The 116,671-nt window shown below is 38.2% G+C and overlaps 7 protein-coding genes and 1 long non-coding RNA gene across 9 annotated transcripts; 5 read left to right on the forward strand and 3 right to left on the reverse strand.

The window, feature by feature from the left end:
* The first annotated feature begins 2,470 nt into the window (after positions 1–2,470).
* Positions 2,471–17,017, forward strand: LOC131796179 (ALK tyrosine kinase receptor-like). The gene is made up of 5 exons (XM_066166516.1): positions 2,471–2,605; positions 5,436–5,710; positions 15,240–15,357; positions 15,838–16,369; positions 16,681–17,017. Exons 1-5 carry the CDS (start codon positions 2,494–2,496, stop codon positions 17,015–17,017), a joined length of 1,374 nt encoding a protein of 457 aa, XP_066022613.1. The 5' UTR covers positions 2,471–2,493.
* Positions 17,018–21,580: 4,563 nt separating this feature from the next.
* LOC131798069 (ALK tyrosine kinase receptor-like) lies at positions 21,581–26,053 on the forward strand. Its single transcript, XM_066167525.1, has 5 exons — positions 21,581–21,730; positions 22,959–23,233; positions 23,350–23,467; positions 23,958–24,476; positions 24,834–26,053. Exons 1-5 carry the CDS (start codon positions 21,631–21,633, stop codon positions 25,169–25,171), a joined length of 1,350 nt encoding a protein of 449 aa, XP_066023622.1. The 5' UTR covers positions 21,581–21,630; the 3' UTR covers positions 25,172–26,053.
* A 2,820-nt stretch (positions 26,054–28,873) lies between these two features.
* On the reverse strand, positions 28,874–30,576 carry LOC131796180 (uncharacterized). Its single transcript, XR_010717441.1, has 3 exons — positions 30,441–30,576; positions 29,849–30,084; positions 28,874–29,049 (listed from the first exon to the last, which is right to left on the reverse strand). It is a non-coding gene; the product is annotated as an uncharacterized lncRNA (long non-coding RNA).
* Positions 30,577–37,641: 7,065 nt separating this feature from the next.
* On the forward strand, positions 37,642–40,897 carry LOC131796181 (ALK tyrosine kinase receptor-like). Its single transcript, XM_066167552.1, has 5 exons — positions 37,642–38,457; positions 38,574–38,691; positions 39,177–39,695; positions 40,038–40,139; positions 40,556–40,897. The coding sequence occupies exons 1-5, from the start codon at positions 38,209–38,211 to the stop codon at positions 40,570–40,572; spliced, it is 1,005 nt and encodes a 334-aa protein (XP_066023649.1). The 5' UTR covers positions 37,642–38,208; the 3' UTR covers positions 40,573–40,897.
* Positions 40,898–42,892: 1,995 nt separating this feature from the next.
* On the reverse strand, positions 42,893–69,446 carry LOC131780620 (centromere-associated protein E). Of its 2 annotated transcripts, XM_066167073.1 has the most exons (37): positions 69,342–69,446; positions 68,635–68,735; positions 68,309–68,398; positions 66,878–66,996; positions 65,941–65,994; positions 65,349–65,408; positions 64,724–64,805; positions 64,263–64,330; positions 63,974–64,051; positions 63,334–63,385; positions 63,091–63,175; positions 61,967–62,093; positions 61,638–61,685; positions 61,101–61,172; positions 60,683–60,739; positions 60,143–60,178; positions 59,628–59,723; positions 59,270–59,505; positions 58,597–58,654; positions 57,819–57,908; positions 57,670–57,741; positions 57,061–57,112; positions 54,689–56,940; positions 53,916–53,983; positions 53,543–53,597; positions 53,029–53,154; positions 52,075–52,619; positions 51,101–51,287; positions 50,237–50,812; positions 48,395–49,753; positions 48,095–48,236; positions 47,513–47,628; positions 46,904–47,045; positions 45,446–45,698; positions 44,490–44,672; positions 44,033–44,172; positions 42,893–43,528 (listed from the first exon to the last, which is right to left on the reverse strand). In XM_066167073.1, exons 1-37 carry the CDS (start codon positions 69,395–69,397, stop codon positions 43,332–43,334), a joined length of 8,130 nt encoding a protein of 2,709 aa, XP_066023170.1. In that variant the 5' UTR covers positions 69,398–69,446; the 3' UTR covers positions 42,893–43,331. The 2 variants fall into 2 exon arrangements, with proteins under 2 accessions (XP_066023170.1, XP_066023171.1); XM_066167074.1 differs by lacking the exons at positions 42,893–43,528; positions 44,033–44,172; positions 44,490–44,672 and having other exon boundaries at positions 45,442–45,698.
* A 171-nt stretch (positions 69,447–69,617) lies between these two features.
* Positions 69,618–81,184, forward strand: LOC131780631 (F-box only protein 9). Its single transcript, XM_059097243.2, has 14 exons — positions 69,618–69,742; positions 70,673–70,885; positions 72,443–72,500; positions 72,676–72,762; positions 73,528–73,576; positions 73,809–73,890; positions 74,497–74,598; positions 75,066–75,127; positions 75,705–75,793; positions 76,796–76,909; positions 77,441–77,559; positions 77,953–78,060; positions 78,808–78,887; positions 79,485–81,184. Exons 1-14 carry the CDS (start codon positions 69,737–69,739, stop codon positions 79,594–79,596), a joined length of 1,281 nt encoding a protein of 426 aa, XP_058953226.2. The 5' UTR covers positions 69,618–69,736; the 3' UTR covers positions 79,597–81,184.
* A 5,173-nt stretch (positions 81,185–86,357) lies between these two features.
* On the forward strand, positions 86,358–94,167 carry LOC136280996 (F-box only protein 9-like). The gene is made up of 13 exons (XM_066167105.1): positions 86,358–86,582; positions 87,319–87,376; positions 87,558–87,644; positions 88,309–88,357; positions 88,598–88,679; positions 89,705–89,803; positions 90,224–90,285; positions 90,815–90,903; positions 91,495–91,587; positions 91,771–91,889; positions 92,285–92,356; positions 93,005–93,084; positions 93,646–94,167. Exons 1-13 carry the CDS (start codon positions 86,424–86,426, stop codon positions 93,752–93,754), a joined length of 1,158 nt encoding a protein of 385 aa, XP_066023202.1. The 5' UTR covers positions 86,358–86,423; the 3' UTR covers positions 93,755–94,167.
* Positions 94,168–94,220: 53 nt separating this feature from the next.
* Positions 94,221–101,014, reverse strand: LOC131780630 (tyrosyl-DNA phosphodiesterase 2-like). Its single transcript, XM_059097241.2, has 6 exons — positions 100,976–101,014; positions 99,412–99,910; positions 97,635–97,706; positions 96,864–96,916; positions 96,042–96,233; positions 94,221–95,121 (listed from the first exon to the last, which is right to left on the reverse strand). The coding sequence occupies exons 2-6, from the start codon at positions 99,520–99,522 to the stop codon at positions 94,512–94,514; spliced, it is 1,038 nt and encodes a 345-aa protein (XP_058953224.2). The 5' UTR covers positions 99,523–99,910; positions 100,976–101,014; the 3' UTR covers positions 94,221–94,511.
* Between the last annotated feature and the right edge of the window lie 15,657 nt (positions 101,015–116,671).

Genomic DNA, 116,671 nt, shown 5'->3' on the forward strand with positions numbered 1-116,671 from the left:
TGTTTTTCAGCTGCGGTGACGAAAGAAAACCTTCTTAAAACGCCGGCCATTGTTTCGCTAGCAAATTTTCAAATTTTGTTGCGACATCCAAGGCTCGCATTTGATTGGCTATCTTTGAGTTTCTTTGTTTATTGTTCCCCATACAATTCCTTACAGGACGTTCAAACTTGCAACGGTTCCTCTCGTAACTTAAAACCGAGTCACACACCGCGTGACGCCTACATGAATAAATCGTTGGCTTTTTCTCGATACGTAAGCTTGGGCCACCTTTGGTGCCACCCACCAGGAGTAAAATATGGTTTCATTAAGGGCAAGTAAGATGACTGCTTAGAGCTAACTCTTCCAAAAAAAGCATTTGAAGAGGGCTTTTGCAATTCAAACAACGCCTCAAAGCAAGAGGGTAATCAGAAAACATCACAGAAAGATCTCTGTCAGGGGTCAACTTTACCTTTTAATAATCGTCCTCAAACATACAAAAAAGCCGAAAGGTCACGAACATTTATTGCCTTTCGTCACAACGTAGCACCTGGCAGTTAAAAATTTTAAACAAATGTTGATGGAACAATGGAGTCTTATCCACAATCAACCCTCGCTGGAAACAAATTTTACAAAACCTCCGATCATCTTTTACAAAAAGGGAAAATCTCATGTTTTTGAGAGCCAAATGAAAACCAAGAATCCTTACCAAAGACGTATGTAAATGAAAAAGAAGAAAAATAGAAACAAATGAGCGTAGCAGCCAAAGTAAACACAAAGCTAAATTGACAGATCCAAGTGGATGGTAGGGATCAAACAACAAAAGACCTGATTTATGAGGACCTATGAGGGAAAACCAGCTAACAACCGGAATAATCATGAGGATCGAAATGAACCTATAACAGCGTACCAACATGCTACAAATAGCGACACGTAAACAATCGAACTCGTCGCCTGATGAAGACTAGCAGTATTGCAGTCGAAACGTCGCGATCAACATCAAAAGTGACTCTCTCTTGACACAAACGAACAAATTTCATCCCCTAATGAATACTTCCTTGTAGTAGAGACTAAAGGTCGTAAACCATTGAAACTCGGCTCTCCAATTACAGTTTTTTTTTAAAAACATACCTATTGATTACCAAACAAGTGAGCTCCAGGGGAGTTATTCTTTACGCTTTTGTTTAGCTTTGTCTATTGAGGCGTCACAGCAACTGAAGCGTTTTTCAATTAAAGGGCTGGCTGACATTCAAGTGTAGAAATGATCCACGCAGGTTCAAATCAAATTTAAGCAATTGCAGAGAAGAAGCCTCTGAAACGTTCAGTCTTCTAATGAGTTCGTGCCTTCCAGCTGCTTGCTGGGCACCATTACCAGCTGAGCTACGAAACCACCCGTTGCGAGCAGGGCAATTCGGGTAGCGAGTTCTTCGTTCCTGTAATGAACACTAGGTTCAAAACAGAATTCAATATTTCTTTGTTTTTTCGATAACGTTTATTAAGTTTGCCTCCTTGATAAGGTTGCAAAGTTACTCGCTGAGGAGCAACTCACTGAATCCATACGGAAAGTCTTAAACTTGCGCAATCTTCGCAGAATGAAAATAAATAATGGCGACAGCATCAGGCCAACAGAAATTTCAGAAGAAAGAATAATGTGTTTAATGAATTCGTTGGCACTTGCTAAAGATAGTGTTCGCGACGGATATTCTAAAAGCTCGGAATAGCGTCTTCCGTCATGATAGTATTTTTTTAAATCATTATTCGCACCTGTCATATAAACAGACTTACTATATTCTCGTGCGCTAAAATTGATAGGGTTTTCATGATTCCTTTTGGTTACTTTTATTTTGCATTTTGGCGATTGAAAATGTGTAAGGAGTTCCCAAAGGAAAAGATTTAGCAAAGCGGTTCACATTTCGTGACTTTCCAGAGCTATCTAATTTAGAGCTGTGTAATAATTCTGAAATGACGTCTTTGTCCCATATGCCAAACGAATGGGAAAACACAAAACAGGCTTTGTTTTTGTTAATATTATTATTCAGTCAATTAATAAAACTGTAGAATTGTTTTTACTCCAAAACAGAATACAAAAGACTTACATTTGTGAAAATTAGTTCTGAAAGGTAACAATTGACGTATTCCTAGGAGAGCTATCTAAGCTTATTAGCAGTAATAATAATATCTGAAAAAAAAATGAGAACGACATAATTTGCAGAGTATCTCACTTTCCTTTCTTCTTTTTTTTTTTATTTTTCGTTGTTCTCTTCTTTCGTTTTGATGATTGTTTTAAGGAAATTTATCGTTGCAAATATTAGAAATATAAGTAAGACACTTATTAATAAATAGACTTTACGCACAAAGGACGTTGGCGGAAATATGTAAATAGGAAACTAAATAAAGTTATTGGAGAATAAATTTCCTTTTGCCTCGTCACCCTATGATTAATAATGACTAGCAATAGGGATAAAACTTCGGCGCATAGCACAGAAAGATCTCGACCGTGCGAGAGATGGACAACTGATGGTTGACAAGACTCTGAAGATGAAGCGCCGTTGCTGCTCAGTGTTTTCTTTCAGATCCTTCCTATTTTTGTTCGGAGGCTGGTTCTACACCGTGACAGTTGCGAACCAAGGTGAGTTAACTTTAACATTGCTTTGTCAAGCTTTTGATTAAAATCTACTCCTGAAGTCAGGGGAATCCGGAATTAACGGAAGCTAGGTCCAATTGGCGAACCAGGCCGAAAAATAATGCATTTGTGGATTTTGAAAGCTTATTCCATCACATAAGGTGATAGGGCTCTGAATTAAAAACTAATGTGGCCATTTCTAAGAAACGTGAACACGACGAAATGTGATTTTTTGTTTGCAAGTATAGCTTTTTCAAGTTCATTAAAAATAATTAACCACGATTTTAGAGGGAGCTAAACAAGTTTAGATACTTTCAAGACGAGTACCATGCAACAAACTCAGTCGTCTGCAGGACATAAATCGGTGTATTTTGATGAGACTTTTGGCGACGTTTCCTAATTTCTGATGAGAATTTATTCAAATAATTGAGTACTGCCTACCGATATTATATCATATCGAGATTTTGTCGATTACTCGTATGATTACAGAGCGAATTGGACTCCACTCGGTCCCATTACCACTATTAATAGTACCTATAGAAAGTAAAACGGCCCTTTTTTGTGTGAATTAAATATGTTGCAAAAGTTTTTAATTTAAGTGATAATATTTACATTTACATACAGTCCTATATAACTGCGTGACCTACGTTTGGTTTTCTACCATACCTTTTTACGAGAATTCATATCACGCACTTTGGTAGAGTGTCCTGGTTAAGAAAATTACGCTAACCGTGTATTTCGTGGATACACTTTTGGTAAACAAAGATATATCGATGCCATAGGCTAAAAAGTTCTTTGTTTGACTTAGAAAGAGAAAAACTGCTCTATGACATTAGGTTCAATCGAGAATGTGGAAAAAGATGGTTGAATCTCTGTTTCACTCGAACTGAAGAAGCTTGAGACATAGAAGAGTTGAGTGAGGGATTACCCTCATTTAGAGATTAACCTCCCCTCTCTCCTTAGAGTAAATTTTGATTTGATACCACGTTCTCGTCGCTGGCGAAAGAACAAGTCTGGCCCAAAAACATTCGGGGAATTTTGAAATTGATGGACCTATTAGATTAAGGATTGCTAAATCTGCAGGAGACACTGGAAACTGAGTACAGTGCAATATACATAGGATGGGAAGCTAACCAGAAATTGGGGCTTGGAATTTTGCTGTGACTGCAACTGCAGAGGAAACTAATTCTAAAATTCCTAAAGTTGCCTACTTTAAGGGGAGAATCCTTGTCTTTTACACTAAATTCTCTTCCCAAAAAAAAATGCTTAATGTTGGAAAAGTGGATCTGAAAATGCAAACAAAAGGTGCATTCCAATCAGTACAAGGGATTTAACTGATTCTTTCAAAGCACAACATGGATTCTTTTCCAAAGAAGTTCCTTCATCACAAATCCTTTTTCATCTAGTAATGGTGCATTATAAATATACAGCTCAATGCACAGGTGGAAAGCAATAAAATTTTCCAAGAATTCCAAGGCTGTGAAATATTATGTTTATGTGTTGTCAAATTGACGTATGTACAGGTTAAGTCAATATTTTGACATTGCGACGCAAATGAATGTCTTAGCGTTTCGTTCTTTACAAAGTTTCACTTTGATCTGTTTTGATCGTGATGAAAAGTCTCATGTCACAATCTCCTCGGTAACTGATCGCAGTGTATAAATTCAAGTTATAGGTGTTTTAACAAGTGGGGCTCGAAAACTCATCGAAACTCTCCTGGCCGCCATGGGCTAGGAAAGTCAAGTCGAGTCGATTCTCATCTCCTGGGTGGAGGAAATAATGGCTTAACAATGAGAAGGCGTGTATGTCACATGACTATGTTTACAGTCCGCAAAATATCTTGTTTCTAATTAGTGAAAAAAGCATAAATAAGTGATGAAAGAAAAAGGAAATTTTCATACCGCATTGTTTAAAATCCAAAGCTTTTCCAAAACATGTAAAAATAATAAATTTCATTCCTAAAACATTCCGAATAAAAGCTGATTTTTTTTCGTCACAGTTATCGTACATGTGATCGATTTAAAGGAAGCGCGAGAATTTATATAGCACTGTACTTTACTTATTTTTAGACATACTTCAAGAAGTGAATTTATACCGAATTTATATCGAAATAATATTGTCGTACAGACTTACTCGTACCTTTGATTCCTTCAGTCTCTCTCTCCCTCAGAACTAATTAGTAAAAATATAGCCGTATGATAATTTCATCACAGTTCTAGATCTTGATTTTGTTTCAACTTTGCGAGATAAGTAGCTTTGCTTACGAAATCTCGTAGGAAGAAATATCAGCCAAAAGCCTTGATTACTGATTTTTTACCAACCGTGCGAGAGGGCCGTACTGGGGAATATTGGCCCAAGGTCACAGCGGTCCGTAGAGAAACATCCGAGGACCAATAATCCCCAGGACGGCTCGAGCAAGTAAGGTAGGTAAGTAGACTGAACATTTGCCCTGTTTCGTATCCAAAAATGTACGGCCCATGGATGTGTCAGAGCGCTCAAATTTACCTCACGGCTATCTTCCCATGTAATGAAAGTATAATTGTTCGATAAACATAAATTGATAAAACTGTTCTCGCCAATATTTGAGCTGGCGCCTTCCCTTTTAAGACTATAGCTCATTTGCGCAACGACTAACCTGCAATTAGACCATCACTGATTTAACATTGAACAGATACGTGGAAAATTGACTAAATTCCTAGCATACGTAGGACTTATTCCAGCTGCTCAAGCACCAGTGAAAGAAAAAACATATCTGGGAGACACGAATTTGTTTTACTATTTGACGCAAAAAAAAAAAACCTCCAATATACTTGTCACCATATCTCTAACCAATCAGTTGCAGGTACTCATTGTCGAAGTCTTATGTTTGACAAGCCAATGGGAGGATATGCTCTGCAACAGCACGTTTTCAAACAAATATATTTGTCCATGGGACTTGAGCCCCATAGCGACTGCAAAAATAGGTGCCTCATGGAAAACACCTGTGTGTCCGTCAACGTTGGCCCACCCAGCAAGAAAGGACTAAGGGTCTGTCAACTGAGTGATTCTGATCACATTCAACATCCTGATGACCTTAAACCCCGAGAAGGATACCAGTATTGGTCTACAAAGGTGCGGATATTTGGATAGAACACAATTCAATTCATTTTCTAATTTTCCCTGGTATGGTTATGCTTAGTTTTTATTAAAACAAATCCTATTAATTATAACTTTATCCCTGCAGAATCCATGTTCAAGCAGCCCTTGTCTTCCTAATGCAACCTGTCTAAATGGGTTTACAGATAAGAGATACATTTGCTGGTGTCAAGTTGGTTCCAAGGGAAAACAATGTGGAGAAAAAGGTGACCAGAAGCTGAGAATTTCTCAAAATAAATGTCAGGTTTACCTTCGTGCTTGTGTGTTATCTCCTCCTGTGAATCTTTTACTTTGACACATCTCGTGATCCGCTTCATTTTTATAATTATTATTATAATTATTATTATTTTATTTTTTGCCTTTTCCACCTCCAATATTCGTGGTTGGTATCTGTTGTATGGTGGATTGATTAATATGTCATTTGAAGGCTAAGGGCCTGTTTGCGTGGAGGTGGGGGACCCCAGGTAGGTGAGGTAATCTGCCTAGCCGAGGACGAAAAATAAAACGCGTTCACATACAATCTTACAGGGGTAGCACCCCGGGGTGCTAAGGTGAGGTTTCTTGAGTTTGTTGTTACGCTTGCAATTAGGGAGTTTCAGCATAGGCTACCCAAGCTTACGTCTCAAGAAAGACGAAAGGTTAATCCTCGACACATATATATTTATTCATAAAAGCGCCACACGTTGTGTTATGCGGTGTTGAGTTACGGGAGGAACCACTGACTCAATACATATTAAGGAATAGTCTGGGAAACGAAATATGATCGATTTACGACGCTAAATATTGCGAAATGTGAACATTTGTGTGTCTGTTGCAGTTTCTAGTGATTTCTGCCAAAAGGAGGCTCGGAAATGTATAAAGTTTTACCCTTTCAATTATCTGAGACCCATGTAGTAAGATATGTGGTGGTTCTTGTTTCAAAAAGCGCATGCGTGTGTGTGTTGGGCTGCTGCCGATCAACTCTACCACTTGTGACAGTGTGTGCCTTAGGTCAAAATTTGAAACAAGAGCATGCGATACTCACGACTGTCCAGGTTTTGCGAATTGCAGATTTATCTGGAAGCCACAAATGAATTACACATAAACAGCCTTGTTAATTTGGAACGATTTTCTTTTCAGTTGGGTACAGTTCACTGGGTTGTTTTAACGACAGTACTCCCCACGCTCTCCCGTTGCTACTAAAAAACTTCCGGGGTAACATCGATTGGAATGACATGACGAAAATCGTTCGAGCATGCGCAGAAATCGTCAAGGAGCGTGGCCTCTCCGTGTTTGGAATCATGTATTACGGAGAATGTTGGAGTGGACTGGACGCCGAAAACACGTACAATAAGTACGGACCTTCAGAAGACTGTTGGAATGGAGTGGGAAAGGATGGAGCCTATCATGTGTACAAAATATGAGTAAAAGTTCCAGTTTTTTTCCAAATTGAGGGGTTAAATATTTGACATAATAATCCTTAGGAGCAGGTTGTGACACGTAATAGAATTAAACACTCCTAAATTACGAACAAAATTGCGTTATCGTTTTATATTCCCTTCAAATGAAAACCTGCGGCTATGAAATATCCCTGAAAAGAGACAATATAGTTATAGTCTTCCCGTAGTCACTAGTTACAGTCTCCTCGTAGTCACAAGTTATAGTCTCCCAATAGTCACTAGTCAGAGTCTTACATCAGTCACTGGTCACAATCTACCCATAGATACTGGTCAGAGTCTCCCAGTAGTCAAAAGTCATAGTCTTTCCATAGTCACTAGTCATAGTCTCCCCTCAGTCACTAGTCATAGTCTTTCCATGGTCACTAGTCATAGTCTCCCTGTAGTCACTTGTCATAGTCTCCCTTCAGTCACTAGTCATAGTCTCCCTGTAGTCACTTGTCATAGTCTCCCTTCAGTCATTATTCATAGTCTCTCTGTAGTCAATAGTCATAGTCTCCCTTCAGTCACTAGTCATAGTCTCCCTGTAGCCACTAGTCATAGTCTCTTTGTGATCACTAGTCATAGTCTCCCTGTAGTAACTAGTCATAGCGGAGCTCGCAGAGCGTAGCCCCATAATTATACAAAATAGTAGTAACCCATCAAGCCGAAAAATTTGGTTGCACGACCGTACGACCGTACGACCGTACAAGGTGCTACTTTTAACATGCGTGGTCAAATGTACCGCGGGCACGCCAACACCACGGCTTTGTCCATTTGTCCAGTGGTCAGTGCACTGAGCTCCGAGTCGGACGACCCGGGTTCTAGTCCTGGCCGGTGCAAGGCGTTGTTCCCTTGAGACGTGCGAGAAAAAGAAATGCGAGCTCCGCTTTTAGGCTTGGCTAAATCTATATATTAGTCTCCCTTTAATCACTGGTCATAGTCTCCCTGTGGTCATTCTCTCCCTGTAGTCACTAGTCATAGTCTCTCTAGAGTCGATAGTCATAGTCTCCCTGTAGTCATAGTCTCTCCACAGTCACTAGTCATAGTCTCTCTAGAGTCGATAGTCATAGTCTCCCCGTAGTCAAAAGTCAGTCTTTTCGTAGTTTTTCCATAGTCACTCCCAAACTGATTGCTAAAAAAGATGATTTGGTTTCATCAACTTAATTGACAATGTAAACTGGCCACAGAAAAGAGTTTCTAAGATGATGTTAGAGCATTAGCCCTTTGTCAGAGCGAAGCCGTGGATAACATGACTGCTTTCATACTCTCACGCCGGTATTAGATCGAGAACCTATAACCATATGCAAGTACATTTTAAAAACAGTCAAGGGGTAGAAGCTAACTACACTTTCGTAAAACAGGTATAACGGTGAATATTTGGCGATATTATAAACTCTTCTTGATCTTCAACAAATAACTTTGTCAGTTTTTCGTGACTTATATAACATTTTGTGACCGATATTAGAGAAAAGTAATAAAAATATCAAAATATCTATCCATTACTAAATCTCAAATGACATCAATTTGTTGGCCATAGTCATTTCAAGCTTTATCTACAAGTTGAACAACCTTACGACTACAGAGCACATGATACCTTCCATTGCTTTTCAGAGGAAAAACACCTAGAACAACGTCCTCTTTTACTTAAACCCTGCAATCAGAAAAGACGATATATTGATCACCTACGGGTATGTGAACTGTCATTGGACAAGCAAACTTTGCTAAAGTAAATGTAGCATCAGCTTACTTTATTCCCTCCTCTTGTCGGCCTAATTACCTGGGGACAGGTTCCAAATTTGATAACTAAACTTTCCTTTAGTTCTCGCAATGATGAATTTGTAAGGAGAAAAAGTATGCATCATTACCACACTTGTCGATTGGCGGTGCAGAAAGATCGAAAACGAAGTAATCGCTACAGCCAATCAAAAGGAAGGAAAATATCAAGAGGCGTCAAGAGAAAATCTGGTTAAAAACCACCCAACTTCCTCAGGCACAAGAAAACTTGAGTCATAAAGTCGCGATTGGTTTCATATTTGCTTGTGACTGATCTACCTGAAAATTGACAAGAATCGCATGTAACGCGCGTTTTGAAGACACTTGTGAATTCGTTCCTCCATCTGAAATCCCATGAGGTCTTTACACGTAATTATTCCCTGCACCCTTAGGTAAGACAGAAGATTAGAGTAACTTAGATGAACTTCAACGCAAGTGCACTGTAATGGAGCTATAGAGAAACAAAGATAGTCGACGGTGGAAAAGATCAAACAGATTTAAAGTAACAAACTGTAAAATTCAACTTAATTTTTATTACGATGCACAGGACGCGGCGATGTGTCTTAAAGAAAATATCTTGGAAGGATTATATATTCTGACCAATTTGTCTGCTGGCCGCCGGAGCTTGGGGCAGTGTTAATACACTTCCTCCTTCTATTAGTAGTGCCAAGCCCACAAGTTACACTGCATGCGCCCCAAGCACTCCAGTCTCCCCGACCGCCGTCAACTATAATTGGGAGAGAATAAATTGTTATTACTCTCAAATTAAAATGGAAAGACTCAGATATGGAAAATGATGCTTTTATCCAATCCGAGTACATTTATTTTCCCTTGATCCCAGCCATAGCAAGGAGAGATATATCTGAAAGAAAATCGCTTCACCAAGGAAGTGTTGCCCGTCAAAATAAATTCAAAACTGTTCTATACTACCACATCGGTTTGGTTTTTTTTATTTTTTTCCAGTCATTAGAGGGCCCTTGTGCAGTATGATCTTGTAAATGTGAAATCGCTTCTTCGTTGTAGAACTGTAATTAGGCCGTTTTACAATTGAGGCCCCCTTTTAAACATCTCTTTGAGAAATTGTGAGGTTTAGGTTAAATGCTGTGTCCACACATACCAGTACAAAGTCCCTCGTTACAAGGCTTGTTTGAGAAGGAGGTCCCTGACACGTTGACCCATCCTGGGGCCTGGGTGTAGATTGTTGTATTTCCCCTCCTGATACTGGTTCCCACAGGCCACACCATCACACAGCATGCGCTCCATCACTCCAGTCTCGTCCCCAACCACCATTAACAAGTTGGTCCAATACATTACAAACAATGTTGGAAATAGGTCCGGTTAATTAAACACGTTTTTCGGGAGATACATTTCGATCTCAAAACACAAAATTTCAAAGCCCAGGTGTTGTTAGAATGTTAACTAATCTATGCGGGCAAAACGTTTAGTATTTTCAACAAAACTTGGGGAAAAAGACTCTATCAAGTAGCTGAACCGCGACAGAGCTGACTCCAAGAAACAAACGAAAGACGTGTTTTTTTGCTAAGCACCTTAGGGTTTTTAATCAGTAATCAAGCAACTTCCTGCGGTAGAACAATCTTTCTAATCGCTGTTGCCAAATTAAATTATGCTACTTTTTAAGAAAGAAAATCACAAAACTAATTTCCTTCCTTAAGATGTTATTACTTTAAAAAGGCGAAAATCGCTTGCAAAAGAGCCTTTATACTGTATTCGATATTGAGGAGAGAGATTTAGCTGCCCTACCCAGCAGGACAATGATAGTTGTGGTTTACAGCAAGAGCGGGTCTCTTCAAATTGTCCGCCTGCTTATCACCTGTATCTTTGTGACGGTAACCTTGACATTTCCGTTTACGATTCTGTAATTCCCTCCACCGGGCAGGTATTTGGAGCATGCTGACACATGTACCCCTCAGGAACCCCATCCTAACTATAACACTAAACATAAGAGAATAGTGTTAATAAGATTAGCATTCATCTCTGCGGGCTCTTCGTGCTAGATCGGCTTTAGTCCCTCATACCTCATACCTTTTACCTTTACACAGGCAGCAGTTTACAATTCACAGCTATAGGTGCTGGGTAACGAGATTAAGATCGTCTGATTTTCTTAAGAAGGCAGTCATATACGGGATAAGAGATACCTGAAAAGTGTAGATTTTTGTTGAACATAAAGCTTTGCTGTTTTATTCCTTTTTTTCTGCGATGATATGCGGAAAGCTAACGGTGTCTTTGTGCTCTCGATCCTTTGCACGCTAACATTAAAGATGAGGCGGGTGGATTGAAATGGCCGAGCGAAATGGACGCTCGCAATCGAACTGGACGAATAATTATGTCTAAGACAGAAGATATTTACATTATTCGTGAACATGAAAACTCTGTACTTACTCGGACAATGCCTGAGCAAACACGACTTAATCTGTTTACTCGACCCAGTGCACAACGCTCGTCCTCCTTACTGGGGCGGAGGATTGGGACAAGATAGCCTCCTAGCCTTGGCATATTTTAGAGCAATCTTCCCATATTGACCACAGTGTTCGGTGACCGTTTACAAAGGAAAGGGAGGAAAGGACGGAATAGTATAGTGAATTTTTCGTTACTTTAAGATCCGAATTGTAAGGCGCAAGCTGACTGATTCCAGGGACAACGAGTCCAACTCGAGTGTTCATTTCTTGTTGCATTCGCTGTATGCTTTTTTGCATACCTGATGTGCAATCCGATAAACTCAGATAAGTCCCTCGTCCAGCGATTTCTATTGACTCGTCCGACGAATTATGCTGAAGGAGACAAAGTGTGATGCACAACGTATACGACAACACTAAGATGTGAGTATTTCTGCTATCGATAACGATCTACCTATTGGACTCACTGCAAAGACTTTGAACTGCTTTATTGATTACTGAGTGAGACGCCATTAAGACGCAAAAACAATTGTGTCAATTGATAATTGACACAATCGTTTTTGCGTCTTAATGGAACGTAAAAACAAAAAAGAAAACAAATCTGGCTATCTTGCTCGGAGAATGTTGGGTAATAATTATTATATTGTCACAAAATGGCGCGAAGAGTTCGTTTATGTGCTAGGAATTTCACAGTAGGCAATCTTGGCCGCCCCTGGTGCCAGTGGAAAACAAGAATCGCCTCATATTTCGACAAGTTGTTCGTTTTTAGGGATATTTCATAGCCGCGGGTTTTTATTTGAAGGGATATAAAACGATAACTCAGTTTTGTGTGTAATGTAGCAGTATTTGATTCTACAACGTGTCACAACTTACTCCTAATATAAATATTTAACCCCTCACTGCTCGAGCCTCCTGGGGATTATTGACAACACATAAAAATAATATTCCACAGCCTTAGGATTTCTTGGAAAGTGCATCTTTTGTTTACATTTGGTAGATCCACTGTCTCAACATTACGCATGATTTTTTTAAATAGAATTTAGTATAAAAGACAAGGATTTTCCCCCCTAAAGAAGGCAAATCATAATTTACTCTAAGGAGAGAGAGAGAGATGGGAGGCTTAATCTCAAAATGAGGTAATCCTTCACTCAGTTCTGTTATGTTTCTTTCGTTTATCATTGGTCCTTGGTTTTTAGTTTAACTTGATTTTTAGACTTGATTTAGCCGGATTTTATCATTCATGGACAATCAGAATAGGAAGGTTTGTGGATATTTGAAGTAGTTCCCCTGCACGAATATCGCCTGTATAGTCAAGAAAGTCACAAACAATATACTGGAGAGTTTAAAGGAGAAAAGTGCTCTTGAAGTTTTATTTCATTCGAAAACATCAAAAAGCTGTTGCTACATCGTAGGTGAGACTGGAGGCTTAGTGCAAAGCTAACAAAAAAACAAAAACAAAAAACTCTCCAGTATATTTTTTGTGACTCTGCTGACTGTACAGGCGATGATGGAGCAGGGGAACTTTTTCAAATTTCCAAAGCCTTTCTTTTCCGTTTTGCGCGTGAATGATAAAATCCGGCTAAAAATAAATTTAAAACTAAAATCGAAGGACCAACGAATAAACAAAAGAAACTAACTTCATTTGGAAATACCCCCCCCCCCCCCCCTTAGACTAGGTATCGATTTGACACCAAAAATATTTGGGGGAATTTTGAAATGTAAACTCCCCGTGCTCAGTCTATTAGATAAGGATTAGTAGATCTGCGGGAGACGCTGGAAGCTGAGTCCAGTGCATTATACATTAAACGGGAAGCTAACCAGAAATTGGGGCTTGGAAATTTGCTGTGGTTGCAACTGCAGAAGAGACGAGTACAAAAAAATACCCAAAATTGTCCTACTTTAAGGGAGAATTCTTGCCTTTTACACTAAATTCTATTTCAAAAAATCATGCGTAATGTTCAAACAGGTGGATCTGCAAATGTAAACAAAAGATGCATCTCAATCAACAAAAGGGATTCAACTGATTCCTTTAGAGCACTTTAGAGCTTTTCCAAAGAAGTTGCTTCATTACAAATCCTTTTCTTTTCATCTAAAACTCGTCGAATCTCAGCTGGCTGCCATGGGTTAGGAAAGTCAAGTCGAGTCGATTCTCATCTCCTGGGTGGAGTGAATAATGGCTTAAACAATGAGAAGGCGTGTAGTCATCCTAGTATTACATTGATAGTTATCAATAATTGATACAGTTTGTTAGTGAGGCATCTGTCAAAGACTTTGCGAACGCTTAAACAGTGCTAGACTCACGCTTCTCCCCTCAAAAGTGAGATTTTGCAAATGATGTCCTAATGTTATGTTGAGGATGGTAGAGCACTGTTCTTTATTTTTGTCTTCGCTCTTAAATTTTTTCTGTGTGGAGGATGGCTTCTTTGCTTTGTAGAAGGAAACCAAGGTAAAGAATTTGGTTCACTCCTTTCTTCACTTAATGCCAACTTTAATTTATATGCGACTTATTGACTGCCTGAAAAAAAGTAAAACTAAATTATTAAGAAAGTCTCCTCTACCTTTCTAGGAGCGAAATTTTTATTTTTTGCATCTACTCTTCATATTTAAGTTTAGTTTTGCTATTGATTTTATTTCTCAACTTTGAAATCGAGTAAGCATGGTATTTTAATTTATTCTTCTATCCAATTTCATAACTTTAATTCAACAAAATGCTTTGGTTTTTTTTTTCGGTGTAAATGGTTTCTTTTATCTTTTTTTTCCTCTCGTGGTTGAACTCTTCTTTTACATCAACTTTGCAAAACATTTCACCAACTTACGGTAAACTTAAAGATACGCTAAACTTCTACGTCTCACTTTGTTTTCCCTTCGTTTTTAAGTATTTTGTCAATATGGCGCAGTTCACATAGCTTTGAATCAAAAAGGAAAGTGGTGGGATGGGGATCGAGAACGCTAGCGTACGTTCTTTTGGGGAAGACGTTTGTTTTTTGTTCCTTTCACTCCCCTTTCGCTTTTTTTTCCCCTAGCTTCGTTGTCATACCATTAAATAAGGTGTAATTTATCACAAGAATATGTTTATATTCCACAAAATATTTTGTTTCTAATTAACGAAAAAATCATAAATAAGTTATAAGAGAAAAAGAAAATTTTCATCTAGCATTGTTAAAAATCCAATTAGAGCACTCGCATTATTCCTCAGGACTATCTTCCCATGTAATAAACGCATTCGACAACCATAAATTGATTTGGCAAATCTCGGCAATATTCAAGCTGGCGCTTTCTCTTTTAAAACGATAGCTCATTCGCGCAACATTGACGACTAACCTGCAATTAGACCGTCGCTGATTTAACGTTGAACAGAAATGTGGACGAATTGGCTAAATTCATTACGGACGTAGGGCTTATTCCAGCTGTTAAAGCACTAGAATAAGACTTATCTGGGGGACACGAATTTGTAATGCTATTTGATGCAAAAAAGGTCCAACATGCTTGTCACCATATCTCTAACTAATCGGTTGCAGGTATTCATTGCCGAAGTCTTATGTTTGAGAAGTCAGTTGGAGGACGTGCTCTGCAACAGCACGTTTTCAAACAAATATATTTAACCATGGCAATTGAGCCCCATAGCGATTGCAAAATAGGTGCCTCATGGAAAACACCTGTGTGTCCGTCAACGTTGGTCCACCCGACAAGAATGGACTCAGGCTCTGTCAACTGAGTGATTCTGATCACACTCAACATCCTGATGACCTGAAACCCCAAGAAGGATACCAGTATTGGGCTACAAAGGTGCGGATTTCGATAGAACACAATACAATAGATTCATTTTCTAATTCTCCTTGGTATGGTTATGTTTAGTTTTTATTAAAATAAATCCCACTAAAGACAACTTTATCCCTGCAGAATCCATGTTCAAGCAGCCCTTGTCTTCATAATGCAACCTGCCTAAATGGGTTCACAGATAAGAGATACATTTGCTTGTGTCAAGCTGGTTTCAAGGGGAATAAATGTGAAAAAAAAGGTGACCAGAAGCTGAGAATTGATCTGAGTAAATGTCAGGTTTACCTTCATGCGTGTTTGTTATCTCCTTCTATGAATATTTACTGTGACACGCCTCGTGGTACGCTTCATTAATATTATCATTAGTATTATTATTATTATTATTATTATTATTGTTGTTTTTTTGTTGTTTTTTGTTTTCTCTTTGATTTTGCTCTTTCCCACCTTCAATGTTCGCGGTTGATATCCGTGTAAGACATTTTGTAAGGTGGATTAATTAATCTGTCATTTGAAAGCCAAATATAGGAAGTAGACGGTTAATTTATCCTTTCTTATATTTTTCCTGCCCCTTTAGGCATAGTAAAAATGTTTACGTAATTAATGAAGAAGATACGAATTAAGCTTGTGTATAACTGCGAGCCTTTGTGTCATCTTTAAGAGAGCTAAAAGAGATTGTGCTATAAAAAATATGTTGATATGAGCTTGTTTGTTTTCCCCATAGCATTCAAAGCAATTTTTACAAATCTCAATGCCACTGGAAGATATGGTCCAACAACGCTGGGCAGTCACTACACTGGTCAGGATCATGACGGACAAGTTACATTGTCTAGCGGTATTCAACAGTGGACTGTGCCGTACACTGGTGACTACAGAATAGAAGCGGTAGGAGCAGCAGGAGGGTACGATGGAGCTACTAACAACCCTCAGTATCGAGGGAGAGGAGCAAGAATGATTGGAACATTCCGTTTAAAGGAGGATGAAGTTATCCAGATACTTGTAGGTCAAGAAGGAGGAATAAACAAGATGGATAAATCCTCTGGCGGTGGTGGAGGTACATTTTTGGTGAAAGGAACTGATACACCTTTAATAATAGCTGGAGGCGGAGGAGGGATAGATTCTGCTAAGTCAATGCATGTAGAATGTGACGCCAGCACAAGCAAAACAGGGAAATCTGGACGCAAGTCATGGTTAGGGGGGAGCAATGGGCATGGTGCGCAGACTGCTGATAATGGCTACTCAGGTAAGAGTATACTGTGGTGATCACTTACCTATTAGCTCCTTATTAATGAATGTGTTAATGTATTCTTCAAATTTAAATCATTGGCCCTAGGCCCACCAAAAAAAACAAACAAAACACTAAGACTACCTAGGACGAGGACCAGTTTATACATCCAGGGATAATACAGGCACATATAAAATTTTCTTCCTGAGGGATGGCGGCTCAATAGAAATACATTATTTAAAGGTTTGAGCACGCTGATATGAGCACTTTAGGGATTATTAAAAAAAAAAGTGTTTTGTAATTAAAACTTAATCATCATGTTTGTTTTTGTTTTGTCTTCAGGTGGTGTGGTGGCGGGTTTAATTCCAGTGGAAGAAGTGGAACTGATTTCAAGGGGACCAATGTAACGGGCGGCGACGGTGGTATGGTTTTTTTTCTGGGGGGGGTGGGTGGGAGATCACTGCATCACAATGTTGTTGGTGGGTTTGGTGGAGGAGGTGGAGCTCATGGAGAGTCAGGAGGAGGAGGAGGAGGAGGGTACTCTGGGGGAAGCAGTGGAGATGGTTCTCGTGATAGCTGTGGGGGTGGGGGTGGCTCCTACAATGATGGAAACAACCAGGACAATGAATGCTGTTATAAAACGGCTGGTCATGGTCAGGTGACTATCACATTATTGTAAAACAATAATACAAAGCGATGATGAGATAAAGGTTTATATCTGTTTGATTGGCATTTTAATTGTTCTTATTGAAAACCAAAAGGTAAATAGAGCTCTTAAGATATGAGATAATGAAGGAACTTGTTTTTCAGAAATCGAGTCTCGCTGATAGGCTTTTGTAGGTCATGAAGTCATGTCGAATGATGACGTAATCGCATGGACGAGACATTTCAACATGTAATTTTATGAGACAATTGCAATGAGAAACAAACTCCCGACGTTTATATCTTCTTATAGCTTTGGCTGTTTGTTCATATAACTTCTCTATTTCAAATCTTTACTGACCTTCCTTTGCCTTCCTTAAGAAGATCAGCAAAGATTTGATATCCAGAAGCAATGACTGACCCCTTTCACACTAGATTACTTTAGAATCAATGTCTTTTCGAATGCAGCTTTAATTTAGAGTTTGAGCATGCTTTTTCAGGTGGTGAAGACGATTTTCCATAATTTGAATTCTCTCCCGAAATAGTTAGGATGTGCACGCTGGCATGAAGAACGAAAATACAACAGAGTTGCCATGACAGCTTTGTAAATTGACGGGTTTTATTGTAAATAAATGCTAAAATTGACCAAATTAAGAAGAAAGTATTTGACTTAACGTACAACATTTGTCAAAAGGCATTGCTGGTTCTATAAAATGTTCCTTTCCAATATTGAGTTATAAGTATTGCATGAGTTTTTTACTAAAGGGATAATATTCTCTTTGTTTCTGTAATAATAATTTATATCACGTTTTTTGACAGTGTGTAGATAATGAATAATACACTATGTATTTCTTAGATATACTTGTGGTAAACAGGAGGGTATGATTGCCATCAGCTTAAAAGCCTTTAAAACTTTCGCTTAAAAACCTTTGCCTTGACTTCTAAGTATTTTAGCCATCAGAAAACCAGCCAGACCACGGGCTCTTACGGTAAACTATAACATGAAAATAAAAATTATTTATCGTAAGGATCTTGAAATGAAAGATAAGCGTTAAAAGGGTTTCATGAAAAGGCGGTAGTGTTAATCTGCGGTGGGATATTACTAACATTTATTATAAACACATTTTTGCTTAGTTTATAAACATAAGCTTTTTCATCACATTACCATGCAAAATTTAAGTCAAAGCTTTTTCTGCATCCTAAATGACACTGGAAACTCAAAGCAAGGCAATTAATAAAAATGTCCTCCAGTATATCGTTTGTGAATTTCTTGACTGTTTAGGCAATGATCTTTCAATGAAACTATTTCATATTTCCTTAACTTCGATAAATATGATTTACGCTCACAAAATGCGAGGATTTTTCGAGAAAAGGTAGAGATATACAGATATTAGAAAAAAGAAGATAAGCTAAGAAACATAACAATAATAATAATAATAAAACCAAGTGGAACAAACACAAAGCTAAAATACAGATCTAAGTTGGGGGTTGGAGGAAGGGTGTCCCTGTCACCCACCTGAGGAAAGGGTTGAAGAATTGAAAAAGAAGGAGGCTGATATACAGCCATCTTGATCGAACAAGCGTGGTCAATAACTGATTAACTCTAAAGCAAAGAGATCATCACATTTTATAAAGGACAGATACAAGAAACCTTTCATCCATTGTTTAGGAATTCAAACTTATAAAGTATTTAAGTTAAGTTCCCGTACACTTTGTTTCAACATGTCTTGAAAGTTTCTTTGTTGGCTTCCTTCTAAAATCGCGGTTCCCTTCTTTTTCAATTTTAATGGGCCATATAAGTACTAAATTTCGTCGCCCTCACGTTTTTTCGAGATGGTCGCATCAGTTTTTACTTCAGAACTCTATCGATGTGGTAAATTAGGATTTCCAATCTGCTGAAAATTGCATTAATTTCAAGCCCGATTCGTCAGGCCATTGCTTTTCTTCAATTAAAGATGTGGATTACTTGAGGTGTTGCCATAGGAAAAATGTTTTTAAAACCCAGACACAAGAATGTTAAAGTTATTTCATTATGGCCTGCAGCTGTTAAGGTGAAGAACCAGCCTTCAAACAAAACAAGGAAAAATATGAAAGAAAGCACCTGGAAGCGACGGTCCTTCATCCTTAGAGTTTTGCCGGAGAAGAACGTTTTTAACTCTCTTATCACGATAGTTTGGTTCTTAAAAATGTTTTCAGGTAATGTGAGACAAACGAAACAACCATCAGTTATCTTCCTCTCGTATTGTTAGGTTCTTGCAGAGCCCAACGGCGAAGTTGAGTTTCTACCGTCATTCATTATTAATCAAATTTGGCGAGATAATAACTTTCTTTAGTTCCCTGTTTACTATTTTCCTTCGGCATCCTTTTAGCATGAAAATACCCGCTAGCGAGCCTCTCCTTTTGTGCCATTTTGAAAGAATATTCCTCTGAAACAATGATCACAACGAAACAAAAAAACCGTGAAAAAGAAAATAAAACAAAAGCAAGAAAATGGAGGAAGATACTCATTATTTCTTATTACTATCACTGAATAACTTTTCTGGGGATACGTGAGTATTACGTGTAGTATTTTCTCATAAAGGAGCAGTGAAAAACCTATATACCTTTTCGAGTGAGCTAAGGAGTTAATTCCACGCACTGTCAAAATTTAAATTCTTTTCGAGCCTTTGGGCGAAATTAGAAATTAGAAATTACAAGGCGGTAAGACAACAAAAAAACCGAAAAAGTTGCTACAACAGCTGTCTCGATTTGTATGTTGAAATTGTAAAGAAAAGTTAAAGTTTCAGACCAAAATTAGGTACAACGTATCTGTTAGTATTTGGTTAAATCATGACCATTAAAAATTCCTCAAACATTGTTGGTACATTCGCAGCTTCAGTTTTCACGAATCGTTGTGTAAAGTGTAATCGGAAAGTGCAATCGGACAGTCGGCTTCAATTGGAGACCTGCAGTCGGACAGTTGAAACAGCCAATCATTCTAAGTCCACTCAGCTAATCCACCAATCAAAGAAGTGAAAAAATAACCATAGCAACAACCACTTATCCAAAGAAAAACTGGGGAAGTTCTAAAATGGAGGAATTTTTAACTAAAGACATTATCTCCACTGGAGATATTTGTTCTAGGTGTATTTGTTTCTTTCGGAAATTGAAATGGTTATGATTAATTGATAACAGGACTTCTTGTCGTTCAATTCTGTCTGTAATCATATCAAGATTTTGTCAATCACTCCTATGATTACAGATCGAATTGGACTCCACTCGGTCCTATTACCACTATTAATATTACCTATGGAAAGTAAAATTGTCCTTTTGTCGGGTGAATAATACATATTGCACAGAGTATGATTTAAGTGATATATTTACATTTACATATAGTTCTAGATAACTGCGTAACCTTCGTTTGGTTTTCTAACATACCTTTTACAAGAATTTATATCACGCATTTTGGTAGAGCGCGCTGGATATGAAAAGTACAGTAACCATGTATTTCATAGATACACTTTTGATAAACAAACGGATATCGAAGCCTTCGGCTAAAAAGTTGTTTGTTTGACCTAGAAAGAGAAAAACTGCTCCATGACATGAGGTTCAATCGAGCGTGTGAAAAAGGATGATTGAATCTCTCTTTCACTCGAACTGAAGAAGCTTGATGTTAATTTACCTTACCTAACGCTAACATTACCTTAAGTAAGACTTAGCTGTAAATGTGACACAGGGTAAGTCTTAACGTAGCATCTCCGCATAAAACTTTTGAAGGAGAAAAGTGTTCTTGAAGTTTTATTTCATTCGAAAACATCAGAAAGCTGTTACTACATCGTAGGTGAGACTGGAAGCTTGGTGCAAAGCTATCAATAAAGAAAACTCTCCAATATATTGTTTGTGACTCTCTTGACTGTGCAAGCGATGATCGCACGGGGAAACTATTTCAAATTTCCACAACCTTCCCTTTCTGTTTGCGCTTGAATGAATAAATCCGGCTAAATCAAGTCTAAAAATCAATTCAAAACTAAAAAAAGGAAGAACCAACAAATAAATAACAACATCAGAATTGAGTGAAGGGTTACAATAGCTATACAGTATTTTCATAGCAAAGAAGTTGTTTCTTTACAAATCTTTTTTTATCCACTGATGGCCTGTCGTGAATAAACAGCTCAGTGATTCCCAAGGCTGTGAAATGTTATGTTTATGTGTTGTCAAATTGACGTATACACAGGTTAAGTCAATATTTTGACTTCCCGACGCAAATGAATGTCTTAGCGTTTCGTTCTTTGCGAAATTTCGCATTGATCTGTTTTAACCGTGATGAAAAGTCTCATGTCACAATGTCTCTTCGGTAACTGATCGCAGTGATTCGGTAAATTCAAATTATAGGTGTGTTTCAACAAGCGGCGCTCAAAAGGTCATCGTATCTCAGCTGGCCGCTGTGGGCTTAGAAGGTCAAGTCGAATCTATTCTCATCTCCTGGGTGGAGGGAATAATGGCTTAACAATGAGAAGGTGTATATGTCAGTTGAGTATCGCATTGATAGTTATAAATAATTGATACAGTTTCTCAGTGATGAATCTGTCAAAGACTTTGGGAACGCCTAAACAGTGCTAAACTCCCGCTTCTCCCCTCGAAAATGAGATTTGAAAGTCATTTCCTAGTTTTATGTTGAGGATGGAAAAGCACTATTCTTTATTTTTGTCTCTGCTTTTAAATTTTTTGCTGTGGGGAGGATGGCTTCTATGCTTTACAGAAGGAAACCAAGGTAGAGAATTTGATTCACTCCTCTCCTCGCTTAATGCAACTTTAATTTAATATGCTAGTTATTAACTGCTTGGGAAAAGTCGAGTTAAATTCTTGTTAAGAAAGTCTCCCTTACCTTTCTAAGAGCGAAATTTTCATTTTTCCCTTCTAATTTTCATATTTAACGTAATTTTGCTATGGATTTCGTTTCTCAACTTTGAAATAGAATAAGTACAATATTTTAATTTATTATTCTGCTTCCTATTTCATAGCTTTAATTCAACAAAATACTTATGCTTTTTTTCCGGTGTAAATGGTTTCTTTTATCCTCGATCTTTTTCTTCCGGTGGTGGAATATTTTTTACATAAACTTTGCAATACATTTTACCGACCTGCAGTAAACTTATAGCATACGCTACACTTCTACTTACTTCTCTTAGTTTTGCTTCACTTTGTTTTCCCAGCTTTACATTATTTTTATCAATATGGCGCAGTTCACATAACTTCAATCAAAATGGAAGAGGGGGAGAGAGGGGGGATTGAGACGCGAGCATATGCTCTTTTGAGGGAGAAAGCTTATATTTTGTTCCTTTAACTCTCCTTTCACTTTTTTACACTAGCTTTGTTGTCATACAACTAAATAAGAATATGTTTATATTCCACAAAATATCTTGTTTCTAATTAAAGAAAAAATCATGAATAAGATATGAGAGAAAAAGGAAATTTTCATACACTATTGTTTAAAATCAGTCCAACATGTAGAAATAATAAATTTCATTCCTAAAACACTCCGAATAAAAGCTGATTTTTTTTTTGGTCGCAATTATTGCATGATGTGATCGATCTGAGGGAAACGCGAGAATTTATACAGAACTGTACTTTACTCAATTTGAGAAATACTTCGAGAAATGAAGTTATACCGTTTCGAAATAACATTGTACAGACTTACTCGTACCATAGACTCCTTCAGTCTCTTTCTCCCTCAGAATCATCCAGTAAAAATACAAATTTTATCTCAGTTCTAGATCTTAATTTTGTTTCAACTTTGCGAGGTAAGTAGCTTTGCTTACGAAATCTCATATGATGAAAAGTCAGCCAAAAAGTCAGCTAAATTCTCAACGGACGTAAAGCTTATTTCAGCTGCTAAAGCACCAGTTAAAGAAAAAATTTATCTCGGGGACACGAATTTGAAATACTATTTGATGCAAGAAAGGTCCAACATGCTTGTCACCATATCTCTAACCATTCAGTTGCAGGTGTTCATTGTCGAAGTGTTATGTTTGAGAAGTCAGTTGGAGGACGTGCTCTGCAACGGCACGTTTTCAAACAAATATATTTATCCACGGGAATTAAGCCCTATAGCGACTGCAAAAATAGGTGCCTCATGGAAAACACCTGTGTGTCCGTCAACGTTGGTCCACCCGACAAGAATGGACTCAGGGTCTGCCAACTGAGTGATTCTGATCACATTCAACATCCTGATGACCTTAAACCCCAAGAAGGATACAAGTATTGGGCTACAAAGGTGCGGATATTTTGATAGAACACAATAAAATAGATTTATTTTCCAATTCTCTTTGGTATGGCTATGCTGGGTTTTTATGAAGAGAAATCCCACTAAAGATAACTTTATTCCTGCAGAATCCATGTTCAAGCAGCCCTTGTCTTCATAATGCAACCTGCCTAAATGGGTTCACAGATATGAGATACACTTGCTTGTGTCAAGTTGGTTTCAAGGGAAAAAATTGTAGAAAAAAAGGTGACCAGAAACTGAGAATTGATCTAAATAAATGTCAGGTTTATCTTCATGCTTGTTTGATATCTCCCCCTGTGAATCTTTTACTTTGACACGTCTTGTGATACGCTTCATTAGTATTATTGTTAAAATTATTATTTATTTATTATTTATTTATTTATTTTTTGCTTTTTCCCAACTCCAATGTTCGCGGTTGATATCCGTTTAAGAAATTTTGTATGCTTTTGTATTAATTAATCTGTCATTTGAAGGCTATATACAACGTAGACGATTAATTTTTCCATTTCCTTTTAAAGGTTGTAAAAATGTTACGTAACTCGCAAGTACTCAAACGTACTACCTTTTTTAATTATTGAGGAAGATACGAATTAAGATTGTGTATCATTGCATTAATCAACAGCGATCCTTTGTGTCATCTTTAAGAAAACTGAAAGAAATTGTGCTGAAAAATATGTTGGTATGTTGGTATGAACTTTTTTTGTTTTCCCCTCAGCATTTAGAGCAGTTTTTACAAATCTCAATGCCACTGGAAGATATGGTCCAACAACGCTGGGCAGTCACTACACAGGTCAGGATCATGACGGACAAGTAACACTGTCCCACGGTATTCAACAATGGACTGTACCGTACACTGGTGGCTACAAAATAAAAGCGATTGGAGCAGCAGGAGGGTACGATTCATATCCTGACAGCTCTCAATACCGTGGAGGAGGAGCAAGAATGATTGGAAAATTCCGTTTAAACAAGAGTGAAGTTATCCAGATACTTGTAGGTCAAGAAGGAGGAATAAACAAGAGGAATGAATCATCTGGTGGTGGTGGAGGTACATTTGTAGTAAGAGGAACCGACACACCTTTGATAATAGCTGGAGGCGGAGGAGGGATAGATTCTGCAGAGTCAAGACATGCAGGATGTGACGCCAGCACAAACACAACAGGGAATTCTGGGTACAAGTCATGGTCAGGAGGGAGCAATGGACATGGTGCGCAGACTGCTGATGATGGTTACTCAGGTAAGATAATACTGTGATGATCCCTTACCCCTCGGCTCCTCATTAACAAATGTGTCAATGTATGCTTCAAAATTTAAATCATCGGCCCTAATCCCACACAAAACAAAAAACAAAAACAAAAAACAACAGCAACAACAACAAAAAAACCTAATACTTCCTTGGAAGAGGACCAGTTTATATGGGGGCATATAAAAGGTAGATATTAAAATCTTAAACTTAATGGATGGTGGCTCAATAGAATTACATTATATACAGGTTTGAACAAGCTGATATGGGTACATTAGGGATTTAATATAAAAAAAGGGCGTTTGTTTACTAAGACTTTACTCGTCATTTTGTGGTTTTATTTGTTCTCAGGTGGCGGTGGTGGCGGGTTTTACTCCAGTGGAAGACATTGGGAGAATTTCAATGGAACCAAGGGAGAGGGCGGAGAAGGTGGTAATGGATTTCTTCAGGGAGGTGAGGGTGGGAGATCAGTGGATCACAGTATTGTTGGTGGGTTTGGTGGAGGAGGTGGAGCTCATGGATGGGCAGGAGGAGGAGGAGGAGGAGGGTACTCTGGGGGAAGCCGTGGAAGTGGTAGTCATGATAGCTGTGGGGGAGGGGGTGGCTCTTACAACAATGGAGACAAACAGGAGAATGAATGTTGTTATAACACGGCTGGTCATGGTCAAGTGATTATCATGTTGCTGTAAAAAAAATGACTACGTGTTATCATACAAAGTGATTATAAGATAAGGGTTCATGTCTGTTTGATTGGCAGTCTAATTGTTCTTATTTATAGCCCAAAGGCAAATAGACCTTCTTTATTTCAAATCTTTACTGACCTTTCTCTGCTGATCCTCAAGAAGATTAGTAAAGATTTGAGTTCCAGCGGTAATGACTGACCCCTGTCACACTGGATTAGTTTGGAGTCATTGTTTTTCGAACGCAGTTGTGATTTAAAGTTTGAGCATGGGTTATCAGATGGTGAAAACAATTTTTCAAAATTTGAATTCTCTCCCGAAATAAGTATTTGATTGAACAGCATTTGTCAAAAAGCATTGCTAGTTCTTAAAAATGTTCCTCTTCGATATTTGAGTTATACGCATTTCATAAGTTTTTCTCTCTGTTTACATGGAAATAATTTAAGATTAATTTCTATAATAATAATTATGATGATGATGATAATAATTTCTCTCTGTTTCTGCAATAATAATTTGTATCAAACCCTTTGATAGTGTGTTTTAGGTAAGGGATGTGTGTTTGTTAGATATACTAAGATAAACAGGAAGATATCTCTACCAATAGTCTAGAAGCCTTTAAAACTTTCGCTTAAAAACCTTTTCCCTGACTTCTCAGTATTTTAGCCTTCAGCAAACCAGCCAGACCACGGCCTCTTACAGTAAGCTATTAACACTTGATAATCAAAATAATTTATTGCAAGGATTTGAAATGGAAGATAAGTGTCAAAAGGTTTCATGAAAAGGCGGCAATGTCGACCTGTAGTGGGATATTACTTACATTTATTATAAACACAATGTTGCTTAGTTTACAAACATAAGTTTTTACATCACATTATTAACTTAAATTCAAAAGTTTTGCTGCATCGTAGATGACACTGGAAACTTAGAGCAAAGCAATTAATAAAAATGTTCTCCAGTATATCGTTTGTGACTTTCTTGACTGTTTAGGCAATGATCTTTCAATGAAACTATTTTATATTTCCTTAACTTCGATATGATTTACACTCACAAAATGCGAGGATTTTTGAGAAAAGGTAGAGGTATACAAGTATTAGAAACTAGTGCAGGTGTCTTCTTAAAAATATTTAAAATTGAAACTTCTGAGGAAATTTTCATTACAAAGCCTTGGGGAAAATTTATTTACCTTCTCGTATTTGTAAAGGTAGACATTTCACAACAAAGTGTGGATCTTTATAATTCCATCTTAAACTTTTCTTCACTGGATACTGAATAATGCAGAAGATATTTCTATGGTATGAATCACTCACGGACCTACCGAACTTTACGCAAGTGCTTTTTTAAGCCTCACTCGCGGTAAATCGTTCATGAGATTAATTAAGGGTGGCTAAGTTCACGAAATACCACATGAGAGGCATAATAAAACAATAAGGCTCTTATTTACGTTTGGCAATTATCTTCATTTTTCCTTCATGAATTAAATTTGTTTTGACAACTTTCGGACCTACTTTATTCTTTTTAGCTTGCTCTTCTGTGGAAGTTGCAGAAAGCAAAGCCAATGTTAAGGACACTTTTATTATCTACACACTTTTTCTTTCCTTCATTATTTTCTTTAGGGAGTGAAGGGAGGGAGGAATAAGCAATAAAGCAAAAACACGAATTTTCTCACTCACATAAAAAATGGTTTAGTTAAAGTTAAAGGCATTGACGAAGAAAGAACATTGAAGGTGGCAGTGTTGTTCATTGATCAACATTGGTAAATGTTTTCCTCTATACCAATCACCTGGATTTTCTATCAACTCTTTTAGCCCTTTTTTTTAAAGAAATTTTTCATCCTTTATAAGATGATTGAGGAGAATAGTATATTATCTCAGTACATAAAGACCGACGTGAGGTCAAACACTCGTGAAACACCAATAGTTAAAATATATGACAGTATGCAGACTGACTGCTTTTCACAATTAATGCCCATTACTTCAAAGAAAAGAAGAATTTGGGAGATGCCAGATCCCATTTTATAGCGCCATAAGTGTTATGAAATACGATCCCACATTCGGTGTTATGTTATCAAAGACAATTTGAGGCACTTCTTATGAACAAGTTATCTAATCTCAAGACTCTGCCACACAGTTATCGTCAACAATATTGTCATTATTCAACGCATGGCAAAACCAAAACTAGTCGTACTTGAATCCAATCCACCCATCTGATTTTTTTAAAGCAGTCGATAAAAACAAAGATTTAATCCTTTTTCGTGACTTAGTATCTTATGTCTGGTTCGCACTGGTGATAATGATTTACAGAAATAAGCCTAGCGACTAGGGAGGTTAAAATTGTAGTGCAAACTCGTAGGGATGAACACAACACAATGGAAATATCTCTATGAAGCAAATGGGAACTACGCTTATAAAATTTCTGCATGTTCACAACATAAAAACATCGACATACAGTTTTAACCCTGTTATGCCTTCAGGTCTTTGTCGTTATATCTGTAGTGTGAAACTGGCTCTTTGAATCAACAGGCCAGCGCTGAGCTGCACATGATAACATCACTGATTAGCACACTGATTTGGCTCGTCTTTAAACATATTATTTGCTGCATCTCCTGAAAGCCAGTTTTAGAAATTTTCCTTCGGTTCTGGCTTTACCCGCTTCCGCTCAACAGCAGGCGGGGCTTCGCTGCAAGTAGATAATTCACTCAGAACAGATGAATTCCTAGACTGTCTTCCAAGCGCTTCTGTAGAGACTACAAGAGGAGATAAAACAGAAAGAAGGGTTGACTTGGATTACTCGTGTCCCCGTTATTCGGTTCCCTTGCAATTTTTGTTTGATTACAGCGGAAACCTGGCGAAAAAAGCGGTTCATTTTCACCACTGCGCCTTTGAATGAGGAAAAATCGCTAATTTGCGATTTCCTTCCCTACTACTGCCAATGATTATCGCAACAGCCAGTCATAATTCAGGAACAGGATCGTTTTAATCCTCCGAGACAGCGTTCAACTTTTCTAGCCGTTGGTAAGAAGAATGCCAGAACTGCCGGACACACCTTTACATTGCATTTATAATTTCAAAGTTGGTATATTAGCGGAAAACGCCACAATCTCTTCCTTCCATTTCCTATTCTATTCGTTTCTCTGTTATTTCGCTTTTAATAACCCCACTTTGCTCCAAAATTGTGGTAGCAAGAAAACAGAATGAGGCGAGCTTTATGAGTTTTCAGTAGGTAAATAAAACGCATGCGGTCTCACCCTCTGGAAGTCGCCCGACGGAATCGTCCTTTGCTTTTGAACTCTCTTGTACTCTCTTCATCTTTTGAAACTCTTCCATTAATTTCTTCCTGGCTGTTTTAAGTGCGTTGTTTTCAGAGCAAAGCTGGGCTACCTTATTGCTGTAAGAAAGTGTAATTAATTTTAGCTGTCTTAAAAATGAACTCTACTTTTTAAAAGATCCTTTTTTTTGTGCAACATTCCTCTTTGAACCAAAATTAAGGAAATGACAGGAAAGTTTCAAAAATAAGTTCTGGTTTTCAACCTTCAAGAATGTGTAATAACCAGCACTTAGCAGAAATGTCTCTGAAGATTTAATTGCTGTTTGTTTGCCTTGTGGACTCAGTTCGAGATTGCTATGTGTGACCTTGCTACAATAAAGACGAAAACAGTTCCATGCATGGAAAGAAGCAAATGAAAAGTCAACTAACAAACAAAATACTTTGCTTCTGTATTGAGTAAACTTAAAGTTGATTTCTCCTTTTCAAGTTTTTCCACATTTTCTTTCAAAGTTTGCGTTTCAGTTTCGAGTTTTCCAAGCTTAGCCTTGAGAGAATAAATAGCCACATTAGACACGTCTCCTACTTCATTGTTCCCCTTATCGTTGGACGCCACAGGTTGACCCCTGCAATTGAGAAAAAGAAAACAAAGAATAAAACAAAATTGATGTAAATAACTCTTTATTAATTAATGAAGATGTCACAAGCGTAGGACGAAGGAAGGGTTCTGAATCTCAATGAAGAATCTATCCACACACCTTCGGATTACGCACTAAAACGCTCTCCACGGAGACACAACGACTTCACAGTTCATACGTAGAGCTTTCCAGCGTGAGTTGGACTTTTTAAGAATAGCAGACCGTGAGGATGACACAGGCAAATGATGACGTTGCTTATTGCTTACAAGTATAATTGCTCAAGTGAACTTAGAGATGAGTGCACCCTGATTGATCTAAGGTCTCTGTAATACTAACTAATTTTTGAAAATGGTCGACGATTGAAAATTCAAAAGTTGTCAATAGAAGTCGGTAGGCGGCGGAAACCCGCTGGCTGTTAGACCGTTTGGCAACTGCTACTTCGTGAATTGCGATCAAAGACAAAAAAAAATACTTTTGAACTGAATCTAACATGAATATCTGTCTAAGATATTTTCTCAAATATGTCCCAGAATGCTGGAAGTTACTTCTCGAAGATTTTGAAATTGTTTTTTCCTAAAGGAACTTGCCCCAGGATACAACTGAGAGAACATGTTGCTTTGCAAAACGCCATGCTTGCTATGCAAGGATTATTCAAGTCAGCCACCAACCCAGTTCAGATCATACACATACCTACATTTTTTTTCTGCTCAGTATGACAACCAAAGCGAGCGTACCTTGGAAATTAAAGCTGGTGACTAAGTTATGCTGTATTGTAAGAAGAGCTTACCGCATTATACTAATAGTATCATCTGTCTCAGGTTCCTTCAACCTCTTCATTTCCAGTTTCAGCGATCCGACTTTTTCTAAGCCCCATTCCACCTCATTCTTCAGTAATTTTGTTTCATTGTCGTATTTTTCTTTCAATTTGTACAAGTCATATTGTAGTGACTGAATCTGCATGTTCTTTGCAAAGCTTCCATTTCTTCTTGAATTTTCTTACATCTTGCGCTTTGTGGATAATTGCTGCAAATTGAACATGGAAAGAAATATTGGCCATTTCGTATCTCAATTAAAGCGTCATGGGCTGGTTTGTCTGGCGTGGTAATCCCGGATTGTAATGTTGTTCGTGTTTTTTCTTCGCTTTATGGTTGGTCCAGTTAAACTTGTACCACCGCCTCGACTGATCAGATGCAATCCTAGAAGCGATTGCAGCCTGGTCTCTCACGTTTGCCCGCTCTTCAGACAGTTTACCTATTGTTTTACGCTGAACTCTCAATAGCTCTCCTGACATTCACCTTTGTTCTGATTGGCCGTGATAATAACTTATGGGCCTGTTTTAGGACACTCTTTGAATATGTACTCTAACACAATAACTGTACCTTGTTGTTCATCCACTATAGCCTTAAGTCTGTTGCACTCTGTCAAATACTTGTCGATCGTATCCTTAGCTTTCTTCTTAACAGCGTCACACTCTTTTCTGAGCGCTTCGATTTCACTTTGATCTCCAGCGTGCGTAGAATTCTAAGAAAAAGGAAAAATAGTACTCGATAAATACAAAAAGTTCTGTATATCAAGGGGTGGCAATTCCTGACATTATCTTGGAATTCCTACCGCATCGTTCAGCACAAAAGATACAAAAATATGTATATTGAGACATTTAAAAACTTAAGTCATAGGCAACAACAGCCCCCTTCCCCCAATCCGCAAGGTTTCAAAAAATGTGTAAAGAGGTTTTTGGATCGAAGTTTATAGCCTTTAGAAACAAAAAATTTTGTTTCTTTTCCACAACTTAGAAACTTTTTGCACTCTCTTTCCTCATGGGTAACTCCTAGAATTCACCATAAGACCCTGCTGAGTGATACAGGTGCAGTGTTCTCCTCCCTTTTCCAGACTCTTGAAATTGATAGCATTTCGTAGATGAATTGCATCTCCGGAACGGAACGGAACAACAAGAAATGGTTCTTCTCCTCCCTACGTCCACTTGACTTACTTGTGCAGTTTCTCTTATTTGGGCGAGGTCTGAATGAAGTTGGGTAAGTTCTGCGTCTTTTTTGGCTATACTTTCTTCAAGTTCTTCAATTTGTGGAAGATGCTCCTCTTCTTCATCTGCAGAGACCAAAGATAAAAATTGTTTCTTTTTAAAGCGAAATTTGTTGCAATGAGTCAACTATGATTGTAAGGACATAGAAAGGACTCTATAAATGGCTCCTTTTCAAGGCGACATTTGATGTAACGCGTCAACCTTGAATGCGAGGACATAGAAATCACTGTAAAGATAATGAAAACCGGAGTCCTCCGTTTTGACTTCGTCTTTTGCCATGAGTAACAGTGATGGCAAAGTAAGCTTAAAACGGCAGAAACCGCCAGAAACTACAACGGACACACGGGATGTGAGTAAGTTTTATTGAAAAAACTAAAAGGGAAAATCAATTTAAGACATGCTCTTGAGAGCAAAAATATAATTTGAAGGCGGTAACGCGACGCGACCACGAAAGCCACATGGGGAGTCCGTACCGGTCTGTCTTTAACTTTATTCTCATATCGCGTCGCCGCGACTTATCGCTTGTATCTACTTTTCTCGTCCTTCTGTTGTCAATTCTTCTTCGAAGGAAGACTTATTCTTAATAACTGACAGTATTCGATAAAGTCACGTCCCTTTGTCCCAATCACTTCTGCCGCCACAGCCGAAAACTACACTTAGAACCCATTTCTACTTTCTCACTCATACCTTACTACAAGCGCATTTGTAACTATTTGCTTGGGCACCAACATAATGAATAGCAACCGTCGTCGAGACAAAAGTCACATGGGTGAAAACCAAGAATCTCTGCCGAAATGTATTTAAGAGTCTTCAAGAAAAGGGATTTGATATGTGTGTGGTACAGACTTTTAACCCGTTATAATGCAAGTCAATCTCGAAATAGGTAAGAAGTGTAAATCTCGTCAAATTACAATCCAGGAAAAATATTAAAGTGTAAAGTGTTTAATAAAGTCACAAACAATTAAGATTTCCTTGTAGTAGAGACCAAAGGTCGTAAACCATTGAAACTCGGCTCCATATATATATGTTATTTGCCGGCTGGGAGGTCCGTATGGTGAAAAACTGTGACCGAGGTCTTGAAAATACAGCATTTTCAAGACCGAGGTCACAGTTTTTCACCATACGGACCGACCCTTAGCCGGTAAATAACATATTTATTGTTTTTAAACTTGACGAAATTCTTTCCGAAAGAACTCGAATGATTTATGGCCGTAAATACGGCAAGATCTTCCATAAACTGAACAATTTTTGAGTGAGTAAATGGTAGTTAAAATAGAGGTGATGCAAATTTAAGAGAGATGCCTCAATGAAACATTTTCATTTCCGTAACGATAAAGGTGATTTAAAAGGCTTCCAAACAAACTTTGAAACATTATTTTTACAAGTATCTGTCACAATCTGACACCTGTCAATTAGAGAGCGCGCAAGAAAAAAAAAAGCGTAGGAACATTTGAAAACCAACAGAACTAGTTTGGCAAGGACTGTCACGACAATGTTTTCTTCAAAATTAGTTCATGATCTGACGAAAAGTATTATTCACTCTCATCGACCATTCATTCATGTACGAAGATTTACCTCTGTTCATTAAGTAAACGGCGAGGAAAGTAATTGTGAGTAAATTCAATTTTTTTATTTTGAAGTTGTGAGAGTTTGCTCGTTTGTTTGCTGTAATGGCGTGTTTAACTCTAATCTTTCCTTCACAAAAACTAAATTCGAACGGCACACTCCAACGAGACACAAGGGAATGTAATGCGGCCTTTTCTCAAAAAATTCCTTCAATTTCTGTTGTGCAATTTAAGGTACAAATGTCCAAATTGAACGGAATTGGAAAGACTCAACAGGAGCTTATATTTGTTGTAGAACTTAAATTAAAACTTCGCTCGCTCTTTCACTATGAACAAATTGCTCGAGAAAATTCAGATATTAAATGAATGAAAGTTCCATCGTTCAGTTTAACTGTAACCAAATACCTCACGTTTCAACTTTCTGGGTACTTTTTGTGAACGATTAAAACTAATTGCAGACGGTTTTTAGGCCGCTTGTCAACCAATGTAATGACACTATTGTTTATACAAATTCATTCTGAAACCAATATTTTTCTGTCAACCAAAGTGATTTGATAGAGAGAAAAGAGAGGATTCATAAGTTATTTATCGGCTTGAGGTAGTGACCGACGTGTTTGCTTAAAAATACTGCCCAGCCGGAAAACGAGGTATATTTATGAAAAAATGACAACGAAAGTTGGGATGTACTCGGCGATTCACGAAAGCGTTACCGTGGCCCGTGGGCAAAGATAGGAAAATACTGACCGGGTAAAGAACCAATCAGATTGCAAGATTCGTTACCGAGCCCTCTAAGAAAACAATAAATATATGTTATTTGCCGGCTGGGAGGTCCGTATGGTGAAAAACTGTGACCGAGGTCACAGTTTTTCACCATACGGACCAACCCTTAGCCGGTAAATAACATATTTATTGTTTTTAAACTTGACGAAATTCTTTCCGAAAGAACCCGAATGATTTATGGCCGTAAATACGGCAAGATCTTCTATAAACTGAACAATTTTTGAGTGAGTAAATGGTAGTTAAAATAGAGGTGATGCAAATTTAAGAGAGATGCCTCAGCGAAACATTTTCATTTGCGTAACGATAAAGGTGATTTAAAAGGCTTCCAAACAAACTTTGAAACATTATTTTTACAAGTATCTGTCACAATCTGACACCTGTCAATTAGAGAGCGCCCAAGAAAAAAAAAAGCGTAGGAACATTTGAAAACCAACTAGTTTGGCAAGGACTGTCACGACAATGTTTTCTTCAAAATCAGTTAAGGATCTAACGGAAAGTATTATTCACTCTCATCGACCATTCATGTACGAAGATTTACCTCTGTTCATTAAGTAAACGGCGAGGAAAGTAATTGTGAGTAAATTCAATTTTTTTTATTTTGAAGTTGTGAGAGTTTGCTCGTTTGTTTGCTGTAATGGCGTGTTTAACTCTGATCTTTCCTTCACAAAAAGCTAAATTCGAACGGCACACTCCAACGAGACACAAGCGAATGTAATGCGGCCTTTTCTCAAAAAATTCCTTCAATTTCTGTTGTGCAATTTAAGGTACAAATGTCCAAATTGAACGGAATTGGAAAGACTCACCAGGAGCGTATATTTGTTGTAGAACTTAAATTAAAACTTCGCTCGCTCTTTCACTATGAACAAATTGCTCGAGAAAATTCAGATATTAAATGAATGAAAGTTCCATCGTTCAGTTTAACTGTAACCAAATACCTCACGTTTCAACTTTCTGGGTACTTTTTGTGAACGATTAAAACTAATTGCAGACGGTTTTTAGGCCGCTTGTCAACCAACGTAATGACACTATTGTTTATACAAATTCATTCTGAAACCAATATTTTTCTGTCAACCAAAGAGATTTGATAGAGAGAAAAGAGAGGATTCATAAGCTATTTATCGGCTTGAGGTAGTGACCGACGTGTTTGCTTAAAAATACTGCCCAGCCGGAAAACGAGGTATATTTATGAAAAATGACAACGAAAGTTGGGATGTATTCGGCGACTCACGAAAGCGTTACCCGTGGCCCGTGGGCAGAGATAGGAAAATACTGACCGGGTAAAGCACCAATCAGATTGCAAGATTCGTTACCGTGCCCTCTAAAAAAACAATAATTACAGTTCTTTTATAGAACATACCTATTGATTACCAAACAAATGAACTCCAGGCGAGTTATTCTTTATGCTTTTGTTTAGCTCTGTCTGTTGAGGCGTCACAACTACTGAAGCGCTCTTTTTTCATAGGGAAAGCTGACATTCAAGTGCAGAAATGATTCACGCAGGTTTAACTCAAATTTAAGCAATCGTAGAGAATTCGAAGAAGCCTCAAAAACATTCAGGCTTCTAATGAATGCGTGCCTTCCAGCTGCTTGCTAGGCGCCATTACCAACTGAGCTGCGAAACCACACGTTGCGAGCAGGGCAATTCGGCTATTGGGTTCTTTCTTCCTGTTGTGAACATTAGATTCAAAACAGAATTCAATATTTCTTTGTTTTTTCGATAACGTTTGTTAAGTTTGCCTCCTCGATAAGGTTGCAAAGTTACTCGCTTATGAACAACCTACTGAATTAAAACGGAAACTCTTCAACTTGCGCAATCTTCGCAGAATGAAAATAAATAATGGCGACAGCAACAGGCCCACAGAAATTTTGCAAGAAGGAATGAAGTATTTAACGAATTCGTTCACACTTTTTAAAGATAGTGTTCGCGACGGATATTCTAAAAGCGTGGAATACCGTCTACCGTCACGATATTAATTTTTGAAATGATTATTCACACCTGTCCTATAGACAGACTTATTATTGTTTTATGGGGTTTTTCATGATTCCTTTTGGTCACTTTTATTTTGCTTTTTGGCGATTGAAATTGTGGGAGAAGTTCCCAAAGGAAAAGATTTGGCCAATCAGTTTAAATTTTAAGACTTTCCAAGGCTACCTATTTTATTACGGAATTTTTTTTAAACTTTATAATTAGAGCTGTTAAATTATTCTGAAATGACGGTCTTTGCCCCATATGCCAACTGAATGGGAAAACACAAAACAGGTTTTTTTAATTGTTAATATCATTATCCAGTGAATTAATAAAACTGTAGAATTGTTTTTCCACAATGCAGAATACTAAAGACTTACATTTCTTAAAATTAGTTCTGAATTAGTTATTCCCAGGGAAGCTATCTGAAAATAACAGCAGTAATAATAATATCTAAAAACAAATGTAAGAGCGACATAATTCTTAGAGTATCTCCCATTCTTTTTTTAAAATTTTTCGTCGCTCTCTTGTTTTATTTTGATGATTGTTTCAGGCAAATACTAATAAATATAAGTAATAAGCAAAATATATGCACAAAGGACGTTGGAGGAGATATTTAAATACGAAACTTAGAAAAACTGTAGGAGGATAAATTTCCTTCAGTGTCGCTGCCCTTTCATTAATAATGATTAGCAATAGGGATAACACTTCAGCGCATCGCATGCAAAGGTCCTGACTGTGCGAGAGATGGGCAACTGATGGTTGCTGCATTCATCTAATGGTGATGAAAATATATCCTGGCAAGATTCTGAGGATGAAGCGCCGTTGCTGCCCAGTGTTTTCTTTCAGATCTTTCCTCTTTTTGTTTGGAGGCTGGTTCTACACCGTGACAGTTGCGAACCAAGGTGAGTTAACTTTAACATTGCTTTGTCTAGGTTTCATTAAAATTTACTTTTGAAGTCAGGTGAATCCGGAATTGAAGGAAGCTAAGTCGAATTGCCGAACTAGGCCGAAAAATAATGCATTTTGTGGATTTTGAAAGCTTATTCCATCACATAAGGTGATAGGGCTCTGAATTAAAAGCTAATGTGACCATTTCTAAGAACTTTGAACACGACGAAATATGATTTTTTGTTTGCAAGTATAACTTTTTCAAGTTCATTAAAAATAATCAACCACGATTTTAGAGGGGGCTAAACAAGTTTAGAAACTTTCAAGACGAGTACCATGCAACAAACTCAGTCGTCTGTAGGACATAAATCGGTATATTTTGATGAGACTTTTTGGCGAAGTTTCCTAATTTCTAATTTCTGATAAGAATTTATTCAGATTATTGAGTACTGCCTGCCGGTCTTATATCATATCGAGATTTTGTCGATTACTCGTATGATTACAGAGCGAATTGGACTCCACTCGGTCCTATTACCACTATTAATGGTACCTACAGAAAGTAAAACGGTCCGTTTTTGCGTGAATTATATATATTTCAAAAGTTTTTAATTTAAGTGATAATATTTACACTTACATATAGTCCTAGATAACTGCGTGACCTACGTTTGGTTTTCTAACATACCTTTCTACGAGAATTTATATCACGCACATTGGTAGAGTGTCCTGGTTAAGCGGGGCTCGAAAACTCATCGAAACTCACCTGGCCGCCATGGGCTAGGAAAGTCAAGTCGAGTCGATTTTCATCTCCTGGGTGGAGGGAATAATGGCTGAACAATGAGAGGGCGTGTGTGTCACATGACTATGTTTATAGTCCGCAAAGTGTCTTGTTTCTTATTAGTGAAAAAAGCATAAATAAGTTATGAAAGAAAAAGGAAATTTTCATACAGCATTGTTTAAAATCCAAAGCTTTTCCAAAACATGTAGAAATAATAAATTTCATTCCTAAAACACTCCGAATAAAAGCTGTTTTTTTTCGTCACAATTATTGTATAAATGTGATCTATTTAAAGGAAACGCTAGAATTAGAACTGTACCTTACTTACTTTGAGAAATACTTCGAGAAGTGAATTTATACCTTTTCGAAATAATATTATTGTACAGACTTACTCGTACCTTTGATTCCTTCAGTCTCTCTCTCCCTCAGAGATAATTTGTAAAAATAAAGCCGTATGATATGAAATTCTATCACAGTTATAGATCTTAATTTTGTTCCAACTTTGCGAGATAAGTAGTTCGTAGGATGAAATGTTAGCCAAAAGCCTTGATTACTGATTTTTTACCAACTGTGCGAGAGGGCTGTACTGGGGAATATTGGCCTAAGGTCACAGCGATCTGTAGAGAAACATCCGAGGACCAATAATCCCCAGGACGGCTCGAGCAAGTAAGGTAGGTAAGTAGACCGAACATTTCTTGACTTTGCCCTGTTTCGTATCCAAAAATGTACGGTTCATGGATGTGTCAGAGCGCTCAGATTTACCTCACGGCTATCTTCCCATGTAATGAAAGTATCATTGCTCGATAACCATAAATTAATAAAACTGTTCTCGGCAATATTTGAGCTGGCGCCTTCTCTTTTAAGACGGTGGCTCATTTGAGCAACGACTAACCTGCAATTAGACCATCACTGATTTAACATTGAACTGAAATTTGGAAAATTGACTAAATTCCTAGCAGACGTAGGACTTATTCCAGCTGCTCAAGCACCAATAAAAGGAATAAACATATCTGGGGAACACGAATTTGTTTTACTATTTGGCGCAAAAAAAAAAAAACAAAAAAACGTCCAACATGCTTGTCACCATATCTCTAACCAATCAGTTGCAGGTACTCAGTATCGAAGTCTTATGTTTGACAAGCCAATTGGAGGATATGCTCTGCAACAGCACGTTTTCAAACAAATATATTTGTCCATGGGACTTGAGCCCCATAGCGACTGCAAAAATAGGTGCCTCATGGAAAATACCTGTGTGTCCGTCAACGTTGGCCCACCCAGCAAGAAAGGACTACGGGTCTGTCAACTGAGTGATTCTGATCACATTCAACATCCTGATGACCTTAAACCCCAAGAAGGATACCAGTATTGGGCTACAAAGGTGCGGATATTTGGATAGAACACAATAAAATAGATTTATTTTCCAATTCTCTTTGGTATGGCTATGCTGGGTTTTTATGAAGAGAAATCCCACTAAAGATAACTTTATCCCTGCAGAATCCATGTTCAAGCAGCCCTTGTCTTCATAATGCAACCTGTCTAAATGGGTTTACAGTTAAGAGATACATTTGCTTGTGTCAAGTTGGTTTCAAGGGAAAAGATTGTGGAAAAAAAGGTGACCAGAAGCTGAGAATTTCTGTAAATAAATATCAGGTTTACCTTCATGCTGGCGTGTTATCTCCTTCCGTAAATCTTTCACTTTGATACGTGTCGTGATAACTCTTTATTATTATTCTTTTTCTTATTATTATTATTGTTAGTTACTAATTTTTTTTGGTTGTTCCCACCTCCAATGTTCGCGGTTGATATCAGTTTAAGAAATTTTGTATGGTTTTGTATTGATTAATCAGTCATTTGAAGGCTAAATATATAATGTAGACGATTAATTTTTTCATGCCCCTTTAAAGCTTGTGAAATAGTTACGTAACTCGCAAGTACTCGAACGCACAACTTTTTTTTAAATTATTGAAGAAGATACGATTTAAGATTGTGTATTATTACATTAATCAACTGCGAGCCTCTGTGTCATCTTTAAAAGAACTGCAAGAGATGGTGCTATAAAAAAATATGTTGATATGAGCTTGTTTGTTTTCCCCTCAGTTTTTAAAGCAATTTTTACAAATCTCAATGCCACTGGAAGATATGGTCCAACAACGCTGGGCAGTCACTACACAGGTCAGGATCATGACGGACAAGTTACACTGTCCAACGGTATTCAACAATGGACTGTGCCGTACACTAGTTCCTACAAAATAAGAGCGATTGGAGCAGCAGGAGGGTACGATTCATACCCTAACAGCCCTCAATACCGTGGAAGAGGAGCAAGAATAGTTGGAAAATTCCGTTTAAACGAGGGTGAAGTTATCCAGATACTTGTAGGTCAAGAAGGAGGAATAAACAAGAGGGATCGATCCTCTGGTGGTGGTGGAGGTACATTTGTGGTGAGAGGAGCCGACACACCTTTAATAATAGCTGGAGGCGGAGGAGGGATACATTCTGCAGAGTCAAGACATGCAGGATGTGACGCCAGCGCAAAGACAACAGGGCATTCTGGATATAAGTCATGGTCAGGAGGGAGCAATGGGCATGGTGCTCAAACTGCTGATGATGGTAACTCAGGTAAGATAATACTTTGATGATCCCAAACCCCTCATTAATGAATGAGTTAATGTATGCTTCAAATTTAAATCATCGGCCCTAATCCCACACAAAACAAAAAAAGAAAGAAACAACAACAACAACAAAACCCTAAGACTTCCTAGGAAGAGGACCAGTTTATATCTCCAGGCATATAAAAGGTAGATATCAAAATCTTAAACTTAATGGATGGCGGCTCGATAGAATTAAATTATATACAGGTTTGAACACGCTGATATGGGTACATGAAGGATTTAATTAAAAAAAGGGGTGTTTCGTTTACTTAGAATTTACTCCTCATTTTGTTGTTTTATTTGTTCTCAGGTGGTGGTGGTGGCGGGTTTTATTCCAGTGGAAGAAATGGAGAGAATTTCAATGGAACCAAGGGAGAGGGCGGAGAAGGTGGTGATGGATTTCTTCAGGGAGGTGAGGGTGGGAGATCTGTGGATCACAATATTGTTGGTGGGTTTGGTGGAGGAGGTGGAGCTCATGGATGGGCAGGAGGAGGAGGAGGAGGGTACTCTGGGGGAAGTAGTGGAAGCGGTAGTCATGATAGCTGTGGGGGAGGGGGTGGCTCTTACAACGATGGAGAAAAACTGATAAATGAATGTTGTTATAACAAGGCTGGTCATGGTCAGGTGGTTATCACGTTGCTGTAAAAAAAAATCGACTACGTGTTATCATACAAAGTGATTATGAGATAAGGGTTCATATCTTTTTGATTGGCAGCCTAATTGTTCTTATTTATAGCCCAAAGGCAAATATAGCTCTTAGGATATGAAATAATGTAGAAACTTTGTTTTTCAGAAATAGAGTCTCACACGGTTTACTTTTTCACTAAGGTCACGTAGAGAAATGACGTAATCGCATGGACGAGACATCCCAAAGTGCAATCTTACGAAGAAATTGCAGTGGGTAACAAATTCCCAACGATTATATCTTCTGAAAGCTTTGGCTGATTGTTCCTACTCCTTCTTTATTTCAAATCTTTACTGACCCTCCTCTGCTGATCCTCAAGAAGATTAGTAAAGATTTGAGTTCCAGCAGAAATGACTGACCCCTGTCACACTGGATTAGTTTTAGTCAATGTTTTTCGAACGCAGCTCTGATTTAAGGGTTGAGCATGGGTTATCAGATGGTGAAAACAATTTTTCAAAATCTCTCCCGAAGTAAGTAGAATTTGCACGCTGCCATAAAGACAGGAAAATGCTAAAGTTTCGGACCAAAAGTAAGTAGAAAGTATTTTATTGAACAGCATTTGTTAAAAAGCATTGCTAGTTCTATGGAATGTTCCTCTTCGATGTTTGAGTTCTACCTATTGCATAAGTTTTTCTCTCTGTCTCTATGATAATAATAATGATGATGGTAATAATTTCTTTCTTTTTCTACAATAATAATTTGTATCACCCTTTGACAGTGTTTTTTTAGGTAAAGAATGTGTGTTTGTTAGATATACTGAGATAAACACGAAGATATCTCTACCAATAGCCTAGAAGCCTTTAAAACTTTCGCTTAAAAACCTTTTCCCTGACTTCTCAGTATTTTAGCCTTCAGCAAACCAGCTAGACCACGGCCTCTTACAGTGAGCTATTAATAGTTGATAATCAAAATAATTTATTGTAAGGATTTGAAATAGAAGATAAGTGTCAAACGGTTTCATGAAAAGGTGGCAATGTAGATTTGTAGTGGGATATTACTTACATTTATTATAAACAAAATGTTGCTTAGTTTACAAACATAAGTTTTTACATCACATTATTAACTTAAATTCAAAAGTTTTGTTGCATCGTAGATGACACTGGAAACTTAGAGCAAAGCAATTAATAAAAATGTTCTCCAGTAATTCGTTTGTGAATTTCTTGACTTCAAAGGTAATGATCTTTCAATGAAACTATTTCATATTTCCTTAACTTCGATGGATATGATTTGCGTTCACAAAATGCGAGGATTTTTTGAGAAAAGGTAGAGGTATACAAATGTTAGAAAAAAGAAGATAAGCTAAGAAACAAATAATAATAACGATAATAATAATAATAATAAAAACGAAGTGAAAGAAACACAGCTAAAATAACAGATCCAATTAGGGGTGGTGGAGGATGAGGGTGTCCTTGTCACACATCGGAGAGGAAAGGGTTAAAGAATTGGAAAAAAAACCCAGACTAACATTCAGCTATCTTGATCGAACAAGCTTGGTTAATAAAGGATTAACTATACAGCGAAAAAGATCATCGCATCATTTAAAGACCAGAAACAAGAGAGCCTTTTATCAAGTGTTTAGGAATCCAAAACTGGTGCAGGTGTCTTCTTAAAAATATCTAGAACTGAAACTTCTGAGGAAAATTTCATTACAAAGCCTTGGGGAAAATTTATTTATCTCCTTGCGTCTGTAAAGGTAGACTTTTCAGAACAAAGTGTGGATCTTTATAATCCCATCTCAAACTTTTCTTCACTGGATACTGAATAATGCGAAAGATATTTCTATCGTATGAATCACTCACGGACCTGCCGAACTTTATGCAAGTGGTTTTTTAAGCCTCACTCGCGGTAAATCATTCATAAGAGATTAATTATGGGTGGCTAAGTTCACGAAATACCACATGAAAGGCATAATAAAACAATAAGGCTCTTAAGGGCACTTATTATCCACACACTTTTCTTTCTTTCATTTTTTTCTTTAGGGAGTGAAGGGAGGAGGGAATAAACAATAAAACAAAAACACGAATTTTCTCACTCTCATAAAAAATGGTTTAGTTAAAGTTAAAGGCATTGACGAAGAAAGAACATTGAAGGTGGCAGTGTTGTTCATTGATCAACATTGGTTGACATTGATAAATGATTTCGTCTGTACCAATCACCTGGATTTTCTATCAACTCTTTTGGCCCTTTTTTTTAAAGAAACTTTTCATTAAATGATTCTTTTCATTAAACTTCTCAGTAAATGAACACCGACGTGAGGTCAAACACTCGTGAAACACCAATAGTTAGAATCTACGACAGTATGCAGACTGATTGCTTTTCAGAGTGAATGCCCATTACGTCAAAGAAAAGAAGAATTTGGCAGATGCCAGATCCCATTTTATAGCGCCATTAGTGTTATGAAATACGATCCCACATTCGGTGTTATGTTATCAGACACAATTTGAGACACTTCTTATGAACAAGTTATTTAATCGCAAGACTCTGCCACACAGTTATCGTCAACATCATCATTGTCATTATTCAACGCATGGCAAAACCAAAACTAGTCGTACTTGAATCCAATCCACCCATCTGATCATTTTTTAAAGCAGTCGATAAAAACAAAGATTTAATCCTTTTCGTGACTTAGTATCTTATGTCAGGTTCGCACTGGTGATAATGATTTAAAGAAAATAAGCCTAGCGACTAGGGAGGTTAAAATTGTCGTGCAAACTCGTAGGGATGACGACGACATAATGGCGATATCTCTATGAAGCAAAAGGGAACTACGCTTATTTTAATATGTCTGTATGTTCACACCATAAAAACATCGACGTACAGTTTTAACCCTGCTATGCCTTCAGGTCTTTGTCGTTATATCTCTAGTGTGAAATTGGCTCTATGAATCAACAGGCCAGCGCCGAGCTGCACTTGATAACATCACTGATTAGCACACTGATTTGGCTCGTCTTTAAACATATTATTAGCTGCATCTCCTGAAAGCCAATTTTGGAAATTTTCCTTTGGTTCTGGCTTCACCCGCTTGCGCTCAACAGCAGGCGGGGCTTCGCTGCAAGTAGATAATTCACTCAGAACAGATGAATTCTTAGATTGTCTTTCAAGCGCTTCTGTAGAGACTACAAAAGGAGATAAAACAGAAAGAAAGGTTGACTTGGATTACTCGTGTCCCCGTTATTCGGTTCCCTTGCAATTTTTTGTTTGATTACAGTGGAAACCTGGCGAAAAAAGCGGTTCATTTTCACCACTGCGCTTTTGAATGAGGAAAAATCGCTTATTTGCGATTTCCTTCCCTACCACTGTCAATGATTATCGCAACAGCCAGTCATAATTCAGGAACAGGATCGTTTTAATCCTCCGAGACAGCGTTCAGCGTTTTTTTAGCCGTTGGTAAGAAGAATGCCAGAAGTGCCGGACCCACCTTTACATTGCATTTATAATTTCAAAGTTGATATATTAGCGGAAAACGCCACAATCTCTTCCTTCCATTTCCTATTCTATTCGTTTCTCTGTTATTTCGCTTTTAATAACCCCACTTTGCTCCAAAATTGTGGTAGCAAGAAAACAGAATGAGGCGAGCTTTATGAGTTTTCAGTAGGTAAATAAAACGCATGCGGTCTCACCCTCTGGAAGTCGCCCGACGGAATCGTCCTTTGCTTTTGAACTCTCTTGTACTCTCTTCATCTTTTGAAACTCTTCCATTAATTTCTTCCTGGCTGTTTTAAGTGCGTTGTTTTCAGAGCAAAGCTGGGCTACCTTATTGCTGTAAGAAAGTGTAATTAATTTTAGCTGTCTTAAAAATGAACGCTACTTTTTAAAACATCTTTTTTTTGTGCAACATTCCTCTTTGAACCAAAATTAAGGAAATGACAAAAGTTTCGAAAATTGGTTCTGGTTTTCAACTTTCAAGAATGTGTAATAACCAACACTTAGCAGAAATCTCTCTAAAGATTTAATTGCTGTTTATTTGCCTCGTGGACTCAGTTCGAGATTGCGATGGATGACCTTGCTACAATAAAGACGAAAACAGTTCCATGCATAGAAAGAAGCAAATGAAAAGTCAACTAACAAACAAAATACCTTGCTTCTGTATTGAGTAAACTTAAAGTTGATTTCTCCTTTTCAAGTTTTTTCACATTTTCTTTCAAAGTTTGTGTTTCACTTTCGAGTTTTCCAAGCTTAGCCTTGAGAGAATAAATAGCCACATTAGACACGACTCCTACTTCATTGTTCTCCTTATCGTTGGACGCGACAGGTTGACCCCTGGAATTGAGAAAAAAAAGTGTAAACAACTCTTTTAATAAATGAAGATGTCATAAGCGTAGGACGAAGGAACGGTTCTGAGCCTCGATGAAGAATCGATCCACAGACCTTCGGATTCCGCGCTAAAACGCTCTCCACGGAGACACAAAGACTTCACATTTCATACGTAGACCTTTCCAGCGTGAGTTGAACTTTTTAAGAATAGCAGACCGTGAGGATGACATAGGCAAATGATGACGTTGCTTATTGCTTACAAGTATAATTGCTCAAGTGAATTTAGAGATGAGCGCGCCCTGATTGATCTAAGATCTCTGTAATACTAATTTTTGAAAATGGCCGACGATTGAAAATTCAAAAGTTGTCAATAGAAGTCGGTAGGCGGCGGAAACCCGCTGGCTGTTACACCGTTTGGCAACGGCTACTTCGTGAATTGCGATCAAAGACAAAAAAAAAAAAAAAAAAAACTTTTGAACTGATTCTAACATGAACATCTGTCTGAGAGATTTTCTCATATGTCCCAGAATGCTGGAAATTACTTCTCAGAGATTTTGAAATTTTTTTTTCCTAAAGGAACTTGCCCCAGGATACAACTGAGAGAACATGTTGTTTTGCAAAACGCCATGCTTGCTATGCAAGGATTATTCAAGTCAGCCACCAACTCAGTTCAGATCATACACTGACCTACATTTTTTTTCTGCTCAGTATGGCAACCAAAGCGAGCGTACCTTGGAAAGCTGGTGACTAAGTTATGCTTTATTTTAAGAAGAGCTTACCTCATTATACTAATAGTATCATCTGTCTCAGGTTCCCTCAATCTCTTTATCTCCAGTTTCAGCGATCCGACTTTTTCTAGGCCCCATTCCACCTCATTCCTCAGTGACTTCGTTTCATTGTCGTATTTCTCTTTCAATTTGTACAAGTCATATTGTAGTGACTGAATCTGCATGTTCTTTTGTGCTAACTCGATTCGCAAAGCTTCCATTTCTTCTTGAATTTTCTTTACATCTTGCGCTTTGTGGATTATTGCTGCAAATTGAACATGGAAAGAAATATTGGCCAGTTCGTATCTCAATTAAAGCGTCATGGGCTGGTTTGTCATTCTGACGTAGGTATAAGGGCACGCCGACAAACGCACGCGCGCTACGACATAAATAATTGGTTTGCTTTGTTGGGATTATGTCAAACAATGGGGAACCTTGAGTAGCTCGTCATTGCGCTTGCGTAGGGTCGACTCTTCTGAAAAAGCACCTTTTAAGAGATTGCCAGACTTACCACAACGCAGCTAGAGAAAACATCACAAAACAACAACTTATATCTCACTACCTTGGTGTTAAATGGCTGTGAATATATGAAAATCGTACATGTGAACTGCGGATAAAGACGTGAATGAGAAAGCGACCATCGCAGTGATGAATGCTACATACGCAGCAGTAAACATGAGGCCTGAAGAAAAATTCAGGCCTCTAGGGGATTTGAACCCACGACCTCTGCAATATCAGTGCTGTGCTCTACCATCTGAGCTGACAAGCCATTATGTTGGTTCTATATATTATGTTGGTTCTATATAAACCCGTGAAGTGATGAATAAATGATTGTGAATATACGTAGAACATATATGTGAACTGCGGATAAAGACGAGAATATGAAAGCGGTCTCCGCAGCAATGAACACTACATAAGCAGTAGTAAAAATAAGGCTTGAAAAAAATTCAGGTCTGTACGGGATATGAACCCATAACCTCTGCGAGACCGGTGCAGTGCTCTACCAACTGAGCTAACAAGCCAACTGGGAGCTGGTCATTATGTTGAGGTCAGTAATGTGAAAGCAAGAATGGAAATGAAGGATGGCTCAGTCGTGAAAGAGAGAAAGCCCAAAGGTTTTGTAATTTTTACCTTTGCTTGGTGATAAGTCTTAACAATTTTCACTTGAGTTTCAGAGGTAATCCCGGATTGTAATGTTGTTCATGTTTTTCTTCGCTTTGTGATTGGTCCAGTTAAACTTGTACCACCGTCTCGACCGATCAGATGCAATCCCAGATGCGATTGCAGCTTGGTCTCTCACGTTTTCCCGCTCTTCAGACAGTTTACCTATTTTTATACGCTGAACTCTCAATACGCTGAACTCTCAATAGCTCCTCTGACATTCACCTTTGTTCTGATTGGTCGTAGTAATAACTTATGGGCCTGTTTTAGGACACTCTTTGAATATGTACTCTAACACAATAACTGTACCTTGTTGTTCATCCACTATAGCCTTAAGTCTGTTGCACTCTGTCAAATACTTGTCGATCGTATCCTTAGCTTTCTTCTTAACAGCGTCACACTCTTTTCTGAGCGCTTCGATTTCACTTTGATCTCCAGCGTGCGTAGAATTCTAAAGAAAGGGAAAAAGAGTACTCGATAAATACAAAAACTTCTGTATATTAAGGGGTGGCAATTCCTGACATTATCTTGGAATTCCTACCGCATCGTTAAGCACAAAAGATACAAAAATATGTATATTGAGACATTTAAAAACTTAGCCATAGACAACAACAGCCCCCTTCCCCCAATCCGCAAGGTTTTAAAAAATGTGTAAAGAGGTTCTTGGATCGAAGTTTCTAGCCTTTAGAACAAAAAAAATTATTTCTTTCCCACAACTTAGACAATTTTTGTACTCTCTTTCCTCATGGGTAACTCCTAGAATTCACCATAAAACCCTGCTGAGTGATACAGGTGCAGTGTTTTCGTCCCTTTTCCAGACTCTTGAAATTGATAGCATTTCGTAGATGAATGTCATCTCCGGAACGGAACGGAACTACAGGAAGTGGTTCTTCCCCTCCCTACGTCAACTTGACTTACTTGTCCAGTTTCTCTTAGTTGGGCGAGGTCTGAACGAAGTTGGGTTAGTTCTGCATCTTTTTTGACTCTACCTTCTTCAAGTTCTTCAATTTGTCGAAGATGCTCCTCTTCTTCATCTGCAGAGACCAAAGATAGAAATAGTTTCTTTTCAAAGCGAAATTTGCAATGAGTCAACCATGATTGCAAGGACATAGAAAGGACTCTAGAAATGGTTCCTTTTCAAGGCGACATTTGATGTAATGCGTCAACCTCTAATACGAGGACTTAGAAATCACTTCAAAGATCCCTTGAGTCGCACGTCCGAGCGAAAAGGCATTCTCTCTCCCGCGTATATTGCTCTCTCGCGCGCGTGTTTCTCGCCTTCTCCGCGAGCGCCTGCTTCACAGGCTGCCTTTACTACACCGTTAGCGACAAAGCACTGCTTTGTTACGAGACATCACTGACAACAAGAAAGCAATGAAACATCGGTATGCGCAAGGGAGCCTGTTTTGGCCGACCACGCACGATCATCTAATGAGAATCATCACGGTTGAACAACAACCAGAAATGACAAAACTTAGCAATAACTGAAAAAGAACCTACCCTGCATTTCGTCTATGATGGCCTTCAGGCGATCTGACTCCTTAAAGTATTTCTGAAGATTGTCCTGGGCTTTTTTCTTAGCGGCCTCGCACTCCTTTCTCAAGTTTTCAACCTCAGTGGAGTCCATGGCATTCGTAGTATTCTACGCATAACAAAAAAACCAGATCATGTGTTTAGAATACAGAAAACCCGTTTTGCTTTGGTTTTAGAGTCCCTTTTAAGACTGCAATATCTTTTATATTAATAGGTTGAACTGCACCTAAAAGCTCCAAGAGAAATAGATACAAAAAGTGTAATTGCCTGTTTTTCGAGGTGGGTAAGTCTGGCCACAGTAGTTTCCAGTTCATACTCGGCCTTGGCCAGCTTTAGCTGGTAATGTTGGATGCTTTGTTCACAGTCCGTGATGTTTTGGGAGGCAGTAGCAAGTTTCTCCTCCAATTCTTTGATTCTGTCGTTCTTCTCCGCGTAGCAGTCTTCACTCTCTTTCACTTTCAAGGCGCTGATCTCACGCAATTGTTCCAGGAGCTTCTCTTTCTCGTCTTTGAGTTCTTCGACGATTTGGGCCATTTCTTCCTCTTGTTTACTCTTCTCTTCTTCAAGGGCCTTTGCTTTTGATTCAGCTTCGAGGAAAGTTTTTTCTACTTGACCTTCTAACAGTTGGTTCGTAGCTTTCTCCTTTTCCAGTTCTTGGCGAAGCTCAGTCGTGGAGGCAATTTCTTCCATCCACTTTTTCGTTTCTTCCTCAAGAAGAATAGTTTTGGATTGTGCAAGACTTTCCCATTTCTCGCTCTCACTTGTTAACTCTGCAACTTGTTCCATTAATGTCGCACTCTTTTCTTTCTCCTTCTCCAATTCTTGGCGCAATTCATTTTCTGAATTCATAATAGCAGAAAGTCTTCCTTCCATCTCCTCCTTAGAAACGCTCGCACACTCAGCGGCAAGAACCCGACGAAGTTCCGATTCGGCTGCATCTCTACTTCTCTCTGCAATAAGAAGCTTGTCTTCGAGCTCAGACACAATCTTTTTCTCCTTCAAAAGGGATTCTCGAATCTCGTCGATCTCTTGATCTAAAGCGTTCTTTTGACTCTCAGATGAGGTCGTCAACTCTTGAAGTTTTTCTTCCAACAATTCTTTCTCCTTCAAAGCCTTTTCAACCCTGGTATTCAGATCTTTCTTTTCAGCCTCTACGTTCTCCAGGCTTGATTTGGTAAACTCTAGTTCACTCTCCACCTCTAGAAGCTTGTGCTGCATATCCTCCAATTCTTTTTCGAACTCTTCAGTTTTCGATGTAAGCTCCTGTTTTTGAGACTCACTTTTGCCATTCTGGGTCTCCATCTTCTTATTTACTGAGATCATTTCTTCTTCTAGCTGTTTTATCATTTCTCTAAGTTCAGCAATTTTGGCTTCTGCCTCAGTGCGGCCCTTCTTTTCCTCAAGAAGACTTTCATTCGCATATTCCAATTCACTTTCAAGCTCATCTATTTTTTCTTGGTTTTTTTGGAATTCTACGGCCATTTCAGACTGCTTCAGTTCGTTCTGTTGAAGAGCGCACCTTACCTCGGCAATTTCAACTTCTTTCTCATCTACCAAGAACGTCATATGTTCTAGTTCTTCGTGTTTCACTCGAATGGTAGAGTTCAATTCCTCAACAGCAGAATCCTTCAACGAAATCAATCTATTAGTCCAACGATGAATCGATTGATGAAAAACCAGACAAGAATCAAACTCGTACAGAGAAAAGTTAACCTTTCAACTTGAAAAAGGAATAGAAAACGGAGTCGCCATGGTACGAATGTTTAAAAGGCCATGATAGATATTACCCAAAAAAGCCCCACCGTTTCCTTCCCCCTTGTTCGATTATGAAAAGGTTATCGCTCTCTTACGCGAAAGACTCCAATTGTTTGACATAAGGAAAAATGTATTCAGTTTAGGAGGGCTCTAGCCTGTGAGTAGGCATTCATTGACGAAAGACAATCAAAGCAGTCAACGACAACTACTGCCCAAGTGCACATTGTAAGGCTGACTGATAATGAAGAGATTGATTGCTGACCCCCTCCAAAAAAAACAAAACAAAACAAACAAACAAACAAACAAACAAACAAACAAACCAACAGAGCCAGATATATTTCTGTTAAAAGTCACCTGTGCTTTTTGTTCGAAGTTACGTTGCCTTTCAATCTTAAGGTCTTCTTCGATCTCCCATAGTTTCTGCTCCATCTGGTCGATCTTGTTATCTTTCTTCTCCATTTGGCTTCGACTTTTCTTATTTTCATCCGTCAGTTTATCCACGTGCGCTTTCAGCTGCGTCACCTCAATGGAGAGTTCATTTACCTTCTTGTTTTTCTCGTTCAAAACCTGTTTGCTTTGTTGGACCTGCTGCTTTAAACTGTCGCGCTCCTCCACCAATGCTCCGTTGCGTATGTCTGCGCCTTTCAGCTGTCGGTTCTCGCTTTCCAACTCCTTCACCCGTCCTTCCGCTTTTTCGCACTTCTGTTTCGTAAGTTCAACGTTCAACTCCATCTGCTTCAACTTGTGTAACACCTTGCTGTCATCGTCACGATGCGTGACGGACAGTACGTTTTGTGAGCTGTATAGGTTCTCCATGTCACGCATCTCTTGCTTGGTTTCCTCAACTTTCTTATTGGCCGCTTCGATCCTGTGCTCCAGAACGTCTCTTTCGCTTTTCAAGAAGTTGCACTGTGCTTCCAACTCAGAAACCTACATGTAGACGCAAGAAATATGAGCCATACCATACAATACGAGGAACGTGACGATTCAGACTAAATTTGTTTCGCGGGTTTTTGTCTGTCGGTCTATCTGTCTAATTACAACAAGTACCTTAGAGACAAGCCACTTTTTTTTTTCTTTTTTTTTTTCTTTTTTTTTTGGGGGGGGGGGGGGCTTTATTGAACAAGTTATTTGATCCTCGAAGTTTCCGTGAATCAAGTTTCGAGGAGCGTGTTTAGAGAAACGGTCAACTTACGTTTGAGCAGAACTGTGGCTTACCTTTTTCTCGGCTTCAACCAAATCATTTTCAAGTTCGTGCCGTTGCTGTGCTTGTACACAGATGGTCTCCCGCCTTTCTGCCTTCATCTTGTCAATCAGTCTCTGCTGGTCCATTCCACGGTTGGTATCTCTCAAAAGAGAATCTTTAAAGTGTTGTAATTCTTCAAGAAGAGATGCGTGTTCCTTCCTAAGACAATCAATTAAAGATGTGAATATTGTGGGAGAACATAAACAAAGAATGAGCAAGTAACTAAATGAATAAAGCTAAATTGATTTTAAAGCGACACAGGTTTCCTAAAATATACATTTAAGACAAATTCTCAAAATACAAAACAAATGTCCTAATCGTACTTGAGCCTTTGACCTCTAAAAAAGATTAGCATCTAATGTCTCCCCACAGTTTCACCCCTGAATCAAACATGAAGGTCACGAGAATAAAGGAAATGATAACTAATTAAGAAGCTCTTGATTAATAGATAGATTTAGCCAAGCCTAAAAGCGGAGCTCGCATTTTTTTTCCCGCACGTCTCAAGGCCACAACGCCTTGCCCTGGCCAGGACTAGAACCCAGGTCGTCCGACTCGGAGCCCAATGCACTGACCACTGGACTACTGGACAAAGCCGTGGCGTTGGCGTGCCCGCGGTACAGTTGACCACACATGTTAAAAGTAGCACCTTATACGGTCGTACGGTCGTACGGTCGTACATCCAAATTTTTTCGGCTTGATGGGTTACTACTATTTTGTTTAATTATGGGGCTACACTCTGCGAGCTCCGCTATTAAACAAATTCTCCTTATCAGCATCCAAAGAAATGTATAGAGAACAGTATGGAGAATGTACATACTAATGTTAAGATGTGGAGGGTTAAAGGGTTTGTCGGCTAACAAAAAGTTCGTTTTCCAAAAAGGGAGAAATGCGGAATCGACTAAGAGTCCACCTAATATGAGACTCACTTCAAACAGGTTTCATTCACCTGAGTGTTTCGTGAGCTTTCTTTTCCTCTCCCAGCTCCTTAAAAAGTTCCTCGCTTTCATTCTTTGCCTTTTGCAGTTCCAACTCAGAGGCTAAGCTCCCTGATGGCTCTTTTGATAGACTTTCAGAGGTCCTCATCTCGTTCAGGTCCTTTACAAGTTTTTCGCACTTTTCTCTTTGCTCCTCCAGCTTTTCCTTGCACAAATCATAAGCTTGTTTAGACTCTACTAGCTGCAACTCTAAGCTCTCTATTTCCTGTCGTTGTTTCTCCACTTCTTGCTTCGTCTCTTCTGCCTCAGACTTTAAAATCTCATTTCGATTTTGGACATTTTCCAGAGATAACCTCAACGTATTGCATTCATCTGCAACTTCTTGAGCCCGCTCTTGTTCTGCTCTCAGTTTAGAGGCGAGCATATCATCATCTGTCTTCTTCTCATTCTGTTGATCTAAAGCCTGTTCTTCGCTTAGCAGTTTCTTATTCACGTCTTGGGATACGTTTTCAAGCTGCTTCATCACTTCGCTGAGTCGATTTTGAAGTTCTTCAGTCTGTTGTAAACAAGAAAGATCATTCCATAAATATTCCTGTGCACTTCTGGAGTCAAAACATGTTGCTAAAGTTTACTCCGACTCAAGATCAAGATGGCTGGCATAAACTATTCTAAACCATGTATGGAAGAAGAGAGGATAAATGGATGAGAAAAAAAAAAAAAAAAAAAAAGAAGAATATAAGAAGGGAAAGAAAGCAATTAGGTACGCAATAGATTGGTAGAAAAACATGTCGAACTGTTCAGGTTCACCACACGTAAAACAAAAAACAAACAAACAAACAAACAAACAAACAAAAAACAGGCAAATAAACAAATCACAACGAACTAGTTAGAGAAGTAAGTAAAACAAAGCAAACAATTCGATGATCTCGCTCAGTGATAGCACATCAATGGCAGACACCTGTTACCTTCTGTTCGTGTGATGCTAAGAGCTCTGCTCGCTGCTGTAGTTCGCTCTCAAGTTCATAAATGTGTTCCTTGTAGCGCTTCACTTTCTGTTGCATGTCTAACATGTCCTTCTGCAACTCGGCGGACTGAGTAAGAAAAAAATATTCCCTCTTTTTCATTACCTGGTATTTTCTTTGTTTTTGTTTTAGAACTATTGATATCATAATAATAATAATAATAATAATAATGATAATAATAATAATAAAATAATCATAATAATCATAATAATAAAAAACAAACAAACAAAAAAGAATTAACTGCAAGGGCCCCATCGAGGCACAGGCCCAGACCTCTTGATCCAGCATCTTGAGTTAGAGGACAATCTGACACGTGCGTATTCAGTGTTTGAAAAAAAAAAAAAAATGTCTAAATCTACGGATAAATGCTTCAAGAAAACAACGAAAAAAGCAAAGGCAAAGACGAAAATCCAATGACAAACAAAGAGAATAAAATGATAGATATCCTATTACTTACATCAGAAATGGACTCTGATAAATCGTTTCTAATCTCATCTTTTTCTTTCTTGACCCTAACGGAAATAACACAAAATCCAAATAATAATAATAATAATAATAATAATAATAATAATAATAACGGAAATAACACAAAATCCAAACAATTAAAAATTGTGCCAGAGATGTTTGCTCGTATATAAGAGATGAACACTATTTGAAGTATTTAGTTCGAAGTAAAATTAAAGTCGAATACGGAGTATTTAGGCAAAGAGATAACGGCAACGACATAAAATTCATTCAGCTTATTCCACTCGTCTAATAACTTTGGGAAACAGACAAACAAACAAAAGCAAATCAAAATCAGCAAGTAATTCTGCTTAGATAACACTTACTTATTAAACATTTGTTCATACTCTTCCTTTTCGTTATTTACGTTTTCGAGCTGCATTTGAAGATCAGACTGTAAAAAAAAAAGAAGAAGAAAAAATTTCACCTTTCACGAAACAGACAGAAATTGGAAACGTTTAAACCGATTTCAGACGTGCGCAGTACATTACATCTTAAATTAGTCTCGTATCTGGTCATATGCCGTCCATCTTAACAAGTCTTACACATGGGCAATGTTTTTCATCTGTAGTGGCAATAGGTCTGAAAAAAACTAGCAATACGTATTTTCTATTCTCCTTCTATGGATTACAATGCGACAGAGAATTTGTGCAGTTGTATGCAGGGATTGGTCTATTCAGCGCAGAGCAGAAAAGAAAGGAACCCACAGATTCGTCTGGAAGGGTATCCTTTTTAAAACTTGTGTTTAGTACCAAGAAAAGTGGAGTTAACATCGAAAAAGAAATAAAATCAAGCATTGCATGTATGTGGCTCTGTCCAAAGGCCTTAACGCAGATAACAATTACTACCGATTTTCATCTTCGTTTGTTACCAAACGAATGCCACTGTCCTCAGTTTAAGCTTATCGGACCACTCACGCTCGCTACCTATGGCGAGAGCAACTTCATCTCCTTTTTGATTTACTCCAAGGCACATAGATGTTTTGGAAAAGAATTGAAAATGATATCTGGGATTAGAATTGGTTCTTCAAGAGCATACCTTTCCAGATTTCGAACAATCAACAACAGGACAAACAAACCGAAATAACTCAAGAGCTTACCATTTTAGCTTCCATTTCCCGTTTTTGGTCAATCATTTGCTCCATCATCATGTCTTTTTCTTCGACACCGTATGAACTTATATTCCGCTGATCCTGAAGTCCTTGTATCTCTTTCTTCAGTTCCATAATTTCCGCTTCCTTTTCTTCCTTAAATTGTTTAAAGCGCGCTTCAATGTTACATTTGTCTTCGGTCAAATCTTTTCTTTGAGCCAGTTCTGTTTCTAATCGTGCAACGATTTCTTCTAAGTTCCCTTTTTGCTCGTTTACTTCTGCCAACATTCGTTTATTCTGATCCTCGTCGCTCAATTTTCCTTTCAACGTTTCCAGCTCAATCTCCAGTTCTTTCATCTTCACGGAAGCATCCTCTTTGACGCTAGACAGGCTTTCCTCCAGTCTCTCCATTTTTACACAAGCCATCTCATCCTGGAGCTCCGTCATGTCGCTCTCGAGAGTGCTGCACCTTTCCTTCCACGGTTCTAAACTTTCTTTTTCTTCAGAGATCTCCTCCTGTGCCATTTTAGAAGATGTTTCTTCCTGTTCATGACTCTCTACTAGCTGTGACTTCTGTTCAATCACCTCTGTCAGCATCCCTTCTTGTTCATCTACGCTCGCTGGCCTTTCCTCCATCTCTTTCACCTGATCTTCAAGTTTTCTGATCTTCTCTGAAGCTTTTTCTTCGGCAAACACCATCCTCTCCTCAAGGCGAAGCTTCTCTTCTTCATAGAGAGCTGCATTGGTTTCGAGACCAGCACACTTGTCTTTCCACTGTTGTAAGGCTTCCTCCAGTCTTCCTTTCTCCTTTGTAACTTCATCTAGAGATTCTTCTAAGAAAGTAAGAGACGTTTTAAGAGACGTCATTTCAACTTCGTGGTTCTCAACTTGTTGTGACTTCTGTTCAGTCACCACTGTCAGCATCCCTTCTTGTTCGTCTACACTCGTCAACCTTGCCTCCATCCCTTTGACCTGATCTTCAAGTTTCCTGATCTTCTCCGAGGCTTCTTCTCCGGCAAACGCCATCTTCTCCTCAAGGCGAAGCTTCTCCTCTTCATAGAGAGCTTTATTGGTTTCGAGACTAACACACTTGTCTTTCCATTGTTGTAAGGCTTCTTCCAGTCTTCCTTTTTCCTTTGTAACTTCATCTAGTGATTCTTCTAAGCCAGTAAGAGCCGTTTTGAGAGATGTTATTTCAACGTTGTGATTCTCCTCTAGCTGTAGCTTCTGTTCAGTCACCTCTGTCAGCATCCCTTCTCGTTCATCGACACTCGCCAGCCTTTCCTCCATTTCTTTCACCTGATCTTCAAGTTTCCTGATCTTCTCTGAGGCTTCTTCCCCGGCAAACGCCATCCTCTCCTCAAGGCGAAGCTTCTCCTCTTCATAACGAGCTTCATTGGTTTCGAGACGAGCACACTTATCTTTCCACTGTTGTAAGGCTTCTTCAGATCTTCCTTTCTCCTTTGTTACTTCATCTAGTGATTCCTCTAAGCCAGTAAGAGCCGTTTTAAGAGATGTCATTTCAACATTGTGGTTCTCCTCTAGCTGTAACTTCTCTTCAATCACCTCTGTCAGCATCCCTTCTTGTTCATCTACACTAGCTATTCTTTCCACCATTTCTTTCACTTGTTCCTCAAGTTTCTTGATCTTCTCAGAAGCTTCTTCCTTGGCAAACGTCATTTTCTCCTCAAGGCAGAACTTTTCCTTTTCACAAAGAGCCACATTAGTTTCTAGACTAGCACACTTGTCTTTCCACATTTGCAAGGATTGTTCCAGTTGTCCTTTTTCTTTTGTCATCTCATCGAGTGCTTCTTCTAAGCAAGAAATTTCCAGTTTCTTGCTTTCTTCCAACTGAACCTTTTCGTCAATGGCCTCCGTTAGTCTTCCTTCCTGCTCATTTACACCAGACAACCGTTCTTCCATTTCTTTTATTTGAAACTCTAGCTGTCTTATCTTCTCCGATGCCTCTTGCTGACAAAAAGACTTTTCCTCCTCAGACTGAATATCTTCTTGCCTAGCGTTGGCAATTTTATTCTGTAATCGAGCCACATCGCTTTCAAGACTAGTGCACACCTTTTGCAACTCTTTCAGATCTTGATGAAGTCGGTTCCTCTCTCTCTCACTCTCCTCTAATGCCATTTGTAAGGAATCTGCTTTCATTTGAGTGGCAGTGTTACATGTCCCTGCATTTTCAAGCTCTTCAACTCTGGCGGCGAGAGCCTCTTTTCCTGCTTTGACGCTGTCAAACTCAGCTTGTAGCTCTGTTGAGTTCAGTCAATCAAATAACAAATGGTTTAGTCAGTCAATCGAACAGAAAAGAACTACGCAATGGATGTAATCGATAGTTTTAAGAAGGCATTCCAGTCACGGTAAAAATTTACCTTTGTTCTTAGCCCTCAGTTGATCTAGCGTCTTTAACATTGACATCTGAGCCTGATCAGACAAACAAACAAAAATGATTTATCAGCTACGAATGCATTACCAATTTATAACTTTGTTTCACACTTTCGAAAAGGGTCTAACAGTTTTCCATGGGACAATATACGAGATCTCTGACGGGGCCCATGACTATTTTCATGACAATCTTCTCAGCTCAATATTTGTCTTCTAATTTCTCGACTTCGAACCGTTCAGCATTAGTACCCGGGACTCTCTGCGCGCACTGTGTTTACCTGTGTATTGTTCTGTTTGTCTATCTTAGTGCTTGCCTGTCGGTCCTTAAAGCCGATTTGTAGTTAGACTGCTAGTTAGAGAGCCGAACACGGAAACTCATTTCAAAAAAAGTGAACTGGTGGTAAATTTTAATTTGTATTTTCTTATCTAATTCGCACATTTTCTCTCGAGACTGATAATAGTGTGAAATAACCGAGAAGTATAGAAGTAAAGAGCTGTTTTCTAAACGCAAGGTCTTCGCAAAAGAATAAACAAAAACAAAATACTCAGCAAGCAAACAAACAAACAAACAAACAAACAAACAACAAAAATCATACCGTAGGGGTATCATTTCGGCCATTCTCCGTTGACATTTTTTCTAACAACGCATTACTCTCTTCCAACAGCTCCTGTTGAAATGTAAACGGACAACAAGGTAAATATGACAAGGGCCAGCAGTTCCAATTCCATTAAAGGACATACTTACGTTGTAAAAGTCTCGGGTTTCGATCGCCTCGTGAAGATCTGACCGCAGCCTTTTTACTTCACGTTCCATTTCCATGCAATTTTGGTCAGGCTAAAATGTAATTATCAGAACTGGTTATTTTTAATTAAGGGTACATCTTCCTTATGTCTCGAGAACGGGGAAAGAGAAAAACAACGCAAGCAACAACGTTGATTCGAATCTCAAGTCATCCGACCTTGCTGTCAGAAGATCCCTCCAAAGAGCTGGGGCGGGGCTGGTCTGGTCTGGACTGGACTGAGGAAACTACATGTTGAACATGTAGAAAATCAGGATTTAAGCGTTAAAAAGACAATCGTGACCTCTTTTTGGACTAAAAAAAGCCATCTATAACGTAGCACTGTAATCATAGGGCAGTTCTCAAACCTCTACGACACTTTTTTTTGAATGCTGGTCATGTTTTTCTTCACATATCCAGGTCTGGTAAGCTACAGTCCCCATGACAGCCGTGTCGCCGTCATGCAATACTCCATCTTCTTGAGAAGAACAAGTTGCGTGACAAAACCAAACAAGGCTGGGAGGGGGGATCAAATGATCTTAAAAAAGCTTAGAGCCCTCCATACCTATTCATTGAACTCAAGATTGTTCTCTAACCTTATTTAGCGCAAACGCCACAAAATTTCACACTTCAAGATTAATAGCGTCAAACACAGCCTAACATCAATACCACCGCCTTGGAGATGACACATTTAGATAACTGAGAGGATTTTTTACAATGCTCAACAAAATGTTTCTCTCTTACTTCAGTCTGCATTTCCTTGTGTTCCTGTTGTCTCACATCCGTTATGGAGGATAAACACCTTATTGTTTGCAAGAAAGAGATTTATGTTGGTAACAAATTTCAAGGTGCGGCTGTTTAATCTTTGACTCATGCTCACCTTCTGAGGAGAATGGTAAGGTTATAAAACAGGCTAACTGGGTAGGTGTGTAAGCGGCCTAACTGTTAACACGATAGACTCGGGCAAGTTGAAAGAGTTGGAAACAAGGCCAGGCCACTCTGCTGTGCTCTACATTCAGACTGGATTAAATTCGTATACAGCAGATGAAAAAAGACGGGAAGAAAAATCTTGAAATACCAAAAAGGAATGAATTTACAACCGCAAGCTTTCAACGTTGGGTATCCCGAGGCCACCAAAATTGTTATACTCCCTCACCGAAAAACACTACAGTTCCTTTAGAAACTTACTCCTCTTAATCCAGCTACAACGAGGACTCGAACTGAAACATTTTGATCCAGGTTTGTGAGCAAGAACCCTTAGACAAGCCCGTCCCTCTCGATGTCGTTTTGATGGCATGCAAGTCCACTTATTGCTGGGCTCTTTCCTTTTGCTTTTCTGCTGGAACTTCAAGTGGGAGTCAAAGAAAGAAACAATCTCCCTCAATTACGTTGGCGATCAGGATTTATAGAAACTAACCTTTTCCCCGCAGGACTTGCAAAAACAACCCGTTTTTTCCCGCTTTCTGAAGATTTTATGTCCTCTTCCTCCTCTAACGTCGTTAGGAACATATCTTTTGTCATCTCACCAAACTCACTCTCGTCGCTACTTGGACTCGACGGGATTCTTTGCAGTCGACTTTTCACTGAACTAAAAACAGTGGAGGCCAGCGGAGCCTTTGAAAGACCAGCCCCTGGACACCAGGTTTCACGCCTCTGTAGGTGGACGTGATGAGAAGAGAAGCGTCAGTGGTCTGAGCCCTTAAAATTGGCCACGATCCGCGAGGTGATCGTAAGCTAGAATAACACGCGTAACGAAACCCAAAACATTTACTAACCTTTGCCAATTTTTGTTTACTTCGGTTATTCCCAGTCTCTCCTCCCGCAGTGCAAATCATATTGCACAATCTTTTTATCTTTTCTTCTTGTTCGTTCTGCAAAAAGGCAACAGCAAGTAAGACTGTGTGAACTGAAATAGCTTGTTCTTTCTTTCTTTCTTTGCGATATCGTAAAGCCTGATGGGCTACAGCACTACGTTAGAAATTTCTACCCTTGAGCCAGTTTAGTTGCCTGGACCACACCTGCAGAGGAAATGCGCACCCAAAGCTAGGCAAGAGAGCCGATAACGTCGTCGCTCTCGCGCGCAGCCTAAAAACTCATGGGTGTTGTTATTTCAGGGTTCACATAACAAGCATCACTCGTATAACTGGGTTGAGTAGTTGCTCATATTGATTATTCACTTCCACTGGCCTCAGCGTCCAAGGTCAGCTCGTTACCGGAGTAACACCTCATCTTTTTACGTTCTCCAGCAAATACAAACACACACAAAAAATGCTATCAGCGTTTCTCGTACCTGTTGTCGCCGTTGCTGCTCCAACATTTCTTCCATCTGGAAATAAAGCGAGAAAAAAGTGCATTAACTCAGCATTAACCCTTTGATCCATAAGAGTGACCACAATCAAATTTCTCCTTACAATATCACCCCTGAATCACACACTAGGGTCACAAGAATGAAGGAAATGATCACCAACTAAGGGAGCTCTTGATTGTGAAACAAATTCTCCTTATCAACACCTTAGTAAATGTATAGAAAACAGTATGGAGAATATGCATACAGATGTTAGGGTGTAAAGGGTTAATAACGCAATGGGAATATCAATGCTGAAATATCACATCCATCACGTTGGTGTCAGACAGCAGCATCATTAAGTTTGGCTGAGAAACGGTCTCGGACAGGATGAACAACCAATAATACGAGGAAACAATAGCAAAGGAAAACTGAGCGGACGCCACTTTCCGATTTGTTTATTTTTTCAACATTTTAATTAGCATTCCCAGTTTTGTGCAAACACACAAAAACCCCATCAAAGGTGATAAACTCGGTATTCCTTACCTCGTTCACTTTTTCTTTTTCTAGTAGTAGCTCTTGTACATGCGAACTACTGCTCATCTGTAAATAAAAAATGTAAATATTCAAATTTAAGTGTTAACATACTGCACGGTACAAAAGTGTGTTGAAGAATTTTCAACTAAGACTCCTGGGTAATCTAGGTTTGCATTGTTGAACTCCGCTGTGTGATTGGTCGAAAAAACTCACACCACCGTCACAACCAATCAGATTCTTATCTTAATGCTCCGGCAGTTTCCTTCTTCTGAATTTGTTTTCGTATTGACTGCTTGTAGTATTTCTCTTCCTTTCACATCAGCCTCAGTGATTACCTTGGTTTTGGATGAAGGGTATTCAACCGAAATACGCTCTGCAGGATACAGATACAACTATAAACTATAGTTCCTTCACAGACGCGTCTTACCTCGACAAGCTGTTGTTTAAGCTCACGAATTTCCTTTCTGTAACGCTTTAGAAGTGTTCCATCATCAAGTACCTTAAAAGATAATGGAACAACTGTTAAAGAGGGCTATCGTCTCATTTCATGATTTACGTTAGGAGTAGAATCTAAAGTAGCGAAGAAATTTTTAAATTTAGAAACCATGAAGATAAAACTATATGAAATGGGACATGTCGCGGTATACATTAAATAAAAGAATGATCTCAAAGATAGCGTGCGATTAGTTCCCATTAGCGCTGCGGCACGGGTAATGAGGTCACGAGATGTCTGACACTAAAATTGAGCCAGGACTCTGGCGGACATCTAACGCACTCGTATCGATTTCCAGCTCGACATGCGCGGCCTCGCCACTCGTGTCGCAGCGCTCAAGAGAGCCTGCTCCCAAGCTAACGCCGAGATTGATAGATGGTAGATTGGATGGATAGAAAGACGGACGAAGACCGATAGAAAGATAAATATCTTAATCGGGAGTTAGAGAGGGAACAATTCACGTATTTTTACCTCATTAACTTCTGGACAGTTTTTGATGGTTTTCGCTCGGCTGGCAAACTGAAACATGAAGGAGATAATCTTAATTTCCAAACGGTGTATACAACTTCGAATCGTTGTAAGTGGTTAACTGTCTAAGACGCGGACCGAAGGGAAAGCCAGTTACCAAGGAACCTTCCCAGATTCTTAGAGGTGGTAATATTGTCTGACGTATGTCACATGTTAAAGATTCACTTCGGAATAAATGACTCCCTCACTTGCATTCAATGTGGGACACACCACAACAGTTTCTAAACTGAGTGCGCGTGTGCAAGGAATTACATTAGCAGCCGGACAGTTACCTTTAAAGTACTAATTGACTCTTCAATCGCCGCTGGAGTGATCGTACATAGCATGGAGGTCTTTGCATTTCCTCCGAGCGACGACTGTAATATTCGGGTTAGTTTTGAATCCCGGAATGGTATAAAACTGCCGAGAAACAGGTTTGTTATTAGTAGAGACCCTGAATAGTTAATATCTTGTTCAAAACGGACTGGAGCCGTCAATATCCTGACGCTTTTGTCAGATTTAAAACTGATACAAATCGCAACGTAATCACTCGCATTTGCTTGCCACCGAGGTCATTTGCTTGGTGATCAGTTGTTTTGTACCCATGGAAGTTTCGTACCTAGCTTAGATCATTGGTACCTAGTCAGCCTGAATTTTTTTCGGGCCATATTTTCAGTACTGCTTAGGTAGTGATCATTACTGCGAAGATCGCTTCCATATTCGTTTCTTTGTCCGCAGTTCACATATATGAATTTCATATATTTACAGTCATCCAGTCAGTTTAGCCGTTTCGTAACCTTACTAACAAAGTATTCTTTTTCACGCCAGGTGTGTTTAAATTTGAGTCGGTTCCTTAGTACCGTCAGGAACAAAGGGATTGAAAAATTCACACTCACTATGCTAATTAGCTATTATCGTTTAGAAATTCACAAGTATGAACATTAGAGTGATCTGTTAAAAAGATCACACTTATTTTGCGCTAAGTTATAATTCATCTGTCACTGTTAAGATGTTTACAAATAAACGCAACAGAACTTTATTTGTAAGTTACAGATACTCACTTGTCGTGCGCAATAACCGACATCTGTTAACCGGAATTTTGAACGTCACTGAATGATTGGGCCGGTTCGAACCGACAGAAACTGGGTACTAACCAGTGCGACACTCACTTAACCCTTTACACCCTAACATCATTGTATATATTCTCCATACTGTTCTCCATACATTTCTTATGGTGCTGACAAGGAGAATTTGTTTAAAAATCAAGACTTTCCCTTAGGTGGGGACCATTTCCTTCATTCTCGTTACCTTAATGTTTGATTCAGAGGTGATACTGTAGGGAGAAATTAGATGCTGGTCACTCTGAGGGGTAAAACGATTAAAACGCGTTCTATGAGGCTGAATGAAATATTCTTACCTTTCTCCTTCACTTAGCTTGGCTATAACAGAGCCCAGGGCCAGAAGACTCTTGTTTATGTGCCCGCCTTCTTTCAATCTTTGACCTGAGAAATTCAAACAACATTGCTTTGAAGTTAAGGCAAACTTGAAATCACATAACTAAATAAATAAATTGATGAATAAAGTTCAACTGAAGACAAAAATCTGACAAATCATTGGACAATAGCGACAACATCAACGACAAAGACAAATATGAGCTAACCAAAAGCTCCAGTTTGCGATGCTCTTTCTGAGCCTGCTAAGTCAACCAGGTTCTGAAGAAGAAGAAACAAACACAGGTGGATGTTACAAAGTGGGTAAGGAAGTAAGATCAAGGAAACAGAATGGGAAGAGAGTTGAGGCGGGGGTGAAGCTCGACCTCGAGAGTAAGCATTAACAAAAATTCAATTAGACGCTGTTTATCTAAACCTACCGCTGCTTGGTCTTTATAAAATGAAAGAAAAAAAAAGTTTTTAAAGTAGATATCGATAGTGTAAATTTCACGATCTTTCACTTTGGTCTTAATAGGAAGCAAGTGCAGCAAATTGATTGATTGGCTGAAAACGAGTGCAATCTCATGTAACACAAGTGCAAAGTTGGAACACGAGTGCAAATTACAATTAGCGCACGCAAACTTCCAAAATTCCGTCGATCTGGACCCACTGTGATGTTTTTTTTAAAGGTAGATTTTAAATAAGAAAGAAAATGATTTCTCTAGCAATTTGGTGTAAATAAAGACTACAAATTGCAGCTGCCCAACGGGCACGTGCAATTTTGTTGACTTTGAAATATTTCCTCGTTCTTTTAACACCCAACTGCACTCGAAATCATATTATTACTTAGACTAAGAGTTATTTGTTTACCAAATGTGCTACTCGAACTGCGCCGTCTATTGTATCAGGAGTCTTGCTTTCGTCCATCATTTCACGGCTCTCGATAACCTTGAACATAAAATAACGCAAAATAATAACACTTCACTGAGAGAAGGCACGGTAACTACTTTTGCTACTCACTGTGCCTGCGGTAGCCGTATGAAATCACTAGCTGAAGTAAAGAATTGTCTTTAATGAAACGAGTTTGGTGAGGGCACAGAAATTATTCTTGATATTTACTCATGTGTGTTTAGCGGGACGGTGACAAGTGCAAACTTACCACCCGAAAAATTGTATGACTCCTGCTGCTGCGGTCGTTCATATTAGTAACACCAAAATGTCGATTTTCTACGGAAAAAAAGCAATATACAAATAAATTAGGGATTCTCAAACACCATTTTATTAAAATTGACTGCGTTCAGATGGTCGATCCTGCAGCTAAATGGCTGTATAACTGCACCTTCGGGTGTCAATAAACTGACGGCGTTTGAGCCTCATGTCGCTCTTCATATTTAAGCCTAATCTTTGTTAAATGTTAACAAATTAGACAATTTGAGGAAGCAATTTTTCAAAGAAGAAAAGTGGGTCAATGATCAGTTTGGCTATTCTCATTACCTGCGTTGCTGGATGATATATGAATTTTATGGGGAGAAGTTACATTTTAATCACTTCTGGGAGTTAAATGGTTAAAATGACCTTTGCTTACGAGAACTTTCTGGAGTAAATGCGATATTTACTTACTCTCTCCTCGCATCATGTGTTTGAAGACATCTTCGCTACAGGATACCACCTCCTCTGTCAGATCACCAACGTAGACTTGTTTCTAAAAAACAAAAGCAACGGTTTAATTTTTTAAAAACAGTTTCCTACAATATTATTGGGCAAACAATAACTTGGTTTCCCTTAACCCAGTCTCTCCTCCAACTCTCCTTCAATCCCAAGATGGCGGGTTGAAACGTTTTAAGACTTTTTCCGATCCACAAACACTCGATTAACGTCTGGCGTTTTTGGTAAACAATGACTGATGAGTAAAGGTGTACTAAGCTAAAAATTACAAATTTGCCATTGGAAATAACATTTGAAAGTTTCTCTTAAATTTTTAGTCTATCGCTGGTGAATCGACGGCGCTAGCTAACACAATTTTCACGAGCTAGTTTCGCGAAACGCGATCTAAAGGCCCGCAAACGTCAACAGTCAATCCTTTATATGCAATTCATTTGATGCCATTCAAATCAGATTCTATTTATTTCCGAGGTGAAGCACGATCATCAATGTACATGTGCTACTTACTGTACACAACAAAACTTTCTTCATTTTTATTTATTATTATTATTTTTTTTTTCTTCCAGGGATTTCATTAACCTACCTGAGCATTTTCATGTATTTTGAGATTGGTTTTCGCAGGATTCAGCAGATCTTTGATGTCCTGATAAATAAATAAATAAATGACATAAATAAACAAAGTTTAACAGAGGACAAAAATCTGACAAACTTTTTTTTTCTCTCTCTCTTTGGTACAAGAACTCCTAAGTCTTGCCAGACCTCTACATTTGAATGGACTGGTAGTTACCCCCTTCGGATTGAAGCAAGGCATTGTGGGAGGAAGATGTCAAATGATCTGACCATAAGTGAAACAATTTTGGCCATCAGTAGTCTCCATTATTGCAGTAGTCAATGAGCACTATCTTAAATTATGAATCAAGCTGAGATTTGCATAAAAATCCCAGCAAAGCATGTACTGTTCTTTCAATTATCAAATAACGAACATCAAGTAGTAAAAAGGCAACTAAACTTGTTTACAGGTGGGTAAACTCTTATTACCTCTATTAAATTTATAGTTTGCCAGGAGTGACAGCAGAAAGTGCAATTCAAACTGATTTATTTACTGTTTGCATGCCTTTCACATTCTATTTGTACAATCACGAAGTATCATCAACAGTGTATTATTATGTAGTTACCTCATTGTAGATCTCTATGTATGAAACTCGTATTAAAAATTCTCTAGAAGGATTCTGTAAAAAATAAAAAAAAATAATAAGATAACAATAATAAATAAATAAATAAAATAGGATGTCAATAGACTAATATTGAATAATGGAAAAGAGAAAAATGATTACCGGCTGCCACCTTAACTCTCTCCTCAGGGGTTTCAAAACAAGCTGGCAACAGCCAGAGTTCGGCCCACTACCTGATAACATCAGTTACTTTGGTCAAAAAATTACCTTGGCACCTACTTTTGTAGAGTCTGATGACTACTTCAAAACATTAATTTTTGAAACCCTTGTCTCCTTTCCTTTCCTCAAATTTAACTTTCAATGCAACAGAATGAACATAAACGACACTTGTCTTCAATTTCATATACTTAATGGTAATGCACATGTAACAGGCCATCATAAAGAGTTTGTAAAGTTGGTGTTTCAAGCCTTACAGTGTTATGCTATTACCTCTCAGTTTCAAAGAAGGGCTAACACTCAAGACATCATTTTTAGAAACTCTAAACTGGTAAATTTAAATTATCAACTCAGTTGATAAATTAAAACTAAATTGTCTCATAATACCCCATCCCCCACCCCCCACCAATGCAACATCACAGTTCTGTTAGAAATGTACCCCACTTACTTTAATTTCATATTCAGTAGGCTATTGTAACTGGAGTTTTATTGATCAAAAATAACTTAGTTTGTATCTCTCAGTAAGCACATCACCCAGAAAAGAGATGATCAATTCATAATTACTTCAACTAAAAGGAATTATCTTGACTACTGCACATAGCACCAGATTCCCTCAGTTGTTTGAAAAGAAAATGAATGCTAACCACATTGGAGAGGAACCTATTGGATCACAGCATTTTTTTACAAAATTCAGTAAATGGTTGGCAGGTTAAACACAGAATACCTTTTCAATATAGTCAAAAATTTCCCCAATAGCTTTGGGGATGACTCCTTTGTACTTTCCATCACCCATCATGGTATGGGTCTTTCCAGATGATGTCTGCCCATACGCAAAAAGAGTTCCTAAAAACAGATTTTAATAGTTGATGGGTGTAAGTCTTTGGATTAAGTCAGCTTACAAGTTGACAACCTTTGCTCTGAAGAAGGGCAAATGCTTCTAATGTCAGCTTTGAAACACTTTTTGGTGGCCAATTAAGATTATCAACTCAGTTGATGATACCAAATTACCCTGTCACACTCTTCCACCAATACAGCATCAGTTTCTTTAAAAACTTAACCCCTTTACAAGCTGAATACACCATCCTATGGGACCTTATCCAAGTTATATGGCTATGCAAGGAGGAACATCAATACTCTCCTTGAGCCCAATGCCAATCCATTTGTACATTGCTGCTTCTCTGACAATTTGCCACTATCTATTTACACTCCTGGACTTAGTTGTTCAAATGATGGGTAATGTTTTTCACTGGATATGAGGATATAAATCTCTATCCAGTGGATAGCAATACCCATCATTTTGTTAAAACTAATTTGCTGGACAGTGATTTATCTGTTGAATAGTATTAATTATTCACCCTTCAAACCAATGTGGCCTGGGGGGGAAAGAGGTATTGTCATTGAGAATAAAGTGTGTGACTCAATCCTTTGACTCCAAAGATCCTGTGATTACATGTATTCTCCCCTCTAACTGCTACACATTTCCTCATAAACAAGTTATGAGAATTTGGTGTTAGATTAAGATAACAACTACTTGATAAGTCTTAATATTCTCATTACCTGTTGACTGGGTAATGTATGGATATTATAGGGAGAAGTTACAAGTAAATCACTTCTGCCCAGAGTTAAAGGGTTAAGAACACAACACATCCAAGTTAAATGGCTATGCAAGGAGGAATGTCAATACTCTTCTTGAGCCAAATGCCAATCCATTTGTAGGTTGCTGCTCCCACCCCACCCCCCCCCCCTCTATAAGTTTGTTAGGCTTCTCTGACAATTATAGGGATATTATAGGGAGAAGTTACAAGTAAATCACTTCTGCCCAGAGTTAAAGGGTTAAGAACACAATAGGGCTGGCTTAGGTCTTGAACCCAGACCCTTTATTATTCATTGTGTTTCTCAAAGTGTGGGTCTTGACCAAGAGCCAATTTTTTTTTCTTTCAAGTTTGACTTGATCTAACTCAATCAATAAGTAATTCATGTTTTACTTTTTGTGTTTTGTTTTTGGTTCATCTTGCAATTTGCAGAACTGTACATTGGCCAATGCAGCTTTTTCTGGCACCCTCTATCGCATATGGCTCTCATACAACTTTTGATGTTATCTATAAAAAGTGCTATTAGGTCTGTATAACTCATACAGTATACGTAGCATACTGACCATTGAATCCGTCCATGGCAGAAAGGACTGTGGGTCTGCCAAACTCATCATAAACATCTTGGGTAGAAGATGACATATCAAAAATTCGATCTAGGGCAGTCAGAAAAGTTGAATTAAACAAGAGTTATTTTAATACAGTGGCTGGGGCTAGGATACTTATAAACTGGGAAAAATCCCTTGCTCAAGACCCTCATTGACAACCCTGAATTAATCAATTGCTCAAGCAGACCAGATAAAACTCTCTACAAGTACCCTTGATAAAAAAAAATAAATAAATAACCAAAAAAAATTATAACAAATATAATAATGAAAAAATGGAGACCTACCAAAAAAGTAGGATGAGTTTGGCAGTATCTTTGCATTCGACAATTGTGTAATGGTGTTTCCATCAACCTTCCAGTGTATTGGTTGATGAAAATCATTTTCCCTAAAGAAATAAAAATGAATGAGATCCATAGTGTTTAGTTCATTACACACTCATGGAATGTATTTTATCATAGGGCTGTTTGAACCTACTTGGTGTTCTTTAACATGTTGGTTATCCCTTTAGAAGGTAATACTTTGCTTTTATAAGCCTGGGCGAATAGGGTAAATTAAATCCATAATTCTTTACCAAATGTGACGCATTTTTATTGCGACGTGTTTAAGTTTTTGAAATATAGAAATATTTCAATGCGGAACGTAATACAAAAATCTATGACTGCAGTTTTCAGAATCTTTCAAGGAACATGATGATATCCAAAAGCTGAATGTTAATGTTAAATCTGAAGCGTCGAAAGACAAAAAGAACAACCACTGATGGCACTTACGAAATAAATGGATCAACCGATTTGAATATCGCGTTGGCAGTAAATAAAACATTAATAACAGAGTTCATAATATCAAATTCGGGAATTACATCGATACGATCGGTCTCAAAAACGAATTTAGAAACAGACCGTCTGTTGGCGCGGCCAGCTTGTTTGCGCTATGCTCCACAGAAAGTGATCTGAACATTGTAATCGATAAACACTTACACAAAATCGACGCTTACCTTTTTATTAGAGGACGAACCCTGATAGCAACCCTTATGTTGTCAGTTGCTGCCATTCTCAACAAGGAAACAAAATTATATAAAACTACTACATGTGTACCTCGCTGATCATGAAAGAATTTCTAAAATTTGAAATACACCGCTTTCATTCTTCTCGATTATGATTGGTTCGATCACTCCAAACCAGTCTTACACGTCTTTATCTCCCACATTACATCGTCATTTTTGATTGGTAAACTAAATAAACCAATCATAACATTTCTTCTATCTTTTGCGCTTCTATCAGGAAACAAACATGGCGGTCTTCTACAAATGTAAACTAACAAATTATTTTTGTTATTTTGTTGGTCAACTGGAAGACATAATCTGTTACGGCATCACAATATCACTATAAGATGGCGGTGAGTATAGAGATTTGCCATGGGGTACTTTTTCCTTTTTATGCCCGTTTTACGCGGTTTTCCTCATCAATCGTGTTAATGCAACTTCTGCTTGTGTTGTGCAATAAATAAAATAATAATAATAATAAAAAGAATTAAAAAAAAACATTTGCGACCTCGTTGATCGATTTTAGAACATATTTGAAGATGTTAATTGTCTCTTTTACAATGCGTTGTAAGGGAAGCCTTGATATCCACTTACACAGAGATGAATTGCTGGTTAGCAGTGTCGAGGTGTTATTATATTACTCTAGTAAAGAACCATTGATCCATGCTAAGCGTGCGTATTTCAGTTATGAATGCACGCGGGAAGTTTGGAGAGCACAAGAGAAGCGTCAGAGTGGCCGAGGACAGCAGAGAGCAACTCTAGCAACTTGAGTGCACTCCAAACTTCCTCCGAGCATCCATAACTCAATCTACACTTAGCTAAAGCATGACCCAATTCTTTTCTAATATAGTATGCAGACACACAAATTGTGCATGAAGAAAGAGTTTATTACAACTTTGTTAACTTTACCAGGTAATACTGTTCTGTCCAAAAATGAAAAACAAAGCAAAAAGATTACAAATTTCTTGCATGCTTGAATTGTTGTTTACTAGAATTTACAACCTGAAAATTGCGTAACTCTATGCTGAAAATTCTGAAAATTGTACGATTTCGAAACAAAACCTTTCATGGTACCACTCTTATGGAACTAATGAAAATTAAAACAAAATTCTCAAGCATGATTGGTTAGCCCCTGAGCCTGATTTGAGGGCAAACACTGGACAGTGTGATGGGACACTTGACAGGTCATGCTTGTGTAAGTGGACAACACACATAATGTGCGCCCTGTTGTCATGCATTTAGCCAAGTTAACTTTTTTTTTCACTGTTACTGACTTTTTCTAGGATGAGGGGAGACTTGAGGAAGAGCTTGCATCATTTCGTCGCCAGTGGAAGGAAGAAATACAGAGAAGTACTAATGATAGTGGTTCATCAAGGAATTCTCCTGTATCAGAATCAGCCTTACGACCAAGTCGTGAAGGATCCCCAAGCCCATTAGTGCTAGGGCAGAAGAAAGTGGTCAGTTCATCCCAAAAACCCCAGCAGTTAGAGGAGAAGGTAAGGAGCGTTATATTCATTCCTTGATGTCTTAGTGATTGCTGGTACATTTACATCTATCTTTAAGTACATGTACATCGATTTTTAAGATTTAATAGTTCTGAAATAGAATGTTAACCCATTAACTTCCAGACATGATTAACATTTAACTTCTGCCTATAATATCCATGCATTATCAAGCAAACAGGTGATGAGGATACTCAAACTTATCAGGTAGAATTTGTTATCTTGATCTACATAGCACCAAATTCTCATAACTTATTTACAAGGAAATGTGTAGTAGTTAGAGGGGAGAATTAATCAACAGATCTTGGGAGTTAAAGAATTAAGCCACACACTGAAATATTCATTATCTTGATGTAACTCTAAATTCTCATAATTGAGATAAAAGGAAATATTTAGCAGTTAGGCAGAGAATTAACAATCAGATGTTGAGAGTTAAAGGGTTAACAGATTTATCACACCCATTTTGAAATCACTAGTGGTTCCTGTAATCTGATTAGCTCTAATTGGTGCGATTTATTCACGAATCATGCCATTTTTTGCTTTAAATTGCATCATTTTCCCAGCCATTGAGGAGGCTACACTGAAAACAAAACAACCAATCAGATTTCAAGGCTTGTTTAAAGTAACCAATCTAATTGGAGGAAAATGAAAGACAAAGAGTATCATGTGGAAAATTTTGCAACCTTTGTTTCCAAAACTCTTGTTTTTTCCCCAAAAAAATGAATGAATTTAATTTCAAACCAGCTTCGTACTGCATCAATAAAATTTTTGAACTGACCAAGTCCTGTATTTGAGCGATTTCAAAATGGATGTAATAAAGTCTGGTAATTGAACCTTGTGCCGTGCAATTTTGGTCTGAAATCATACTTGTGATTTCAAATCAAACGAGTGCTGTGTACTCGACTCAGTTCAATTACCATTATTAATAGGATGTTCATATAGAAATGTACAAACAGGGAAATATTATAAAGGAACAGGAGAATACTGTAAGAGTCACTAGGATCTGATTTCTCCTCACTATAACATCTCTGAATCATATATCAAGGTTGTGAGTATAAAGGAAGTGATTGCCTTGACTAATAAAACTCTTGATTGTTATACAAATTCTCCTTGTCGGCACTTTAGGAAATGTTTAGAGAAATAATGAGGGGAATATGCATACTGATGTTAGGGTATAAAAAGCCAAATACTCCTAGTAAATTTTAAGGCAATCTGACTTATTGAGTACAAATATGTGTTTGTGGATTTTGCATTACTAGCAGAACAAAATGTTCAAGAATGTGCAAAATGTAATGTCAGTAACAAAATCTTTAACCCTTTACACCCTGACATCAGTATGCATATTCTCAACACTATTCTGTACATAAATCCTAAAGTGCTGACAAGGAGAATTTGTTTTAGCAATCAAGAGCTTCTTAATAGCTGGTGATCATTTCCCTTATTTTTGTGACCTTAACATTTGATTCAGGGGTGATCTTGTAATCAGAATTTAAATGCTTGTCAATCCTACAGTTAAAGGGTCACTAACTTTGTCAATAAATTTTAATACAGGCAGCTCATTTGTTCTTACAAGGGGTGTCTGCGGAGAGGAATGGAAATCTCTATGAAGGCAAGTATAATGTAGCTTTTGTTACATACATATCTAATCGTACCTATTTAATATCATTCAAGAATGGCTTATTTTGTGTTATGACAAGTGAATGAAAGTTTATGGCCTGGGGCAGTCAAAAAGTGCAGACAAGGTTTTATTTCATGTATTTGAATTTTTGCTCTTTTCTTTTTAGCTATTTATTTTTACCGACAAGCTGTTCAGCTTGTTCCAGATATCGAGTTTCGAATCAAAGATTTTACAAGTTATAATTTGGCATCAGGTAGGTTTTTAGATACCTTTTCCATTGTTATGCATTTGACTGAGTTTCAAATAGTGCAATTTTTATAATGATAGTACCATTGATTGTATTTATGGATACCCGGTAAATGTAATGATTTTGTTGTAATGTTTTCAGGAATGGATGAATGAGTGAATGTTTATGAATAAATGAAAAACAAACTGGCCAACAAATAAACAAACAAATAAACAAACAAACAAACAAAACCTCTGTATGAGGACGCGTATGGTGCATATGATACGGTAGGCCTTGGATATAACCTTGGCAAACTCACCAAATGCAAGTGATTTTGATAATCTGCAAGTGTGAAAATATCCATTTGCGAACATTTGTTAGGTAGAATCATCCATTTCTCCCAAACATGCTATAGATAGGTGGTGGTTGTCGGGACAATGGCAATTAGGAGACCAAATTTTTGATATGCAATACAGGTGCAGTGCTCTAAATAAACCTTTGAGGTGATGAATAAATAACTGTGAATATATGAAAATCATATATATGTGAGCCGTCGGTAAAGACACAAATATGAAAGCGATTTTCATAGTAACAAACCTTACTTGAACAGTAGTGAAAATAAGGCCTGAAAAAAAAAAATCTGAGTCATGGGTTCAAATCCCCTACAGGCCTGAATTTTTTTAGGCCTTATTTTCACTGCTGCTTATCAAGTAGTGTTCATTACTGCAAAGATGGCTTTAATATTTATGTGAAATTTTGTTTAAAGACTCTGGTGTCCTGTTGTATTTATAGCTAGTGGAGATGAGGAGGATGACCCCAATGTATCTCAGGAATCTGATGAGTAAGGAATCACTGCTTTTAATTTCAGCCTAGTATGAGTGACAGCTGGGAGCTGTGTAGTGTAGCGATTGTTAGTAGAAAATAATAAAAGATGATAAGAAAATAATAATAATGATAATAATAATAATGATGATTATGATGATGGAATTTTTACAATTAAAAGTAACCATTAACTTGGATCCTTGTTGTTCATGTCTATCAAAATGTGATGTCTTAATGTCATTTTTTTACAGCTCACCTGAGTTAGCAGATTTAGCCAACAGATTCCTTTCTCTCTCTGTTACTGGATTTTGCCAGCCACTTTATGAGACTAGGGTAGGCTTACTGATTCTTTGTTTGTTTGTTTGTTTTTGACTTGTCATTTACCAACTTAATTGGTAAAACTAGGAAAACTGTTAGCACTTTGATATTATCCTCTCAGGTCAATTGCATGACAGCAAATCAAAGTAATGATCAAGACTTGCAAGAAAATCTCAAAACCATAAATCCTATCATGATTATAAGGTTGAGTTATCTTATTACTTCTTGAAAGGCAGTTGTATTGCGTTAAAAAAAAATATATATATCTCTGGTTTTCATGGTTTCTGAGTGTGGTAGTTAATCAGAACTACAGGATAACATAATTCTGACAGGTGATTGGTTATTGCAAGCCTCTTGTCATGCATGCAATTGGACAGTTATTTCATCTCATATGCAGACATTGTTCTTGCACATTTTACAGAGTTAATTGTTGTTGTTTTTGCTGTTTATTGTAGTGCAAAATGTATAACTAATGGCTAGTTTGTTTCTCTACTTTTGGTCAATTATTTGAATCGGTGATCGAATGATTGATTGATTAGGTGGATGAATTATTTAGCAGTTGATCAATTTTGTGACTGTTTTACTGATTGATTCTCTGTTGTTTTTCTTTCTTCCTCTCAGATGACCCATATATCAGCCATCCCACTGGAACTTGTCATGTATATTTTCAAGTGGGTGGTGTCCACAGAGCTTGACATGAAATCACTTGAACACTTAGCACTGGTGCGAAGAAACTTTCATGCTGAGTTTAAAACTTTGTTTTTAAAGTAATAATAAAAATAACAATGACAGTGATAAAGGAAAATAAATGACATAAGAGTTAAAACAAGAATTAAGGCTTTTGACAGAGCAACAGATCAGCAAGGATCAGTTTTGTCAAATCTCCATTTGTCCACAAGGAAGCAAACTGTTCTTTTTACATAACGAGATTCACATAACACTCCCATAGACAGACATCCAGTCTTTTTTTGTCCTTTTGTGTCTGCCTAAAGAAATAATTCTTGTAGGCGGACAGTGCTACAAACAGACACTTTTTCGAATTCCGAAGGGTGTCCACTTACAAGAGAGTTGACAACACACCCTGTGTCTCTCCACAGCCAAGTGCTTAGTTGTGTAGTATACAGAGAGAATAATTTCTCCTTTGCAGTTGTCTCCTGTAATCATGTCTTCCTAATTTGGCTTATTAATAGGTTTGTAAAGGGTTTTATGCCTGTGCAAGGGATCCTGATATATGGAAACTGGCTTGTCAGAGGTACATGCATGAACATGTAATATTTGTTTTAGTTTTTTTTTTCCCCCAGCATAAATTTAAATTAAAGCATCTTAAACCATTTAACTCCCAAGATCTGATTATTGATTCTCCCTTCTGGCTGCTACACATTTCCCTGTAAACTAGTTACAGGAATTTGGTATTTGATCAGGGTTATGACTTTTGCCTTATATGTTTGATTATTCTCATTACCTGTTTTGCTGGAAATGTTTGGAAATTATAGGGAGAAGTTACATGATAATCAATTCTGTAAGGTTAAGGTTTTGACCCTTAAGAATGACCAGCTTCTAATTTCTCCTTACATTAATGTAATGTAATAATATTATTACACGCAAATTAAAGTCACAAGAATAATGGAAATGATTACTAACTAGAGAAGCTGTTCTTGATTGCAAAACAAATTCTCCTTATCAGCACCTTAGGAAATGTGAAAAGAATGGAATTGAGAATATACGTACTGATGTAGGATGTAAAGGTTTAAAGATAAATTGTCCTGCTAAGGACATGTGGTGTAAATGACAAAAAAACTTTGAATTCACAGTGACTGTTTGTACCTTAGGGTTTGGGGTGTCAACTGCGGCAATCCAGTGCAGTGGAATGGCTCCTGGAGACTCATGTATATCAAGCGTCCACATCTTTTGTTTGTTGGTATGGACCTTGTCATGAAACATCTTGTATTTGTATACTATGTTAGTTGCTATGTTAGTTACTCCTAGTTTCATCAGTTTATTGATGAAGTAAATATGATTTTGACTGACAGATGAAATTTTCAATTAACTCTTTAACTTCCTAGATCTCATTAGTAATTCTCTTTACTGTCTGCCAAACGATTCTCATTATGTTAGTTTGGAGAATTTGATATTGGGTCAATCAATAATCCCATAATTGATATTTTTCTTAATTCTCGTCACTTGTCTATATGAAGTTGTATACATACAGTACTTAAGGAGGAATTCTGTCTTGGTCACTCATGGGAAATAACTTGTTAAGTAGTGCCCTAAAGGTATCTGTCATGGGAAAAAATAACTTGCTAAGTAGTGCCTTAAAGGTATCTGGAGGAGGGGAGTGTGGGGGTGAAGTTCCCAAAGAAACTGCTGCTGTGTTGGTTGGGGGTATTTCAGGTTAACCCTTTGACTCCCAGAAGTGATTTACATGCAACTTCTCCTTATAATGTATACATATATTATCCAGGAAATAGGTAATGAGAGTACTCAGACTTATCATGTCAAAGTTGTCATCCTGATCGAACACCAAATTCTTGTCGCTAATTTACTAGGAAAAGTGTCACAGCTAGAGAGGAGAATTAACAATCATTTCTTGGGAGTTAAAGGGTTAATTGGTTTATCAGCAAGGTTGATGATGTAATTTGACCACTGTGAAAAGTTTCCAAAGCGGACAATTTGAGCACTAGCCCTTTGTCAGGTCTCTGATGAAGGACCACATATACATTTTACTGCGTGAAACATCGTGGAAGTCAACAAGTTCAATTCTTGCCTAATGCTGACATTTTTCAGGCTTTGTTTGTGTGATTGATTAAACTGCAGTTTACCGTTAACCACAGTGATCATTTATTCACCTAAACATTAATTTATTCCTCAACAATGAGTCTTACTGGATGAATTTCTTTTTTTTTTTTTTTGGTACTAAAAGGTGTTTACATAAGCAAGACTTCCTATGTAAGGGAAGGAGAGAAGAACCTGGATTTCTGTTATCGTCCTTATCATGTTGTGGAGTACTATCGTTACATGAGATTTTATGTTGATGGTAAGATTTGAATGTATAATCCAGTAATGCAGTAGAATGGTTTAAGCCTGGTGGTACATGTAAAATTTTTTTCTGTGGTCTGATTGTTGGGGCTAAGGTCATCCTGAGAAGGACTGTTGTCATGACAATCTCAGTGCGAGTCATTATCAGAACTTTTAGAACTTATATGATTGTTGTAGTATGTTTGATTGCAGGTTTTACACTGAATGAACAACTTACACATACTCTGAATTCATTTGAGCCTGGTTTCCATTTGAAACCTACAACATGCATGTTACAAATTACTGAGAACATTTTGAGGTCTGTGATCTTTCACTATCCAGACCCTTTGCAACATGGAATCGAAGAGAAAAAATATATTAAAAAGAATGATAAGTGCTGTGAGTGGTGATATCTTGTTTAAGTATATGTGTCTGTCCTCCAATAATTCATGCAATGTAAGTGTTGGGACCAATCAGATTGTGTGTTTGATTTAGTTTACCATATGTGTCTTTTTGTTTTTGTTAGACATAATTATTTTTTGTTTGACAGGGATAGTATTAATTTACACCAGTGCTGATGAACCAGTCACTGCCATAGCACGGCTAAAACTCAAGCATTGTAATAGTCCATCTGTCTCTGTTGGCCACTACAGATTGTCTGGAGACAAGGTTTGTGCGTTAAAACTAACCTTGTGCTTGTGGGTTAAACTTAAACTACTTGGTTTTTTTTTTTTTTTTCAAAGATTTCAATGTTCTCAATTTGTTTGGTAATGCAACTTTTAAGAAATATTTTAGCCTAAGGAGCCAACTTATCACAGAAACTTTTGAGTGTCTGAGCGCATGATCTTGGTGTTAACAGTGATAATTATTTTATCCATTTATAAGGATGCATTCAGCATTTTTAAGGAAAAAATGTTGTTTTAACACAAAGTAGCAGGGTGGTATCAAGTGTGAAACATTTAGATGAGAAATGCACCCACTAACAGGTGCATGTACATGGTGCAGCTTTTCTTTATATTTTGTGGTCCTTCTGTATGAGAATGTCCATAATTTGATTGACAGGTCATCATCATAGTCGACAAGAAAGTCACCTCTGACACTTACAATCAAACCAGAGGTCGCCGAGTGAGAGCACCTCCTCCTCCCATCCTGAAGCAAGTATTTCATATGGTAAGTCTGAAGTGAGCTTGACATAAACAGATTTGGTGGACTTGACCGTGTCACGTGGTTTGAGTTTATTGTTTGTTATTTACCTTGTGCGAGCAGTTTTGTGCTGACACTGCAGTTTTCTTTCCTTAACCCTTACAGTGGCTAGCACATCGTTTTTATTTACAATATCACCCTTGATTCACCCGTAAGAATGAAGGCAATAATCACCAACTAAAGAAGCTCTCAGGGAATTTTACCTCATAAGATCTAATTATTCACTATCGTTTGACCCAACCAGCACCATTCATTTAATCCTGTCAAAACACATAATGAAAGTTGACTCATGTAAGGCCAGACTGATTGACTCAAGGCAGTCTAGCAACAGAACATTCACAAGAAAAATTAAAAAATCCTTTTTTTTTTTTTTTACTTCTTAAGTTTGATATGTGTAGCAAAAAGAACATGGATAAATATTTGCATTTGTTTTGGAAACTCAATCGAGCCATTTCTCAAAAAAATATTAACCTATTAAGCCATTTCACAAAAATATGTGCATTGCCTCTTTGGGCAGTTAACTCAATTGAGCCATTTCTCAAAAAAATATGCAATGCCTCTTTGGGCAATTGACAAATTTCTGTAAGAATTTTAATTGGGTTTTTTTCCCACAAGAGCTCCAACAATAAACACCAGCAAATTTAAAATTTGTACTGTGAAATACAGAATTATAAAATTAATATGACCCTGACCTGATGCTTTTGTTATCCCAAGGAATTGCAAATTAGCAGTGTTGGACGCCGTCGTCATAATCAGCTTACATGGCTGCATTACAGTGTCAATACAACATACAGGTAAGTTAGCTTTTGAGCTATTTCCTTCCAGAAAACTTTGCAAGTTATGAGTGGCTTAAAAGCTGATTATGATGGGGGGGGGGGGGTGGGGTCTAGTGCTGTCTGTAAGACCTCTCACCCCTGTTCATTCAGCCTGCTAGCAGGCTCTGGTGTTTGGGATCCACCTTAATTGGCACAGTTGCCCATGACACCATCACCAGGCATTTATGCAAAAAGTTCTTGAAACCCTGGCATTTGTGATAATTCTATTTTGATTTTCTTTCAAAAACCAACCTTTGATTTCATTGGGCATGGAAGCTAATTAATCACACCTCAAATATATTGTCTCACTGAGACTGCATGGCTATAAAATGTCTCATGTATGGATTGACCCTGGAGAAAAGGTGTAATTTAGGAGGGACTTCAGAGCTTAACTGATTCATAAACAACCCCTTGATCAAACCTTACTTGGGGAAATCAAAAATCTGTGTTGCAAAAAGTACAAGAATTCTGTCGGCCACTTATGGAGAAAGCCCAGTAATTATGATTATCATACAATCATGGAATAAGTTTCACTTAATGAAAAGTTAACTGCATTGTCCATTTCTTTACAATCAGGTCATCTGGCCAAACAGTTGACTCACAGTTTGACTTAAACAACCAGTTTCCGCCATTGCATTTTTCACCAGTGCGCAGTTTCAGTAACAATGCCACAGCCCCTTTAGAGTAGTATGCTGGATGTTGAGTGAGCTGGCAGCATGATTGAGGAAGTTTGTTACCTCCAATTAGAGTGTACATGGGATGTTGTTAGGAGGTACTGAGAATTGTTACTAGATTGAGGGCAAAGTGCCCTTGATATGTCTTTGCTGATATGGCATATAGCTTACAAGGAGCTAATAACCCTCTGTTAGTGATATTGAATAATTGCTCATGGATGTGGTGGAAAATGTATACCACTTTGACAGACGCTGATGTGAATAATTGTCTTAGTCTAGACCACACATAAATGAAACATGAGTTCAATTATTTCAGTCAACATACAGAAAAGTGGCCAGTAAAAAATAAAACAAAGGAAAAAAAGGTACCAAGTGAGCAAAATCTTGCACAAGAATTCTGATCTTGTTTTGATTTATTTGCTTAGGAATCACAACAGTTAACAATCAATTAATTGATTCATTTGAAAGAAAATTATTTGGAAGAGTAACATGTTAATTTAGTTTCATGCTAGAATATTAGTTTAGGTTCTACATTTACAGTAAGCAGAATTGACACATTAATTAATGTTATGAGTAAACAATAGCCAAAAGGAGGCTATTTTGTTTATTATCCTTCAAATATTTTTGCAATGCACAGGTCTGGAGAAAGTTTTCAAACAGCTCAGAGTTTGCTGAGTGGAATGTTTACTTTCTAGTGTTGTCTGGTATGACTTAATGAACAAACATATCCTTTCCCGTTTAACAATAGACAAACACTCTTTCATCTTAAATTAACCTTTACAATAATGCTTTCATTGCAGTAGATACAAGATTTGAAAATCGGGGAATATATATCTTGGGGTATATCCCTGGACATTCCCCAGTTTTAGTTTTAGTGCAGGTGCAAATATTTGATGGATTATAATTATGATTGATGTATCAATTGCATCATTGATATTAATGGCAATCATTCTTATTATTATTTTATGGCAATTGTTATGTATTTATCATGCACAGCTTGTACCACTTACACGTAAGTCTTGTTAGAAGCTGTTGCTTGATTTTTTCCATACTTTGCACTTCCTGAACAAGGGCAGCTCTTTACAATTTAATCATGTTAATCATGTTTGATTTATATACACACCACTGAATAAACTCAGGCACTTTATCATTAAACTGCTCTGTCAGTTGTAGTGAAAATTTACTTCTGTCAAGTAATTACCCTTTACAACCTAACATCAGTATGCATATTATCCACACTGTTCTCTATACATTTCCTGAAGTGCTGTCAGAGAGAATTTGTTATAAAGTCAAGAGCTTCATAAAATTGGTTATTTCCTTGATTCTTGCAACCTTAATGTTTGATTCAGGGGTGATATTTTTAGGAGAAATTAAAAGATGGTTAGCCTTAGGGTTATAGGGTTAAGAAGTTAGGGGTATTGATGACGTTTTGTTGTCGCAGACAAGTTAAATTAAGTCCTCCTTTGAATCTAGTTTGATTGATTCTCAAAATATCATACTACATTATGCTTATTAGTATGCATATTTTCCATATTGTTCTTAATACATTTCCTATGGTGTTGACAAGGAGAATTTGATGAGATTAAAAAGTTTTAATTGTAAGTTGGTGATCATTTCTTTTATTCTTGTGAACTCGATGTGTGATTTTGGGAAGGTTTTGTAAGGAGAATTGAGATGCTAGTCACTCTGAGGTGCCAACAGTTAAGTTATGTTCAGGCCATTTTAAGGTGATGTTCTGAAATTCGAGATAACTTTAAATAAGGTAAATCGGCAAAATTTGTCTCAAATATTCAAGCTTAACTTTAGAACTTAGCTTAACGTTCCTTTAAGGGGAGGGCTGAAATGAACACAATTTTTAGGGGTCTTGGCCGATAGCTTATTGATGCAGCGGTATCGGACACAGCCATGTAGACAAATGTCTTCCCCCAAGGGGAGGGGTATAGGCGTGCAGCAAAGGATTTCAAACCCTGACCTATGCATACCCGGACAAGTTCAGATCCTGTTCAAGACAGCGAGGCCAGAGAAAAATACCCTGTCCAGCGGCAAGTATACGCCACATAAGGGAGTAACCCCTCCCCCGGGCACTCCTCCCAGCGAAAATTTTTACTTTACCACTAATTTCATCATCTAACACTAACTTAAATGCTTTTTGAAACCTAACGCGGATACAACTTTTAGGTTACAGCGTAAGTAAACAATCATATCAACTGGAAGAAAGCTCCTCCCGTAAGCTACCGCAAAGTTTGTGTCTTTTACAATTCAAGCTCTTACTCGCTTTTTCATTCGTTTTAAGAATGTACATTTCAAATGGTTTTGCGAGTGCGGTAAAGGGCATTTTCGTGACTCGTTATCAGCCCTTGTTTCCCCCGTGAAATATGAAACTTTTTGTCGTGAAGCGTGATTTTGTAAAATTATTTCCTGTGAAACGGCAAATGAATGTTTAATTTGCTGTAAATCGTGAGTTTAAGGTTATTTCCTACCTTCAGAGACCTAAAAAATCGATTTTTATTTTGTTTGACAAAACTGAATTCAAACATTCCATCAAATGTTTCCATGGAAAAAATATCTGACATCTTTAAAAGCACCCGAGCTATGTAGAAAAACGTATTTTCAAATAAAAGGTAATAAATCAGGAAAATGTCATTATCTCGAACCTGGGTGAGTTCCCTGGGGGAATTTTCGATTTTCATGTTATTTCCCTATTTTGTTTACATCGCGCACTTTCCAAAATTCACACGTGGAAGCTCTTTGTTTATGGAAAAATCTTTGTTCTTGGAAAATCAACAGCGGAAGAAAGTCCTTGGGAGAAGAAAATGAAAAAAAAGGCAGGCCCAAAGAAGAAAGAAAGAGTACCACTCTTTCAAGTAAAGAACAAAATTCTTTTGTGAAAGCGATTAGTACTAACGGAGCTTCACGCTGGCGCCCAGATTTCGAACAAAGAGAACGCCACCTAACCAACATTTGCCATACATGATGTTAAAAACGAAGGTTCCTTTTTTTTATGCAAGTACTAGCCTTGATGCAAAAACATTAAAAATCGCCTCGAATCGTAATTTTGAAAGCTGTATGTCGATTCGTTGTCTTGCCCCTCAGCTTTGCAGTTTTTTTATTTTTGCAGCGGGTTTTTCCTTTGCCTTTGCTCATTATTGTGTCGTCCTCCACAACGCTCCACTGAGCAATCGAGATAAAAAAAAAGAAAAAAAAAGTTTGCAATGGCTTACTTTTACCGCGAAATCTTAATCCATAGTAATTGACGCCAGGAGGTTCCGTTGTCCTATTGGTTTGCGGTTTCCTGGGGCCAGATAATCTCCTGGCGTGGCGCGAGTTGTTTGCGAACCTTTATGAGCTAAAATAGGAGGAATACCACTACTTTGAGCGAATTTATGGGGTTTATAGATTTGACCGATTTTGTCACATTTCGCTAAAACATCCCAGGAATAATGACAAACGAAGGTGTGTCGGGAAATTTTGATATTTTAAACATTTTTCCTGTGGCGTCCATTTACGCAACACGATTCGCATATTTTTAGCTACTCCAACTAAAGATGCCGATATCGACACAACCAATCAAAATATCGAAAAAGCCTGACACACTTTTGTTAATTGATGCCTTGTGAATGAGACTGTGCAGCCATTTTGCTCATGATGCAGCATCCGATACCCGATGAATTCAATAGAAGAACCTTCGGTCGTTTCACGCCTTACCGGCTCTTGACACTTCCTCAAAAGAAAGTCGCTTAAATAATATTTTTATCGTAATCTGCAGTTATTAAGCTTTCTTCTGATAGATATAGTTTGCTAGGATTTTAGTGAAACCAGCGCGCGAACGAATTTTTCCCGAAGGACACCCGAGAAGGTGGGAAGTAATTTTAAGTATGTCTTAGATATATTTTCAACACATTTTCCCTTTACCACCCTCTTTTACGTCTGAAAGTTTTCTTACTAATTTTATGGCAGACCTGCCTCATCAAGGAGGGTATGTATATGCTTAAAACCAACTCGGAAAAAAGGTCTTTTGGCAAACACTACATGTTTGATTGAAGAATGTCAAAACAGATCAAGGATATCAGTTTCCTTACCATGGCGTCCAGGGTACACACAAAATCCAACTTCTCACTTACTCCTGCAATGTTCAAAGAGCCGTTGAAGTTAAACTCCCTTTGAAAAGTAAGCGCGAGTCAGAAAAGAAAAGAAATGAGAGCTCGGCAATCGACATTTAATGCATATCATAACACTACTTAATACTATTAAAATTCAGGCTCACCAACACGTGCAAACTTTGGTAAACTGGGAGGCCGGTAAACCGTGGTAGAATCCAGTCTCGCTATTTTAATTAACACTATCATGAACGAAAACAAATAAATGCAATATCGGCAGGGAAAAAAAAGAGGAGAAACTTACCGAATTGGCTCTGCTTTACGGCAAGGCGAAGTGAAGACTCTTCCACACAGCGACTACACTGAGGAGGCGAGCGTGGCCTAGTGGTTAGGGCGCTGCACTTGTAAGCCGGAGGTCCCGGGTTCAAGTCCTCCTCCCTGCCACTGGATGGATTTGTCTTCGGTGGCCCCGAATTCAACTCCTGCACGCTTTGTAAATAGCCAACTGGTCTGCCTCCTACCAGTTGGGGTTTTTAACAAGTTTCTGTTCATTTAAGATATTTGTTTCCTTATTTACAGTGTCCCCAATTAGCACAGCAGTGCTAAAAAATACACAGACACTTAAATAAAGTTATTATTATTTACACTATGTAATGGTTTCGCGCCAGTCTTCACATTCGATGACGTCATGCCCCCAGCAGATCGCTGTTCCATTTGCGGTTTGTATTTTTGGTGGTTTCGGCGAGATGCCTTGGCGGCCGTCACCACCAAAAATACAAGGATATCGTATAGATCAGCAAATACAAAGATGGCTTAAGGATCAGTTGCAGGATAGCATAGCTAAATTAATTAGTTAAATTTGGCCATACCATTCCTTTATTTGCTATGCTATCCTGCAACTGATCCTTAAGCCATCTTTGTATTTGCTGATTTATTTGACATCCTTGTATTTTTGGTGTTGACGGCCGCCCATAGTTTCTTTTTCTGCATTACCCGATGGGGAGTTACGAACGGGGGAAGAAGAAAAGACCGAAATACGAGTGGTCAGCGGGAAAACAAATTTAATAATTCATATAGAGACATATCAGTTGTAGTTCCAGAAAACAATAGTGTTGTAAAGCTGAAATGTTGACAGTATACTTCGCTAAATAAAATGTTAAACAATTTTTCAAAAGTGTTGATGGCACATCTTTTACCGCTGTATTAAACAATGGAAGCATCGGAAAAGGCATCGGTGGCATTTGGAAAAGCACTGAGAAGAATTATATTTACGTTTTGTAACTTGCAGAAAACAATCGTGATGTAAGGCCAAAGTGTTACCAGGTTAAGCAGTTAAGCAACTTTCCAAACGCTTTGACTGGAACAATATTTTAACTGCTATATTAACCAACGGAAGCATCGGGAAAGGCATCGGTGACACCAGGAAAGGCATCAAGAAGAATGATATTTACGATATGTAACTTGTTGTATGACGGAAAAAAGTATCTTGACTTGTTTAAGGCGTTAATCACCGCTGGTTTGCTTTTCACCTGAATTTTGCAATCGCGACTTCGATTTCGGAAAAATGGAAAGCTAAGCAACTCTAAAAAAAAATTTCGTTCTAGATTTTTATATTTTTAGAGTCATTGATAAGTTTGTATCCACAGCCTTTGGATAAGAAATTTAAAATTTCCATCAGCTGTAGTTCTTTTAGTGTTTATCATATATTTTCAATTGCCTCATTTCACGCGAAAAAGACATGTAGGAAAACACTGAGCGTCGTGAAACAACCAAGTTAAGGCTAATGTGTTTACCATGCTTAAATATTTATAATCAAGGCCACTCGTGTAGGAGACCTTTTTTCAAAAGATCCAGACGTTAAAATAATTCTGTTTTCCGTTCAAAGAGTTTTTTTTCCTATTTAAGTTAACAAATGAACTCGGGATGAAAACTTAACTTTCGAACCGAACGGCAGGTGAAATGTTGTGTTGGTGTCTCTGTCACCCCACGTCTCTGCGGAAGGTAAATTCAGACAACCTGCATGGAAAAACTGACCACAGCTTTCGCACCATATTTTTAAACAATATCTTTAAAACTAAACTGGTGCATAGCACTCTGCGAACAGCAGTTGTAAAATTTCTTTATTCTCCGATGCGTTTCGTCTAACTGTCGTAGACTTCTTAGGGGAGTTTTACAATTTAACACTAAACACCTGTATTTATATGCCATGGTTAGCGGCTATACGGGGGCCGATGACCATAGAGGCTTGGCCGGACCTACGAATAGGAACAGGTGAAGTTGCGAAAAATGTGAAAATTTTTGGGGCAAGGTGGTGAAATTCATTTGGGGACCACGGTTTCGGTTTCTTTTTTCGTCACGCACGTCACGCAGCAAGTCACAAAACGTAAATATAACTCTTCTTGGTGCCTTTCCGGATGCTACCGATGCCTTTTCCGATGCCTCCATTGTTTATTACAGCAGTAAAAGATATATGTGCCATCAACACTTTTGAAAAATTGCTTAGCATTTTATTTAGCGAAGTATACTGTTGATATTTCGGCATTACAACACTATTGTTTTCCGTAACTATAACTGATATGTCTCTATATGAAGTATTAAATTTGTTTCCCCGCTGACCACTCGTATTTTGGTCAATTTCCTTTTCCCCCACTCGTCGCCCGTGATGTATTATTAGGGAAGTTCCCTAGTGAATCCCCACGAATGAAAGTCGTGTAGATTTCCCTCTATTTTATTTGCAAAGAAATATGGATTTCTGCCAGAAATTAGCCGACTGGGTATGTTGTTGTGTGGGAATAAACCAAGAAAGAAGCCAAGCCGTTTCGGAATCACACTGTGAAGATTTACCTGGATCTATTCGGACCTGCCTCGATGATTTGTCTACACGAGATTGGGTGAATAAAGAGGTTAGAATGACAGTTTCAAAGCTGGGTTACTTGTGAATTTGGATTTCATCTGCTTTTACTTTAAGGATGTGGGTTAGAATTAACAATCAGATGTTGAGAGTTAAACAGTGAACAGGGTGTTCACGTAGAATTGTACAAACAGGGAAATGTTATGAAGGAACAGGAGAATACTGTAAAAGTCACTAGGATCTGATTTCTCCTCACTATAACACCCCTGAATCACATATCAAGGTTGTGAGTGTAAAGGAAGTGATTGCCAACTAATGAAACTCTTGATTGTTATACAAATTCTCCTTGTTGGCACTTTAGGAAATGTCTAGAGAAATGATGAGGAGAATATGCATACTGATGGTAGGGTATAAAAGACCAAGTACTCCTGGTAAATTTTAAGGTAATTTTATTGAGTACAAATACATGTATATGTTTGTGGATTGTGCATCACTAGAAGGATACAATATTCAAGGGGGTGCAAAATGTAACCTCAGTAACAAAATCTTTAACCCTTCACACCCTGGCATCAGTATGCATATTCTCCTACTATTCTGTACATAAATCCTAAGGTGCTGACAAGGAGAATTTATTTAGCAATCAAGAGCTTCTTTAATAGCTGGTGGTCATTTCCCTTATTTTTGTGACCTTAACATTTGATTCAGGGGTGATCTTGTGAGAAGAATTTAAATGCTTGTCAATCCTACAGTTAAAGGGTCACTAACTTTGTCAATAAATTTTAATACAGGCAGCTCATTTGTACTTACAAGGAGAGTCTGCTGAGAGTAATGGAAATCTCGATGAAGGTAAGTATAATATAGTTTTTGTTACATACATATCTAATCATACCTATTTAATATCATGGAAGAATGGCTTATTTTGTGTAATGACAAGTGATAAAAAGTTTATGGTCTGGGGTGGTCAAAAAGTGCAGGCTCATCTACAAGGTTTTATTTCGTGTATTTGAATTTTTGTTCTTCTTTTTAGCTATTCGTTTTTACAAACAAGCTGTTCGGCTTGTTCCATATATTGACTCTATAGTCGAAGATTTTAGAAGCTCTTATTTGGCATCAGGTAGGTTGGTAAATACCTTTTCCATTGTTACTTGTTTGACTGAGTTTGAAATGATGCCACATGTATGATTATAGTACCTATTGTATTTAAGGATAAATGAAATGATTTTGTTATAAAGTTATCAGGAATGGATGAGTGAGTGAATGATTATAAATGCATGAAAAACAAACTGGCCAACTAAAAAACAAACAAACAAACAAAACCTTTGAATGAGGACATGTATGGTGCATGACACTGTAAGGCTTGGATATAAGCATGGCAACCTTGCTAATTGCAAATGATTTTGATAATCTGCATGTGAGAAAATGTCCACTAGCAAACATTTTTTTAGTTAGAATCATCCATGCCTCCAAAACATGCAGTAGGTTGGTGGTTGCTCTCAGGAAAATGACAAAGGAGAGCTTTTTTATTAAACTTTTCAGTTCGTTGATAGCCTGTGCAAAATACCAATTCTAATCTCTACATCAGATATTGTTATTGACATTTCCAAGTGAAATAATCTGCTAGTGGTCTCACCAGTTTTCTTGTGGGAAAAAATCTTACTAGCAAAACTTTGCAAGTGGACTGAAAAGTTAACTTTGAGCCCTGTACTGAAAGTATAACAACATTAAGAACGATGTGGGAAATTTTGTTTGAACATTCTACTGTCCTCTTCTATTCATAGCTAGAAGAGACAAGGACAATGACCCCAATGTATCTCAGGAACCTGATGGGTAAGGAATCACTGCTTTTAATTTCAGCCTAGCATTGAGTGACAGCTGTGGACTTGTGTGGTGTTGCAACTGTAATAATAATAATAATAATAATAATAATGATGATGATGATGATGATGATGATGATGATGATGATGATGATGATAATGATGATGGAATTTTTAGCATTGAAAGTAACCATTAACTTAGATCCTTGTTGTTCATGTCTATTAAAATGTGATGTCCTAATGTCATTTACAGCTCGCCCGAGAGGGCAGATCTAACCAACAAATCACTTTCTTCCTCTAATACTGGATGTTCTCAGCCTCCTGTTGAGACCAGGGTATGTTTAATGATTCCTTTTTTTGTTTGTTTGTTCATTTGTTTTTTGACGTGTCATTCACTAACTTGCTGTCAGTGAAAACTAGGAAAACTGTGAGCACTTTCATGTTACCCTCTTTCTTGATGTCGTATTGATTTAGTATGGGGAATTCTGTCTCGGTCACTCATGGGAGCTACAGGGTTTCAGTTCTGTCTGTATTATCAAACTCACGACTCACAAATCGCACCGCCACTTTGCAGCCATGCATTTTTGTCACTCAAGCCTGTGATTACAGTCCAAATTGGACTCCATGCAGTCCTATGATCAAGCCTGTGATTACAGTCCAAATTGGACTCCATGCAGTCCTATGATCAAGTTTTTAAACTTCTGTTTTTAGATGTCATCCTTTTGCGGGCTTTCACAATATTTGCAGGCTTTCGCAATATTTGCAGGCTTTCATAATGTCCCCGCAGACCAAAATTACCGTGTACTCTTACCCTTGACGAACACCTTCTGTATAGCGTTACCCCTTCTATCTTATTAGCAAACAAATTTCTGCTACATGGTAGCTAGAGGGGAGAATTAACAATCAGTTGTTGAGAGTACTCAAGCCTGTTGGCTTTCTTGGCCAGAGCTTATCCAGTTTCCATAGCATGAATCAACTAGGAGTATTACTACTCCTCCCTTGGATGGGATGTTAGTCCATCACAAAGTTCCCCACCCTCCAGGATTTCCTCAGGCTTCCCTGACAATTCATCAGTGCCCACTATTTATACTCCTGGCTGGAGAGACTTACTGTGAGAGTAAATTTTCTTGTCCAAGGAAACAACACATTGACCCAGCCAGGTCTCGAACCCTGACCTTTCAACCCAGAGTCCAGTGCATGATTACATGTAGGTCATTGCATCTCCCAAATTATCTAATACTTTTGATTAATTATGTAAATTTGTGACTGATTGATTGACTGGATGAATTATTGAGCAGTTGATCAATTTTGTGATTGTCTTATTGATTGATTCTCTGACGTTTTTCTTTCTTCCTCTCAGATGACCCATATATCAGTCATCCCACAGGAACTTGTCAAGTATATTTTCACTTTGGTGGTGACAGACCCTGACATGAAATCACTTGAACACTTAGCACTGGTGCGAAGAAACTTTCATGCTGAGTTTAAAACTTTGTTTGTTTCTATTAATTATCAACGATAGTGGATAGATGGAGCAGCAGATCAGTTTTGTCAAATTTCTCAAGGAAGCAAGCTGTTCTTTTGACATAAACAAGAGTTGGATATAACACTCTCCCTTAGGCAGACATCCAACCCTTTTTTTCTTTGGTGTCTGTGTAAAGAAATAATTCTCATATGTGGACAGTGCTACAAATGGACACTTTTGCAAATTCTCAAGGGTGTCTACCTATAAGAGAGTTGACTGAACCCTGTGGTGTGGCTTACCACAGCCAGGGGTTTAGTTGTGTAGTGTAGTTAAGTCCCAGTGACTATTAGATAATAATTTCTCCTTTACAGTTGTATCCTGGAATCATGTCTCCTTAATTTGGCTTATTAATAGGTTTGTAGAAGATTTTGTGACTGTTCAAGAAATTCACACCTATGGAGGTTCGCTTGTCAGAGGTACATACATCATGAACATGTAATTTTTTTAAAAAAAAAATTTTTGTACAAATTCAAATCATCTTAAACCATTCAACTTCCTAGATCTTATTATTAATTCTCCCTTCAGGCTGTTACAAGAATTTGGTGTTTGATCAGGATAACAACTTTTACCTTATATGTTTGATTATTCTGACTCATTACCTGTTTTGCTGGAAAATGTTTGGAAATTATAGGGAGAAGTTACATGATAATCAATTCTGGAAACTATAGGTTTCAGGTTTTGACCCCTAAGAGTGACTAGCTTGTAATTATCCTTAGATTATCACGCACACTTTAAGGTCTTAAGAATAGCGTAAATGATCACTAACTAGAGAAGCTGCTCCTGATTGTTAAACAATTTCTCTTTATCAGCACCTTATGTATAGAAAATGGAATGAAGAATATGCATGCTGATGTTAGGATGTAAAGGTTTAAAGACATTGTCCTACCAAGGACATGTGGTGTAACGACAAAAACCTTTGAATTCACGTGATTGTTTGTACCTTAGGGTTTGGGGTGTCAACTGTGGCGATCCAGTGCAGTGGAATGGCTCCTGGAGACGCATGTATATCAATCGTCCACACCTTTTGTTTGCTGGTATGGACCATGTCATGAAACATCTTGTATCTGCATACTGTTAATTGCTGCATTAGTTACTCCTAATTTCATCAGTTTAATGAAGTAAATTTGATTTTGACTTACAGATGAAAATTTTCAATGAACTCGTTAACTTCCTAGATCTCATTAGTAATTCTCTTTACTGTCTGCCAAATGATTCTTATAATGTTAGTTTGGAGAATTTGATATTGGATCAATTAGTAATCCCATAATTAACATTCTTCTTATGATATTGTATAAATACAGTACTTAAGGAGAAATTCTGACTTGGTCACTCATGGGAAATAACATGGCTAAATTTTCCTTTCTTCCAACATGTTGCTTTGTGGCTCAGGGTGTAGTAGTGCCCTTAAGGAATCTGGGTTGGGAAGGGAGGGGGTGTGTGGGGTGTGGGGGGTGAAGTTTCTAAAGAAACTGATCAGGTGCTGTGTTGGTTAGGGGTATTTCAGATTAACTCTTTGACACCCAGAACTGTTACTTGCAATGACCATTTCTTCACCTAAACATTAATTTATTCCTTAACAATAAGTCTTACTGAATGATTTTCTTTTTTTCTTTTAATGCTAAAAGGTGTGTACATAAGCAAGTTTTCCTATGTGAGAGAAGGAGAGAATTCTCATCATGTAGTGAATTTCTATCGCTACAAGAGATTTTGTGTTGATGGTAAGATTTTAATTTATAATCCAGTAATGCAATAGAATGGTTTGTGCTGGTAGTACATGTAAAATTTGTTTCTGTAGTCTGATTGTTGGGGCTGGGGTAGTCCTGAGAAGGGCCACTGTGTTTGATTTAGTTTACCATATGTCTTTTTCACTTTTGTTAGACATAATCATTTTTTTTTGACAGGGACAGTACTAATTTACAAAGGTATTGATAAACCAGCCGATGTCATTGCACAGCGAAAACTTGAGTACTGTAACAGGACATCTGTCTTTGTTGGCCACTACGGATTGTGTGGAGACAAGGTTTGTGTGTTAAAACTAACTCTGTGCTTGTGTGTTATACTTAAACTACTTGTTTTTTTTTTTTATTCAGAGATTTTAATGTTCTCAATTTGTTAGATAATGCAACTTTCAAGAAATGTTTTCGCCTTAGGGACCAACTTAACACAGAAAGGTTTGAGTGTCTGAGCACATAATCTTGGTGTTATCAGTAATAATTGTTTTACACATTTATTAGGATGCATCCAGCATTTTTCAGGAAAAAAAAAAAAGGTTTTACCACAAAGTGGCAGGGTGATAACAAGTGTGAAACATTTAGATAAGAAATGCACTCACTGACAGGTGCATGTACATGGTGCAGCTTTTCATTATATTTTGTTGGTGTCCTTCTGCATGAGAATGTCCATAATGATTCACAGGTCATCATCACAGTCCCCGCACAAGTTACTGCTCAAATGAATGCACATCCTTCCCAGCAAGCATTTCAAATGGTAAGCCTGAAGTCAGCTTAACTTATTTACAGAATTGGTGGACCTGGTGTTGTGTGGTTTGAGTTTATTGTTTGTTCTTAACCTTGTGCTAACAGTTTTGCCCGGACTCTGCAGTTTTCTTTCCTTAACCCTTAAGGTGACTAGCATGTCATTTTTATTTACAATATCATCCATGAGAATGAAGGAAATAATCACCAACTAAAGAAGCTCTCAGGAAATTTTACCTCATAAGATCCAATTATTAATTATCATTTGACCCAACCAGCACCATTCATCTAGTCCTGCTGGAAAACATAATGAAAGTTGACTCATGTAGGGCCAGACTGATTGACCCAAGGCAGTCTAGCAACAAAGTATTCACAAGAAAAATAAAAAATTAATTATTTTTTTTCAACTTCTCAAGTTTGATCTGTGTAGGAAAAAGAACATGGATAATTATTTGCATGTGTTTTGGAAACTCAGTTGAGCCGTTTCTCAAAAAACTATGCATCGCCTCTTTGGGCAATTAACCAATTTCTGTAAGAATTATTATTGCATTTTTATTTTCCCACGAGAGCTCCAACAATATACCTGTAAATTAAAATTTGTACTGTGAAATACAGTTATAAAATTAATATGATAATGACTTGATGCCTTTGTTATCCCAAGGAATTGCAAATTAGTGGTGTTGGACGCCGTCATCATAATCAGCTTAAATGGCTGCACTACAGTGTCAGTACAACATACAGGTAAGTTAGCTTTTAAACAATTTCCTTTTGCAAAACTTCACAAATTATGAGGGGATTAAAAGCCAATTATGGGGGGTCTATTGCTGTCTATAAACCCTCTCACCACTGTTCATTCAGCCTGCTAGCAGGTTCTGGTGTTTGGGATCCACCTTAATGGCAAAAAGCTATTGAAACCCTGGAATTTTTGATAATTCTATTTTGATTTTATTTCAAAACCCAACCTTTGATTTCATTGGACATGGAAGCAAATTAATCACACCTCAAATATATTGTCTCACTGAGACTTGCATGACTATAAAATGTCTCATGTATGGATTGACCTTGGAGAAAAGGTGTAATTTAGGAGGGACTTTAGAGCTTAGCTGATTCATGAACAATTCCTTGATCAAACCTTATTTGGGGAAGTCAGTTGTGGTAGATAACTTTAAATGGCAAAAATATGTGTTGCAAAGTACTAGAATTCTGTCAGCCACTTATGGAAAAAGCCCAGTTATTATACAATCATGCAATAAGTTTCATTTAATGTTAAGTTAATGGTGTTGTCCATTTCTTTACATACAGGTCATCTGGCCAAACAGTCCTCTCACAGATTGACTTAAACGACCAGTTTCCACCATTTCATTTTTTCCAGTGCAGTTTCAGTGACAATTTCACAGCCCCTTTAGAGTAGTATGCGAGATGATGAGTAAGCTGGCAGCATGATTGAGGAAGTTCACACAAGTGTCCACTATAAGAACTTATCAAAATGATTATCAGTTACTGATATTTGAGTCTGTCTTGGAAACTCAAAATCTTTTTTTCCTGGCCGTTCGAAGGGGTAAACCGTTCGTTATCCGTTCGTCACCCGTTCGAACGCTTTACAAGATCCGTTCAAAGCGTTCAACAAACCGTTCAAACGGTTTGCATATCCGGTGTGGCACCCGTTCGAACAGTTGTTTCTGTCAAAATACAGAAAAATGGCTGATGAAAAATAATAGTGACAAAATCTTGTGCAAGAATTCTGTTATTGCTTTTATTTAGTTGGTTAGGAATTGATGTATTAAGTTGTGAATTAATTTATTCATGCGAAACAAAATGAATAAAAAGAAGTGTAAACTGAAGTTTAATTCTGTTGCTCTATTAACACTTGACTGTGTGTTGTCACTATAAACTCCTGGGTCCAGTAGTATGGAGGGAAGATAACGTTACCCAATGGATAAACTACTATCCAGCAGATAAATGATGGTAAAACGTATGGCACCATCCACCAGATATCCACTGGATAGAGATTTATCCAGTGGATAGCATTATCCAACCTTCGAAAAACCAGAGCCTGATCTTCTAGCTCTTGAGTATAATAACCACAAAGAAAATTTTGTAATTTTCGTATTTCACAGCAGGTATCTTAACTTAAGACGCATCAAAATGGCTTATAGAGAGAGTTCTTACTACTGATTTATTGGAGGAGAGAATTCACACAAAATTCCCCAGTGATCACTAGGAAATCTGCGACATCCAGGAAGCCTCTCCATTCCCACTAACATAAACTGATTTGCTTTCAGTGCATTCTGGCCTTGTGCAGACCTAACAAAAAACCTGTCAAATCTTTTTCTTGGCTTGATGGGATAAGGCAAGCCTAAATTGTCATTCAATCTGGCATCCCAAGTGTACTGCGCATCAGCAGGTCTCCCACTTTCCTCCCATGCATCGACTACACCACTTGGCAATCCTCCAAAAGCTGACAGCTCTTTGTCTCGCAGATTTGTGTCACCTCCGAATATAGCAGTGGCATTGGCAGCCTGTTCTGCCATGCTCTTCAAAACTTGTTCAAGTTGTCTCACCCGCTCAGCTTTGCACTGAGCTGTACTCTCAAGGTGTGAGGTCATAAGAGTCAGTGCTATCTTGTTTTTAAACAAGACTGGCTGACAGAGTAAATGACGTCCCATTTTACTTGACTGAAAATGTGTACACTGAAGGTCACCTGTGGTTTTGATTGATGACATCTTAAGAAGTATTATGTTGAAGTAAAAACGGGTGGGTCCATATCTGCAGAAATACCTTAAGGTATGGAAAAAAAATTGTAGGTTCAGGTTATTCCCATGATAACATAACTCTCTGCATGCTAATTCATAATAGTTAAAATTACAGTGCTTTCAATAAGACCTGGCAATTGCCATGTATACTTTGAAAGCTTTCAAGAAAACTAACAAAGTGAGACCTTAACACCTTGAGATCTGCCAGAGTTCTCTCAGTTGACTTTTCCCTCTATAATTAAGTGTTGATGAAAAGGATTGATTTTGAGTTATCATATAATCCAGCATTCATTTCATGCAGTTCCAGGGGAAAAAGATTTTGAGTTTCCAAGAACATACAGACTCAAATTTCAGTAACCAATAACCATATTGATAAGTCCTTTTACAGAACACTTGTGTGAAACTCAGGGAGTAGGTTATAATGTCAGCAAATGGAAGATTTCAACTAGAAATAAAGCGATCAGTTGAACAGTTGTTACAAAGGAGACATCATCTGCAAAAGTTTTGCACTCATTACTCCATTTGAAGCCATTTTATTCTGAACAGAACTAATAGGTCGATGAGAGGGATTATATTTTTTCATATTATTTTAAGAATTTGGTGTTGTAATTCTCCTCACATGTCAGCTTAATAGTGTCTTCATATTAGAAGGAGAAAATAATGTTTTGATCACTCTTAGGTGAGAAAGAGTTAAACCTGAACAATAAAAGTTACTGCTGCAGTGGTAGTCACTGTCAGTGCTAATTTCTCATTTCCCTAAATAGTATGCAATTTCATTGCGGAATGTTGCTCACACAATAGACCAACCTGCATTTGTCCCTTCCCACTACACCCCTCCATACTCTGGATCATAATTTCCTTCACAAGCATTGTTTGAGATGTCAAACCATTTTTACCTTTCTTGTTAACCAAATTAATATAGTGTATTATAAAATTTCAACTAACCCTGGGCACTTTGACTGAAATATGGGCAGAGTCTGTTGAACAACCTCTTGTAAGAATACCACATCAGGTTTTTTACTGTTGATGACACTGCACACTGTTCGTGTTCTTTCCAAAATATTTCTCTCATCCAGGCCATCAACATTCCATGACAAAACAGTTAAGTTTTGATTAGTTTCTTCTGCAGGGGTTGCACTGTAAAGAATCAGTGTTTGGTATTAGGAACATCAGATTTATTTACATCAGGGCTTTAAGTACAACCTCTTACAATCAACCCTGAATTTCTTGAACTTAATAATGCTTTTTATGCCCTGAGATGGACTTGTATCAATGATCGTGATGTTTTCTTGTGGATGTACCTAAGGTTATGGGCAAATTTAAATTATTTTCCTTTTTTTCCTGAAAAGCCATTGCAACCATTGACTTTCTGTGATGTTTTTCACATACATTATTTTAAAACAAGTAAGAAAATGATTTCTCCTGCAATTTAGTATTAATATGCACTTATAAATTTTTCAGACTACAAATTGCACATGCCCACAATTTTGTTGTCTTTGAAAAATGTACTTATTTACACAAAATTGTGCTAAAAATTACTGCTCTATCTGCATTGATCTATTGAAGAAATCTAAAATATGTTGGTGAGTCAAGTAGGAGTAAAGGCAAAAAATTTCACAGTAAAAATAATGACAATATACTATCATATAAAAAGTATGGAAGGGAAGTTCATGAAGCCAAACAGAAGAAACAGTCTGGATGTTAGGTTACATAGACCTCTAGAAAGGTCTGTTACATGTACATGTTGTAAAGAAAAATTCTTCTCACCCATTGAATGACCCATCTTCAGAAGGAGAAACATTGTCACCATCATCAGAAATCTGAAAAAAAAAAATGCATATGCAAGATTATTGGGGCTGTCTACAAGCTTAACAATACTGTCAGTAAAACTCATTTCCATCTTGATTATCCTGTTTGCCAAACTTGTACAGGAGAGTTCTGGTTCAATTATGGACTTTTTGGTGATAATAACTTGTGTTCAGTTTCTGATCTAAACCACAGTCAAATTGTCACTGACAACAAAATACGCAAAACAAGTTAAGGAACTGATTCCTGCGAGTGGGCTGTAATAATAATTGCAGAAGAGAAGTCTGAAAAGGTTAATGCTCTTGATCAACACAATTTAAACCTGGCTTGCTGGTACCATGGCTAAATATTTTCAACATTTTCCTTGGCTGAGAGACTGACCTCAAGATTTCACATTTGCCCTCTAAGCTTTGCTTCTCAGCCAAAGATTTACTTCTTAGACAATACCTCAGCAACGCACATTATCAAGCAACATACCAGCTGCCTGAAGAAGTTTAATTTATTAACCCTTTACACCCTAACATCAGTATGCAAATTCTCCATACTGCTCTCTATACATTTCCTAAGGCCCTGACAAAGAGAATTTGTTTAACAATCAAAAGCTTCTTTAGTTGGTGATCATTTCCTTTATTCTCATGATCTTAAATGAATGATTCAGCAGTATTATTGTAAGGAGAAACTAGAAGGTGGTCAGTCTTAGGGTTGAAAGGAGTAGTTACTTACTCTACTCACCATAATTGGATTTCCCTTTCCACCATGCCTTCCTTTGCTGACATTAGAGTCCAAAAAAGCATTCACAGCAGACTGAAATATTCAGCAGAAAATTGTATGATAGTACATTACTTTATTCTAACCCAACACCCTAGCATCAGTATACAGATTCTCCATACTCTTCTCCATATTATTTTCTAAGATGCTGCCAAGGAGAATTTGATTAACAATCAAGAGCCTCTTTAGCTGGTAATCATTTCATTTTTTCTCATGACTTTAAAGTGTGATTTAAGGGTGATATTGTGAGGGGAAAATTAATTAGAAGCAAATGCTCTAAGTGGTTACAGAGTTAATTATAAATAATTTTAAGTATTGATAATAATATTGCTTTGAAGGGTGATTATCAAGTACTTCACATGTACACTCTGAATTTGGCCAAGAATTACCAATTTATTGTTTCATATAAAAAGTTAATGAAACTCATAAACCTTTTTTTTTTTAAGGCTATCTGAGTGAGCCATTCAATATAATGCATAAAATTATGGCTACCAGTAGTAAGTCAAATTTTGCCTGCAGTCTTCAAAAATGTAGTCTCTAACCAACAGATACAATTACCGACATTTAATTTAAGCCAGGCAATTAATATAATTGTCTTAATTTCACACATTTTCTTAAATATGTCTCGAGGAAAATTGTTCATTTTTTTAAAAATTCTCCTCCTTTCATGTAGTTAAAACCATTAATGGTGAGCCAAAGAGTAAATGGCAGTTCTACTGTCAGTGGAAATTGTGTTACATCTTGTGGTTCAATTCTTCCTGTTGTGGTTGGTTTAAAATTTTGAAAACAAATTAAATTTTTAACTCAAATCCCATTATTTTAGGTTAAAAAAAAATAGACAAAATACAAAGAAAGCAAATCTTTTCATACGTCAAAATGAATTGAAAAACTGTAACCAGAAAAAAAAAAAAAACAATTAATTGCAGCACAGATAATTAACCAGCCAGAGACTTAGAGCACAGCCACAAAAATTTCAATAGGTTTAAATAAATCAAATGGGTTATTGCCATACTTTCAAAATATAGTAAGAGAGAACCAAATATAGAAAAACTTTTGTTGAACATTTTATTCTTTTAGCTGGGAAAAAAATAAAAAATAAAAAAAAGAGAGAGAGACAAAAACAGAGAGACAAAAAAAAAAAAAAATCCACATGTGAGTTTGATGAGTGCATTTTAGACAATCAAGCTCCCTCCAGATAACTCACAACATAAAAACCAACACCAGTAATGGATGATTAAAAACAATCACTGATGGTTGGGTTTGACCCAATAGCTAATGGAAGTCAGACAGGTAGTTTATCAAAGCTTAATGCATGATTAATAATGACAAAAACCAAATAATGAAATGATAATTTATAAATTATCTGAAAAGGATTGGTGGCCAAGGGAGGGGGGGGGGGTGGTTGAAGTGCACTGAACGTCTAACTTGCGTGATTTTAGTTACTATATTTGTTCCAACGTATTGGAACAAAAGTTCTGTTTTCCATTCCTGGGGAGGGAGGCAAGTTCATGTATCTGCCCCTGGGATGCATCCCTCCGGGAAAAATTGGAAGGTATTGGGTTCTAGACGTTTTTCAGAGCTTGCAACCGATTTTTCTGAAACTTAGTACGTTTGCTAAATTGGGTTTGATCAGTCAAGAATTGAGGACACGATATGTATATTGTTTCGCTGTTTGAATGACAACTTCGAGCTGACAAGACTGTGCAAACCCTGGAAAAATGTTGTGCTATAGTACACTGACCTCTACATTCCAATTAGACTGTTGTAAATAGCGCATCGCCGTAACATCTTCAGCCCCAGTTACTGCCATGAACTCTTGCACCAAATCAGTGATATCGTCGCTGTCAGCCATGTCGTCAAGACTCGACTTGTGGACTGAGAGGATAGTTAGTAGTGTTGTGCTTGTTAACGAAGTTGGTAATATATCGATAACGTAGCTCCTTACAAGTTGATTGGACAACGATGGATCGAAAGAAATCGGAGTATCTCCTCGTTTTCATCGACTAACTCCGGAAACTTATTCCGTTGAATACGCGCGCGCGAAACTGAGCAACCAGGCCTTTGCTATTTGACATTAATGCGCCAAGTGATTTTCCATTCAAGGAGCACTTATATTCGTACTGTTTTCCAAGAATAGTGGCTTTGCGATAGTGCGCTTATGCAAGAGATTTACAGAGAAGATGCTCAATAGTCCTGCTGCAACGAGTGGATAGTCGTCGGATTTGCCTCAGGTGATAAACCTAGGGGAGTAAAATCATGGTTTTCTATTTAATGTAGGCGAATTTATACTGCGAATGGTACAGCTCTAAATTTATTACTTTGTTTTACACGTTTAGGTAGATTTAGGTAGACCTTAGTTTCGAATATCGCCATGTTTTCCTCGACATTCTAATCTCGTATCACCAGGTGTAAAAGGTGATATTATTAATCTAAGTGGAATTTAATGATTCCCAGTTTGAAGGTCTCAGGGAGTAGCAAGAATATTAAAGACCTTGATGGAACCTGGAATCTACTTGGAATAGCTGTTACAAACCCTTGATCGGACATCAACTTTGGCTACTTTAGCATTATTTCTTTCTAAGTATTTTGTTGAATTTGTGTCTGTCGCGTTAGAAAATACAACTTTGCAAGCAACTCCCAGCTGACAGTAAATCGCAATTATTACGACCGTGTGGCCTTGGCGAATAACAACGCGCGCTAAAAACAGGCCGTGTTATTATTATTATTATTATTATTATTACTATTATTACTATTATTACTATTTTTATTATTATTATTATTATTATTATTATTATCGTTACAATTGTTCTTGTTTTTTGTGATTTGATCTTTATTATTATCCTTAGAAATCTCATTTTTGTTACTTTCACACTTGTTAATAATTACCTAAAGCGAGTCAAAGTTGGTTTCATTTTTTCGTGCAGTATTATCACTGGACATCGTATAAGAAAGCGAAATTTTAACTGTTTAGACACTGACTGAGCAATAATTGGTACAAATCCTCCCTCCTGTTCATTAAGCGGGAAGGTTGAAGGCTGGGTAACAAGGAAGCCATTTTGAGTCAACTTTAACGAGGTAAATAAACTGCGAACGGTTTGGCAGCGCGCGTTCAGTTTGTATAAAAAAAGATAAAAAATGTTAATGTCGTCCTTTCGATTGCTAAAGAAATCACGGCAAATTACTTGATAAATCAAAATTTAAAGCTCATCATCAAATGGATTATCACCTAATTGCAATAGTAACGCGAAATTGAAAGTCATGGAGAACGATATATTTTCTAGAGAATTATTCAACGAAAACCATACCCGCAGGTTTTGTCTCTCTAAGCGCGGCTGACAGTTTTAGTAATTCGAAGCGATAACCTTCCAATCGTGTTTACCAACAGCTAATAGCACTGATTTAGCAGTGGACACAAGTCATTCCCGAATATAACTGCATCGTTTCAGTAGAAAAATTCAGGTTGTCAAGATCACTGACAGTTTGACTTGTACTCGCATAAATTTTTCATGCTCTCGATTCACCTGAGAATAATTAGTCCTAGTCACAAGTCACACTTCGGCGACTTACTTGCGAAAACAAACATTCCAAGTAAAAAATCAAGTTGGAGCGCTTAAGCGTCTCAATCAGTGATGTTTCCTTTTGCTTTTTACTTTCAATAAACAGCTGTTTACTTCAATTGATAGCAGTATCTTTTTCTCAGGCCTCCGCTAACTCAATGCCCTTTCTCGGTTTGTGATCTGATCTTTAATTTTGTCCGTGATCCGAATCGAAACCAAACCGAGCGCGACCTGTTCTCCCCACATGACGTAATGCAATCCCCGCAAAAACACTGATCTTCGATTCAACAGTTGGACGGATGGTTTTACGCTTGTTAACCCCAAAAAAAAAATCTTGGCGGCAAATCTAGACGCAACAGTGGATCTGCAAATAAGAATTTCCAAAAAAAATTCTAGTCATTCTGGCAAAGTGATTTTTGCACTTCGCTTAACTTGATGGTGATCGCTGAAAAGAAACGACCATGAAGAAATGCCGGCTGATTACCTTCGAACCATAAAATCTTTAACAACTTTAGCGCTTTGCCTCTTTAGTCTTCTGCAGATTACTGGTATGTATTTTCTGTATTTCTACGGAGACTGCCAGAGTATGATTTGAAGGTTTTAAACTTTGCTAACTGTAGTTTTTCATCACAGGTACCCGAACAAGTTTTGACTACTCCAAATCGACTTTCACTTGCGAAGGCGATGGAAAAGTGATAACATATGGCTTTTTATCGGCGAAATACCAAGTTTACAGACCCTCGCCTGCTTACACTCGTTTTCTAAGCTCCGTCACTAATTTCCATGGCTGTGTTAGGCGCTGTTGCCGTTTGAAATGGTGCAAGTATGCTTTGTTATCGCGCCGTGAGTGTTACCCGAGTTCCTGCAGTGAACGACTTTGCTTGTACCGGAAACTCCGGAATAATGATGCTTATTCAAGCCCTGGATACAAAGCAGGTTTTACAACTGCAGTACAAGGTATTCTTAAACTTGATCTGCACTTATCTTTATTTTATTTTCACTGCACGGTTTTCATAAACCAGCGAATACGCGATACCCGATACCCTTGATCCACTGGCAGTGGTGTAATTATAACGGATTTAGCCAAGCATAATTTCAGCAAATAGGTCCCTAGCATGGCAGCGGGTGTTTAATTAACACAGGGTAGATTTTTGTCTCTACACGAGACATTTTTCTTAGCAAAATCGTGGCTACATTTTTCAATAAACGCATTTTTTGTTAGAACTTTTCTCTTTTCGTAAGCGCACGAATGACAGAGCGAAATTGCCATTCATGATCTCAGCGTACAGGAATGAGAAAGCTACACACACTAAAATCTTTTGACATTTTATGTCTTTTTTCCTTAATAGCCCTTGTAATTTTAATTGTTGTGTTTATTTTATGTCTCTTTTTGATTCTTCCAACTGTCCCGTCCTTTTTATCTAATCCAGATACGGTCAAACTCAGCTAAAAATATATTTTTTGGATCGGAACCTTTTTTTTTTCTTCGTTTTCGAACTGATGCCATCACTCGCCTTTACAATCACCACCAATTGTTTCATCATTTTATTTTAAAAAAAACGCTTTTTTTATTTGATTCACTCGTTTCATTTGTGACCATATTTTCGTCCAGACCATCACATTCTGTTCTGAATCCATTCCTCATCACTTTTATTTCACTTCAATGAAATCAACTTGTTTCTGCTAATTATTATACGAATCCATTAGTTTAGAGAAAGGAGAAAAAGCTGATCTTTTCTCATAGGGGAAAAATTTACTTTGAGCATGTCGCAGGAAGATTTTTTGTTTCGAGGCAGAGAGGTCGAGAGTTAATCTTGTTGTTTTTAAAAATCCATTTCTTCTGCTCGCGCGAGTTTTGAATAATTTTTTTTTCAAGATTTGCCCACGCTCGATCGGGTGCAAGTTCTCTGCTAATTTTAAGTCAAATCCATTTCCTGTAGCGTGGCCAGTGAACACAGAATCGCTTCGGTGAGGCTCGTAGCGTGAAATGCGTTTCCCTTCGTGCGTTTGACTGGGCATTTACGCGGCTGAATGCGTGAAAAGGGCTCTTTAGTGTATATCCGAACTTTTTATAAGCGGGAATTTCGATCACTTTTGATAAGCCACTGCCGATGGTGTAATGGGCAGCTGTGTCACAAGGTGAAACCCAAACACGACAGCCTGCTCGCTCCACCAGTGACCGGCTTTAACTGAAACTCCAGCATTAGCCAAACTAATGCGAATGAAGTTCTTCCCTGCTTTATCTTGAAAATTTTCAAGTCGAAATTACCGTGCCATCTATTAAGTTTAGTCATAGCTTCGAAAATAGTTGGTGCTTCATTAGTTCGGCTAAAAACCGCGAAGGCCCTTGGTAATAGGAAAGGAAGATTCCTCAGCAAGGCAAAACCAATTTATCAGTTCAAAATTAATTTAGGTGCCTCATTCTCCATAAATCTGTGCCTTTCGTTTCAGTTCGTACTTGATTTATAGCTTGTTAACTTATTTGGAAGTTTCTCAAGCCAAAAAAAAATTGTTCTATAAAGGAATTTTAATTTTTCTCACAGATTTTACGCGACCCCCTCTCAGCGCTGACAATTGTAAGAGAAGTGCCATTATATTCAACGCTACATTAGTGAATGGTTATCAGTCTGGAAAATTCGTGGACCATGGAGACCTGGGCACGATCGCTGCATGCCAAGACATGTGCTGTCAATCACCTATGTGCGATGTGGCATTTTTGGCGGGAAAGCGGTGTTATTCTGTGTATTGCCACAGTGAATCTCAGTGTCTATGGACGCCATCTAAACACAACAAATACATGCTACAACTTTCTTACATCCACAGTGCCCACCGTATTTCAAACAGCGGTAAGTCTACTTTGATGCCATGCGCCGCGTATTGTACACGAGAATCGGAAACTCTATGAGTAATGAATTCCAGTGAAACAGGCATATCAGTTCTCCAAGAATTTTCAGTGTGAAGGAGTTTAAGAATAGTGTAGTCGACAAATAAGGAGCGCATTTTGGGGTATTGTTACTTCCCTAGGATGGGATGTTATACAGCAATGTCAGTATCTGACCAGCTGCGCACTTACCCCTCTCAAAACCAACACTTACTCTAATTTGTTGTCAGTTTGCTGTTGTTGAGTTAGGGGAGGGATAGGTGCACAGTTATCCAGATACTGACATTTATCCGATGTTATTCCCTTGCAAGTTGCCCCCTTTCCCCCGCCCCCCCCCCCCCTCCCTCACGTATTTCGTTCGGTTAGGTTTCCTTAACAGTCTGACACATGTCAATTATACTGTGGCTGGAAAAGCGTATGTTAAGAGTTTTCTTGGTTAAACCTTACAAATTTTTTTGTTGTTATTTAGGGCCGTCGCTGAAGGCGAGTCATCCCACAGAGGTCTCCCTGAGAGTGGAAGCAGATGCAAGACCTATCAAGAATGACAAGACTGAACGCGAACAAACAGCTGCCATTGCAGCGTCCAACAAAACAGAGAAACACCGAAAGGTGTCAATGGCACCTCTCAACAAAACAAAAACTAGAGGTGGTGAAGAAAAAAAGGTGTTGCCACCCAGTCATTCCAAGAACTTGGCTGGTAATACTGTGCGAGTAATGCCACATAGGTACGGAAAGGGTGGACGAAGTGAAACAAAAGCGGTTAAGGCTGCTATAGGTGTGTCACACATTGGAGAGAAAGCTGTGTCACGCAAAGCTCTCAAGGGAGGACACTCCTCGACAGCACGAGCTGCAAGGCCACGTGCCTCAACGTCACGAATTGCTAGGTCACGTTCGGTAATGTCACGTGCTGAAAAGTCACCTACTGCCAGGTCACTTGCTGCAACGTTACCTGCTGCAACGTCACGTACGACAACGTCACGTGCGGTAATGTCACGTGCTCTAATGTCACTTGCTGTAACATCACATACCGCAACGTCGCGTCACAAGATTAGCACCAGAAAGGCAAAAAGTGATTTAAGAGCAGTACAAACTTCCAGTATCAGCGGAGCTAGAAAAGAATTGAAAGACAAGGGCTCAAAAATTACCGCGTCAAGGAGACGCAAATCCACGACTACTGTGGCGAGAAACGTATCGTTTCCTCATCCGTCGTCAAACCAATCGACGTCGAAGGAACTTATGAGGAGTCCAAACCCTATGTTTGTGGGTAAACTTTCTGCGTCAGCAGCAACCACTCCTAGCACATCTCATTCTTTGAAGAAGTCATCTCTTTCCAAAGTGAAGACAGAAGATTTAATCCAAGCCAGATCACGAGCAGTGACCATAACAATGGAGCAGAAAGTTCCAACTCAACGAACTGCTCAAGGTAGGGGAACAGAACATCTTATTCAATTAAAACAAGGAGAGTCACCTTTTAGGCTGTCCACCTTTTTTACTTTGTCTAATTGATAAGGTATTCTCTTAATTTGTTTGGCAGTAGAGTAATTGTCGATCGCGAAAACAAATGATGTCGATGTATCTACGAGAGAAAGGGCTACCCGTAAAAACAAGTTGTTGTTTTTGTTTGTTTGTTTGTTTTAATTTCTCGAAGCGATATGAACCTTAAAGGTCAACTCTGCCTCGAGCACTCGGATGTAACTTTGAAGGTTTTGCAATTAGGCCGCAAATTTGATGAGCAACTCTATTGAGTTATACACCGGGTCGATTTTGTCCGAATTCGTTTGGTAAACTATGAGAAGTAATATTCAGAAACAAACTAAAAAAAAAAAATGTGAGATGTCGTCGTCGGCGGGGCATCAAGCAGATGTCATACGTTTTCGAACTTCTACTCGTAACTCGAGTGGTTCTTAACGCAATAGCCAGTACTTGAGGGGAACAAATTTTCTTCTTAGGAGAGTTCCTTAGCACTAGTGTCCGACATGTACAGCAGTGTTCAATTAGGAGGTCATGTGGGGGTGACATCACACGCATGTGCAGTTCCTAGCTTTGTGATCGAGGCTCTCAGAGAGAGCAGCTATTCTAAGTAAGTGACCTCAAACCTGTTCATAGATCAGATAATGGGTAGCTCTTACAAACAAAATTAGGTCAAAGATGAACAGGTAAGTCATTTATTAGCCTAAACTTCGAATTATTTTAGGCAAGTAAAACACATGTACAGTTCATGTGATTTCAGGCGTATCTGTTTTTAATCTCGTTGCCAGGGTTCCTTGTTTTTAAAACTTTCCTGTTGGAACTCGCTTTGTTAAATTATTTGGAATTTCTTGTTCCTCTGTAAAACGTTTTAAGTGGCAAATTCTCATATTTGTTTTCAACTTTACTTTTAAACTGGTGTTGACAGGCGAAGCTAGATCAATATCAACAAACGAAATCTTGGCCTTCAAAATATTTCGGACAGTACCACTGGATCATTAATTTAGGGCGATAGCATGGTATCCATGTTACTTATGATGTATCAGTTAGATTACAGAGTGTGCGAGAGGTGAAGGAATTGATATCCAAAGGGTTTGGAGATCTTAAAGATATATTGTTTAGGTTTTCTAATGATTTTATTTGACATTTTCGAGTTTTCTCCGCAGTAAATGACGTTCTATTTACAAATAGAACCTTGCTTTGATTTAAATAGGAAACAGTTCTTCTCCAGGCAGAAGACCTTTTCTTTTACGCTTTTTTTGTTGGAAGAATATCCAGAGAAAACTTTAATCGATGGGGATTTTTAAAAACTACCCAAACCCGTTTCAAAGTCGATATATTTTGTCGTTTTCTAACGCTTCTTTTGATCTCAAAATACGATGCCTCTTTAGGCGATAAGAAAAAAAAAACATATTTCCAATTTATCGATGAAATGTCGTCGTTATAGACTCTCTCATTCTCATAACCTAAAACTGAAGGAATGTTTGGAGTTGAGCAATGAGAATTAATATTTCAAGCTTTACACGTAAGGAAATAATTCTTGAAAGACTCAGATGTCAACTCACCAGACACCTGCTCTGGGTAGTGAGCTATTTATCAGTCTTATCTTTGCTTCATTGGTCTGCATCTGAAATTACCACCAGTGTTAATTGTTTGTCGAAGTCAACATAATCCCTTAGGTCAGATACTATGAATGGAGCACCGGCCATTATTCAAATATTTTTGAAGGTAAAGAGGTAAGACGTGGTGAGAAGCGAAAAACTGTGGGTGTAAGTGGGTTGATCTTGTGAGTGCTGATGACTTTACGCGAGCAGATGCAAGGTGACATGAGAGAATATGCTTTGAATGAAAGCGTCTGTTACGTCGGCCACAGTTACGGTTGATTTTATATGGAAGCGTTCATAAGTCTTGCTTACAACTTGTCTCGGAGTCTCGCTTAGACTTCTCATAATTCAACAAATCCGGCAGGTAACCTTTTAAGCTTTCTCGATCGCTGTAAATACCGCAGGCAAGTTTGAAATTGTATCACAGGGATGAATTTCAGCCCATGGCTTTGTTCATATTCCAATTGATGACCTATTGCATATTTTCAGGGGTTGGTTCTTTTCTTTTCTTTTCTGTTTTGTTTGGTGTTTTTTCAATATTATTATCATTGTTTTTCGATCTCTATCGGCTGTTTTAAGACGAAGGTAGGGTGTAGTTATTTATTTTAAGAAATATAGGTATATCAAGTTTCCATCTTCTTCAAAAATCAAGTTTTTGTTGTCCTACCTCGTTACTTTTACCCTGATTTTGCTATTGGTATAAATAAAGTTTCATCTATTTGCACGTGTGAAGAAGTAACTTAATACTGTTCATATTGAAACAAATTTCCAACCGTAAAGTAACTTTTATCCTATTTACATCTCACAGCACACCGAGCAATAAAATCTGGTTCAGGCTCACTCAGTCGTGATACAAAGGATGCTCGAGGAAGAAAGCATTCTCCTCTTCCAACACCATCTAAAGAGAGGACGCTGCGCTCGTCGAAATCATCTGAAACCCCAAATTTGTTTTCAACGATCACAAGTGCATTCAACAACGCCAATGCCACCAGCGAAGCAATTCTGTCGACATCTGTGTCTTCTAAGGACGTTGGAGATGACACGTCAGAACTTTCGGGTCTGTATCATCTGATATCCTTTAAAGACATTAGTAAGTCGGAGCAAAATGTAAGTAATTTCCCGACTCCCTCAATAACCGTGTCTAGTCGTGATGCGAAGAATTCTCGTCACCGGGATTTGGCAACGATGTTGGCCGAGCTGGCAGGGAAGAGTTCTCGTCGTACCACGGCGAGTAATCCGGCGCGCATTCTGGAAACATCCTCAACAATAAACATTGCACCCATGGAAAGCGCTCTCCCTGGGAAGGAAGGTAAGTATCGTTGTTAAATAATTAATTTTATCGTAGTTGTATGTCTTTTTGAGCGAGGAATGGATGACGGTGAGATAACACTTAATGTCTCGAAACTCCTTAGTGGTCAGTTAACTTATGTTGCCACAGATCTAGTTGACGTCATATTTCTATTCTGCTGCGTTTCCTTTTTGGTTTTTTTTTTCGGTATTGTTTGTTTATTTATTTCAAGGATTTCCTGGCTAAGGTTACACTCCCATGTCTTGTTTGTCATCTAAATAACATCTTCCAAAACAATGTTTTGAACCATACATCTCAGGACTCGACTACGATGTTATCATTTTAGAAGGCCGGCTTTTTAACTCGAAAAGGCTCATCCGCGCTCTAGTGGGAGTTCAGTCTTTTTGGAATGGTTAGTCAAAAAAAAAAGTGGTATCTCTAATCTGTTAAGTTAAAGCCAAAAATTCAGAAATGAGATCTTCTAACTGAAATACAACAAATTTCCCCCAAATTGCCTATTTTCTATTTTCCTAGTTTTCACATTTTCCAAATTTCTCTATTTTCTCTCTTTCGATTTACTTAACAATTTTAATAAATCTGTTGCTTTACAGACCATTTTATTTTTATTCTGTTAGTTGAGGAAAGCATGGTGACGAGCAGGGAAAAAACCCTTCCAATCGACGTCGCAACTCCCTCGTGCCATTACGGTCACGTGTACTACAACTATTCCTTACTGTATGGCCGAAAGGCAGGAAATTTCACTGAACAAGGAGAAGTGGAGAATATGAGCGAGTGCCTCCGTATATGCTGCAAGGAAACGTCCTGCAAAATTGCTCTCATGCTGGAGCAGAATTGTTATTCCGTGTCTTGCCGCGGAAAGTTTTGTCAAACCGTGCCTGTGAACCCATTACAGTTCAAGCCGAGAATTGCACACGTTATTAGACCTAAAGGTGAGCATAGAATGTTTATTCTACGTTTCGAAGACATAATGTGTCAAAAAAATTGATTGGAACGCACGGTAATTTTTTTCTTGGAATCAAGTTATGCCGACTAATTCGCTCAGCTTTCATCAGTCTGTTGGAGGTATGGTTAGACAGCATTGAAATATGTAACCACTCGCTCAGAGAAACCCGATGGGAGTATGGCATCCCTTATACAGGCCCAAGTGGCCCATGGGGCCGGCACTTAGCTCCGGTTTTCCCAGCTAGAAGCGGTAAGGAGTATCGATCCGGGATCGAGCGCACTAACCACGAGGCCACTGCGCCTCCACGAAAGAGTTTTGTAGAGTTTTGGCTTAAAACCTTGCAGTGATCGCATTTACCAAGTTCTATTGCACAGGCGAAGATTTTCACTAATTATTCCCTTTTCAATATAAGGCGACCTAGTAGAGATTTTCTCGACCTACAAAAATTTATCTTTTTCTCAAATGGTGTCTGTTTATCTCTTTTCCTGCAGTCATTTTGAACACCAACTCCGGCTTCCCGTTCTCCTCGCCAAACCATTCCCATCACCCTCCTGGAGGAGTCTCTTACAATGTTACGCTACGCCAGCACCAGGCTCCTCTCGGAGTAGGTGGTGGGAAAGCTGAGCACCACAGCTTGCCAAAGGCGCGTGGCGAAGACCAAATCAGCCAACTGGACGAGGGTAATCAGGAAACCAACAAAAACGACACCCAATGGAACAGCCCGTCTAGGTTTCCCTACAGAGTGTTTGAGATTTCTTCGAATAGAAAAGTTCAGGATGACGGAAAGAAGCAGCGAGAGTTCTCCTTGAGAGAGTTTGATCGTTTGGATACTCTTCTTAATTTGTCCCTTATACATAAACAGCGTGCTCTCTACATAGCAAAATATTTAGTCAAGATTGGAAAGACAACTATGGAAACAGGCTTGAGAATGGTGCAGATCCATGGTGGAAACAAAACGCAGCACGATCACCACGAGGATGCGGTTAAAATCGGTCGACGCTTGATTTCTGCTGGCGAGAAAATTTTGTCCCGTGGGGAGAGAGTTCTTAGAAAGATTATGAATCCAGCTGATAAGGAAAAACCCAGGAGACATAGAACAAAGATACCAGCTTCGAGAATCTCAGAAATTCCAGTTGTGACGCCAGTTATTAAAATGATATCGCTCTGCAGTCACGGTCCGTCTTACTACGGCGTCACTCTGCTGGGGGGATTTCGTGCTGGGCACTTTGTCGGACACGGCCAAGTCGACAGCATGCAAGCATGCATAAAAAAGTGCTGTGCCAACCAGGATTGTGATTTGGCTTTCATGGTGAGGGAAGACTGCTACTCGGTTATTTGTTATCATCAGAGTTTGTGTCGCAGCGTGCGAGCAAAGCATGTCAAGAAATATCAACCACGTATTGCGCATATATGGAGAGGTTCAGACCACGAGAAAGAAGGCGTTAGCGGTCAAGGAAAGTCTCTAGCGCAGTCACAGAGCTACATGATTGAGAGGAAACATATTGCAGCTGGATCTAAAGAACAGAAAGGCGCTGTAATCTCGAAAAATCATATGAAATCGAGAAAGGCAAGCAAGGTGGCTGCATTGAGACACAAGGGAAATGGTATTGTGTCAGGTAAAATCGGTTCGCCTTCGCAGCCACGTATCCATAAAGGCACTCACACACCAAAGACTAAGAAGGTTAGAGTTATGCAGTACAATCACTCGGAAATTAAAAAGCGTATTTCGAGTACTAAAGTTCACTCCCATTTTTCTTCGAGTGCAAGTTTTAAGAAACAGTTTCCTGGCAAAAATGATGACAAGAAGCAAGGTTCCGTCTTAATAAAGGCTAACACCCAAGCTACTGACACTGAGCACCACTTACACTCAGTAAGTTACAAAGAACCAAACCTCGCTGCACGTAAGCCCAAAGTCAATGACAACACATGTCGTCACTCTGCTATCCAGCATAATGTTGGACTCCGTCGTGGCTTGAAAACAGGAACATTTGCATATATTGGAGAATTTTCCGATATTACGAAGTGTCTGAAAGTGTGCTGCCGTGACCCGAAGTGTGATATAGCATTCATGTTAGACCAGTCATGTTATACGGTTAACTGTGCGAATGAATCAGTTTGCCATAGTGTTCCGTATCATCAGCATCAGTATTCCACAAGCGCAGTGTTTATTCGAGGGCGTTTTCACAATAAAATTTCTTCAGTTAGTGGACTTCAGCGAAAAGAAAGTTTCTCGCCTACAAAGAAAGCCATTTTAGGGACTGGCTTTACAATGAGAACTGTCACTTCCCGAAAAGACATTCACGATTTGCGACAATCAGAAAAGACGACAAAAAGGGTCAGGGCACCGCATAATGGGTCCTCTGCTGAAAACAGTTCGGATAAGACAAATAACATAAAGCCGTGGATCGAAGAGAACATAAAGGTTAATTTCTCCACAATTCTACAGCATCCCAATCAGAGCATAACATCTGGCTTTTCCAAAGTCACAGGAAACTTCCATGGCAAAACCGAATGGAAAGTCGAGAACATTAAAATTAATCTTTTGAACAAGGAAACATTAAAGAATTTGTCGCCTGCAGTGGATCAAAAATCTACTTTAACAAAACCTTCTGATCATATTGCACGCCAGAGTCACCTTGACACGCGAAACAAAGTTCCTGGGAAAAACTTCTCGGTCAATAAGTCGGTCTCGTTTGATGATTTCTCTACAAAAGCTGAGCAACAATTACAGAGTATTCCAGCGAGGAATTACGGCAGAGAAGGAAAAGCGTTGAAAATCAAGAAAGGAGAAATCGAGCAGAACAGTTCCTTAAAAATGAGGATTGATTTCAGCACTGGGAGTGGTTTGTTCCAAGGTGAGTCAGATTATTACAAGGAACATCAACATCGCAACAAGTCGTTTAATTCTGATTTCTTCCAAAATTTCCACCCAGATGAGGATATACATGGCGAAAGTGCCAAGACAGAGCATATAACGAGTGGAAGCGCGAGTTCAGATGGTTTTTACGGTTACGAATCTGGATCATCTAGTCCGTACACGAGCGGTTCTACGCCAGATTCGTTTCACGAATCAGCGGGAGGTTCCGCAGACTTCGATGTTGATGGAAACTTGCAAAATTGTTCCACCTACTCATACTATAATATGACACTTCGAGCAGGACTAAAAGCGGGGAATTTCACCTTTTTTGGAAAAGTTACTTCAACAAAAGACTGCGTAGCTCGTTGTTGTTTAACAAAGGGATGCGATGTGACATTCGTGGTACTAAATAGATGTTTCCTAGTTGATTGTTTTAGTGATGATTCGTGCGATATTATTAACGCTAGAAACACCAACAGGTTTAAACCTGTGGTCACCTTCGTCAACTTAACGCTTATAAGCACCCTTGTTGAAAAATCGTTTGAAAACAGTAGCCTCGTGTCGGATATTTCAATTCAAGGTGACAACGAAACTAACGAAGCGTCGAATACCCAAGTTGAACCGACGCATGAAATTGGCATCAGCGTGTCCCGAACAATGGAATCGGAACGTAATACGCGTGTAACTCAGAGTCAAGACTCGGTTTCTTCCCCTACAAGGCTGCACCCGTCGGAGTGTATTTATAGTTTCCCCCTCCGCAATGTATCCTTCCGAATCGGGCGGAAAGCTGGGATATTCATAAATCACGGGGTTGCCAAAAACGTTAGCGAATGTGCTGAGTATTGCTGTCTATCTCTAACCTGCGACGTGGCATTCATGATATCCAACGATTGCTTTTTCGTACGTTGCCACAGTAACAAATCTTGCGAAACAAAGACAATCCAAAACTCCACATTCTATCCGAGGATGATTTTTGTGAAGAAGCATGGAGTCACGCTCAAGGGCAGGGCACACAAAGCTGCAAATGATTTGTTGGTAAATCCATCACCGAGCTCCCGATGGAGTTCACGCATTCCAACAAGGGCAACACTTTTCCCAGTAAACGTTTCCCTTGATTTGCCTCGAACCATTGCGTTAGTTACTTCACTTTACGCACTACAAAGTTTGGTTGTTACAAAATCATCTGTGCTTAGTGTGGAAACGTCCATTCCGACCGTTACCCCTTTAGAGGAGATAGGACCTAAACGTGGGGAGCATGTTTTCGATCCGTCAAACCTCGTGGAAGTGAAGACAAACGGTTCTGAATTTTGGTGGCAGTACTACTCACCAGACGATGGTCAGATTAGAAATTCCAACTTCACCGTGGAAATGCCTAAAGTTAAGAACGACAACAGTGCAACGCCAGCCATTGCGACGAACAGACCCGTTTCGCAAACTTTAAACGGCACTTTGCCTCATAAAACAAAAGAGCGTAGACATTGCAGCCATGCTAAGATTATAACTGGGGTAACCTTAACGGGTGGTTATTATGCAGGAATATTTACCAAACAGGAGTATGTTGAATCCATGCCAGAGTGCATCTCAAAATGCTGCAGTTTGCCTACTTGTAATGTTGCTTTTATGGTCAGCAACATTTGCTATGCTGTTCAGTGTTTCAGCGAGGAAAAATGTACTACTGCTAAAGCCCACTATTCAAGAAAGTATCATCCACAAGTCTCTCACGTTCGCAAAGGTTTTCTAAATATTATTCAGGGAGATTTCAAAGGGAAGGTGAACAGACATGATGCCATAACTGGGAAGCTTCGTTGTGTGTTGGAGGACGTCAACGAGCCGAAGCACCGAGTCAAGGAAGGAGCAGTCCTTGTGCACACTACGGCGCATGATATGGGTGACTGTGCAAAGCTATGTTGTCAGACAGAAGGTTGTAAAGTTGCCCTGCAGGATAATGGTACATGTTATTCATTGAACTGTCATACTAATATGACTTGTCCAAACGCGAACTTGTCACGCAACATTGAAGCGACTTCCCAATCTTTGGTCGTAATAAAAGACAAGAAGCAATCGGAAATGCATCCAGAACGCGACCTTACCGAAACCTGTCATTTCAGTAGTGTCCTTCACGAAGTTGTGCTGCGTGGTGGCTCGCAATCTGGAAAGTTCAAATACCTCACCGAAGTTGACGACATGGCCACTTGTATCAAGGAATGTTGCAAATATAGCGTTTGTGACCTGGCTCTCATGTTGAAGGATAACTGCTTTTTGGTGTCATGTCACAGCGAGGTCCTTTGTGAACCCATACGATCCCGCTCATCTGACTACCATCCGCAGATTGCGTACAAGATCAAACGTGGAAAGAATCGACATATTGGTAAGGCAGGGTAGCGTCTACAGCTTTACTAGTATAAGTAAAATTTTTATGGTCTACACGTGGGTGCAACGTAGCGTCCTCGTGCATGAAATATCCAAATAGCTGTTCTTGTGTTTTTGCTTGTTTGTTGTTGTTGTTTTTTAATATTCATTTATTTAATTTTTTTCAGTTAATTTAAACTGAGTAGACAATAGCAACCCAAATAAATATATATATATATTTATAGATAAATAATAGAATCACTGTCTATATGATATGTTTAATCTGACTCGTGCGATCTGCTTTGACTACAAGAAAAACAACTTTTGATTAAAGGAAACTAAACGCAACGCAACGAAACGAAATACTTCTTACGAGACTTGTAAGCCTGAGAGAAAAGGAAATCCGCGAAACGCAAAACTTTACTCACTCGCAAGCACATGGTCTAGACCATAATATGCATATCTAACCCGGTATCGCGAGGTTAAGGCACGACTAAATAAGACGTATTGCAGTGATCACACGTAAAGCATTAACAAAGTTTGCGAGCTTCTGAAAGTGTTATATTTGGTATAAATGAAAAACATACATGAAGCAGTAGGTAGATTATTCATAGGCGCCAGGCACCTGAATATAATTGGACAGTGTGTTTAGTGGAATACATCCTTTGTTTTCTCATCAGAAATATGGCCAAGAAGAGAGAAGAAAAGTTCAGTGGTGAACAGAAACAATTACGAGGCTACTGGAGAAAGCAACACAGAAAATGCTACTTTCACAATGAGCAGGTTCTTCCCGGTAAGCTCGGTAAAAGTGGGCAACATCCATTCCAACGGAAGTGGATTTGTTGACATCGCAAATAACAGTAAAACTGAAGAAGAAATGACTTCCAATGACACGGTATTAGTGTCAAATGAAACGGAGACTGACATCTTTGCCAATGAGACTACTCCCCAGTATGTCTTGATGTCACATCCGTTGTTGACTCTAAATGACTCTAGCTCTGTTCTTGGGGGCAAGTCGACCCTTGTTTACTTGGAAAGTAGTCCGACTGCGAAGAAATCAGTCCTTCTTCAACGTGTAGTAGAGAGCACCAAATCGCAGGCCTTAGAGACAGGGGTTCGGACCATGATAGTGAACTCAAGAAAATTTCCAAGCTCAACAATGCAGTCAGTCGAGAAGTTGAAGTCTTTGACGTTATCGTCAAGCAATGCTTTACAGATGTCAAAGGTCTCGAAGTCACAATCAAGCCTTATATTAAAAACAGAAACATCTACCCATTTAAAAACGTCTTCCGATGTTTTACAAAGCTTGAAGTTCTCTCAACAATCTAGTATCCTTGTGAGTGAAGGTCTCCCTACGATTGTCGTGCAAATACTCAACCGAGAAACTGAAGAATCGCTATTGGAGTCAGTAGGAATGAAAAGCTCCAGCATCCAAATTAATGATTTAAGGCAATTGGGTACACTTGCAGCCAAATATCACCAAGCAAAAAACTCCAAGAATGTGGCAAGCACCCTTTCAAAAAGCATCCCCCCTCCATCGAGCACATTTAATGTTTATAGTTCTACAGAAAAGTCCACAGCGAAAGAAGAAAAAAGGTCATCCCAGTCACAAATGAGTAGCCCTGATTTTTCAAGTCTTCAAAAGGATAACCCCGAAGTAGCGTACTCATCATCAGTAATCCCTTTTGCTGAAGACAGCCAACGTACTAGAGTAAAACCCCAAACAGTAATACCCATTAGAGCTAAAATCCATTCAACAACCGCATTTTCCTCGAAGCCAACCATTCGAAGTGATAAACAAGACAAGGCGGACGTAATCTCATCGGGTCAAATGAAACCAACCACAAAAGAAACAATCGAAGGGATTTCACTAAAACTAAGCTCACCCACACCAACTGGAGTTTTGTCACAGGCAAAGGTAAACAGCCCCTCTCCGAGTTCCTTTTCACTCATGGAGACGCCAACCAGCCTTCTGAAACCAATAATTAACCATATCGATATTTCACTGGTCTTCAAGGATAGGCAAGTCCACGC

The sequence above is a fragment of the Pocillopora verrucosa genome, chromosome 5 (genome assembly GCF_036669915.1).
Source record: "Pocillopora verrucosa isolate sample1 chromosome 5, ASM3666991v2, whole genome shotgun sequence".
NCBI lineage: Eukaryota > Metazoa > Cnidaria > Anthozoa > Scleractinia > Pocilloporidae > Pocillopora > Pocillopora verrucosa.

Excerpts from the sequence above, each read along its gene's own strand:
- LOC131796179 (XM_066166516.1), top strand. The coding sequence starts at position 2,494 with ATGGTTGACAAGACTCTGAAGATGAAGCGCCGTTGCTGCTCAGTGTTT. Across the intron at positions 2,606-5,435 it reads CGTGACAGTTGCGAACCAAG|TTGCAGGTACTCATTGTCGA; the intron begins GTGAGTTAACTT and ends CTAACCAATCAG. Across the intron at positions 16,370-16,680 it reads TACTCAGGTAAGAGTATACT|GTGGTGTGGTGGCGGGTTTA; the intron begins GTGGTGATCACT and ends TTTTGTCTTCAG.
- LOC131798069 (XM_066167525.1), top strand. The coding sequence starts at position 21,631 with ATGTTGAGGATGGAAAAGCACTATTCTTTATTTTTGTCTCTGCTTTTA. Across the intron at positions 23,234-23,349 it reads ACAAGTATTGGGCTACAAAG|AATCCATGTTCAAGCAGCCC; the intron begins GTGCGGATATTT and ends TTATTCCTGCAG. Across the intron at positions 24,477-24,833 it reads TGCTGATGATGGTTACTCAG|GTGGCGGTGGTGGCGGGTTT; the intron begins GTAAGATAATAC and ends ATTTGTTCTCAG.
- LOC131780631 (XM_059097243.2), top strand. Across the intron at positions 70,886-72,442 it reads CCCAGCAGTTAGAGGAGAAG|GCAGCTCATTTGTTCTTACA; the intron begins GTAAGGAGCGTT and ends ATTTTAATACAG. Across the intron at positions 75,794-76,795 it reads TCCACATCTTTTGTTTGTTG|GTGTTTACATAAGCAAGACT; the intron begins GTATGGACCTTG and ends TGGTACTAAAAG.
- LOC131780620 (XM_066167073.1), bottom strand. The coding sequence starts at position 69,397 with ATGGCAGCAACTGACAACATAAGGGTTGCTATCAGGGTTCGTCCTCTA. Across the intron at positions 64,052-64,262 it reads GTCATACAATTTTTCGGGTG|GTTATCGAGAGCCGTGAAAT; the intron begins GTAAGTTTGCAC and ends TTTATGTTCAAG. Across the intron at positions 63,176-63,333 it reads ATCGCAAACTGGAGCTTTTG|GTCAAAGATTGAAAGAAGGC; the intron begins GTTAGCTCATAT and ends TGAATTTCTCAG.
- LOC131780630 (XM_059097241.2), bottom strand. The coding sequence starts at position 99,522 with ATGGCTGACAGCGACGATATCACTGATTTGGTGCAAGAGTTCATGGCA. Across the intron at positions 96,917-97,634 it reads GAAAGGGAAATCCAATTATG|ATTTCTGATGATGGTGACAA; the intron begins GTGAGTAGAGTA and ends TTTTTTTTTCAG. Across the intron at positions 95,122-96,041 it reads TTTCAGTCAAAGTGCCCAGG|GTATTTCTGCAGATATGGAC; the intron begins GTTAGTTGAAAT and ends CCATACCTTAAG.
- LOC131796181 (XM_066167552.1), top strand. The coding sequence starts at position 38,209 with ATGTTTGACAAGCCAATTGGAGGATATGCTCTGCAACAGCACGTTTTC. Across the intron at positions 38,692-39,176 it reads AAAAGATTGTGGAAAAAAAG|TTTTTAAAGCAATTTTTACA; the intron begins GTGACCAGAAGC and ends TTTTCCCCTCAG. Across the intron at positions 39,696-40,037 it reads TGCTGATGATGGTAACTCAG|GTGGTGGTGGTGGCGGGTTT; the intron begins GTAAGATAATAC and ends ATTTGTTCTCAG.
- LOC136280996 (XM_066167105.1), top strand. The coding sequence starts at position 86,424 with ATGGATTTCTGCCAGAAATTAGCCGACTGGGTATGTTGTTGTGTGGGA. Across the intron at positions 88,680-89,704 it reads AGCCTCCTGTTGAGACCAGG|ATGACCCATATATCAGTCAT; the intron begins GTATGTTTAATG and ends TCTTCCTCTCAG. Across the intron at positions 90,904-91,494 it reads TCCACACCTTTTGTTTGCTG|GTGTGTACATAAGCAAGTTT; the intron begins GTATGGACCATG and ends TAATGCTAAAAG.